Source organism: Acartia tonsa, chromosome 9 (genome assembly GCF_053477335.1).
Source record: "Acartia tonsa isolate MP-2025a chromosome 9, ASM5347733v1, whole genome shotgun sequence".
In the NCBI taxonomy this organism is placed as follows: Eukaryota; Metazoa; Arthropoda; class Copepoda; order Calanoida; family Acartiidae; genus Acartia; species Acartia tonsa.
This window is the reverse complement of record NC_137268.1, coordinates 2,059,659-2,203,837: the sequence shown is the minus strand read 5'-3', so window position 1 is coordinate 2,203,837 and position 144,179 is coordinate 2,059,659. Positions and strand designations below refer to the sequence as shown.

General features: G+C 34.6%; 3 protein-coding genes across 11 annotated transcripts; all 3 read left to right on the top strand.

The window, feature by feature from the left end:
• Nucleotides 1-35,842: 35,842 nt before the first annotated feature.
• Nucleotides 35,843-84,277, top strand: yata (N-terminal kinase-like protein yata). Of its 5 annotated transcripts, none has more exons than XR_013882302.1 (29): nucleotides 35,843-35,939; nucleotides 36,386-36,435; nucleotides 36,833-36,910; nucleotides 38,032-38,107; nucleotides 39,592-39,699; nucleotides 40,003-40,072; nucleotides 41,544-41,626; nucleotides 43,369-43,465; nucleotides 43,898-43,995; nucleotides 44,546-44,610; nucleotides 46,439-46,505; nucleotides 48,052-48,125; nucleotides 48,939-49,041; nucleotides 49,522-49,586; nucleotides 50,086-50,152; nucleotides 51,155-51,226; nucleotides 52,596-52,672; nucleotides 52,974-53,113; nucleotides 53,476-53,525; nucleotides 62,663-62,776; nucleotides 63,689-63,819; nucleotides 64,432-64,592; nucleotides 65,327-65,401; nucleotides 69,100-69,188; nucleotides 76,817-76,905; nucleotides 77,325-77,377; nucleotides 78,586-78,850; nucleotides 78,975-79,832; nucleotides 81,446-84,277. XR_013882302.1 is itself a non-coding variant. In XM_080171528.1 (27 exons), the coding sequence occupies exons 1-27, from the start codon at nucleotides 35,871-35,873 to the stop codon at nucleotides 78,729-78,731; spliced, it is 2,367 nt and encodes a 788-aa protein (XP_080027654.1). In that variant the 5' UTR covers nucleotides 35,843-35,870; the 3' UTR covers nucleotides 78,732-84,277. The 5 variants fall into 5 exon arrangements, 1 of the variants encoding a protein (XP_080027654.1); XR_013882304.1 differs by having other exon boundaries at nucleotides 78,586-79,832; nucleotides 81,446-81,660; nucleotides 82,952-84,277; XR_013882303.1 differs by having other exon boundaries at nucleotides 78,586-79,832; nucleotides 81,446-81,866; nucleotides 82,397-84,277.
• Nucleotides 84,275-108,029, top strand: csul (protein arginine N-methyltransferase 5). Its single transcript, XM_080171529.1, has 19 exons — nucleotides 84,275-84,363; nucleotides 85,108-85,160; nucleotides 86,834-86,893; nucleotides 88,175-88,279; nucleotides 89,315-89,375; nucleotides 90,038-90,274; nucleotides 92,564-92,696; nucleotides 92,997-93,106; nucleotides 93,796-93,883; nucleotides 94,424-94,536; nucleotides 95,216-95,295; nucleotides 95,703-95,787; nucleotides 96,125-96,182; nucleotides 96,721-96,860; nucleotides 97,589-97,681; nucleotides 98,173-98,259; nucleotides 98,930-99,044; nucleotides 106,916-107,016; nucleotides 107,476-108,029. Exons 1-19 carry the CDS (start codon nucleotides 84,286-84,288, stop codon nucleotides 107,563-107,565), a joined length of 1,887 nt encoding a protein of 628 aa, XP_080027655.1. The 5' UTR covers nucleotides 84,275-84,285; the 3' UTR covers nucleotides 107,566-108,029.
• Nucleotides 108,023-120,201, top strand: LOC145328000 (methyl-CpG-binding domain protein 4-like). Of its 5 annotated transcripts, none has more exons than XM_080171534.1 (8): nucleotides 108,023-108,110; nucleotides 108,408-108,465; nucleotides 108,915-109,019; nucleotides 109,218-109,278; nucleotides 109,515-109,611; nucleotides 109,817-109,854; nucleotides 110,845-110,908; nucleotides 120,077-120,201. In XM_080171534.1, the coding sequence occupies exons 1-8, from the start codon at nucleotides 108,061-108,063 to the stop codon at nucleotides 120,078-120,080; spliced, it is 477 nt and encodes a 158-aa protein (XP_080027660.1). In that variant the 5' UTR covers nucleotides 108,023-108,060; the 3' UTR covers nucleotides 120,081-120,201. The 5 variants fall into 5 exon arrangements, with proteins under 5 accessions (XP_080027660.1, XP_080027658.1, XP_080027656.1 ...); XM_080171532.1 differs by lacking the exon at nucleotides 120,077-120,201 and adding an exon at nucleotides 112,579-114,617 and having other exon boundaries at nucleotides 109,515-109,590; XM_080171530.1 differs by lacking the exon at nucleotides 120,077-120,201 and adding an exon at nucleotides 112,579-114,617.
• Nucleotides 120,202-144,179: the final 23,978 nt, after the last annotated feature.

Below are 144,179 nucleotides of genomic sequence, written 5' to 3'. Positions count from 1 at the left end.
AGAAAGAGTGTCATAAAGAAATAATAAAATTATATCATAAAATTTAATCGTTATTCACTTTATTACTTACAAAAGATAAAGAAAGAGTGCCATAAAGAAATAATAAAATTATATCATAAAATTTAATCGTTATTCACTTTATTACTTACAAAAGATAAAGAAAGAGAATACATTTTTTTAGTTATTCTGAAAGAAAAGAACTGTAAGATTATTTGAAGCAGAAGAAAAACATTGCAAGAAGAAACATTATTAGAAATTCGACAACAAAATAAAAAAAATACTAGATATATAATATATACAGAAAAATACTAGATAGAGAGAAAGAAAAAAATGAATAAAGGGGAGGAACAGAGATATTGAAAAAGAAAGAAAAATAGAGAAATAAAAGATCAAGAATATTTGCAAAATAACAAAATTGCCCTACTTTATATAGGGATACATGCAATATGCATAGGACTATGTGTGATAAATAATTATTTTGTATTAATTGAAAATAAACAAAAAAATATGACTACATATATATATAATTTACTTGGTGGGAGGGGGGGGGGGAGTATTGAGGGTTGAAAAAACTTAATTCTCACTGTACCTATCAGTTAATCCCTGCAATCTAATTGAGTAAATGGGGAAATTTTAAAATATATAGTTTTAATGAGGAACGCGTGTTATAGCTATCCCCCCCCTCACACTAGTTATATATTTCTATCTTTTTTAGTAGCAAAGCTACTCTGTAATTCACATTGTCTGTCCGTCCGTAACTATATGGGGGAAACGTAATTTTCTCGGCTCCTATTCAAGATAGACAGCTGAAATTGTTAGTGAAGATTCCTAAGACATAGGCTCATCTAATCTATACATTTTTTCATCTATCTGTTAATTGGGGTGCTAGATCGATTCCTAGAATTTTACATATCAAATCTTGTATAACAAAATCGTTTCAACGTTGTTCATATAATTTAGAGGGAAAAATTTTTACGATTAAATCTTCCCCCATCCCACGAAAGAAAAAAAGATCATCCAAATCCATTAATTTCTTATTTTTGGTAATAAACTCTCCCCCAATTATTCTTTATTTATCTATCTATCTATTGCTCCCTCCATCCAAAGAAAAAGGGGGAGGTAGGTTGTGCTAAAATTCCGTTAAGGTGTGAGTTAAAGGCTTAAAAACAGTAGTATTACGAAAATATTATCGTTAACTTTAGAAACAAAATTTTTTGTCTATAGTTCTATTTAATAAGGAATACACATATTTAGTGAATATTATCGTTCACTACTGTTTTTTAAAAGCGAAGCTTTTCTATAATTAGGGTCGGTCCGTCCGTCCGTACGTCCGTCCGTCCGTCACGGATAGCTTTTTTCGTTAATTTAGACATGTTAGAATTATCCTATCGCTTTCAAATTTTGCATGGTGATTCCTTTAGTAGTTAGGTACGATTTAGAAAGCGTAGCAACTCTATAATCATTACCAAAATGTCCGTACGTCCATTTTAAACATGTTGATGTTTTTACTTTTTTGAATAGCTTTTTTCGTTAATTTTAGCATGTTAGAATTGTCCTATTGATTTCAAATTTTGCATGGTGATTCCTGTAATAATTAGGTACGAGTTAGAAAGCGTGGCAACTCTATAATCATTACCAGAATGTCCATACGTCCATTTTAAACATGTTGATTTTTTTACATTTTTAACAACAACTTTGTATGTGACCTAATTATCCGATTGGTCTGATTTTTGGTATACTGATTCCTGGGACAACAAAGTACAATATTATAAGCGAAGCAACTATATAATCAAGTCCTAAAAATGTAAGTATGTCCATAATCATTATCCTGTATCAAGCAGTTTTTTAACAAATTTACTTACAATTTTGCTTTGACTCTTATACATTCGCATTCTGATTATTCAGTTCTGACATCATACAAGTGTTAATGTCCGTTTGTCCTACCGTGTCAGAGCTTCGCTTTTATGGATGTTGTCATCCTTGTTAAGCCTTAAAACTCACACCTTTCCGGAATTTTAGCACAACCTACCTCCCCCTATATAGTTATTCTACATGTAAAACTCCATAAGAACATATTGCTTAATTGTATCAAATTTATATTAAAGATTTGATGTGAGTTTGTACCTTAGGATCTTACGAACTATTGAATTCTTAGATTTCATAATAATGAAAGTTTTCTTGTAGAAACTGTAAAACTATTATTCCAGTATGGCTTCGAAACTGATTAACATCCGCTGGATTAGAACCGGTTCTCAGTCATACTAAAAAATCATAAAATCATGTACAGCATTATATTACAGACAATTTCCCACATATATTTAAATAAAAATCATAAAATTTATACCAGTTTTGTAAGCTCCGAGCTTATTTTAATATCTGCGGAAAGCTGTCTATAATACAATCCAATAGATAACTATTCCTGTATTTTTATCTTTTCTTAGTACGTGCATAACTAAAATCTATAAATTCCTAAATCCCTGCCGGGTTCACATACCCTTAAATGCTCATCAATTTTCTCTTGTGCTCAAATTTCCCTCAAAATAAGAATACAAACATTCCCCCCTCCCTCTTCATCCCAACCCCCTTCCCCATAAGCTTTTTATTATTCATCTATCTATCTCTCTAACTTTGTAATTTTTCTCTTTTTAAAAGCGAAGCTTTTCTATAATTAGGGTCTGTCCGTTCGTACGTCCGTCTGTAACGGATAGCTTTTTTCGTTAATTTAAGCGTGTTAGAATTGTTCTAAAGATTTCAAACTTTGCATGGTGATTTCTGTAGTAGTTAGACACGATTTAGAAAGCGTAGCAACTCTATAATCATTACCAAAAAGTCCATATGTCCATTTTAAACATGTTGGTTTTTTACTTTTATAACAACAAATTTTTATATGATCTAATCATCTGATTGATCTGAATTTTGGTATATTAATTCCTAGGACAACAAAGTATAAAGTAATAAGCGAAGCAACTCTATAATCAAGTCCTAAAATGTACATAAGTACGTCCATAAACATTTTATCTATTTATTTATAAGTGATTATTAAAATTACATTTTTTTCTTCCTTTTTCCTATTTTGATTTAATATTTGATTTGTCCTGATTTTTTAAATATATTATTTTTAAAGAAAAATATCCTTATCTGTGAGCATTATCTAGTCAATTTAACCTTTTGTTAATACCTAAATCCCATACCGATACAATATATGAATAATATAAAGATTAGGGGGGGAAAACATCGTTTTATATCTATAATATACATTTTTGTATAAAAACATTAGATGAAATATTTTGCCAACACTTTAAAAATGTTTGAGCAGGTTAGTTTCAATCGCCAATGAAAAATTACAAAATTTTGATTAATTTTCTTCACTGCTTGAAATTTTGAGGTTGTCGGGTTGGGTAAAAAACCCCCCACCCCCCGCCTAACCCTCATTTAAAATAAAAAAAAATATAGCCTCTAGTTTCTTATACATTTTATTCAGTGTTTGATCAATTTCTATCATGTAGATTAAAACGAGTGGAGCCATTTTAAACGTATTTTTTCTTTTACGTGTAAATTATTTCGTCTACGCCTATTTATTAAATGAACCTCGGTTTGGTTTTGACCGCTAAGACTCCACCCCTTTGCTCATACTCTTTTCAACACTTCATTAAATTAAGAAAACAATTCAAATTTAATAAAAAAGTTAATCACTTATATTTATTAATTATTATCATTGTGTCTTTTTCTTGAATTGCCAAAAAAGTGAAGCTACGTCATAATTTCAATTGTACGTTAGTCACAAATGTTTAAAGACTTTTGGATAATATCATTTATCGTATTCATTCGAAACCGGTGGATTAGAACCGGTTCTCATCAATACGAAAAAATTATGACTAGCATCAAATTATATCCAGTTTTCTACGAATATAAAAATGTACAATCATAAGATCAAAACCAGTTTTTTTTAGCCGGTGCCTTCGGCATCTTGGGGCTAAAAAAACTGGTTTTAATATTATAATCGTACATTTTATATCCGCGGAAAGCTGTTTATAATACGATGCGAGAAATAACTATTATATACACTGCACGGTATCACAGATTGTCTTCTCGCTAATCTTAAATTCTACCTTTTATATATCAACTAGCAGATTTTATTCTAGTGTCGCGGATTTTTCATCTTTATCCCAAAAAAGGATCAAAATTAAGCTATAATTTCTTTTTAATAAGCTGATATATCAAATGTTGTAAAATCTTAAATGAAAAACTATTGGACATCCGTTATTTGTCTGTTATATTTTTCTTCCTATTTAAATCAGTTGTATTAAAAATATGATCTTTACTAAGTAAGATTGTTTTCATTTTTGTTATTACATTAGAGTAAAACACTAAATAGGGGGAAGGCAGAAGGGGTATCTCCCCATCGCAGTATTCTATTGCCAACTCAATTTGGGTCATTGGGTCAAAACCAACCAATGATGTCGGTTATATGAACACAGCTTCGTAGAAGAGAACATTTTGTTAGCAGACGAAAAAGATCATTGAAAAAGGGAGGGAGGAAGTTATCTGTATATACATCTATACTATAGATCTGCTGTTATTACCAGCATTATTTTATATGTTATTTTTTAGTGTGAAAAATATTTGTATACCTAGGCAATTTCTATTTCAGAAAAATATCAAAAATGAAAATTCTATCAATCCATCCAAAATTGTTTAAAGCAATTGTTTTACTATTATTAGTGATATTTCTTTATACTTCAACTTCTTTATTTTACAAGATGGACAAAATTGATATTATAAATAAAAATAAGACTGATGTTGCTTCATTAAAAGGACAAGAGTTACCTAATGGTAGAAATAAGTTGTTTGATAACAACACACTGATCAAAAATGTAATAGAAAATGCAAATGAAACTGACACTAAAACAGATAATACAACAGCAAATATCCATCAAACTGAATTTGAAAATATAAATGAAAAGACAGAAGTACCAACAAATCAAACTGATAATATCTCGAAGCCTAAAAGTTTAAAAGCTTTGATTGCTAGATATATAAAAGGTAATTTTTTCATCAGAAAAATTTTCCAGTACGGCTTCAAAAATTTCGATTAGTATCCGCTGGATTAGAAAAAGTTCTCATCCATACTGAAAAATTATGTATAGCATCATATTTTAGGCAATATTTCCACAAATTTTAAAAATAAAAATAATACAATGTTTGTATGCCCGTGACTTCGGCCCCTCAGGGCTTAAAAACTGGTATAAATCGTAATTTTTCAATTATTCTTCCTATTTTATTTTTAAAAGCGAAGCTTTTCTATAATTAGGGTCGGTCCGTCCGTACGTCCGTACGTCCGTCCGTACGTCCGTAACGGATAGCTTTTTCCGTTAATTTAGGCATGTTAGAATTGTCCTATCGATTTCAAATTTTGCATGGTGATTCCTTTAGTAGTTAGGTACGATTTAGAAAGCGTAGCAACTCTATAATCATTACCAAAATGTCCGTACGTCCATTTTAAACATGTTGATTTTTTTACTTTTTTAACAACAAATTTTTATGTGATCAAATCATCGGATTGATCTGATTTTTGGTATATTGATTCCTGGAACAACAAAGTATAATATAAAAGGCGAAGCAACTCTATAATCAAGTCCTAAAAATGTAAGTATGTCCATAAAAATTATCCAATATCAAGCAGTTTTACAACAAATTTACTTACAATTTTGCTTTGACTCTTATAAATCTATATTATGATAATTAAGAAACACTATACAAGTGTTAATGTCCGTTTGTCCTACCGTTTCAGTGCTTCGCTTTTATGGATGTTGTCATCCTTGTTATTTTTAACCCTGCGGTGACTTTTTTCGCATCCTTACCTAACGCACACGCACACATTACAAAAATTGTTTTTCCAGATCTCAATTTGGTTGTTTAATTTAAACATTAGAGTGAAACACTAAAGGGAGAAAGGGTTAAATAACTGTATCTCCCCATCGTAACCGCCTTGTGCAGCCATTCAGGTCATCGAAAATCAACCAATGGTGTGGCTTGTATTAACACAGCCAAGTAGCAGATACTAATTTAGAATCAGACGAAGAAGGTATTTTAAAAAGGAAGGGAGGTAGTTGTCTGTATATACATCTATACTATAGATCTGTTATTAAAACTAATTGTAATATATTTTTAGGTGTATCGCGAAGCAAGATTTACATGGGAGCAGATGGACATTTGAAGAAAATTCAAAGATCATTGTTTAGTTATCCATAACTAGCAGCTATGCCCCTAGAGGCCTCTAAGGGTACTTGAGGAGAGGAGAGTCGAATTTGATAACCTAATCTATTATTTTAGATTTAAAAAGAAAAAGTAAAAAAAATTTAGGGGGGTAGGGTAAAATTTTTAATTTTAGTTTAATAAATTTTTTTTTTTAATTGGGAGGTTAATTTTATCTAGGGGCAATTTCTCTTGGGGGGGGGGGGTGGCGGTACCCTCCCTGCAAAATAGTTATAAACCTTCCTGGGACCTATGAGAAAACAAAGAAGAAAACTTACTGTCTGTCTTTCTGAAGTTTAAGATCTTGCCCTAAAAACGACTGACTTATTTAACTTTGCTTTTCAAAGAATATACTTAAGGATCATTTCCTTGTTCTAGGCTATTTTTAAAAGCGAAGCTTTTCTATAATTAGGGTCGGTCCGTCCGTCCGTAACGGATAGCTTTTTTCGTTAATTTAGGCATGTTAGAATTGTCCTATCGATTTCAAATTTTGCAAGGTGATTCCTTTAATAGTTAGGTACGATTTAGAAAGCGTAGAAACTCTATAATCATTACCAAAATGTCCGTACGTCCATTTTAAACATGTTGATTTTTTTACTTTTTTAACAACAAAATTTTATGTGATCTAATCATCCGATTGATCTGATTTTTGGTATATTGATTCCTGGGACAACAAAGTATAATTTAGTAAGCGAAGCAACTCTATAATCAATTCCTAAAAATGTAAGCATGTCCATAAATATTATCCTGAATCAAGCAGTTTTTCAACAAATTTACTTACAATTTTGCTTTGACTCTTATACATTTATATTATGATTATTCAGTTCTGACACTATACAAGTGTTAATGTCTGTGTTTCCTACCATTTCAGTGCTTCGCTTTTATGGATGTTGTCATCCTTGTTCGTCTAATAAATCTCAGGGTATAAATATTGTCTTATGTTAACTTTATGATTTAAATATATATTGTATTTTTATTGTATAAGCCATTTGCCTTAAATAAATCTTATACCTATATATATATACATGTTTAAGGACTATATTAAAATTATGTATAATAAGGATGACAACAACCATAAAAGCGAATTGTAAGTAAATATGTAAACCTTCGTATTACAGGCAATTTTCTAAGAATAACAAAATAAACAAAACTAGCTTTATTATTTTATCCGCCGAAACTGTCTATCATACGATACGATAAATAACTAGTATAATCCCCAAAGCTGCACTAAAACCACCGGACCATGGCGAACTTTGAGCTCTGAAAAGTTGGATATGTTCATGGAAGATTAAGCTTACAAAACCAGGACATAAGACAAGTATCCTGAAAATTAAAGTAATTACAGGGTGTCCCTCGGAAACAGTTTTTTTCCTTTGGATTTTTCATCATTATCCCATAAAATGGTCAGTAGTAGGCTGGCAAATACTTTTTGTTTTACTAAGATAGCTCAAACATTAAGGGAGTAATAAGCGTTTAAAAAAAAACATTTTCCGACGAACACCCTGTATATAGATGTGTGTTTGTTTGTCCGTGTGCTGTTGACGACCTTAAAAAATATCTCGAAGTAATGCCTTTAATTTACTGAGAAGCTTTAGATTGGTGATGGGTAAAGAAAATAATAAAATCACATTCCACTAGAGATCCTATTTTTCCACTTAAAAAAATAAAAAAAAAACGTTATTTCAGATGCTTCGCGTACGGTAATGTCCCTAATCATTCTGGGAATCACTGTACACAAAAATACAACAGTGATCAAAAAGAAATAAGAGTTTCTAGACTTTCTGAATGAATTGTACCCTAGTGTTACAAGAATCATTATGCTAAATTTTAAGTGAATAGGACTTTTCTACGTGATAAATTTAAATCAACGACAAGAGCTAACCGTTACAAAACGGCGGACCATCCCTTGATGTAGAAAATACTCGCTTTCAAACAAGGGTATTTGAATATTGTTGCATTATTATTATTTTTTCATAATATTTATCCATGTGGTTACAGGAAACTTGAGTACATGTCAAATATTGGGACAGAGAATGGCCAGTTTTATTATACAAGGGATTTCCAGCTGCCAATCGTCTTGGCTGCGGCTAGGGTTTTGTAATATGGCGGTACACATCAGTGAAATTAACAGTTAGACTTTGATCTTAAAACTTCATGTAATGTTTTTGGTAAATTTGATAAAGTGAAAAAGCTAGCATTCCAAAACTTTAAATAAATTGTCGATGGTGTACTTCGACATATTTTATGGCTTTCATAAAAAGTGTTCTTTGAAAAGGATTTCTATATGTAAATTGTTTTCTTAATGTGGAATTGCCAGCAATTTGGATTTATTTTACAATAAAATCTAAAGATTGTGACAAGTACCAGTCTGAGGATGTATACAAGTTTTCAACATTAAAGAGCAAATTACCATCAAAATACTGTTTTTAAATTTTGAATTGGTAATAGTTATTTCTCGTATCGTATTACAAACGGCTTTCCGCGGATATAGAATGTACAATTATAATCTATATATAGTTTTAATCTTATGATTGTACATTTCTATATTCGTAGAAAACTGGATATAATACGATGCTAGACATAGTTTTTTCGTATTCATGAGAACCGGTTCCTGTCCACCGGATTCAAATGAACACGAGAAAGGTCTTTTAATATCTTTTTGTTCTGTACATTTTATATAATAATAAAACCTTTCAAAATATCCTGAGCATTCGATAAAAACCAATATGTACGGAATATGTTATGCACTTGACAAAATCGGACCCTGAAAATGCATGTTATCAAATTTTCTATTCTAATATTATTAAACTAATGAAATATTTTATAACATTTTCTCGTATTCATTCGAATCCGGTGGATAGGAACCGGTTCTCATCCATACGAAAAAACTATGTCTATCATCGTATTATATCCAGCTTTCTACGAATATAAAAACTGGTTTTAATCTTATAATTGTACATTCTATATCCGCGGAAAGCTGTTTATAATACGATACGAGAAATAACTATTATTGACTTTAAAAAATTGAGTCATGAAAACAGAAAATCCTTTAAAATTCACATGAATAAACGAGCAATAATTAATTATTGATTAAGCAGTAAAAAGTTAAAACATAAAAACGTGGGAATAGCGTATAAAGAGGGGCTTTATAAGGTATATTTTAAAGACCTAAATCATAAATCCTAACATATTTCTCCCCCCCCCCCCCTCTTATTTCTAAACTACCTAAAGCATAATTTAACATACTAGAATATGAAAGGAAGATGATATTAGTATAGTTCTATTACTGGTAAAATTAAAGAACCTAGTAATAGTGTCAAACTTTTTATCTTTGTGACGTAACAAACATCGAAGAATGAGAGGGGAGGTGGGAAAGGAAACCCTAAAAAAAGAGATAGATTTTTGTTACGTCACAAAGATAAAAAGTTAGACACTATTACTAGGTTCAAATTAAATTTTATTGACTAACTAGCCTTTAGGGATTTTAGTTGGCTAGCAAATAGCCTATAACCACTGATAGAGAGACTTCTCTTAAAAGCAAAACTCATGAAGACATTTCCAAGATCATTTTAAACAAAACTAAACACTTTATATGATAGAATAATGTCTTAGCCCTTAGACGTTGAGGCTTATTTGTTGGATAGAAAAAACAAGCTATAAACATGCCAAGAACCTAGATATGAATATTCTCTGAAATATAGAAATCATTCAATCTAGTCATTAACGGACAAACAATAAATCTTACTACTTTATGTATTAAAATTGAAGTTTTAAGGTAAAAATATTTATGATTTATGTGAACTCAGAAGAAGAAAAAATTACACCCACCAGAATCAAACATCAATTTACGCCCTTGAAGCTGCCTAGGGTTGAGTAAGAAAGGAGGGTTGAATTGAATGTTTAAAAACAATTAAGATTTTCACTTTATGAGGTACGCACGTGTCCCAGTAGGGTTGAATCCCCCCCCCCCCTCCCTCCACAAATCCAAGAAATTTAAAATACTCCCTAAAATTCTCATGGAAGTGTAGCCTTTATTAAATGATATAATTCATCCTATTATATAAAGTAGTAAGCTTTTTTTGTCTGTAGCGAAGGATCTTGCTAACCGCTGAACCGATATGGTTCTCCTTTAGAGTGAAGCTTCTTATAGGTCCCAGGGTGGTTTTAGGCTGTTTAATTTTTACAAAAAAGTCGTTGTAAGTTTTTAAGTTATTTTTCTGCACTTTTATGTCCCTTCTAATATCCCTAGATACTAGGGACGCAGCCGCTAGTTATGTATATACTAGCGACTACGCCCCTAGAGGCCTCTAGGGACACGTAAAATTGTTTCTTTTCAATCTATATTTTTTTTTAATCAGCTATTCACCAAAACTATTTTCTTTTCGCTACTCGCAAAAATGTCCGCAGGGCAGCGTTTTGTTTAGTATTTTTATTTTATTTTTGTCGATTTCCCTGGGGGCGGTGGTGGAACCCTCCCCCTAAATAGTTATAAACCTTCCTTAAATCTATGAGAAGCTACTCTGTTAAGGAGAACCCGACCGATTCAGCGGTTAGCGAGATACTTCGGTACAAACAGACAAACAAACAAACATCCTGTTACTTTATTATAAGGATTTAAAAGTGAAAATTGTCTACATACATACAAGGTTTGTCCGCCCGACCGAAAAGAATAGTTTACTTCGTTAATTTATGCATGTTGTTTGAACCATCCTATAGATTTCAAACGTTGCTAAAGTTTCCTGTTACAGTTTGAAACCAGAGCATTTTTTCATCTTTTTCCAGATAACTCAATCAGTTTAGAGTGTTGCAAGTATTTAATTGAAGCTATTTGTACTTATATCTTTGAATATAAATGGATACATTATTACTTGGATCTTACACCAGATAATCATGTACTCTAATAAAGTGAACCTTGAAGTGGGTTAAACTAACGACCCCCCCCCCTTGATTTTACCCAATCCTCTTTCCTCCCACTGGATAAATGAACTTACCAATAAATGGCACGGGAAATAGCAACCTAAATTGACAACACGTATTTTCTACATCCATTCTGAATATGAATTGAACATATATGATGAGACACGTACAGAATTGATTTGAAACAGTGGAATCTAAACATAGTAATATTAGAGTAATGGTCAGGGACGAAGGTATAGCAACCAACGAAAAGTTATTTCTCGCATCGTATTATAAACAGCTTTCCGCGGATATAGAATGTACAATTATAATAAAAGAACCAGTTTTTTAGCCCCGAGGTACCGAAGGCCTGGTTTAAAAAACTAGTTTTAATCTTATGATTGTACATTTTTATATTCGTAGAAAGCTGTGTATAATACGATGCTAGACATAGTTTTTTTCGTATGGATGAGAACCGGTTCCTATCCACCGGATTCGAATAAATACGAGGAAAATATTATGTCATTTCTCTAACCAAAGTGAATATTTAAGGCAAAAATTAGGATCTTAAAAATCGCACAACCAATCGGTGGAAAATATTCAATAAATCTCAGCATTGTTTAAAGTTAGGATTATGGGTCATTTATAGCTGGAAATCAGTCAATGTAAGCATTATGAACAGGTGAAAAAGACTCTGTCAATGATACTTGTATCATCATTTATCTTCAGTTTTCTATCCCTGTATCTCTGAGCCATATCTAATCTTTGCACACGTTTTATCAGTTTTACATTTCACTTCTTCTTTTGACAAAAATATATTTTATTAAATTCAAAACAATATGGTTGATATTATCTTTATTTAATATAAAATTTAATTTCATTTAATAAAAAAGAATTTTAGTATACTTTTTATGTCCTATAATAACTCAATTATTTCTGAAATGATACATTTTTTCTTCTTCGAAAACTCAACAAATAAATTTGTGTATATAAAAGGTTTCGTGATTTTTATGATAAATATTTGGAAAACACTAATGTTGCATTTAAACAAGGACGATAACACTCAATGGTAGAGAGAGAGAGAGAGAGAGAGAGAGAGAGAGAGAGAGAGAGAGAGAGAGAGAGAAGATATATAGAATAGTTATTTCTCGCATCGTATAATAAACAGCTTTCGGCACCTCGGGGCTAAAAAACTGGTTTTAATCTTATGATTGTACATTTTTATATTCGTTGAAAGCTGGATATAATAAGATGCTAGACATAGTTTTTTCGTATGGATGAAAACCGGTTCCTATCCACCTGATTCGAATGAATACGAGAAAATATAAATTATGTCAATTTAATTTGAAAACAGTTGAACTATGATAAAGGGTGATTTGATTCTTGTATAAACCTCATAATCCAAGAATTTAATACACTTATAAGTATTGTAGTTATTAAAAAAGCCTGATTGACAAAATTAACTCAATCTTTTTCTTTGGCGCTAAAATAACCTCTTTTTTTCATTTAGTTACACAAAAATGTGTGTGCGAATGGGGCGTTTGTCCATATTTAGGTATGGAGACCGCTCTTCTATGAGTACTACTAAATCCTAATTTTAATGCAATACACATAGACATTCTCATCGTCGGTTCGTTTGTTTAGAATGCTTAACCCTCTATTCCCACAAGTATAATACGAATTTGGTTGAGCTGGTGGAAGCTCAACAAAAGACCCACGCGAAGTATTATGTTGCTTTAACCTAAGAATAAATGGTTGGTTTTGATATTCGATCAGAATTATATAAGCGCATTAAGTATTAAGGAAGGAAAATGTTTTTATAAAGTGTATTTATATTACAAGTGCATAAGTTAAGTATGAAAATATTTACAGGATAAGTGTTAAAATTATAAGTAGAGTAGGACAGAAATGTGCCCTAAGTCCCAAGCAGTGAATTGTGCTAAGTGTTAGGATTCTAACATAAGGCCTGAGCTCAATTCATGCTAAGTACTAAGGGGCCTAAATTTAAACTACAATGCATGCCAAACAACTAAGTCATTACCTTTTAAAGCCAGAAAGAGAAGTTGATGGTAGGAGAGTTAATAAATAACTGAATAAATTCAAGAGGTACATGCTATAACATTAGCTCTGGACCAGGATTTTAGTGTTTGTCTGTGCAATTAAATATCTGTGTGTTAATATGTGACGTAAATTAGGCATGGTTGTAGGCATACATACTTGTACTGGTTGTTTATATGATTACATTAACTATAAACATAATATCTTTAATAAACATATACTATTAGCAAATCACATACAGATTACCATGAATAGGCTAGCGTTACCCATATATGGTGACATATAGGTAAAGATAGGCCTATGAATGCATAAATTGATACAAATAATGCCTTGGGCTTAGCTAAAGTAATTGTGTCTTGCCCCTGAGTGCTACTAGATAATTGCGGGGCACGCGTCAATCAAATATTCATAATATGCTCTATAAAGCGTTGACTTTATATCAAGCATAGATAGATAGTTGTGGATGCGAAGCATTTCTGTAAAAGTCTCATATGTACGTTCAAAGAATTTGAAAATTGAGGATCGCATCTCCAATGGGGGTAAGTTGTTAAAAAAGAAAAAAGAGAAAAAGAAAAAGTTTAGTAGTCCCAGTATATAGGCATATATAATAAACTATAAATGTATTCCAAGCTAAGTTAAATACGCTTTCCATTAAGAAAGTAAGCTTTGCGTATTTTCATAGCTGGGTATACAAGATGATAAACCTCCCAAATAGAATACATTCTTTTCTTGAGGGGTTTAGTTTTATCTAACATTGTCACATCAATAAATGTTTTTGCGTTGGTTGTTCTGGATAGTTCAGCTTCTTCTGATGCTGAACTAGGTGGTGAAATGCTCTCTTCTGAAGTGTAGGTTGAGGTTGGGGGTGAGGTAGATATGTAGCCAAGGGCATCCACTTGTGCTACCTCGTTGCCATTCTCGTCCAAGGTGATTGAGTGATTTTCCAGGTCATAGTAGAGTTGGTTGAGGTCATTAGTAGAGAGGGATAGTGTGCTGCTGGAGCTAATGTCACTATCGGTCTCCACTCTACTATCTTCTCTGGTATTCAGGGCTGTATTTAACAAGAAATTCCTGATGGTGATGGACAGGTTCTCTGAGAATCCATCGTACTCTGGTGTGGTGGTAATGTTGTTGTTCTCATCTATAGCGTCAAGGTATTGACAGGAACACAACCGCAATCCGTCCAAGGTAGGGTGGTGGTAGGGCTCCAATACTCCATGATCATCTAGGTTATCTCCAGGCGGGTCCATGGTAGATCCTAAAAAGAGTTAGTGCGCGTGCTCCAAACGGTTCCTTGGGGTATCCTGGCTATGGTAATCTAAACAAAAGAAATTTTAATAATCTTTTATTAATCATTTTATCCCTGGGATATTCTAGAAATTCTTTTCGTTACAGATAGACCTATAATGGATTGATTAGTTATCTCTATTTCTGTTAAATATAACTGTTTCCTGAATTTAAACAATATTTTATATAAAAATTCATAAGTATAATTAGTATTTACATATCGTATTAATTTCTTTGGGTACATTACTCGTATATATGTATAAGTATAGGGTTTTACTAACAATAGTTGGTAACCCTTGTTTGTATATTTTGTATATGTACATATGGTTTATACCATTGTTGGCATTAGCTGTATTTATTTTATTTTTAAAACGAATAAATTTTAATCATTTTAAAGACTAATATCTTACATTACATCGCTGTCAAGTATACCTTTTAGACCTAATATCTATGAGATATATCGTTCGACGTAACAATAAGTTGTCAACCCTTTGTTTATGTTTGGGCGGTCAAAAGTGATAGGGGTTGGATTTGAGCAAGGTTATAAAAAGCTGGCGGCCCAGTAATTATGCTCATTTTATTAATAATTGTCTTTGCGAGCGGAGCCTGCATTCGAGTGTTTAATTTTACCGCTAAATTCCAAGAGAATTTATATAAAAGTGATAAAATATAGTAACCCGTTTGTTTTATATGAATGTTTTTATGTTATAGATTGTTGATATGCCCATTATTGCATTCGTTAGCCTCTATTTAAGACTCAAGAATCTTATTTTCTTCGTCGATAAGGCCTTTATCACTATATTTTTGATCGAAAGTGGGTTAGAAGCAATATGGGTATATCTTCAATCTATGACAATTTTGTTTTATATAATATTTGTAGTTTTGATAGGACATATCTGAATCATTAGGTAAATTGACGTACCTTGTTTTGTTTACGTTTTCCGTCTGCAAAAGTTAAATTCGTTCATCGTAAGCAAAACTTATATTGATACAGATATGTTCCATCATTTTATTCGTTTTAACATTTGAGTACAGCATCCCTTTTTGTAATCAAAATTTATTGAATCTTGACGTAAATCTTTTAAAACAATTGTACTATAGGTTTTAAAATAAGATTTTCTTTTTACTTAATTCAATTATAATGACGCTAATTGATAGGTTATTTACGTTACAAGTAACTCAACCATATTTGTCTTAAAATGGTCGCTTACAAAAATTATATTTAGCTAGCTTTATCGTAGGTACTTTTTTAAAAAGTCATTTAAAATATTCAGATTTAGCTAGTACATAAGTTTTAGTTGCTTGATACGTCATAATGAAAATGTTTTTGATAGCTCAGCGATAGCTATTTTTAAACGTTGAATCATGTAAAATTAATTACATATTCTTTAACTTAATTGAATCTAATAAAACAAAGTTTTAATGTTTGAATAGCTTAACGATAGCTATTTTTAAGTGTTGAATTATGTAAGATTAATTACATATTCTTTAACTAAAAGAATTTTACTTTTAAATGATAAATCAAAGTTTTAATGGTTAGGAAGCTCAACCATAGTTGCTTAAAATACTAAAAAAATATTCGTGTGTACAGTCTTTTTCATAAAATTAACTTTACTATATTGCCTTTCAGAATCACTAGTCCTCTATTTTAAATTTACATCCGCTCATAATGTATATTCCTGACAGCCTGGACGCGCATCAGAATATTAAGGAAAGATTCGAGGAATCGATGAGAGCGGCTGCGGCCACTCTTGCCAATTCCTCGCTTCTCGAAAGCTCCTTAGACGACTCGAGTTCAGTGTACAGCGACGCGTCTGGGATGCCAAGCCTTGCTGACGTTGATGACTATGGGAGTACAAGTACTTTTGATACTGTAGAGTCCGAAAGGGATCAAGGGGAGATGTTTGGCAACGAGCATCTCTCACTGATGCTTAGTAGAACGATACAAATCATCTGGTCTCTCCTCAATTCGGTGATGCAGAACTCCTGCGGTGACATTGGTGACGATGTTGCCGGAGGTGATTCTGGGTCTGCCGAGTCGAGGAGAGACCAGAAGACGAGTCTGGACGCACTCAACATGGATGGCTTAATTAACATGTTGTTGGGTTTAGGCTTGTTTTCTTGTGCTCTCATAGTGGTCTTCTTCGGTGCTGTAGGGCTTGAGACTCTAACACGTTTAGACAACACCTCAGACAGGTCGCTGGCTCGCTGGATAAGAGATGTATGTACGCGCCTCCGTAATATAGGCGTCAGGACCATTGAGCTTCTTCACTGCGGTAACAGGACCAACAGGACTAGATCTGGAGTTACGTCGCCAACTGTGGAGCCGTCGGATACAGGCATGTATGAAGCCGCGTCCTCTGTGATGGATGATATTCTGTCAGATACACAGGTGAGTTTTCTTCTGTTGTATATTTCTTTTCTGTTTTGTATAATTTTTTTTTCTAGCCACCCGTTTTGTCTAATAAAGCATCATGATGTTGCAGGGTTGTTCTGTCTTATTCTCACTTCCTCAACGTTGACTTTCGGCTCTTCCATATATATCGCTCACCGTTTGTCGTCGTTTTATGTCGCCAGAGAAATCCGCTCGGTTACCGCAATTAAATTGAGATACCAGTTAACATTTACTAAAATCTTAATTAGCAACCTAATATTATTTCCCTCTGGGAAGGTTGAGAGTTTGCTCGTGCCGCACGTTTCTCATTGGGGTTTTAAATGTTAGATCAAGACTTTAATGTTTTCTTTTTGTTTTAGGCTCCCTCTGCTAGTCCATCGACTCCAGCCGAAGTGAGATCCAGAGTTGGGCTGTTTGCTGTACACCGCCTGTCTGCCACTGAGGATCGAGTTACTGGAAGTAATGTGCCTGCGGGATTGGACACCCCGTCGGGAAGTCCTGGCTTCCGTCCGTTGATCTTTGATCAAACAGAGCGTCTTCATGTAAGTATCCAAGCTTTAATTTTTCTATATTAATTTTCAGAAAGAGGCTGTACATTTGTACACGTATCTAGAGGTATTTGCAACTAAAATTCCTTTATTGGTAGAATATTAATCTTAAAATGTATGGTTGCATAGGCATTTTTTTTTTGAACCGATTTAAGATTTTAACTCTATTATAAAGTGGGTCGAATCGCTACCTAATCATATAGCTCTACAGGATTTTAGGCCTTCTGATTTCCTGATTTTCCTAGATTCTTTGTTGGTGTTGCGATTAAACTAATAAAATCTATTATATTTTAGGCGACCAACTCAATCAATCTGGAGGAGCATTATACAAACATGCTAAGGTTTAGCCCGCCCAGTACTGGAGGGTCTGCAGAAGGATCCAGCTATAGTTCATCTCTATGCCTTAGTCGCATTGATTCCCCATCTGCAGCAGACCTTTCAGCGGTAAGTTTGCTAAATTCGTTTAATATTATTAGTCGCCAAAATTACGTGACTTAAGGTAAAGGATTTGGTGACTTTAGCTATGCTTGTATACAATAAGTTATTTTAACCATAGTGCTTATCCCTTTCCAATGGTTAGCATTATGACTTTAGCGGATTTAATAAAATTTTCTAAAAGTATCAGGGCTGCTCAATTATCTATATGGGTAAACATTATTATATTTCTCCCTGATTATTTGTTAAGATTTTCTGTTTTAACTAATATTTACTTCCCTATTTTAGGAAGCGGAAAATACACTTCCTCTGGTGGACGTGTTCGAGATCGATATACCATCCAGCCAGTTCGGTTCTATGGGTAGTGAGATTCGGTTCCCATTGCCGGAGAGAATTGTTGGAGGTTTAGAGCGGCTGTGTCTTACAGTTGAGACTCCCACCCCATCTCTTCCGCCAGAGACTGCCTCAGAGACGGCTAGCCTGACTTCAGTTGCGCGTTCGTCGGATAGTAGCAGGGAGGAGTCCGATGCTGAAGGTGTCCCTCGGCGACGGGGTTCTGCCGGCCCTAAGCGTACGCGTTGAAGTGGCGAATGTTAGCTTGGTCATAGACATTGTAATTTTTATTAGACAAAAACTGCTCAGACACGTGTGACAAAATTCTTAATCTATGTAACTAGTCAAAATAGTGATTACTATTTAGTAAAATATTAGACGTTATGACTTTCATACTGTACAAGACCAAATAATTTACACCGTTGTTATTTTGTTATATCATTACATGTTAGCTTGTAAGGAACTTAGTATGTAAGGAAATAATGGTATAAGGTTGTATTTTCTTTTCCCCTAATTTAAAACTTCGTGTAGTCTCAATTACTTTCGTCATAGTTGAACTAAATTTCTTTTCTCAATATTATATTAACAATTTTAATTTCAGCCTTATATCACAATTTATTCATTCTTGTTAGCTTTTAAGGGTTATGTATATAGATATTTAGTCGAACTTGCGCCTCAGTACCTTTTCTCTGATTTTTCATTTATATCCATCCCTGTGCATTAATCGTGAATTTTAATTGTGCTGTGATATATATAGAGGACCTGTAAATAGCATATATATTTCTTGTAATCAATATCTAAGTAGACTGAAAGACTGACGTTTGACAAAGCTATTTAAATACGCTTATTCAAGTACCTTTAAGAGAGATATGTAAAGACTGTTTGTAAATTTTAATATTTGAGCAATTAAAGTAGTATCCTTGATCGGGTAATTTCATTAAGGAAGAAATGTTTAAAATTAGTAGGGTTTAGGGTAAATATCACTTTTCTTCAAAACTATTGAACTTAACATCCCTTTAATTCTTACTACAACAGCCGTAAAACTTAAATTTCAGGGTAAAATTTTCTTAGGTCTGTCATTAAAGCTAAATCTAAGTTTTATTTCCACCAAATAGAATTCTCCTGATTCGAGTAGAGTCGTTGATAGGCTATGTGCCTATATATATATATGTTTTTGCATTTATTGCTCAATTATTTTTAATGATCTCGGAATTTTTCTTATGTGCCAGTATACAGCTTAAGTCCAAAAAAAAAGAAGTATATTAACTAAATTTGTTAAAACTTGTCAGAAATCTTTCTTATTATCACAGTTTTGTTTCCAAAAATTTGTTAAATGAAAGTTTATATTCTGTTTTCGAAATTATCTTAACTTTATAATTTTCACCAAAGAAAAATATTTGTCAAATTTTTATACCTTTTTTCTAAAGATTATCTACTTTTGTTAAAATAAATATAGAGATTTTTAAGTAACATACATACTTGTTAATTACTGGTTTAATATATGTTGTGTAAAAATTCCCATTTACATAGCTACTCTATAAGCGTTACTTGTTCGTTTGTCACGTTAGTAGTGATAATAACTAAATTAAATTGTTACCTTTATGAAGCGTTTAGCCTAGTTTTTTTTTTTTTTTTTTTTTAAATTCGCTTATTTTATAACGATTAAGTAAGTAATAACATTACCTACTATGTTCTTTTGGTATCATAGTTACTATATATGTGGTTTATTTTCTTACCGTTTCTATCATTACCTTTTTAGATAAATCATATAATAATAACGTGGAGATTTTTATAAAAACGTACAAGAGTATAAGTATGATATTGTATAGGTAAGTACGAGAGTATTATATTTTTCCGATTGGCAAAGTCTTTTATATCATTGGGAATGTCCGTAAGTCTTTCCATCTGGATGCATTAGAAGTCAAGTCATAGGAATCATGTTAACTTGTATATTTATCTGACTATTCTGTTTGAGTTTCTAGGTCGATAACTAGCGGTAGTTGCGGCGGGGTGACCTCTCCTGCCGTAAATTACCGTTAGGTTATGATGATGTGCATCTGGTCGTTGAGGGATAAGCGTTCTGCCGCGTATACGCAAACTCCTCTGAAATACTCTTAATATTCTTTTCAAGAGTCTGACTAGGAATGTAGTGATCCTGTCTAATATTATGACCATGATAATTGTTATCGACACGTATATAGCTATTTCTTCTATATGAGCGAAGATAGTTCTAATGGTCAATGGTTCTTTAGGTTTTGGTGGGCACAGTGATTCCGACGCAAATGGTAAAGTTCGTGCCGTGGTCTGTCGGTCATAGCCTAGTGCAAATTGTGTGATCGTATCTCCCAATGTGAGATTATATGATCCTCCTGTTATAATAAAAGGAGTGGATGTAATAGTTATTGATGCATTCTCTAAACTGCGATTAGTATTCTCACTCAAGCTAGTAAAGACAATTCCATCTTGCACATAAGCGTAGGGATAAGTCTGTTTCGCCAACGGACAGTGCTTGGTTATCAATGTTTCATTAACGCTAAGTAGTCCCTTAAGGCACTGGTCAGCTTCAACCGGTAGATAAGCGTCATAGTAAGATTGTCTGTATACTCTTTTGGTTTTATCCAAGTAATAAATGGAATCGATATAGCATTCATCAAAAGGAATTGGTGCGTATCTGTAGATTTTTATTGGCTCAGAACTTAATTCCATGGATAGGATAGTGGTGAATGATGTTGTACCACCACTTAAACGGCTTTGGACTTCCAATCCAAGATTATGAGTATAGTCCAAGTTAAGCTCTTGCCTTACAAAAGTTTTAATAGAGTCTGTGATATCCGTCTTTGCAAGATCTTGAATTAGAGTAAGTCTGAAGTTTAAGTCTGCTTTAAGCTCTTCTAAGTTCGTGATGGCTAAGTTGCTCAAGCTATCAACATAAGAGTATTCTGCTGTTTGCACAAAGTTAGCTGCTTTGGCATGAAGAGTTATACCACTTACAATTTGTGGTACTATTTCCGCAAGCAATAACTGTGTAAAATCAAACTTATCATGATCTAGCTTATAAGAAAGTTTATTTACATTATTAGTCACTTCAATGCGGTTAGAACTTATTAAGGGAGTTACTGTTTCAATAGCTTCCTTGATTGTGCGGATAAGTTTCATTACATCAATAAGTAAGTCCTTAATCTTTTTGGTATATAACTTGCCTATAAGTTTAGTTTGTGCAGAAGTGAATGTGCGTCCATCGTAGCTAATGTCTAATTGAGTCTTCAGGCCATCATAGATTGCTATTTCAGGCGCTGTATTGCCTACAGATATATCAACTTGAATTGATTGAATTGCTACAGCTGTGTAGCCTATATACTCTCCACTTTGATAATGAGTGGGTATCAAGTCTGTCATAGTGTTTGCTGTTGTACTATAGTAGTACATACTTAGTATTATTAATATTATCTTAGGATACATTGTTAAACAGCTAAGTTTATTTAATAATTGCTTATATCCACAATCAAAAGTTACTTTTCTGACTGATACACTTACACTAATAAATAAGGTCTTCACTGCTTGGAGTTCTATGATAAACTAACTTATTTTTCCAAAATCTATTTATTATCCCACTTTCGCTACTGCTAGATCCTGAGTGGGCGTTTCCGGTTTCTAACTATAATTAAAGTTTTGACATATTTTTTGTATGTAGATTGGTTATAGGCTTAATAACTAATCAAGTTCATCTCAGTTCAAGGCATATATATATAGGTTGTCTAATAATATTGTTATGTCTGTGTAATTTACATGGTTCATATTGGGTATTTTAAACTCCGTTCTGTATATATTGGTTATGTAGCACCATGCATATATTTGTACAGTTTGTATTACTCGTTTGACTCTGTTTAGGCTATACAGATTCAAAACTTATACATATACAATTTTCCTTTTATATATTTTTGTGTATAAATATTTTTGAAGGGATCGACTTATTTAGTCGACATGTATTGTATATGGTTGGTCTCCCCCTGTCAATAGAGAAGACGTAAATTTTACCACTGGATATATAACCTTGAGTGGGAAAATTCTACATAAATTATGATATCTCTGTTATCAGATTAGAATAACATACTATTATATTGTTCCCGAGTTTACAGGGTAAACGGAAATGCAAGTAATTGTTATTGGAATGGATTTATATCTCTTGAAATCTGATATTATAATTTATGTTCAATGTTTTATAGATATGAATTCTGTACGTGTCCAGAATTATAGGTTTTGTATTAATTAAATTTGCATTTTGTTATAATGGTAATCATTCCGCTGCTTATTTGTGCATAAAGAGATGACTGTGCACATATTTCTGGTCGCAGATTTTGCTTTGGCCAGAATTATAAGCGGAAATGTATCGTTTAGTTAATTATCTTTTAGTCCATGACTTTATTGTAAGACTTTATAATTACTCTTTTGTATCCTCTATGAAAGTGTCAAAATATTAGTCAATTGGTTTGAAACTCTTTGATTTTGAAAGGGTATTTAACTTGTCTGTATTTATATCAGATCTCCTTTCAACCATGTTTATTTTGAAAACTTGCAATTTATTAATACTGTGAGAGGATATGTGTGATGTTAGGACTGGTCTTATGTGGAAAGTATTGCTTTAATTAATTCCACGAACCTTCTGTAAGTTTACCTTTTATTTTTATGTGATTTTAGTTGTAATTTTATCTTTAATTAGCAATTAAAGCAGGTTTTGGCATCTTTAAAGTAGATATAGGGGAGTTTTATTATTTAAACTTTTAAATATCCATGTTTATCAAAAATTGCGTACAGCATATAATATCGCGTAAGGAAAGAAGAGCAAAAGTGTTCCCTTCTTATAGTATGAGCTATAATTAGTTCATATGGTTTATAACTTAAATATTTTATGGCATTATTATTAGTTGTGTTGTTGTTATAACAGTTCAAATCTACTTTGGTTAGAACTGTAATATACCTGTTATTCATTTGTTGACAAGATGCATTGGTATTTGGGTTATATTATAGTTCTGAAGGAGTTTTCGCTTGAAGTTTTAAAGTTTTAAAGAAGTCTGAGTACAATATGCAAGAAAGAAAAACTTAATTTTGTGTTGACTGAAGTTTTCTTTGAGGGTAGGCAATGGTTTTTGCTTAATTACTAGATCTTTAAATAAAATCATTGATGGGTGAAATTGTGGCATATCACAATATATACTGTTGTTGTGTTTTCATAATAAAAGTATGAAAAGTATAGTTTTGTTCGTACAGACCTTAATCAATTTTGTCTTTATCACTATTATATACAAATTAGACATACCTTTGTCGCAATACGGTTTTGGGCATATAATTCAGGCATTATTATAGGCTGATAGGTTAAGTATCCGGAATATTTTCTTAGACCTAATGTTAACCACAAGGGTACTTAAGGATTATAATTCATAGGGTTTCATAGGGTTTTTAGGCTAACAAAGATCTTAAGTTCGGGTGGTCCAATACTATTTTCCTTAGCTTGCAAATGCAACGATAAGTGTGGTATCTTATCACCGGGAACGATATAGTATTGTATGATCATGTAAGAATTAGATCAGGTGATAATAGTGGTTTGTGAGTTCTGGCAATGCAGTTTATAATAAGACTATTGCATAAAAGCTAGAAGTGGTGCCAGCTTCATTTGACAGGTTATTTTACATGTCAATATGCTAGTTAAACTATCAAAATTGGTCCGGCAGTCAAAACTCTATTAAGTCCGCTAAGTTTCACCCTTGTGCTAGTATTGAGACAAAAGTTTTATCCAACCCGAGAATATGAGTGAGATTGAATATGCGATTGGTTCGTTTACGCACACTGTTGTGAGTATGTTCATAAAAAGTCTTATTTCAGTATGGTCTGTAAGTCCAGATATCTTTGAGAATCTCTATGCTCGCTTTCAATTTATACTGTGATAGGCGTGTAAGCTTAGAACCAAGGAAAAGTCACAACCTTTTAAGCAAGTGAGATCTTTCTTAAACTAGTTTTCTCTCTTTTATGTGCGTATTTCTCAGAGTATTTAAAATATATGTTCAATGATTCAGATTTTGGTCTTAGATAGTTTAATCAATTTAATGATATTCCCTAAGTATACTGGCTCCTGGGGTGGAGGAGTGTACTATCTAGGTCATGTCCTATATATATATTTTTGTTTTATACAATTTTGTCTTGTCTGTCTTAGGTTGAGTTTTAGTGTAAGATTTGCTTCACAAGTAATAATAGTCTTTAGGCAAAGTCCCAGTGGTATTTTGGCACTGTTGAATGTTCAGGACTTTTCTGTCTACATGTGAATGTATGAAGATTTTAGAACTATGCCATAAAACATTAGCTATATTACTATTCAAGTTTTTCTTTTTTTTTGTGTATTGATTTGAAATATTAGTGTGTGAAATTTTCAATCTTGACCATACACCTTAACCTAATTTCTACAAGATCATCTATGGTTTTCAACGAATTTACTGTATTCAGGAGTAGATGAGACTGGAAATTTTATTAGCATTAAGATGATAATCAGATTAAGATCACTCATGATATGTGAGTGCCCTGTTCGATAGCTGTATGATTTAAAGTGTATCTATCTGCTTGATAAGTTAATCAATGTGATTATTGATTTTGTGTTTCAGATTGGTATAAGAGTATTATTGGGTTGGTTACTAGTAATTAGAGTGATCTAATTAATAGCTGGTGTGTTTCGGGCTATGGCAAGTTGATCCAATTCGTCATCAGATTCGTCTAATTCTGGTAGCATAGGTAGTCCATATATGAATGATCCTGAGAAGTCAAAATCAACGACTACCTCTCTGACAATAGATTGGTCGCTGGACTCTATGTAACCAGTGATAACTGTGTTGGTGATAGTTTGATTGGAGTTGTTGATTATTAGAGCTCTGCCACTGAGTTGTCCATCATCATTGATAATGAGTTGTGTTTGTCCAGGTAAGATCTTAATTCCTGCATTTTCGTTTGAAATATGATCGTCGCTGAGGATCACTTGTGTTCCAGGTGCTAGGTTGAAAAAGTGGTTGATATTCATTACTATCACTTGGGTTTCTTTAGCTTTGATCTTTTTAACTACTCCTGTACAGAGCTGGAGCTCAAGTTCAGAACAGAAGATACTGCTCAGCGGTCCTTCAGGGTGAAGAATAGAATACAAACACGGTGCTAACCGGTATTTGTCTGTGACAGGTGTCCATGTTAGCTGTAGGCTTCTAATACCATTCAGTCCAATTATCATAGGTGCGACATCCTCATGGTCTTCAGCTACAATTGAAAAGAGAATTGGGTAATGACGGCTTGAAAATGATGTGGGACGAATCATGAGAGTTACTTCTCTGGGTTCGGGGATCTTGTGATCTGCACATGTGACTGGTAGCTCATGACTTTCTTCCAGCTGATTTTTATCATCGTTCATTACTATGCCAAACAATTTGCTATAGTACCTGGCTGATATGATGTTTTTATCTGTTGCTGAGTCAAGTAAGGCTGTCATGCGTACGTCATAGTCATATTTACAATCTATTTCTTCTGGCATACAACCAGAGCAATGAAGGTACAATTTTCTTTCTTCCTCCTTTGCTGGTGTAATGTTATCTCTTACTTGATCGTTAGGCTCATTGGGAATTATTTCCGCTGTGGCAGCTTTGATTCCACTGAGGTTACAATCTTTAGATGATTCCTCAGCATTGGCTTTAGCCCAGTCTTCATATGTTTGCCTGAAGACACCGCTAGGTTTCACCTTACCACTATGGTATAATTCCATCATGGCTGGCCTTCCAGGACATAAGTGTCGAGAATGGTATAACTCTTTACCATATGTCTTATAACAGTTTGTACAGAAAGCTGATGTCAATACAGTTGGGTATAACCTCCCTGTATCGTCACATAATAATCTACATCCATCAGATATGTTGTGAGAATATTGTCCACATGCTACACAGTAGCGTCCAGGTGATAGCCTATAAGAAGCCTGATAATCCCGCTTGGTATTCCTTTGAAAATGCCTGTCCCTGTTATCCCTGTGATAAGGTTTGGGATTGGGTGATTTTGTAGCCATTTCTCTAACGGTGGATTTTCTTCTATGATAATTTGAGATGGCCTCTATTTTGGCAATTTGTCTGTCTCTGTAGTTAGCTCTTCTCTCTTTAGATTTCGAAGTGTTGGTGTTGTGGGTTCTCTTGTGTTCTACCCTCGTTGTACAGTTTGTGCAGAGATTCCTTCCAACTTCAAGTGAGCCACTCGTGTTAGGTCTACCAAGTTGTATTGTGTTCAGTTTCTGTGAGAGTAGAAGTTCTTCTGCTGGCTCTGCTACTTTTGTCCGCCTGCGGGAAACAGTTTTCCACGAGTCTGATAAGTTAGCTTGAGTTGATAGTGAGGCCAGAGATATCGCATTCAATTCAGGGCTCATATTTCTCTTGCCAATTTGTTCTGATTCTTCTAGATTGGATATTTGTATTTCCTCATAAGCATCGGAGTCTCTAGTGTCTGTATTAGCTGAAGGGGTTTTTATACCAGGTGTTGTCGAGCGTCCCCGACAAGGAGTGGTTTCCTTATCAGCTTCATCATCCTGCTGGCCTTGCTTGCGGGCAGATGACATGATAATAGTTGTAAAGTCTTAGAACTAATTGTAAGTTCTTTTAAATGCCTGTGAAATGTTGTACTATTTTTAAGATAAAAATAGCGAAGGTTCGAGAGGAGTACAAATAATGGGTATAGTTTAAAACAGTCAAGAATCTGTTTAAGTTAACAATTCTTTGCTTTAAAATGTGTTTAGCTATAGATGGGTGTGATATCTGCTTCACCTATAGTTGTTTCTACGTCGTATATACGTGCGTGTGAGCTTTTGATTGATATTCTAAAAATGTGCGCTAATGCACCCTTATCCTTAATTAAGCTCAACTGTAGAAACACTCCTACTTAACTTTTATATAGGTTTATTTATGGAGTCAATTTGAGCTAGTTAGCTATTCAAATTGGTTATCAAGTTAAGTAATGTTTGCAGCGGAGTTAATTTGGGTATGCTTATATACTATCGCAAATTAACTTTTAGTTTGCTCAGGAGTCGACTTTCCTAGCAAATTATGGTTGTCGAGAAAAGAAACAGCAATTTATAATCCTTGTTGAACTCTTACTTCACTCTAAGGATATGTGTTTATAGCCTACGATCTACTTATTCCTGTAAGGCTATTATGAATATAACTTACTAAGGTTCACTCCCAAAGGATCGTCTATATTCTAATAATATTGCAACAATTTTGCCTGAATGTCAAAGATCTCGCCACCTCTTACTTATAGTTGTATTAGGGGTTTCCTTCCAATCCTATAACGTAATTTGCGCAAAATTGGGGCTTCACTTATGACTTCAATTCTTATAACTGTGGTAAGATATACAATTTAGATACACCTATATTTATGTATGTAGAGATTGTTTTCAAAATTATCTAACCGGATGTAATCTAATTATAATTAGCAGTAATACAATATTCAAGTGCAAGTTTACTCTGAGGAAGTGTGAGATCCTACACTAGGTGGCCAACCTATAATGTGGAGGTTGTCAATCAAACTTCAAAGGAGCCTATCAACTTTGAATTAAACGATACTTATACTTTTTGAAAACTAATCTAACTGATTTTAGTGCACTTTTTTCTAACTTATCTAAAGGTAATCTGTTAGGTTATAAAAACTCTGGGCTATATGTAGACACACTTTTATGTTACTTGGTTATAGTCTATGTGCTAGTAAGCCTAAGTAAACATACGTTTCTCGATATGTAAAAAAAATTTTATGATTCCGGATATTTAAAGACAGTAGGGTACTTTTCTGTAGTACTTCTGCTACTTCTTTTAGAGACGTCCTACTCTCCCAAGGTAGGCTGCTGCAACCTCCTGCTGCGTTTGGTTTATAGAACTTTGTCTCTTAAAGTGTGCTATTCAGTACATATAGGGCCTATATTGTTGACTATACTTTTATATCACTAATGGTCACTATCACTAGTAATTAACTTGTCTTCACTTTCACTGCTGAATCCTGGTGGTACATGAAATAGAAATGTTAGCATTAACAAAGTAAATAAAAATTTAGTTTTCATGTCCTACTTATTGTTGAGTGAACTGCTTATTGCATTTATGTATGTGTTTGTAAGGGAACATACAAACAAAAGTTTTCTAAGTTAAGATTGAATTAAAAACTTTCTAAGTCAAAATAAAATAGAATCACTCTAAGTCCAAAGTTGGAAAATTTTGACTAAGTCCAAAAAGTTTCTAATGAAATTATTCTAAGTACAAAGTCAATAAATTTTGGCTAAGGAGAAAATTTATGAAAATATCTTAAGTGCAAAATTAATAAGTTTTGACTAAGTCAAAGAAAAAAATTCTTTTTCAATGAAATTATACTAAGTACAAAATTAGTAAATTTTGACTAAGTCCAAAAACTTTTCAATGAAATTATGCTAAGTACAAAATTAGTAAATTTTGACTAAGTCCAAAAACTTTTCAATGAAATTATGCTAAGTACAAAATTAGTAAATTTTGACTAAGTCCAAAAACTTTTCAATGAAATTATGCTAAGTACAAAATTAGTGAATTTTCCTGAGACAAAAGAAATAGAATCACTCTAAGTCCAGACGTGGAATATTTTGTCCGAGATAAAATTTCCTAACAGTCCATTCACAAAGCTACTTTAAAGATTGTCCGTAAGTCAAAAGAAATAGAATCACTCTAAGTCCACTATTGGAGTATTTTGACTAAGTGCAAATCTCGTTAAGTTAAGGATTTTAAAATCATAAAGTATTAGAGTGTTAGAATTATTCTTCACCAAAAGAAATAGAATCTCTCTAAGTCCATAATTTGGAATATTTTGGCTAAGACAGAAATACTCTAAAACAAAAATTTTTCTTAAGTTGTGGAAAATGAAATTTGTTAATCTAGTTGGAAAAATTGCAATTATTACAAGTCCGAATTTTGGTAAATTTCCAACCAAGTTTCCAATTTCATAAAAATTACTATAAGTCCAGAGATTCAAGATTCTCTCTGTAACAAAAGAAATAGAACGGTGCTAAGTCCAAAAGTGGAATATTTTGCTCAGAGTCTCAGGAAATCTCTGGAATTATTTCTGATTGCATACAGTAATTTGTCTACACTTATATCATTCCAACCAATCGATGTTGAGAATATCTTTGAGACTTTGAAATATTTTGTTTAACTCAAAATTTTGGAGGTAATGGTTATTTTGATACATCCGCATATAAATCAGAATTACATTAGGAATATAAGTCCTAGGCATGTATAAGTAAGTGCAAATCTCAGAAAATCGGTTCTAACGGCACCAAAGTATTAGTACAGTTTAACTTGAGTATAAATGCTACAAGTTTGTAATAATCTTTTGGTCCTTTACTACGACTCAAGAGTACTAACTGCTTTCGGCATATTGTTTCAGAAACATGGCTCCAAAGACAATATGTATCCCAACTAACAGCGTTTCCCGTGTTCTATAAGATTTGCTCCTAAGTTTTCATTTAATAAGACAGTTCAAAATGGTCCTTTACAAATAGTATTTTGATAGCTTATAAATGAAAAGTTACTCCATGCTTGATTCTTAATAAGTTCTGGTTTAAGTATCAAAGATTCAAGTATTTCAACACTTAGAGAACTTTCGAATAAGTAAAAGTCATACTAAGTCCGAAGATTTATATATATACTCCGCCACCTAGCACAACTCCCAAATTTCAAAATTCTGACTAAGTCCAGAAATCAAAATTTTGCACATAGCTCAATCATAGATTATTCCAACCCAAGTGTTTTACCAAAGAGAGGCGGACATGGAGGTGCCGGTGTGCTGGTATTCTCTAGGGCCTCTAGAGTGTCAGCTAGTGCAACTGCTCGTACACGAGGCTCTCAATTGCATTTGTGTCGTGCCTTTCAGTCCCTATCTCTTCAAACGCCTCATAGTCCTAACCTTGCTCTCAAATGGTTACACAGGTTTTGGAAAATCCGATTTTGCCATAACTACAATTATTCGATTTTGGTAAAAATACCTGCCTTAGGCGGTTCGGGTACGGTAAGAAAAAAAAAGAAAAAATTTATGAAGTAAAATTTTTCTAAGATACAACCGGTAAGTTGCACCATTGTGTGTGCGAATGGGGCGTTTGTCCATATTTAGGTATGGAGACCGCTCTTCTATGAGTACTACTAAATCCTAATTTTAATGCAATACACATAGACATTCTCATCGTCGGTTCGTTTGTTTAGAATGCTTAACCCTCTATTCCCACAAGTATAATACGAATTTGGTTGAGCTGGTGGAAGCTCAACAAAAGACCCACGCGAAGTATTATGTTGCTTTAACCTAAGAATAAATGGTTGGTTTTGATATTCGATCAGAATTATATAAGCGCATTAAGTATTAAGGAAGGAAAATGTTTTTATAAAGTGTATTTATATTACAAGTGCATAAGTTAAGTATGAAAATATTTACAGGATAAGTGTTAAAATTATAAGTAGAGTAGGACAGAAATGTGCCCTAAGTCCCAAGCAGTGAATTGTGCTAAGTGTTAGGATTCTAACATAAGGCCTGAGCTCAATTCATGCTAAGTACTAAGGGGCCTAAATTTAAACTACAATGCATGCCAAACAACTAAGTCATTACCTTTTAAAGCCAGAAAGAGAAGTTGATGGTAGGAGAGTTAATAAATAACTGAATAAATTCAAGAGGTACATGCTATAACATTAGCTCTGGACCAGGATTTTAGTGTTTGTCTGTGCAATTAAATATCTGTGTGTTAATATGTGACGTAAATTAGGCATGGTTGTAGGCATACATACTTGTACTGGTTGTTTATATGATTACATTAACTATAAACATAATATCTTTAATAAACATATACTATTAGCAAATCACATACAGATTACCATGAATAGGCTAGCGTTACCCATATATGGTGACATATAGGTAAAGATAGGCCTATGAATGCATAAATTGATACAAATAATGCCTTGGGCTTAGCTAAAGTAATTGTGTCTTGCCCCTGAGTGCTACTAGATAATTGCGGGGCACGCGTCAATCAAATATTCATAATATGCTCTATAAAGCGTTGACTTTATATCAAGCATAGATAGATAGTTGTGGATGCGAAGCATTTCTGTAAAAGTCTCATATGTACGTTCAAAGAATTTGAAAATTGAGGATCGCATCTCCAAAAAAGAGACACAAAATTTTGATAAAAATCTAACAAATATTTTCGGAGTTTTCGATCTAAATTTCTATTGAGCTTCCTTAATCCCAGGGACAAGAAAATGTACACCCCAATTATATAAAACAAAAGTAACAGTTTATTAGATTAAAATTATTGGTTGAACAATTTAAGCACTGCTACTATGCACTAAAGAACATGGATATAATAAAATTATCCAAAAAGTTTAAGCCGACCAATGCAATGGAGAAAACGTTTTTTTAATACTTTGGGTACCAGTGTAACTTACAATTAATTTCCTACTATTACCTTTTTATTAGAAGCTAAATATAAATTATTAACTTTTGAGGTTGTTTGTAAATGTACAAAATACTCAGAGAAATACCAGACCACTGAAATTATGCGTGGGACTCTGAGCCATAATAATTGCGTATGATAATTGATTATTTCAAGTTGACAAGATTATTACAAATATATTGTCTAATAATCAACTCTAGTTATTAGTCACGGGGAGATGTAAAACACAGGGACAGGGAGAAAAATATTGCAATATAACAAGGATGACAACATCCATGAAAGCGAAGCTCTAAAAACGATCAATAACTCTTGTAGAGTGTCAGGACTTATCAGAACAAAATAAACAGAACATCAGTTTGTAAATCTAAACAATATTGTACATAAATTTGTTGCATAAACAGAGGACATATTTTCGTTATTAGTATTCATTCATTGAGACGCCTCGCTTATAATATTGTATCTAGAAATAAGAAAACAATTCCCTTTTTTCTCCCCTTCTTATCCACTTCCCTTTCAGTTAAACCAAAAAAAGCATGTTTTAAATTGGCTTGCAGACTTTCTTGTAACGATTATAGAATTGCTACCCTTCCTAAATCGTACCTAATTGTTATTAGGAATCACCTTGCAAAGGTTGAAGACGATAGGACAATTCTAACCTGTTTTAATTAACTTTCCCAAACATACGGATCTACCACAATTATAAAAAAGCCACGCTTTTAAAAACCTATCCATCGATTTGTTAAAGAAAAATCGTGCCCGTGTCTCTAGCAATCTTAATATTCCTCCTCCTACTATATAAATAAGTAAGCTTTTTGTCTGTAGCAAAGGATCTCGCTAACCACTGAGCCAATATGGTTCTCCTTTACTGTTGAGCTTCATATAGGTTCTGAGATGGTTTTAGTCTAATTTATTACTATAAACAAGTCTTGGTATGGATTTATGCTATTTTTCTGCAAATATGGAGCCTCTAGATCCTATGGGTGCATCCATGCACTAGTAGATGTTATATAGTAAGTAAAATAAATATTAGAGCAGCCTTTTTATGTCATCCTTGTTTTTGCATTTTGTAATGAGCATCCAGTGTAATAATTTAGATTTCTTGCTTTTTTTTATTAAAACATTTCCTTGGTTTATGATCAATGAATATCAACTCGTTGCATACAAACCCAGCCAGAAAGTAGCGTCACTATCGCGCTACTATAGCGCACGATATCGTGTAGCAATCGAGCACGAGTTCTTACGATATCGCTAATTAGTCGTCCAATGCACATCGACGATATGTTACGATAAATGGTCGAAAAGGTACTTAGAGCTGCGCGATACACCTACGAACTCGTAAGCGATATCGTGCCAAAATCATGAATAAAAAGTACATTTAAAAAATATTTAACATCGTGTAGTTTAATGTAAGGAAAAGGGTCCATAATTCAATCAATTTCATAATAATCATAATTTGTACATTTCAAACAGAGAGAGAGAGAGAGAGAGAGAAAGGGTCACAATCTCTATATGAATATTGTGTACTCAAAAATTGTAAGGGGTGATATTGCATCTGTTACCATTACAATTGGAATAGAGAGGAAGTTGTATTATAATGAATAATGGTTATTTTACGTACCATTAAGACATTTTTGTACTTTTAATGTTGATTAAAATAAAAATGCTTTCAACAATTTATTTCTTATTAATAATAGATCATTAACACATTATGATATTATGTCATACCAATTTTGAATTTATTTTGGTTGATAACAAAAAAATTCAAATTGTCTGCATAAAGTAATGGGAATACCTAGCGGCAATTTTATAAACTATATTTATCACACAATGATTTTGATTTTAAGTTGGTTGTGTGTCTGTTTGTAAGTGTGTGTTGACACACATAAAATGCTATTGTTTACGATTTCTTAGGCAAATCGTGGATGCCGCGATTTTTACTACAAAATCGAATTAATCCCTAGCGATTTTTTTCGATTTTTGCTATAAAATCGTAAATAAGATTTTCGCGATAAAATACTACATATCGGATACGAGTTTCCTTACGACGTTTCTAGCTGGGTTAATTCATGATTTTTGTGCTTCTTATGAATGTTGTCATTCTTGCCTTGTATAAAGATGAGTGGAAGATATAATTGTGTAATAATCAACTTTACCAATTAGTTATGGGGAAAAATTAGAATCATGGGAGAATAATTACAAGGATCTAAATAAAAAGGATGATAACATCCATAAAAACGAAGCACTGAAACGGTAGGACAAACGGACATCAGCACTTATATAGTGTCATAACTGAATAATCAGAATATAAATGTATAATAGTCGAAGCAAAATTGTAAGTAAAACTGCTTGCTACAGGATAATGTTTTTGGAAATACTTACATTTTTAGGACTTAATTATAGAGTCGCTTCGTTTTTAATATTGTACTTTCTTGTCCCTGAAATCTATATACCAAAAATTAGATCAAACGGATAATTAGATCACATAAAAATTTGTTGTTACAAAAGTAGAAAAATCAACATGTTTAAAATGGACGTACGGACATTCTGGTAATGATTATAGAGTTGCTACGCTCTCTAAATCGTACCAAACTACTTCAGGAATGATTATGCAATGTTTGAAATCGATAGGACAATTCTAACATGCCTAAATTAACGAAAAAAGCTATCTATCTCGGACGGATGGACGTAAGGACGGACCGACCTTGATTATAGAAAAGTTTCGCTTTTAATAAAAAGGGGAAGCTGTAATTCTTTAATATCAGTGGTTGTCAGTCCGATTAAATTTATTGAGTTAATACTAACTTATTATCTAATTTTCTAAAATTAAGAATATTATAGTTCTATATCTTTAATAAATATAAGCTTTTTAAAATGCACTTTAAATGTTGTCATAATATTGTAAATTATTATCCTAAAAATAATTTTCCAAAAATTACATGAATAGAATAATTATATCATACAAAAAGCTTTCGTCAAAAATTATTATGATTATAGAGTTGCTACGCTTCCTATAAACTGTTATAGGAATCAATATACAAAGTTTAAAATTGATAGGACAATTCTAACTTATTTAAATCAAGAAAAAGAGCTAATCGTTACGGACGGACGTACGAACCGACCTTAATCATAGAAATGCTTTTTTTAAAACGCCTAAAAATCCTTATCATTATAGGAGAGAAAAAATATCAAATTTACAAAGACGACATTCAACAAGTTATTGTAAAACCGCGGCATCCGCGCTTTATTTGAAAATTCGGCCGTGGCAATTTTTTATTATTATTTTGCTTATTTATTCTTAAATTTTTGTATTTTTGCATAGGGATTAATGATTATTAGTATTAAATGAGTTAAAAAGCACTTATTTTACTATTAAATTATCGTATTTAATGATAATTTTGTGTGGTAAACTTGTATTTTTAGAACTAAAAGTTTTTGAAAATAAAAAAGTTAAAATAAACAAGAATGATATCATCCACAAGTAAGAAGGAACGAATTTAGATATATTTGAATAAAATATTTGGATATTTAATAAATTGAAAGAGAATTTACAAAAAAAAAGATATCTCAAAATAGCAGCTATTAGCTAAGTAAAACAAAGTTTCCCTACAACCTTCAGAAAGGGTAAGCTAGCTAAGTAGAAGCTGCGCTACTACACCTATAGAACGATTTTTCTTAGGATTTGCAGCAGGGTATGCGGAGCCGTTTGATTTTTGTTGCGGCTCTGGCCGGCTCCTGCCTAAAATCAAGAAAAACTAAAAAAATTTCAAAGTCTCCTTTTGACTTTTGAAGGTTTTAAAAGTTCAACTTTTGAGAAAAATGGACTTGAAATACTTAAAAGGGTTTCCAAATTAGGTATAAAATTTAAATATTAATTAAGTTTAATCAAGGTAAAAAAAATCTTTTTTTTAGTTATTTTTCAGCTACCTACCCCCGGAGCCGCTCTGAAAATAACGGCTCAGTCTCCTCCAGCAAAATATTGCGGCTCCGCATCCCTGAGGCGAATTCTTAAAAAAACTTTTGCCTTACTAAAATTTTAGTGTGGCAAAATTATCCCCTCTAAATTTTTAACGACCTTACTGATTTTAGTAAGGCAAAAGTTTTTTTAAGAATTCGCCTCTGATTTGCAGCAATTTATAATTTTTCAGAAAGAAATTTAAAAATGTGGGGCTTGTTTAGCAAGGACCCGAGTAAAGATTTCCCTTATGAACTGCAGGACCGTCTTGGACTGGTAAGTTTCGCAATTAACTTGCAACTCAGTCGCGCGCTCTTTGTCGAGAAGGTGATAGGTTCGAATCTCGGCCCGACTCCGCAATATTACCAAAGACGTTTTAAAAATGGTTCCTACTGCTGCTACTTAAATTGTTACAGTAGGGAAAATGCCGTGGCAACTCATTACCTTACACAGTTGGAACTTCTAGACAAAGGTCGTGCAATCAAATTGTTGGTGGTCTATCGGGCAAATGTACGCTTAATTTATATCGCAATTATAAGACGAGAACTTAATTGTTCTATGTTTTTTTTATTTACTTATAAAATCATGGTGTTCTGGGTTAGAAAAAAATGTATTCCATTCCTTTAAAAAAACATTAGGAACATATTTAGACAGATAAGTTTTTTTTTGTAAATGTTGAGCAATTTGTTTAACTAGTTGTTTAATTTATTTTATTCATTAAGGTACACTTGGAAAACAAATCGGTTTGGCAGCTTTATAATGGAAAACATAAGTAAGTTATTTCATTATTACTGTTTAACTTTTGATTAAAGTAGAGCTTTTCTCTAGGTAAGGTCTGTATACCTATTCTTTTTAAGTTGAAAAGTTTTATGCAATAACACAATGGTATGTCTGATTATTTTTGTTTGTTATTATTTGGATCACAGCAAAATTAGACACCAAGTTTACGAGCTTAATTATAACAATAACTAGATACCTTAAAATTTTTCCTTATTGATTTTATAGGTTGTGTCCTTCTGTGTAGTAATTTTCGTCATTAAAATCATTTTATTTCAATGATGAACGTTTAACAGTATTACTATTCTACAAAAAAAAGAATGAAATTGAAATTCTATTGAATTAAAAGTATCCTTACATTAAAGTCATTAAAATATCGAAATATTTTTTAGGACCTCTGGTGACGAAGTTTCAGTATTTTCTTGTGATACCAAGGATGGGGCTAATGATATGCATCTTGACATTGCTAGGTAAAACATTTTCCAGTATGACTTTGAAACCGTTTGATCTCCGCTGGATTAGTATCGGTTCTGAGCTATACTGAAAAATCATTTATAGCTTCATTTTGCAGACAATTTTCCACAAAATATTAAAATGAAAGTCATTAAATTAATACCAGTTTTGTTAGCCGGTGCCTTCGGCCCTATGGGGGTAACAAAACTGGTTTTAATCTCATAATTTTTATTTAGATATAATTCCTAATTGCCTTCCTTTCAATCTGAATCAAGTTTTTTTTTATGAATTTTTCATGTTTCACTGCACCTTCTTAGTTCATCTTCAAATTAGATAAGAACAACTCCAACCAAAAGAATTTAAAGATTTTCATGTTTCAATCACTAACTGTAATCTACATAATAGGCATTTTTGTGTATCATTATAGGTAGACCGACTCAGAATTACCACTTTTTTTGAAATTCAATGGGCGCGCTATTTCAACCCATTCCTTTTATGATATAAAGACCAATGATACCAAAAAAAGTGTTCTGGTAGCTTTTTTTCAGCAATATGTCAAATTCGATTTTCACAAAAAAGGGGAAGGTTCCCCCCTGGGGGTGAAATTTTTTTTCTTTCAAACCATGGCTTTATACACCTTCCTGAATTCGTCTTGAAGAGTACATTAAGGATCAAAAAACGATTTTAAAATATTTTGATCATAGCAAGAGCTATTCTCAAAAAACTAACAATTTTGGCCATTTTAGCAAAATCAGGTGATTTTGACGGTTATTTGAGGATAACTTTTTCTGGGATCAATATTTTTAAAAAACGTTTTTTGATTCTTAATGTACTCTTCAAGACGAATTCAGGAAGGTGTATAAAGCCATGGTTTGAAAGAAAAAAAAATTTCACCCCCAGGGGGGAACCTTCCCCTTTTTTATGAAATTCGAATTTGACATATTGCTGAAAAAATAGTCTGAGAACACTTTTAAAGGTATCAATAGTCTTATATTTATGAATAGAATGGGTTAAAATAGCGCGCCAAAAAATTTTGCATCTTGAGTCGGCCTAATTATAGGGGATGTAAATTTTTTTGGCCATTTTCATATCACTTTAGATCCCTGGTCAATTCTTCACTAACTATTGCTATTTTCAGGAGTGCCTGTAAACGGTTGAAAACCCTGAAACATCCAAGTTTCTTGAATTACATAGCCAGTGTAGAAACTGATAAGGTTAGGCATTTTTCTGGTTCAAGCATTAGAGTAAAAATGTTCTTGTGTGACGACTCTCAATTGGGGTCATTAAAATTCATCAACCAATGGTGTCAAGGATATAAACACAGCCAAGTAGCAGAAAACAATTTTCTAGCAACAAAAAAGGTCATAGAAAAAGGGAGAGAGGTAGTTATCTGTATATTTATATATAAATATATACTATTGATCTGTTGTTTAAGCGGTAGTTTCCTAAAGATATTTTTAAATCTCTTGACCGGTGTATATTCTGCACAAGATTTTTTTTTTTCCCCGGCTACAAAACTTTTTTATTTTTTGTCCCCCCATAGTTTTTTCTCACCAAGTAGGGGGGAAAATGGAAAAATATTTAAAGAACTCTATATTTTTTTTATTTCATCCCTCCTACCACACATTTTTTTAGTTTTTTCTCACCAAGTAGGGGGGAAAATGGAAAAATATTTAAAGAACTCTATATTTTATTTATTTCATCCCTCCTACCACACATTTTTTTAGTTTTTTCTCACCAAGTAGGGAGGAAAATGGAAAAATATTTAAAGAACTCTATATTTTATTTATTTCATCCCTCCTACCTACCACACATTTTTTTAGTTTTTTCTCACCAAGTAGGGGGGAAAATGGAAAAATATTTAAAGAACCCTATATTTTTTTATTTCATCCCTCCTACCACACATTTTTTTAGTTTTTTTTCACCAAGGAGGGAGGGGAAATGGAAAAAATGTTTTCAGTTTTCTTAATTTTTACATTTTTTTCCCCTCCAACCACTTATTTTTTATTCCCCCCCCCCCCCCTGAGCAGGGGATCCCATGTAGAATATACACCCCTGTCTCTTGAATGATCTTCGTTTTTTCTTGTGCACAGGTTATCTTTTTATCGTCAAGGCTACTGTCAGTGATTCTATATCGTCATGTCCATTGTCCAACAACCTAGGATAACAGAGGGGATCAATATCTCCTTTTTTGTCCAAACACCTATGGTATTATGTTTAGTAACAACTAACCATTTGCTTGCATTACCTTTGTCCTGAAAGTCGAAACTTTGCTTAGTAACAAGTAGCGCCTGTTTAAGATCTAAGGCATAATGGCATTCCTCCTACTCCTATGTCACATGTCTGATATAACAGTAGTAAGTACCTTTTTAATGTCTAGTATGATGAATGATGATGTTTTCAATATATTAAAATCGTTAATGGAATAATAATAGTTATTTCTCGCATCGTATTATAAACAGCTTTCCGCGGACATAGAATGTACAATTATGAAATTAAAACCAGTTTTTTTAGTCCCGAGGTGCCAAAGGCATGGGATAAAAAACTGGTTTTAATCTTATAATTGTACATTTTTATATTCGTAGAAAGCTGGATATAATATGATGCTAGACATAGTTTTTTCGTATTGATGAGAACCGGTTCCTATCCACCGGATTCGAATAAATACGAGAAATAATATTCAAATTTTTTTCTTTAGTGTGTTATGGTTGCTACAGAACGAGTTCAAACTTTGGGAGAAGCTCTAGAAAATTTTACCGACAGGGGCCCTAAACGGGAAAACTACATTGCTTGGGGCATTTTTCAGGTATTGAATGCATTATGAGCATTATTTTTGTTGTGTTTTCGAAGTAGGTAATAATTTTCTATCATATAAAAATATTGATTAAAGAAAAAGCCTGTTTTTCCTTAACTAGGTAGCTAAATATTATTTTTGAGTAAATTCTCCATATTTTTCCTTATTTGCTCAGTTTTCTCATTACATTTTTTTGTATTAATGGGCGAAAATTTCTAGAATTTAGATTCTCTTTTGATACAATTTTATGTTTGTAATGTATTTCATCTCTATATGTACATGAGAACACTTTGGTCAACATTACAATTTTTCTAGGTGACCCGAGGAATCTCATTTTTAAACAATGATGCCAAGCTCAAACACAATAACATTCATTCAGCTTCAGGTATTCATTACTTACGAGGATGACAACATCCATTAGTAGTAAAGCAGGAAGGAAGGGGACAATGGGCTGTTTATTATAGGGATGGCAATCCGTCAAATTTTTGGACCGGATTCGGATTCTTCCGAAAAATGTGCGGATTCCGGATTCTAGCAATATTTTAAAAGGCTATTAAAAATTTAAGTGCTACACATGTCCTAAAAATTAATGTTCTTGGTGGTCTCTATAATTCACTTCCGAGAATCGAACCAGATTTTAAAAGATATTATATATAATGATGATAATCTTTGCCTTTAAAAAGGGGGAGTTAGAAGAAAAACCTCAAGTCTACCAATTTAGAATCCGCTATTAAAAAACGGATTCCGGAATCGGATACCAAAATTGGCCAAAAATTGGGCGGATTCCGGATTCGGATACGGATTGCCAACCCTAGTTTATTACACTTTGCCCCAAAGTTTTATAATAACCTTTTCTTATTCTTTGGCTTAACAACTTTGGAGACTTTTATTAAAATTTGATTGGTTGGTTCATTAAGTTGGGTGTCCAGACGTTTCAAATAGTGTACAAAAGTTATAAAAAGCACATATTCAGTACCAAAAGTATAAAAAGTTAAAAGAAAGAAATTCACAGAACCTTTTCTATGAATGGGTAATATTTTTAATTTTTGTAGCATGACTGTGTATGGTAAAGGAAATATTCGCAAAAAGTCAGCCTACTAACTAAAATATTAACCGAAAAAATCATGTTTGCCACCAAACGTTTTAGACGGATATATAGACTGACAGATTATCATTAACTGGCGGCTTCGCCCCTAGCCTCTATGGGCTTTGCCCCAAGAGGTGATAACAAAAAAAATTAAGGCGACATTCGTAAAAAGACCAAGGAAATCTTCAGCAAAAAAAAAATGGGAGGGGGGGATTTTTTTGTTTTTGGGGGGTTGGGGGTGTCTCAATTGCCTAAAACCACCACAGGACCAGTGTGTATATTCCCTGAAGAGTAGAATCCAATCGGTTCAGTGGTTTCCGAGATCTTAAGGGACGGACAGACAGACAGACATCATTCTACTTTGTATTATAGATAGAATGATAGCGTATCTTCTCTACTGATTAAGAGCTCCAACATTAGTTTACATGTAACTGTTTGGGTTCGAGTCTTGGCCAAAATTGGTACATAGTTGTAAAATAGCTTAATTGGTACATAGTTGTAAAATAGCCTAATTGGTACATAGTTGTAAAATAGCCTAATTGGTACATAGTTGTAAAATAGCCTATACAGCTATTTATCAAATAGTTTTACTACAGGTAATGTCTTGGCGCAACAAATTTCAAGTATCATAAAGAACTTTCACAAAAATGTGATTTAATCAAAGGGTTGTCTATTGCTTTTTGTTTTAGCTTGTAGCAACTTAAAAATTACATATGATAATTTTCTCTCGTAAAAAGCAAATTAAATTCTAAAAATTGTTCTTTTTTAGTATTTGTAAACAGCTGTGGAGATTGGAAGATTTCTGGTCTTGAATATGTTTGTCCAGCACAACAAGTTACACCAAATAACAAGGTTTTACATTATTATGAATGGTTTAGAATTATAATAAACAAAAATCCCCCATAAGATCTGGTCTAGAATATTTTTGTCCAGCACAACAAGTTACACCAAATAACAAGGTTATACATTATAGTTAATGGTTTAGAATTATAATAAACAAAAATCTCCCATAAGATCTGGTCTAGAATATTTTTGTTCAGCACAACAAGTTACACCAAATAACAAGGTTATACATTATTATGAATGGTTTAGAATTATAATAAACAAAAATCCCCCATAGGATCTGGTCTAGAATATGTTTGTCTAGCACAACAAGTTACACCAAATAACAAGGTTAGGTATACATTATTATGAATGGTTTAGAATTATGATATACAAAAATCTCCCATAGGATCTGGTCTAGAATATGTTTGTCCAGCACAACAAGTTACACCAAATAACAAGGTTAAACATTATAGTGAATGGTTTAGAATTATAATAAACAAAAATCCCCCATAGGTAGATTTATGGACTAGAATATATTTGTCCAGCACAACAAGTTACACTAAATAACAAGGTTATACATTATAGTGAATGGTTTAAAAGGGGGGGGGGGGTTGCGAAAGTGACACTTTTTGAAACCAAAACTAAAAGTCAACAAAGGAACTCAACTAAAAAAAGAGTTACAGGTCTGAGATTTTGCATGGCAGTTGCTTTATAGGGGTACAATATGGAACTGTGGAGAAACCGTTTCCCGCCGAATTTTTTTTTGCCTTTTTTCGGAGGTTTTTGGCGGTTGCGCCGCCGTTTCTTCACAGTTCCATATTGTACCCCTATAAAGCAACTGCCATGCCAAATGCTAGACCTGTAACTCTTTTTTTAGTTGAGTTCCTTTGACTTTTAGTTTTGGTTTCAAAAAGTGTCACTTTCGCCCCCCCCCCCCCCCCTTATGATAAACCTAAATCCCCCATAGGTTACAAGTTACACCAAATAACAAGGTTAGGTATACTTTATCATGAATGGTTTAAAATTATGATAAACCTAAATCCCCCATAGGTAAATTTCTGGTCTAGAATATGCTTGTCCAACACAACAAGTTACACCAAATAACAAGGTTAGGTATACATTATTATGAATGGTTTAGAATTATGATATACAAAAATCTCCCATAGGATCTGGTCTAGAATATATTTGTCCAGCACAACAAGTTACACCAAATAACAAGGTTATACATTATAGTGAATGGTTTAGAATTATAATAAACAAAAATCCCCCATAGGATCTGGTCTAGAATATATTTGTCCAACACAACAAGTTACACCAAATAACAAGGTTGAACATTATAGTAAATCACATGTGTCCAGAGATAGGACAATGTATGTATAATTTAGAATTAAGAAAAACAAAAATCCTCCATAGTTAGTTTGGATCTAGTGCAGTTGACGGAAAATGTTCCTGTTAACGATTATTTCCAAAAATCTATGAACTTTAAAGGCTGCTAAACGGTGGAACGCATAGATTATGCTCGAAAAGATTTTACCCTACAATGGAAAACCTACAAATAATCTGGAAAAGTCATCACTCAAAAATGCAAAGTCGCAGTGCATCATATGAATGCGCAAAAGATACTTATTTTGCGCGTTTTTTCTTTAGTGAAGTTTGGCAGATTTTTTAGATATTCGTTACCAGGAACATTTCCGTGAACTGCATTAAATTCTTTGGTCAAAAATAAAAAGATTTACTAAAATTGTAATTAATTTTTATTTAATTTGTAGGTCCTACCTACCTTGGATAAATATCAGCCTCCAGAAATGAAAGATTTATCAAAACAACAATTTTCAACTGATTGGTCCAGCGATATTTGGGGACTAGGTAAGTTTGTTTTTTTACTGTATGTAATAACTTTTTTTTCCAAATGCCATGCCTTTAAATTCTAGGTATAGATTTGACAACAAAGCTTTATTTTGCCAGTGCATTATTATAATTATGATATCTGTTGAATTTGATGGTTATATAGAATACGTGGATATATTGACATTGGATTTTTTTTGTGAATTCAGGTTTCTAATATGGGCATCATTTATAAATCAGTTCCTCCATCCAGTAGGAAGGTAGGGGATGGGGTAAATTATGTGGAGGGGGTATCGTTAGTTTAGCCACCTGCAAATGTCACTTAATTTGAGGACTTGAAAATCTGGTTTAAAATCCAAGTAATAATATATACATACAGCTTTTTCTGTTTTATTTCTAAGATGTTTAATATTGTTTATCTGATGTTCTTCATTAATCATTCACTTTTTTTAGGATGTTTGATATGGGAGGTGTTTAATGGAACTTTACGAAGCATGGACCAACTTGGAACATTAGGAGATATTCCCAGCCCTTTAATAAATGTTTATAAGGTAATGTTTAATAAGTTATATTTTCTTCTAAGCGGGGGGGATGGGAAGATTGTACACTTAATTCAGTATCAAATTTTGCCCTGGACGTTTGGGCTTGTTTTATAGTTATCATTATCAACCTAATTCTTTTTGCAAACTCTCTTATATGATTGGATCTATCTATAAAACTTTGAAGATTGAATTTTGGGATTTTCCTTCTAGGGACTAGTGGGGTATAAAAGTAAAGACCCCCCCCCCAAACACAGTAACTCCTCCTCCATTATTATCGAAAATAGATGGGGGAAATTTTTTTATATATGCCTAACCCCTACGGGGCCTAAACCTATACGGTATATACCTAAACCGTGTAACTAACCAAAAAAACCTAATCTTGCTTGTTATCAACAGAAGACATAGACGTCAAAGGGTGGGGGTAACAGTGTTTTTTATTCCCCTAAAATTTTTTAAAATATACATTAGATTACTCCCTTCAAACCTATGAAACTCCTTATTCTACCCCCTTCAAAATAAAAAGCTTGGACGTCACTGATAATAGAAGATGTTATTTAAGGAGTGTGTAGCAGCAAACCCGAAGAAAAGGCCAAATCCAAACGACTTAGTTACAAAATTAAGAAGGTAACCCCACACGCTTCGTTTTTTATTAAATGAATAAGTTGGGGTACAATGTTTGGCACTTTCGATATAAGTAAATGATAATAAAAAACCCATAGAATGCGATAATAACTTCAGAAAAATCGAAGAAAATAGTTTTCATACTTAATTAACGTTTTTAAGTTTTTCTTCAAAAAGTTTAGATAAGATGCCTTTAAAAGTCGTCTATGATTTTGTCAGGGATAAAAATATAACTTTAAAATAAGAATTACAACATATTTTTTCAATTAGTACAAAGTAAAATTTTGAACATTTTATTGATCAGTATATTTTTTAAAATGTGAAGTAGAAACCTGAAATATTTATCATGAAAATTGCGTTATGATTTGATTGTCTGCTAGATTACAAGAAAAAAGATACTGACAGTACTTGTTGGTTCTTTAAAAAAAATTAGGTAGATTACTTTCAGAACCCCTCTTTTTGCAACGTTATTTCAATAGAACAGAGCCGTAGTCTTAGTGTACTCAATATCTAGACAGCCAACCATTGTTTTAGAATTGTTCAATTTTTTTAACTTCTGATAAAAACAGAATTAATGGTATTTTTGTAAATATTATACCTCCAGGAAATGGCTATACTTCCCAATCAGATGTTGTGTGATATTTAAGAGGAATTATTTGATATAATGTCATTAAAATATTCGTTGAAAAAAGTGCTATTCTAGCTTATACTTCACATTTTAATGTGTATGATAATTCAAATAAAAGATAATGAAGATTTATATTATATTTAATTGTTATAATTATAAAGAAAAACCTGGAAACAGTAAAAAACTGACTTTATTTTATTGACGTAGGGAAAATTTTGTCAAATATTTGAATAAAAAAACGATATAAAACAAAATAAATTATTTTTAATATAGTCACAAAAAGGCTTAATGAGTTTAGGAAATATTTCATTCACTAATCATGTCATTTAAACTCTATTACAAAGAATACAGTGTAAAAAGATGTTCTCGTTTTAATTTTAAGTAATTTCAAATGCATTTTAATACCTTTTAATGATTTATTTTTTGAAACATCTTTTTATAAAATGTTATTGATTTTTGAAGTTATATGTTAGAATGTTTTTAAATTTTGTTAACATTTTGTTTTAAATGTAGAAAATTGGTAATTCTAAACATTCAAAAAATGATTTTATTAAATTTTCATCACTTAAATTGCATGTTTGATGAAATTTTCAACTGATAATTCAAGAAAAATCGTTTAAGTTTTATTATATTTTACTTTGAATTGTTAAAAAAATATATTATTGTCAAAAAAGGAGAAGTTATGTTTTCCTCAAAAAAAGACCTAAAACATGAAAATTAACACGTGTAATGAGAATTTTTTTCTTTCAGGTTTAATTTTAAGTAATTATTGATATTTTTTGTAAAAAGGATTTTATATAAAAAGTTTTAAAACTCGAGTTAAGTAGTGGTTCTAAAAAAGGTTGCGAATTTATGCAATTTTCTTGCAAAAAAAATTTTCTAGGATTTTAAAAATAGCAAAGGGTGTTATTAGACGTACTTACAAATACAATTGCTAAGTCATTTTGGCCAAACACTAAAATAAAGTTTTGACATCTGAGGGTCCAACCGTGCCCACTTAGTTGTTTACCAACTCAACTTACGATCTCTGAAATGGCAGGAAAAATTAATATTTCATTACGTTGATTTTTCACAAAAAGGGTCATATGATCCATTTTTTTGTAATGTATAGTGACCAATACTGTACGGACAATATTTTTGGACTAAATGACGAGAGAGAAAAAATTATGAAAGGGTCTGTTCCTGAAATCTTAATTAATTTAGGTCTCCTGGTTATTTCAAGAATGATCTTATTGACGTCCTTATCTTTTTAGAAGAAATTCAAGTGAAGGTAAAGAAAATTTCAAATTGTATTTTTTTTTACCTCAATCTGTGAAAATACTTCATCACCTTTTTTCTTTTGCAAATGGGTGGTTCCAGGAAATGAATTTAAAGGGGTAGTTGCACGAATTTTCTACCAGGTAGTTTAAGAAATATCAAGACTTGAAAATCGTATTTTTGTTAATATATGCAATTTATATAGCTAGCTTATTTTGACAAAAACAGCATGATGACTAATTTAGTGATGTCTAAGAGTTTGTTATATAAAATTATATAGGTTTGATGGTGTACTTGTAACTTATATTTAGAATCATTTTTCTTAAGTGCACTCCATGCAACTAGCCCTTTGAATTTAATTTAATTTAATTTAATCAGGATAATGTTCAGCTCCACTGTGGTAGAATTTTGAACATGTCAGCATTTTCATCTTCTTTCTGGTTCGGGTTGTATTTCTCGCCATATCCAACGGTCATACAGATTTTTAAACAGATTCAGGTTACTAGCAGACTTTATATTGTGGGGAAGAGAGTTCCATTTGTCAATAACTCTAATGGAAAAAAAGTTTTTGCGAAAATCTGAATTAAATCTGGGCTTCTTCAGATTCAAATTGTCAGCTCCAAGTCTTGTTTGGTGGGCAGGTTGTTGAAACTTGTGGAAAAAAATTTCTGCATTGACATTGTCATAGTTTGATAATATTTTCCACACTTGGATCATGTCTCCACGCTCACGTCTGTCTTCTAGTGACTGTAACTTTAGTTCTTTAAGCCTAGCTTCATAAGAGTTACCTTGAAGTCCAGAGACCATTTTAACGGCTTTTTCTTGTACTTTTTCTAGTATTTTTTTGTCTTGTTCAAGCCAGGGTGACCATGCTTGAACACAGTATTCAAGGTGAGGAAGCACATATTGCTTGTAAAGCTTGATCCAGGTAACTCTGTCTCTATATGAAACTGCTCTAGACATCTGTCCTAAAACTGAACTGGCTTTGTTGGCAGCTTTTTGACACTGAACTGATGGTTTCAGAGAGTTTGAAATCCAAACACCAACATCTTTTTCTTCGTTGACATTTTCAGTATACAGCTTATTTTTTCCTGTTTGATAGTTGAGACGGTAATCTTGTTCCTTATGCTGGGAATAAAGTTTCTGAAAATGTAACTTTTCTCATCACAAATTAGACTTTTTTTGGCGTAAAAAACGATTGTCTTCATTGCTAGCCTATCTTTATCTTATTCTACAAAAACAGTTAAAGGTTTAACAACTCAATGTACTCAAACTCGTTAGATCCACTTCATGCAACTATCCCTTTTACAGATAATGATTTTAGTTAAAGCTTGATAAGAACCGAATATCTCATTCATACTGAAAAATCATGTATTGCAAGGTATAACAAAAAATTTTCCACGGATATTAGAATGAAAATGATAAAATTAATACTAGTTTTGTTAGTCCAGAGGGACCGAAGGCCTGGCTAACAAAACTGGCTTTAATCTTATAATTTTTTTTATTTTAATATCCGTGGAATGCTGTCTGTAATACGATGCTATAAATAACTATTACAGGAAGACGCAGATAAGTCCAGATTTTTTTCCTCACTCTCCGGTCAACTTGATACCTGTCCAGATATTGTTGCCAGGCAGGATACAGATACATATATACTTCAGGGATCTAAAGGGATAAGACAATGGCCGATAAATTGATGTACAATCAACCTCAATGATGATACACAAAATTATCCCTTCTGTAGATTATAATTAGTGGTTGAAACATTTGGACATTTGACTTCATGAACTAACCAATTAAAATTCAACAAAAGTTGTTAAGCCAACAAATAGTCAAATGTCCTCTCCCTCCCTGGAAAAATGTAAGCTTATTTAAAACAAGGATGAAACATCCATAAAAGCGAAACTTTGAAACGTTAGGACAAACGAACATTAACACTTGTATAGTGTCAGAACTGAATAATCAGAATATAAATGTATAAGAGTCGAAGCAAAATTGTATGTAAATTTGTTAAAAAACTGCTTGATACAAAATAATGTTTATGGACATACTTACATTTTTAGGACTTGATTATAGAGTTGCTTTGCTTACAATATTTTACTTTGTTGTCCCAGGAATCAGTATACCAAAAATTAGATCAATCGGATAATTATATCACATAAAAAATTGTTGTTGAAAAAGTAAAGAAATCAACATGTTTAAAATGGACCTACGGACATTCTGGTAACGATTATAGAGTTGCTTTGCTTTCTAACGCGTACTTTACTCTTATAAGAATCATCATGCAAAGTTTGAAATTGATAGGACAATTCTAACATGCCTAAATTAATGAAAAGAGCTATACGTTACATATGGACATACGGACGGACGGACCGACCCTAATTATAGAAAAGCTTCGCTTTTAAAAAGATTTAAAATATACCTAAAAATTTATCTGTTTTTAAAGAGGCAAAATTCTTCCACAATTGATCAATGCATTTGAGTTTGGTAATGCCGGTTCCTCCATCCTGGCACCAGTTTTCAAGATTGGCAAGTCTCTGGACTCTAAGGTAAGCTTATTTGAGTTTGGTAATGCCGGTTCCTCCATCCTGGCACCAGTTTTCAAGATTGGCAAGTCTCTAGACTCTAAGGTAAGCATATTTTTTTTTGCTTAAATGTAGTTGTATTAGAAAAGTAATTTTCTTGGAATCTGGGCTTTAACCGTGTTATTATAACTCAAGACTTAAATGATGTCCCTACCCGATTCTACGGTATTAAAAAAAATTGAAAAATTGAATTGAATTGAATTGAATAAATTTAGTTTTTGTTGTAGTACTGCTATTCAAGGACGTATAAGCTTGTGGGGGAGAGGGGCGGGGTTTTCAATCTTTGAGATGTGCCTTAATGGTTTTATGGATGGGGTGGGGGGGGGGGGGGGGAGGTGAGGGTTAGATTGTTGAATCAAAAAATACATATCAGCGGGTTTTGGGGTTCGTAAGTTACCTCGCCTACAATTTTTTTTGTCTTTACTCCTTTACTTCTTTGTTTAGGAATATCAAGAACGAGTAGTTCCATGCCTTGTCAAGCTTTTTTCATCAAATGATAGAAATGCTAGGTATTTTTATATAATAAATATAGATCTATAACCCAGACAACAATCTGGTTCCAGTGGTGGGCACGTTATTCGTCTGCTAGCAAATTGCTTTCTGCTCTTTTGAAGCGAATGGGCTGTGTTAATACTCACGTCACTCTTGGCTGATATATTCAGAGACCTAATTAAAAGTCGACATAGGGTCCACGGGGTGAGGACATACACTGTGCCCCCTCTATTCTTTAACTTTAATTTTTTATATTAGGGTAGCTACTCTAAATCTAGAATTTGTTATTCCGACTAGGTATCATTTTTAAATTGGGTTAGCTACACATATGCAGAAAAAATAATATTACCCTATGAATCACACAGACATTTACATTTTACATTTCCGAGATTTAATTTTTATGTTTACTTGTTTTTACAACTTGTTTATTCCAGTATTTTTCTGTAAAGTTATTGTGTAACATTGCTAGAAAAGTTTTGATAATTCATAAGTATTTATAAAAAAAACTTTATTTAGGTTCAAACTTTTGAGTCAAATAGAGAATTTTGTAGAACATCTGTCTAATAAAGTTGTCAACGATCAGGTTTCTTCTATTAGGGTTGGGCCGGATACTTTTTTTACCGGATACCGGATATCTGGCTGATTTTTAATGCCGGATATCCGGTTTCGGCCGGATATCTGGCAAACGGTCGATATCTGGCAAATTACCGGATAACCGGATATCCGGCATCAATTATCAGCCGGATATCCGGTATCCGGATAGTTTCAATATAAGGTAGCCGGCCGGATATTCAAAATAGCCGGATATCCGGACCAACCCTAGTTTTTATTTAGTATTTTTTTAAAGGCACAGTTTGTGCTATAATCTGAACGTCAGGTAGTATGTCCAGTCCAACCACGTCAAAAAGCATCAATGTAAGTTTTTTTGTTAAAATAGTCTTATTTATATCAAGCCCTGCATATGGACTGGTATATACCTACTGAAAGCGTAGTGACTCAAAAACATTACTAGAAAGTCTTAACGTTCATTTAAACATGTTGATATTTTAGCTATTTTATTTTTATGCTAGAAAATTAGCAAACGGTTTAAATGGAAGCTTATAAAGTTGCTTTATTTTCATTATTTAACCTATCCTTTTTTAGTAGCGAAGCTACAGTATAATTAACTTTGTCTGTCCGTCCGCCAGACTGTAAACACTGGGATTAAAGTGTGTCCGTCGGCCTGTCAGTCAAGCTAGAAAATTAATCAATATTTTTTCAAAAAAAGGGTATCGTGACACAAATCACTACATATTGTCTCTTTCCTTTTCTTTTTTTATGACAAATTAACACCTGCTCAATAATTCACTTTGTCCGTTAGTGGTTTCTTGTGTTTTGCAACTTGTCAGGAATAAGGTATAACCAACAAGCAAAATAAATCTAAAATAATATTTGGGGGGCAAATGGAGATGTCGTCAATTTTACGATGTGTTGCCCCCCAACGACAGCTGAAAAACACGTATAGGTTTGGTGATTTTTCCCCGAATTAAATTCGTTATTGGTATGAGCTGGCAACTTGTGGATTTTGTCATCCTTGTTATTTTAGGTGTTTCCAAAGATTGAGTCCGGATTTCTGGATTCAGAGCCACTCATCAGAGAGAAAACTGTGATATCAATGGTAAGAATTGTTACTTATCGCATCGTATTATAGACAGCTTTCCGCGGATATTAAAATGAAACCAGTTTTAATAGCACCGAGGGGCCGTAGGCCCGTGCTGACAAAACTGGCATAAATTTTAGATTTTTATTTAATATCTGTGGAAAATTGTTTGTTTTACAAAGCTTTACATGATATTTCAGTATAGCTGAAAACCGGTTCTAATCCAGCGGATATTAGTTGGTTTCGAAGCAATACTGCACCTGAATATATATATTTTTTTCTTCTAAAAACAAAAAGTCTTGCAACACGCCGCTGCTTTTGAAATGTCTAATATTTTTTTGTACGTTCATGACAATTAAGCGTTAGTGTTGTTTTGTTTACTAGCGGCTACGCCCCTAGAGGCCTCTAGGGGCACTTGAGGAGGAGAGAGTCGAATTTAGTAATTCAATTTCTTATTTTAGATTTTAAAAGAAAAAGTAAAAAAAAAATACGTTTGATGTTTGTTTTTCGTTAAACTCTCTTTCTAAAATTGAGAAATTTAAAAAAAATTTAATTTCTCTAGGGAGGGTGGTGGTACCCTCCCCCAAAATAGTTATAAACCTTCCAGGGACATATGAGAATCTACCCTGTTAAGGAGAACCCGATCGGTTCAGTGGTTAGCGAGATCCTTCGCTACAAACAGACAGACAGACAAACAAACAGACAGACAGACATCGTTCTACTTTGTATTATAGATTTTCTTCTATTATTTCTTTCACACTAAGTACTTTGTTGAGTAGTGATAATCCCCTTATTTAAAAAAAAATCAGGGTACTTTGTGGGGTTATGGAGCCCCCGCATGGGTTAGGCATAGGAAATAAAACTATTCTCCTTCTACGATTCCTCTACTTCTTTTTTCTTTTTTGAAAATTCCTAACTAATACTAATACTTTTTTAAAAGCGATGCTTGTCTATAATTAGGGTCGGTCAGTCCGTAACGGATAGATTTTTTCGTTAATTTAGGCATGTTAAAATTGTCCTATCGATTTCAAATTTTGCATGATGATTCCTGTAGAAGTTAGGTACGATTTAGAAAGCGTAGCAACTCTATAAATATTACAAGAATGTCCGTACGTCCATTTTAAACATGTTGATTTTTTTTTACTTTTTACAACAAATTTCTATGTGATCTACCTAATCATCCGATTGTTCTGATTTTTGGTATTTTGATTCCTGGGACAACAAAGTATAATGTTATAAGCGAAGCAACTGTATAATCCAGTCCTAAAAATGTAAGTATGTCTATAAACATTATCCTCTATCAAGCAGTTTTTCAACAAATTTACTTACAATTTTGCTTCGACTCTTCGACGCTTTTATGGATGTTGTCATCCTTGTTTTATTCTAGATCCATCTAGCTCCAAAGTTGAACTACAGTAATCTTGACGAAATTGTCATTATGAAGCATTTTACAAGACTCGTTAGGTAAAATTTTAAATTTTTATATTTGCCTACTACGTCCCTAGACGCCTCTAGGGGCACTTGAGGAGGGGGGAGTTGAATTCGATAACCCAACTTTTTTTATAGTAAATGATCAGTTTTTTCATTTCTTACATAATATATTATGTTTTATGTTCGTTTTTATGACCTTTTTACATTTTTATTCAGAAGTTTTAAACTCATGAAATATGTGCACTACATCAATTTTATATAATAGTAACTTGTCAACGAAAATGCTCTACATTGCTTAAACTTAAAGATTAAAATTGACGAAATTCATGTTTAGAGATGAACAAGGAGGGATTCGAACCAACACCATCGTTTGTTTGGGAAAAATAGCACAATACCTGCATCCTAAGACAAGACAACAAACTTTGTTGAGCTGTTTTTCTAGAAGCCTCAAGGATCCATTTCCACCTTCAAGGAAATTATGAAAACTGAATGTCTTTAAAAATTCCTTTTAAATTAAATGGACGTTATTAGCATTTGCCGTTGATGAGTAGATAACAGGACTCGGCAGCTGCGCGTCGGCCGTCTTTAAGCCTCATGGAAATCAACCTTTTACAATATAAAAGATTAGCTGGTATTCTAAACCTGACCCAAATATATCAAATAATGGTCCCATTTACTTGACTAATGAAATATTTCATTCATAAGACGATTAGGCTATATAAGTGTTGTTACTACCTATACATTATTTTCTTGTTCTAACTTGCTGAGCTTCGACTTTATAGATGTTGTCATCCTTTTTTTTTACTCATGTTAAGTTTTCTGTGATGCTACCAGGATAGCTGCCATGAATGCTATAGCCGCTACACAACAATATTACACAGTCCAGGTATTCTTCTAGAAAAGGTAACAGGATGTTTGTCTGTCTATCTGTGTGTACAAAATGATCTTGTTAACCACTGGAACGTTATGGTTCTCCTTTACAATGAAGCTTTTCTAACTTCCCCTTAAAATTTGGATAATTCTTTTTCATTTTAAAACTATTCAATTGTGTAAGGTCAACAATCCCCTCCCCCTCAAGTGCACCTTGATACCTCTAGGGGCATTACCGCTAGTAAATTAATATTGTATTAAATTATTTGTTCTTGGTAATTAAAGTAAGATCCTATTTATTTTAAATTATATTTAATAGAAATACATTATAACAACAGTAAAGTGCAATAACTAATTACAATTATTTATATTAACAAGTTTAAATAATGTTTTCTTGTCTTAGTTGATTTTTTTACAATTAAATGAAATTGTAATAGCTTAACTAAATTATTTCACTTTTGTGCAGTATTTAATTTGGATGATAACTGTTAATTGAACATTTATGTACATGTCATTTTTATTTACAAATAATTTTTAGTAGGGTTAGCAATCATTATCCGGAATCCGAAATCCAGAATCCCTCCAATTTTGGACAATTTTGGAATCCAGAATCGAAATCTGGAATCTGTTATTTTTAAAGCGGATTCGGATTGTTAATTGTTAGGCTAAATTAGTGTCTTGAGTTTTTTCGGTCCAAATGTGTATATTTAAATTTTTAACAAAGTCATTTCAACTGCTGTAGGGTCTAGAAATAAGAGAAAAGCTACTGTGAAAATATGAAAAAACACAACTTCAGATTCTTCCCATTTCCCAGTAAAATTTAATCCCTTAATTTATTTTAAAAAAGGTCTTTTAAATATTGCTAGAATCTGGAATCCGGAACTTGAAAATCCGGAAAGCATAAAAAATAAGAATCTGGAATCCACGGATTAATCCTTTTTATTTTTGGGCGGATTTTTGTAAGAATCCGAATCTGGTCCAAAAATTGGACGGATTTCCAACCCTAGTTTTTAGGTAATCACTTATTTAGTGTTAATTATGAAGATTATTATTTAGAAATAATCTATCATACACATTATCTTTTCTGCATTATCTTGAGCAAGATATCTGAGTAGGAAAGTTTTAATCTTGAGCAAAGCAAAAACTCTTGTTTCATCCTTCTTTGTCAGCCAGTAAATTGGGACAAAGTGCCTTGTAAATCTTGCAAAAACTTCGAAGAACTGTATCATAACCTTTTCAGCCTTTTTTTTCCAATCATGATCTATGGAATGGTTACCATAAATAACATACACAAATATAATTGAACTTGAAAATATTATCATTGTAAAGCTGACCGGTATTGGTGGAGGCTGCGGACTGGAGCTTTCTTCTGGTGCTGGATTGTTGTTGTGCTGATATGGAACAAGTTGTAGATGATCATTGCACATTTCCAAAGCTGTTGGCAGCTTACTGTCTCCTTGTTCCAGGGTCTCATTTTCATTGATATTTGAGGATGATATTTCCTTTATGTAAATCTTATGTGGTCCTGGAATAGATTTGTTTGTGGAATCTTTCTCCGGATTATATTCCACAAAAGCACTTGAAGTAGATTGATGAGGTGCTAGAGATATGTCAACTGCTGTAAGGGCAGACATAGACGACAAGGGATGGTCCAGGTTTGAACATTTAGTTGTATTTGTACTGATCTTAATGCTTTTGTTTTCAATTGATCTTCCAAGTGTTTCCTTGTCCATAGGATCATTTACCACAGGCTGGTCAGACTTATCTAAATAAATATTAACTGTTTTAAAGTAAGTATGTTTTTCAATCTTTTTTTAAAAAAAATACACTTTTCTAAGACATGAAGATATATTTCGATTTTACTAATCATTTTTAATAAATTTGTCTCTTGTAGAAGTGAGTCAAGCAATATTAGCTATGTTATTTAAAAAATAACTGAGCTGGATCTTTAAATTATTTTGTGGTGAGCAACACCTACTGCTATAAAAAAATTTTATCTTTAAAAGATTTAAAGCTTGGTGTGAGCCAGATCACTTCCCAGCTTGGTGGCATTATAATACGAGTGTTGCCGGTGAGTCATAGGCAAGCTGCTTAGTGAGCCAGATCACAAATGCCATTTTATTTAAAGATTAATATGAGGTGAGCCACTTTCAAAATCGGCTCGCTTGTGGCTCAGCACGGGCAGATTGATGAATTAAAGATTCAGCTCTGATTTCTAAAATATGCAAGGTATTGGAAGCAAAATGAATACAGCAACTATTGCTTGTTTGGATCTGAATGTAGATAAAATAATAAGTTGATAATGCCCAATTATGTGCAATTAACTTACCTTCTTCAACATTTGACAGTTTAAGAGGCATGACTCTTCCACTGTGTGGGTCCAGGGGAATTTTCTTTAATTTTCTCATCTTTTTCTTGTATTTTTGAAACTTTGTGTATATCCTGGATGTTACCTCTGCCGCAAGACCAATAAACATTACTAATGGCAAAAGAATACTTGATCTTCTGTGTTTTGTCTCATCCAACTCATATCCATGTAGGGTGTTCAGAAGGGTCAGAAAATTTTTTGGACATAATGTTCCATAAAATGTGATGGACACACAAACCTCAAAGCAGGTTCCACCAACAACACTAACAAACACTAACTTGAAAATATTTTCATGGTTAGAATTGATAAAATTGTAAGGAAATATTGTTAGCCAGCATTTTAGAATCAAGACAGCAGCAAAGGTAATGAGGTTTAATATTTCAGTATATCTGGGAGAAAGTATAGAACAGATTATGGTAGGGTAAGTGTGGAACATGTAGCGTGTTGTTTCTGGAAATCCATGGAAGAGAAGCCCCCATATAAAGTAGCGCACTTGTAACATAAAGTTAACTACCATCAACAATCTCATAGTTGTATTTAGGGATGTCTGCCTTGATGGTGGTCCAGATTTGTAGTAGGAGTAAAGCAAATAACATGATGCTCCTCCTATTATCACACCCACTAATTCTACTAAGAGTGAATACAGTGATGGTTTTATTGGTGTTATGACAATAAAAAGTGTATACGCTAGTAGAAGTTTCTTCCGTAGGATCATGTCACCAACTGTCATTTTTTCAATAGAAATCTACTCTTATATTTCTAACAATGAGAGCATTAGATATAATATGACTTTTTTCCCCCTAAATGGAAATCAATAAATTCTTTTCTTTATTTACAAGAAAAAAATTAAATGGATATGATAAGATTTATATCTTCAGAAATCATCAAACTATAGTGAGCATGGGTTTGAAATCTGCCCCTAGCCTCTAGGGGCTTTGCCCCAAGAGGTATTTTTTTTTAAAAATCAGTACCACTGGTGCAACAACCATCCCATTGAAAAAATTGAGGGGGATGTTTTTTGGGCGGTTGGGGGTGTCCCACCTCCCAGAAAATAGCTTAAAACCACCACTGGACCAGTAGGTATATTCCCTGAAGAGTAAAATCCAATGGGATTAGTGGTTACCAAGATCTTAAGGGACAAACCAAAAAAGCTTACTACTTTATATTATAGGACAAGGATGCATTAAATATCAGCCTATATTTTGTTAATTCCATCCAAATCTGATTTGGTGCAAAGTACCTTGTATTGTCATCCCTGTAAGATTAATATGATATTATTTTTCAAATGAAATTCTACATAGATAACAATTCTTTTACCAATACATTTTTAAAAATATTTGGTTATTTGTATGTCCATAATATGTCCTATAAAATATAAAAATACCTAAGCTACTTTTGAGAAACTTATTTCAGTTTTTCATATCTTAAGGGACCTTGGAAGAAAATCAATTTTTAGATGTTCCCTTTATTAATTGAATGTTTATCTGCTAAAGTAATGGAATGTATGTTTGTTTTTCTATAATAAAATATTTTAAACTTTGCGATTTAGGCTAGTGCAGTAATTGGTTGTATATCTGACAAAGTTAAATATAATATTTTTTTTATAGATTATATTAAAACTTTTTTTTGTCTAAAAAGAATTATGAAGTAGGTATATTTCAATCATTTTATGCATTTATTATCTCCATATGTCCAAGTAGTAGGATGATTGTGAGTTTGTGTATCATGTCCATTTTTATTTGGACTTTTTTTGCTGAAAGTATTAGAAAAAAAGTTTGGTCCTTGTATTTATCTTCTTTTTATTGCAAGTTTTAGAAAATAATTTGTGATGTTAAAGGATTTGAATATCTCTACATGAAATGATAGTAATCTTTTTAGTAGCAAAGCTACTCTTTAATTCAAAATGTCTGTATGTTCGTTGTCAGTCTGTCTATTAGGCTACAGGGCCGGGGAAATGTGATTTTCTCGAATGCTAGTTAAGATAGAATGCTGAAACTTCTAATTAACATTCCCATCATTATGGAGCATAATTATTTATTAAACATCTATGGTAGTCGGACTGCTTTTTGGCTGTTTTAATATTTTTCACATATTTCCTCTTATCTTGAGTGTTTTTGGCTGATTTTAAAATTTTTGTGGATAATAATATCAAACTTTACTTTTCCCATTGTTTTGAACATTTAGGATGTAATTTACTTTGAAGTTCAATCTGTCAGTCATCATACAAAATATAAATATTAAAACTATAAAAAATACATATGTGAGAGAGGTTTTGTTATTTTTTTTCTACAAAAATCTATTATTGTTTTAAACAACTGCTCTTTAAATCTCCTTGTCTGTATTAATATCCATGCATTACTACTTATAAATGTTGTCATCCTTGTTTATTTCTAAAAGGTAATAATTTTCATGAAAACTATTCTTGTTCTTTATTTATACGTAAAAGTACATTTATAGTAAAGTAAGTTATTTTTATCTTAAATTTTAATATTTAATATACCAGACAGTAATATTTAATAATATTATAACATTTATACAAAATAATTCATATAGGTATAATAACTAACTCTTAATCATTGAGTTGTGTATCTATTCTACATATTATTGTTTTTAACTAAATACATGATTTTTTCTGCTCTCTCTTGAGATAAATATCTAAGAAGATAAGTTCTGATTTTGTGAAGGGCAAATTCTCTTGTTTCATCTTTCTTTGTCAGCCAGTAAACTGGAAAAAAGTTTCTGAAGTACCTTTTCACCAGTTCTAACAGTTTCCAGATTATTTTATCTATTTGACCATTAAAAAAATTCTGCTCTTGTGTTGTAAAAGAAATTATGTAGTAGACGGCAGCATACAACAAGTATGTAACAACAAAAATTGTAATTGTGAAGTTTGCAGGAATAGGTGGTGGTCTTGGTATGTTAGTTGTTCTTTGTTCTTGTGAAGGGTTGCTTTGCTCATCACCTTCATTTTGTTCCTTATCAGCTCTCAATACTTTAGATTTTACTTTTCTATCTTTTGTCTCAATTTCAACTGGCAACAGACCTTCACACATTTGTAAAGCTGTAGAGAATGATGCCTTATCACTTGAGTCAAGATTCTTATCAGAAATTTCAACATCAATTCTATTTGTTGCCAATCTTTTGCAGTTAAAATTAGTGCACTTTAACCCCTTCTTATGGTAACATTTTGACCTTATTTCAACTCTTTCACTTAATGTATGTAAATCTGAATTTAAAGAGATATCTACAGTAGCCAGTGTTGGACTTGTTGATTCTGATATATTTACTTTCTTTAAATATTTATTTCTCTTATTTCTGTTCTTTTTGACCAGATTCAGTATGATTGCATCATCTTTCTTTGATGACACGCACAAGATATTCTCATTTCCTAGAAAAAAGAAAATTAAAATTATGGAATAAAAACTGTTCCAAGAGGCTATTGACATATAAAATGATTTTGTGTTGTTAGAGTATGTGGTGACAAAAGACTTTTGTAGCTAAATCTTAAGTGGATTTGGATTGTCATTTTTGGAGATAAAAATTGTTGTGTTTTACCTGGATTAGCATCTAATGGCAACTGAGGTCTGACTGATTTTGTTTCATTCCTTACCATTTTTCGTTTGTTCTTTTTCTTCCTATTTTTGTACATGGTAAATACTCTGGAGCCAATTTCAGCTAATAATCCTGCGTAACCTGTCACATGCATGATGTAAGAGGATCTTCTCACAGAGTTTTCATCCAACTTGTATTCATGAAGTGAATTCATTTCTTGTACAAAATCTCTGGGGCAGAAAGTTCCATAGAAATAAAATGATACAAAGATTTCAAACCCCAAAAATGTAAAAATAAGGAAAAACATTATCTTGAAAATTAGCTCTTGATTTGAATTGATGAAATTGTATGGGTAAATTGTCAGCCAAGCTTTTAGAATCAAAACAGCAATGAAGTTGAAGTATACCAAAAGTTCAACATATCTGAAACAAATAATGTTTTTTTTCTTCAAAAAAGTAATAAATGAATATTAGTAGACACTAGTGATGACAATCCGTCAAATTTTTGGGCTGGATTCGGGATTTATAAAAGAAAAGTGGCGGATTCCTTGCAGATTCCGGATTCTTATTTTTGGCGGATTCCGGATTCTAGCAGTATTTTAAAAGGCTTTTTAAAAAAATTAAAAAAATAAGTACTACATATTTCCTAAAAATTAATGTTTTTGGTGTTCTCTATAATTCACTTCCAAGAATCGAACCAGATTTCAACCCTTACAGATCAGGGGGGGGGGGGACTCAAAGAGCCCCCCCCCCCACTCTAGTTTTTTCAATCTCATTTTTGTTGTAGGTAAGATGGAGAGCTGTAACTTCATGACTTTTTAAGTTTAGTAATTATACGTCGGCAAGAGTTGATTTTATTAGGATATCTGGTCTGTGTCGGTCGTGGTGTCTGGTCAAAGTCGATTGGGTAGCAAAAAAAATTTGAAGAAAATTCAAAAAAAATCTTAATTTCTACATTATGACTTTTGTGTATAAGGTAAAAACCTAAATTTTTTTTGGAGAATACTTAGATATCAATGACCTTCTGAGAAAAGTGGTGTTATGACCGTTTGACCGCTCCCTGACCGACTTTATGACCGATTTTTGTCCGGCTTTTACTACAGACATATATCATGAATATCGTGGCTTCTATTACAGCTAGAGACCTGTAATTTTTTTTGGTAAATCCTTGAGCAATAATAAACAGATAAAAATATTAATTTGCGCCGCCAACCGCCGTTTTACCGCCGTAACCGCCGAAAATGGCGGTTTCCGTTATTTGCCGTTTTTCGGCAATGATCAGAAAAAGTAATTTTTTTGTTATGAAAAATAAAAGTTTGGCCTAAAATTTGGTCATCCTAGCTTCAAAATTGGCCGCTCTACAGCTGTTTTAAAATTTAGCGGCTGGCCGCTAAAAAGCGGCTAAGGAGCGGTCTGACTGCTATGACTAGAAAAAGTAATTTTCTCTAAAAATACACATGAACCACCAGAAAAAAATTTTACGTCTTTATCTGTACCAGGAGCCGAGATAGAGGGGGGTGGGCTCTTTTTTTGTCATTGTTATTTTCCTTTTTTGATTTATATTAACCCTTAACGGTCGGGGGGGGGGGGGGGCGTTGAACGCCCCCCCCTCCGGTTTTTTCTATCTCATTTTATGTGTGTGAAAGATAAAGAGCCCAAACTGCTTGACTTTTTAAGTATGGGTATGACACATAACTGAGAGTTGGAATTTTTTGAATATCTCCATCCTGGCGGGCACAGGATGCCAGCAAACCTGGCAGGGTCATCCAGGTAAAGAGCAAAAATATTTTTTTGACTAAAACAAAGCATTTTACCATACCAAAATACTAAAAAATCCTCTAGTAGTACATCCTTATATAAAATACAGGTGTTCAATTCACTTTCAGGTTCCAGGTATGATCCTGCAGGTCCTGATCCTCCAGGTCTCCAGAAATCTTTAAAATGCTCCTGTGGCCGCAATTTTTGACTTAGAGACTTCAAATTTTAAACTTAAGCTTTTCTTACATGTCTACATAACGTATTAAAATTTCATGAAGATCCGCCGCTGTTTTCCCGCCGACCGCCGATTGCGGCGGCTGGCAGCTGCCAAGTACAGCTGCGGCCGCTGAAATTTATATTTTGATATTTCTAATGTAAAATTTACATAAAAATAAACATTTTCTGGGAAAAAATTTTTCTTCTAGCTTCAAAAATAAGAAAATTACAGCCGTTTGAAATTTTTAAGTAAAAAAAGACCTAAAAACAAAGGTTGTTAAATAAAAGGGTGAAGGAAGCGAAAATTGACTTAGACTTATAAAAGGTCGGAAATTCATTATCAAACAGGGGACTTGCACAAAAAAATTTAGCCCTCTAGCTCTAATAGGAACTGAGATAATTAGGGGGGGCGTTGAACGCCCCCCCCCCCCCCCCCCGACCGATTAAGGTGCGGCAAGGGGCCCGACTGTAAAGGGTTAATTTGTGTATTCTTGACCATAAAAACACATTTGATAACATCAATATACAAATTATTATCCAGTGACAAGAAATTTGGATTCATAGCATAGAACAGTAACTTACCTTGAAGAAAGGGCTGAACAAACAAGGGTTTGGGGAAAAGTTTGATACATGTGTTTAGTCCTTTCTGGAAATACATTCAACATGATTGACCAGAAAAAGAAATACAACAGGAGCAGGCTGTCAGTGACCATTAGCATTCTCATGCTAGAGTTGAGAGAGGTGTGTCTTGATGGAGGTCCTGATTTGTAATATGTGTACAGCAAGTACAAAGCTGCTAGTCCAATTACTAGGCCTACAAATTCTACAAATAATGTGTAGAAAGACGGTCCTATAGGTGCTATCAGTAAAAATAATGAATAGCACATGAGAAGTTTCTTTCTTAGTAGCATCTTTATTACTGGTAATATATATTTGCATATTATTTATCTCAAAATATTTATTAAGAGAAAATATTTTATATTTTTTTTTATTTATTTTCTTATTAGAATTTTTAAATATTGTAAGTAAAAAATATGAATTAGGGTTATTTTATAGAAAAATATCATGTATGTCAAAAAATACTTATTTTATTTCTTTTTAGATTCTATTATTTCCCCAATATAATTTTTATATCATATTATTTTAAGAGCTTGATCTGAGTCTACATCTAACTGATAGGAAACAGCTTTTTGCGTACTGCCAGTATTCTCTCTTGCAACAGCTGACTAATTATAAACCTAACATATAAATTATTGATAGGAAACAGCTAGTCGTGTACTGCCAGTACTCTGCCCTGCAACAGCTGATCCAGAGAAACCTGTCAGAGAACAAGCATTCAAGGTTGTCAGAGGATTTCTCGGCAAAATGGAGAAGGTATTCCTTTCTTTTATATGGATATTGTAAGTCTTTGTCTGTGTTAGAATCGATCTGTCGGCTTAAAACCTTGCTTGGTGATTTCTGTAACAGTTATGTTCAGTAAAGAAAGCGTAGTCCTTTTTTTTTACAGAATTTCTATGTATAAGATTAAAATTATTTCCAAAATATTCTACGTAAGTTGAAAATCATTATATAAATTTTATTATCAAACAAGAGAAATTTATATCATATGGTATTTTGCAACATATATTGGTTAATATATAACAAATGAATTAAGGAAAATCTGGAATAATTTTGTGGTAGCTGTATTATACAAAATGTCAATACGTCCTTTTGTCTGTCTTTGCATTTAAGCTACTTCAAAAAGATAATCTAATCTATTTCATCACATAGTATCTCCGTCTGTCTATTAAGCTGTTCTTTATATTTATGTTATAAAGGGGAGTTTTCCTCAATGTGCCTTGTTGAGTACAGAAACGCACCTTCTTTTTTTGCAGGGGGTTTATTTGACTATTGTTTTAGTCTAGGTTGGGTTATATTAGGAGCAGGGGTTATTTTTACTATGCCTAACCCACTTGCGGGGAGGCCCTAACCCTGTGTGGAATGGCTTGTCCTTAAACAGGCAAACTCATTACCATGCAGAGTTAGGACTTCCAGAGAAGTGTCGTGCAATCATAGAGTTTGTTGACTGTTGGGTGTTACATAACCTTATACCCCGGGTGTTCGGACAAAAAAAAGGAGTGATTGGCGCCCCTTGGTTAATGTTATTCTTGGTTGTTGTACCTGACATTTTTGTAACACGGACGACAGCTACCTCGCCCATGCAATCGGGGCCGTTCCTTCTTGAGAGAAAATGCAGGAAAATGTAATTTTGCTTTTTTTTACATTGACGCAGTAAAACTAATCTAGGTGAGTGAGGATCCAAGTTTGAAGGAGGAGATGGAGAAAGAGGTTGGAAGTACAAATCCTGTGGCTACAGCCGCTGCCAGCTGGGCCACCTGGGCTGTTGGAACTGTCACTTCCAAGTTTTATAAATCCAGGTATAAATTTTATTGTTGAAATATCAGTGTTGTAACTCTTTTTTGAAGTTGAGTCCCTTTGACTTTTATTTGTGGTTCCCAAAAGTTTCACATCTGCTACCCCCCCCCCCCCACTCCTTTGATAATTTTTTGAAGGTTGCCTTAATATTCAAGTAAGAGAAAAATGATAGAGGGGGCATATGTACTTATTCCCACAGGGCTTGTGCCATGTCCCGATTTGTATTGGATTGCAAAAGAAAAGAAAACAATTTGATAGAAAACGAAAAGGGCCTCCACCACTTGTTCCAGGTAGTTGTCAGGATTATACATCTATACTTTTACATTCATTGTCTTAATTTGACTAAAATTTACTAAAATATTAAGTTTGTCGACTGTCTAAGTAGCAAGTTATAATTCTCTATTCATTTGCCCTTTGAATCTTCACACAATAAATCAGACATCTATCTTTAATAGAAGCTGAAAAATAATGTTTTCCCTCTAAAAGGAAATGTTACTAATAGCAAACTATGAATAGGTTCATTCATAAAGAAATCTTTACAAAAATGTGACATTTATTTTTAATAGGTAGATGCCAAGAAAATATTATTAAAAATGTGATTTCTTATACTTCAGTATATCAAGCAGCACAGCTGGGAGTGGAAGTACAACCAACTCTGCAACCACAGCCAACAACTTCTCAAGTAGTGGCGCTGCCAGTTCAACAACAGCTGTGGCGAGCAACAATAATTCAACCACATCAACAAATAGAACCTCAAGTATGATATTACAACCAGGTAAATAATAGTATCGTATTTTTTTTGGCAGTATCCGCGGATAATAAAATGAAAAATTAAAGAATTATTTTTTTTTTAGAATACACTTTTTTTCTTTGGAACTTACCTATCTTCGAGGGGTGGAGGGGGGTTGTAGTAACCCTCCATCTAAACAGCCTTAAACCTTTCCTGAACCAATATGAAACTTCCTTAAATTTTTTTATCATCCTGTTACTATGTTACCTACTAGCGGCTTCACCCCTAGCCTCTAGGGTCTTTTTCCCCAAGAGATAATTAAAAAAAAAGTACTACTGGTGCTGCTCATAGTCTAATGTGTTCCCAAGAAAATAGCTTAAAACCACCACAGGACCAATAGGTATATACCCTGAAGAGTAGAATCCAATCGATTTAGTGGTTACCGATACCTTAAGGGACGGACAGACAGACAGACAGACGGACGGACGGACAGACAGACAGACAGACAGACAGACAGACAGACAGACATAATTCTACTTTGTATCATTTTTTTTGGAGGGAGGGTGGGTAATTTTTTGTGAGGGTGATTTCTCTTGTGATGGTGGTGGTCCCTCTCCCAAAATAGATATTTTCCTTTCCAAGTTATATGAAAAGCTACATTGTAAAGAAGAACCAATATCGGTTCAGCGGTCAGCAATATCCTTCGGTAGGTACAAACCAACAGACAGAACACATCCTGTTACTTGATAAATCTCATAAATTGTTTCCTTTGTTTTTAGAGAAGGTTGTAAAAGAAAGTGCTCGGACAGACTCCTCGGATGGATGGGGGGATATGGATTCTTGGCAGGATAATGGTAAGAAAAATAGCAGGGATTTTAAGGGATAAGACATTAGACGATACATTGATATGCTTTCCCAAATTATTATAAACAAAATTACTCCATGAAGATGTTTTTACCTCCCCTTGGATTTCTTTGTCTGTAGATTAAAATTTTTGTTAAACGTTTCTAGTTTGGAAACCAATTAATCAAAATGCAACAAAAGCACCCAAAGTTTTTCAGCCAACGATTCAGATAAATTGTTTATAAAACTTTGGGTACTAGTGAAATTTACAGTCCAATGTCCCCTTCCTCCCTGCTTATTTCTGTTTAATGTGTTTGTTCTTAAGAAGTGCTGTTAAACCTATTAGAATTTTACCTTACGACGGAGTTTCCAGTATGTGAGGGCTAACAAAACTGGTTTAAATCTTATAAAGGAGGGAGGCGGATGTGCCACTTTTTTAAACCAAAATTAAAACGAGCATGATCTCAGCACATAAAAGAGTTACAGCTCTAAAATTAGGCACAGCAGTTGCTTATGTGAAAAACAAAATGGAACTGTGAAGAAATGGCGGCGGAACCGCCGCTTCCGCCGAAAACCGCCGTTTTCCGCCAAAATTTTTTTTGCCTTTACTTGCCATAACACCTAGACAATTTTCAATCATCTGAGATAAACTTTTTTTTTCATAAAAATTTCCTTTGTATTTTCACTTCACACTTAAATTTCACACTTTTTTTATTGTCATGTTTGAAATATAATATTACAAATGTCACGTGAAAATATAAGGGAAATTTTTATGAAAAAAAAAAGTTTATATCAGTTGATTGAGAACTGTCTAATTTGGCGAGAAAATGCAAAAAAAAATTCGGCGGGAAACGGCGGTTTTTGGCGGGTGATGCGGTTCCGCCGCTGTTTCTTCACAGTTCCATATTGTTCTCCACATAAGCAACTGCTTTGCCAAATTTTAGAGCTGTAACTTTTTTATCGGCTGAGATCATGCGCCTTTTACTTTTGCTTTCAAAAAGTGGCACATTCGCCCCCCCCCCCTTTTTATTTTAATATCCGCAGAAAGCTGTCTATAATACGAAGCTAAAAGTAACTATTCTACGTCTGTTTCTGAAGAAAGAGCGAGACAATTTTTCAATACTGTAAGTACACAAAGAACAGTTTCCATGGGAACGTTTTTCTTTGGAAGATTAATTTTGAAAAAGAGAGAATTATTTTTGTTATCATAAAGGCGATGGATATATGATATTCGTGGATATATTGACAGGGGAAATTTGTCGTCAATTAAATAGATTGCTTTTATCTACCTCATTTATTGGTATATTTGTGTGTCCAGTAGGATGAGGGGGGGGGGGTCGTTATTTTAGCCAGCTGCTAGCACTACTTTGTCAGAATAGATGAAAAATCTGGTGCAACATCCAAGTAATGATATATCGATTGTTAAGACATACTATGTCAGTACACACGTATTGATAAGTTTAAGAGCGTAGGTAGTTTTTATCAGGGAGTAAGGAAGGGGACAATGGATCTAATATTCAATTTTTAGGAGTCTCAGACTTGCAGGGAGTAAGGGAGGGGACAATGGATCGAATGTTCATTTTTTAGGAGTCTCAGACTTGGGTACTGGCTTAAAGGGAATGTGCAAGAATTTAGCAGGTTCGGATAGACTTTGGTTACTAGCGCATCAAATGCCGTTAACTCGCAACGTTAGTTTTAGCAGACGAGTATCAATAAACTTAATTTGTTATGAGATGGCTGGTTTTTTTTCTCCATAGATAAAAAATTTATTGTGATATGTGTGTAATAAACAATCTAAGAACCCTTACAATTTGGGGTTATGGGGCTTTGGGTTTAACGGGTTCCAGGGATGATTTTTCTAGTTATTAATTACATAATGGTTACGTCAGTCTGATGTGCTGGTAATCTAATTTTCAAATTAATGCTTTTTTTCTTGGAACTTTTTTATTTTATTATAGTTTTCTAAATTTTATTAGCACACCCTTTAAAATTTTCTTAACATTTTCTGGATAAATCTGGATTTCATGGTCTTCCAGGGAAAACTCTTAAATTGAATTAATTGCCCATTGTCCCCTCCCTTACTCCATAAGTTTTTATTCATTGATTCTAAGGAGATGAAAAATAACGTAGGTTAGAATATGTGAGGCGAATTTTAATGAATTTACCTTTGTATAAGATTCTATATTTTTATATATTATTTCTGTTTACACGTATTGATTAGTTTAAGAGCATAGGTGTTTTTTGTTTTTTTTAAAGAAAAAAATGGTTCTAAGAAGCCGAAAAAAAAATACGTAGCTCGTAGGGAGTTTTAATGAATGTCATAATAATCCGCCCATCCAGAATCCGAAATCAGCATTTCAAATTGCGGGTTGTTAACTTTTATGGCTTTTCTAGCACTTAAAATGTTTTTATTTGGTGGAATACCATCATATGTTTTGTTGAGTTCAAACTGTTGTTTCAAAAGCTTTGACACAAGAATATTACTTTGATGAAAAATATATATTTAGAAAAAGGGATGGTAACAGTTTCATTAGTGTACTTTTGCAATTCAGAGCATTTAATGATTTTTTGCTGAGTTATATTTTACTTTGTCTTTTGAACTCAACAAAAAAAACATTTCTACATGATATTGCTAGAAAAAAATGCATACATTTTTTTCTTGGTTAGGTAAGCTTAGGTATTTTTTTAGTCGATGTAACTATATAACATAAACTGAGTTTTTTAAAAGCGAAGCTTTTCTATAATTAGGGTCGGTCCGTCCGTACGTCCGTCCGTAACGGATAGCTTTTTTCGTTAATTTAGGCATGTTAGAATTGTCCTATTGATTTCAAATTTTGCATGGTGATTCCTTTAATAGTTAGGTACGATTTAGAAAGCGTAGCAACTCTATAATCATCACCAAAATGTCCGTACGTCCATTTTAAACATGTTGATTTTTTTACTTTTTTAACAACAAATTTTTATGTGATCTGATCATCCGATTGATCTGATTTTTGATGTATTGATTCCTGGGACAACAAAGTATAATGTAATAAGCGAAGCAACTCTATAATCAAGTCCTAAAAATGTAAGTATGTCCATAAACATTATCCTGAATCAAGCTGTTTTTCAACAAAGGGAGGGGGCGAAAGTGACACTTTTTGAAACCAAAACTAAAAGTTAAAGGAACTCAACTATAAAAAGAGTTACAGGTCTGACATTTTGCATGGCAGTTGCTTTTTAGGGGTACAATATGGAACTGAAAAGAAACGGCGTCGCAACCGCCGAAAACCGCCGAGAAAAGGCAAAAAAAAATTCGGCGGGAAACGGCGGTTTTTGGCGGTGGCGCCGCCGTTTCTTCGCAGTTCCATATTTTACCCCTATAAAGCAACTGCCATGCAAAATCTCAGACCTGTAACTCTTTTTTTAGTTGAGTTCCTTTGTTTACTTTTAGTTTTGGTTTCAAAAAGTGTCACTTTCGCCTCCCCCCTTTACTCATAATTTTGCGTTGACTCTTATACATTTATATTCTGATTATTCAGTTCTGACACTGTACAAGTATTAATGTTCGTTAGTCTTACCGTTTCTGTGCTTCGCTTTTATGGATGTTGTCATCCTTGTTTCACTAGAAAATACTCAGGTTCACTGCTGGAAAGTGCTTAAAATCACTTGAACTCGTTCGTGCATAGTCCTCTTTAAAATGGGGATTTAAAGTTTTTTTTTATTTTAGATGATGTTCTCACTGGTGGTGATGGTGCTGCCAAGGACGGAGGCGGTGACGATGGCTGGGATGATGACGGAGACTGGGGCAGTCTTGAGGTAGTTAACATCATTAGTGTCCAACACACCAGAGTTCTAAGCTTTATTGTACTACTCCTCTGTTTGTTTTTCTTCTAAGTCAATCTTAAAGTTATGTGATAGAAACGTGATTTTAGAAAACAGCATTTTTAAGTTAAAATGTAGGTATATATTCTATAATACAAAGTAGCTTGATGTCTGTCCGTCTGACTGTCCGTTCGTCCTTTAAGATCTCGGTAACCACTGAACCGATCGGATTCTACTCTTTAGGGGAACATACCTACTGGTCCTGTGGTGGTTTTAGGCTATATTCTTGAAACCCCCCCCCCCCCCAATTTTTTACAAATTTTTAAGAATTTTGCGAATTCGTCTTTTTTTTACGAATTCGCCATTTATTCGCGAAAATTTGCGATTCATTCGCATAATTTTCAGCTGGGTAGGTAATAGAAGATTTAAGGAGGATGTGCATAAGTCCCATTTGGGCAGGGGGGGGGGGGTTGGTTTACTCGAGAACCCTTAGAGCTAGAGGGAGCTAATTTTGGATTTAAGCTTCTATGGGGCCAAAGTTACTTTTAAAATTATCGTCGACCCCCCACCCACCCCCCCCCACCCCCAATTTTTTTTTTTTTGGGGGGGGGGGCGGGTGGATTATACTAAAGGGTGTTTCTCATAAACGACTTGAGATAAATGGAGCAAACCTTAGGATACAAGTTTTGTAGGCCTAAATATGATTTTAGAATTATCCTTGACCACCCACCCACCCCCAAACCCCTAATTGAGGAGGGGGGGGGGAAATGTGGTGACTCATCACACGACATATAATCAATTTTATTTTGGGTGCTACTCCCTTAGTTTTAGAGATAATTGGATGAAATCTTTTGGGCTGGGTCACTAATTACCCCAACTATTGGTATCTTTAAAAAAAAACGGCGGCGGGACCGCCGTTTTCCGCCACCACCCAAAAAAATTTTTATTGCATTTCTCGCCGATATAGGCAATTTGGAATCATTTGAGACCATGTTATTTTTTTCAAAAATTTTTCGCCTTACAAGCAACCCTGTTCTCTAAAACTAAGGGAGTAGCACCCCCTAAGGGGGGTGGGGGAAATGTGGTGACTCGTCACACGACATACCAGCAATTTTATTTTGGGTGCTACTCCCTTAGTTTTAGAGATAATTGGCAACCCCGCCGCCACCAAAAAATTTTTTTTTATTATATTTCTCGCCGAATTAGGCAATTTGGAATCATTTGAGTTCATGTTATTTTTTTCAAAAATTTTTCCCCTTACAAGCAACCCTGTGGGGGGACTTTCAAATTTTTTCAAATTCTCGTTTATAAAGGTATATCTTAAATACAGTATGCTACACCCTTAGTTTTAGAGATAATTGGATGAAATCTTTTTGATTGTGTCACTTATTACCCCAAGTTTTGGTATCTTTAAAAAAAACGGCGGCGGGACCGCCGCTCCCACCGTCCGCCGCCGTTTTCCGTTTGGAAAAAAATAACATGGTATCAAATTATTCCAAATTGCCCAATTCGGCAAGAATTGCAATAAAAAAAATTTTTTGGCGGCGGCGGACGGCGGGAGCGGCGGTCCTGCCGCCGTTTTTTTTTTAAAGATACCATAACTTGGGGTAATTAGTGACACAATCAAAAAGATTTCATCCAATTATCTCTAAAACTAAGAGAGTAGCATACTGTATTTAAGATATACCTTCATAAACGAGAATTTGAAAAAAATAACCAAGTCCCCCCGCAGGGTTGCTTGTAAGGGGAAATATTTTTGAAAAAAATAACATGGTCTCAAATGATTCCAAATTGCCTAATTCGGTGAGAAATGCAATAAAAAAAAATTTTTGGTGGCGGCGGGAGCGGCGGTCCTGCCGCTGTTTTTTTTTTAAGATACCAATAGTTGGGGTAATTTGTGACCCAGCCCAAAAGATTTCATCCAATTATCTCTAAAACTAAGGGTGTAGCACCCAAAAAAAAATTGCTGGTATGTCGTGTGACGAGTCACCACATTTCCCCCCCCCCCCTTATACTATAGGGTGTTTCTCAGAAACGACTTGAGGTCAATGATAATTTTAAAATCAAATATAGGCCTTCAAAAGTTTTATCCTAAGGTTTGCTCCATTTATCTCAAGTCGTTTCTGAGAAACACCCTGTAGTTGCCTAATTCGGCGAGAAATATAAAAAAAAAAAATTTTTTGGTGGCGGCGGAAAACGGCGGCGGGCGGCAATCCCGCCGCCGTTTTTTTTAAAGATACCAATAGTTGGGATAATAAATGACCCAGCCCAAAAGATTTCATCCAATTATCTCTAAAACTAAGGGAGTAGCACCCAAAATAAAATTGCTGGTATGTCGTGTGACGAGTCACCATTTCCCCCCCCCCCCCTTATACTATAGGGTGTTTCTCAGAAACGTCCTGAGATAAATGGAGCAAACCTTAGGATAAAACTTTTGTAGGCCTATATTTGATTTTAGAATTATCGTTGACCTCAAGTCGTTTCTAAGAAACACCCTATAGTATAAGGGGCGGGGGGGGGAAATGTGGTGACTCGTCACACTACATACAAGCAATTTTATTTTGGGTGCTACTCCCTTAGTTTTAGAGATAATTGGATGAAATGTTTTGGGCTGGGTCACAAGTCCCCCCGCAGGGTTGCTTGTAAGGCGAAAAATTTTGAAAAAAATAACATGGTCTCAAATGATTCCAAATTGCCTAATTCGGCGAGAAATGCAATAAAAAATTTTTTTTGTGTGGCGGCGGAAAACGGCGGCGGGAGCGGCGGTCCCGCCGCCGTGTTTTTTAAAGATACCAATAGTTGGGGTAATAAGTGACCCAGCCCAAAACATTTCATCCAATTATCTCTAAAACTAAGGGAGTAGCACCCAAAATAAAATTGCTGGTAAGTTGTGTGACGAGTCACCATATTTCCCCCCCCCCTTTACCCGCCCCCCCCCCTCAATTATGGGTTTGGGGGTGGGTGGGTGGTCAACGATAATTCTAAAATCTAATATAGGCCTACAAAACTTGTATTCTAAGGTTTGCTCCATTTATGTCAAGTCATTTATGAGAAACACCCTATAGTATAATCCACCCCCCCCCCCCTAAATTAGGGGTTTGGAGGTGGGTGGGTGGTCAACGATAATTCTAAAATCTAATATAGGCCTACAAAACTTGTATTCTAAGGTTTGCTCCATTTATGTCAAGTCGTTTATGAGAAACACTCTATAGTATAATCCACCCGCCCCCCCCCCCAAAAAAAAAAAAAATGTGGGGGGAGGGTGGGTGGTCGACGATAATTTTAAAAGTAACTTTGGCCCCATAGAAGCTTAAATCCAAAATTAGCTCCCTCTAGCTCTAAGGGTTCTCGAGTAAACCCACCCCCCCCTGCCCAAATGGGACTTATGCACATCCTCCTTATACTTCTTGAGGCGAAGCCGTTAGTATATATATATATACTAGAGGCTACGCACCCAGAAGCCTCTAGGGACACTTAATGTGTTAGAGGGGAAAGTCTCCCTTATCCCCATTTTCATATTGGGTTTTTAAAAAACCATTCCTTGGAGAACCATATCTGTTCAGTGGTTCCTTCGCTACATACAAAAAAGCTTATTCCTACTTGATAAAATCCTATTATCCTATTATATAAAGTAGTAAGCTTTTTTGTTTGTAGCGAAGGATCTCGCTAACCACTGAACTGATATGGTTCTCCTTCAGAGGGGTGCTTCGTATAGGCGCTGATATGGTTTTGATCTATTGTATTTTTATTAAAAGTCTTAATATAGTTTTAGGCTATTCTTCTGCCCTTCCATATTCTTTCGAATATAGACCCCCTAGATGCTAGGGGCGCAGCCGCTAGTAGTCAATATAGCAATAGGGGAAAGATAGATTGGTGCTTGCTTACATGTGAAGACCGGAGCACCGAAACCCCCCCCCCCCCCCCCGCTTAGTTTTGACAAAAATCAAAAATAAGGGGGGGGTAGTTTTTTAATGTCTGGAAAACGGCAAGGAGGAAAAAAGCAAGGCAAGGCAAAGAATTAACCCCCCCCCCCCCTTAATTTTGAAGAAAATAAAAAATAAGGGGGGGGGTAGTTTTTTCACTGTACAACACGCCAGAAAGTTGAGTGAGGTAAATCAAGTAAATCCAGTATACCAGAGGGGAAACCTTATAACAGGGATATTCATGTTTTGGAGCATAATTTCCTTATTTATTGACTGATTTTAGTAATTGATGTATCCCTGAACAGGTAGTCTTAAGGAGAATATATCAGAAGTGTTTTCATGGGGACAGTCCCCATGAAAACACTTCTGATATATTCTCCTTAAGACTACCTGTTCAGGGATACTGTGCATTATAATAAGTTGCGCCTGTTTAGGGTCAAGGCATACCCTCTACTCTATCTATTTATGTCCGTGGTCCTTGTTTCTGAATATCATAGTTTCATTAATATAAATGCATATTTAGTAACTTATTTAATAAAATGTTTACATAAGTCATTAATTTGTGATATTTGATTTGATTATTTGATATTTTTCATATTGTCATATTTTAGAATATTTTTATTTTGTTTCATAAGATTTAGAGCTTTTCTCTAATTAGTATTATTACGTCGGTCCCTAACTGTTAATTTATTTCATATTGTTTGAATGGTCCTATCGATTTAAAACTTTGCATGCTTTTAGTGATTACTGTATTTTCGAAATCTAATAACTTGAATTTTGGAACGATGATTCATATAACGATTGGGCATTTTTATTTAAATAATTCTACAACTTAGTTACAAAAAGTTCCTTTCTTTATTTTTTTTTAAGTATTTACTCGTATGTTTGTTTGTTAATAGAACTTCGCTTTTATGGATATTGTCATCCTAGTTGATTTACGTATTTTATATTAATTTAGATATCTTAACTTTTTTCTCGAATATTCTATTTGTGGATTATTTCGTGTTTTTTATTTACTTTAAGTGATAATCCTTATACTAAAGTAACAGGATATTTGTGTGTCTGTGTGTGTGTTTTTGTGTTTGTTTGTACCGAAGGATCTCGCTAACCGCTGAACCGATCGGGTTCTCCTTAACAGGGTAGCTTCTCATAGGTCCCGGGAAGGTTTATAACTATTTTCTTGGTGGGTGGGACACCCCCAACCCCCCCAAAAAATGAACCCCCCCCAAATTTTTTTTTATAATTTTTTCATTTAAAATTTAAAATTGGGGGGGGGCAAAAAAAATTTCCCCCCCCCCCCCGAAATTTTTTTGTTACTTTTTCTTTTAAAATCTAAAAAAGGAATTGGGTTATCAAATTCGACTCTCCCCTCCTCAAGTGCCCCTAGAGGCCTCTAGGGGGCGTATCCGCTAGTAGAAACATAATTCATGAAAGAAATCTTCCATGATAGCAAAATACTGCATGTCAAATCTAAAGTAAAATCAAATCAAAATGTTTATTGGTGTATTTTTAACTTTAACAAAGTGTTTGATGACATATTTGACACTTATGTTTTTAGTAGGGTTGGCAAACCGGAGTCCGCTCAATTTTTGGTCAATTTTGGAATCCGAATCCGGAATCCGTTTTTTAATAGCGGATTCCGATTCTTAATTGGTAGGCTAAAATTAGTTTTTTCTTTCAACTCCCCCTTTTTGAAGGCAAAGATTATCATCATTATATATAAAATCTTTAAAAATCTGGTTCGATTCTCGGAAGTGAATTATAGAGAACACCAAGAACATTTTAGGACATATGTAGCACTTAAATTTTTAAATTTTTTTTAAAGCCTTTTAAAATATTGCTAGAATCCGGAATCCGCAAAAAAAAGAATCCGGAATTTATTTTTTCTGACTGATTCTTGTAAGAATCCGAATCCGGTCCAAAAATTTGACGGATTGCCATCCCTAGTTTTTAGTATGTTGAATGGTTTTAAATTAAAAAAAGAACAATTTTATCACTGATTCATTTTAACACATTTCATGTCATTTATGTTTCAATGTATCCTCTGCTTAGTAATTATCATTTTGTAATTATGATTTTAGTAGTTTAAAATCCAGATTTTTTAACTTTTTCAGTAGATTTTTTAGAACTGAACACAAAAGTTCCTTTCAATCAAGCTTCCTTACATAGACGTCCAAGGGCGGGAGTAAAGGGGTGTTAACCACCACCCCTCAAACCTTCGAAACCCCTCACTTCTCCCCATCAAAATAAAAAGCTTGGACGTCCCTGCTTTCTAACATCTGATTTTATGTAACACTATACATTATAATTTCGCTCTCTATTTTAGATTGCTGATTTTTATTATATTTAAAAATTCATTCAAGCTTTTAAAAATGTGGTTACCTAGTTAATATATATTGAAATTAAAAGGCGAATGCCTAGAATTAGAAACAACATAGAATTAAGGTAAATAAATGTCAGCAGGGGTGTATATTCTGCAAAAGATAAATTTTTTTCCCCCGGCTGCAATTTTTTTATTTTTTTCCAATCCTAGTTTTTTCCAGTTTCCACTGAACCGATTAGGTACCTAGTGTTTTTTCAGGAAATATATCTATTGATTCTGTGGGAGTTTATAAGTATTTTTAAGAGAGTTGGAACATTATGCCTTCAAAAAACTTACCCACTTTTTTTTAAAAAGCAAAGCTTTTCTATAATTAGGGTCGGTCCGTCCGTACGTCCGTCCGTCACAGAGAGTTAGCTCTTTTCGTTAATTTAAACAGGTTTTAATTGTCCTATCGATTCAAAACCTTGCATGATGATTCCTGAAGTAGTTAGGTACAATTTCGAAAGCGTAGCAACTCTATAATCAATACCAGAATGTCCGTACGTCCATTTGAAACATGTCGATTTTTTACTTTTTTGACAACAGATTTTTGTATGTTAAAATTATCCGATTATTCTTATTTTTTGAAAACTGATTCTTATTACAACAAGGTACAATGTCATAAGCATCTCTAGAAACAAGTCCCAAAAATATAAGAATGTCCTTAAACTGTATCATCTATTTATGCAGTTTTGCAACAAATTTACTTACAATATTGTTTGTACTGATGCATTAATATTATGATAATTCAGTTCTGACAATCTACAAGTGTTAATGTTCGTTTGTCCTTCCATTTCAGAGCTTCGCTTTTATGGATGTCGTCATTCTTGTTTATTAATTAAGGCTATGAAGGAGATTCCCCCTTTACCTCTAGGGACAAAGCCACTAGTCTATAATAACGATGTCTGTCTGTCAGTCCTTCCGGATGAGCGAAGCAAGATCCGATGCGTATATTCAACATTGGAATCTGCTTTTTAGAAAACAAACTTGCTTGTGAATTTTATGTGACGGTTTTAGGCTATTTTATTTACCTGTAGTATTAATAGATAAACTGAAAACTGGCATGTTTAACAAACTGTAACTTCATCATGCATTTAGAATCTGTTACAATTTGTCTTATTATTTTTGTAATTTAAATTAGGGTTGGGCCGGATATCAAGCCAAAGTTCGATATCCGACAATTTATCGGATATCCGGCCGGATAACCGGCTATCCGGCCTCAAAAATCAGCCGGATATCATGTGTAACTGGATAGTTTCAATATCCGGTATCCGGCCGGATATTGAAAATGACCGGATATCCGGCCCAACCCTAATTTAAATAATACTTTTGTTAAGACTGGTGTAAACACGCCAGCTGGAGTGCAGCCATCTAAATCATCAGCACCAGCAGCAAATAATTCCAGCAGCTTTAATAGTGGACAGGAATAGATACTTAATGTTAACGTTAAACGTTTGTTTTTGATGGAATGAGATGCAATCTTATATTCGTAAAAAGAATTTTTTCTTAACAAACGCCATGAAATTTTCTCCAAATGCATTCGTAGAAAATATGAAAAAATAAAATATGTTAAAAAATATTTACTGAAACTTTTTGAAAAAATCATCGAATTTGTTTTGTAAAAATCATTAGTATCTCTCTGGCTACTTTGTTACAGGGAGAAAGGAAACACTTGGCTGTTAGTTACACTAGTCCCCCAAAGTTTTCTAATCACGTTTTCTTATTCGTTGGTTCAACAACTTTGGGAACTTTTCAACCAATAATTGTTATCTACAGAAGTGTTAATTTTGTGTATCATCATTCTATCCGTTTTTTACATATGAACATTAAGTATTTATAACAGGATTGGGCCACTTTTGAATCTAATGTTAGTGGCCGCAGCCATGATCCTTTTGCAGGTACGATTATTATCCACTGGAGTAGAACCGCTTATTAGCCATACCGAAAAATTATGTATAGCATAGCACAGAAAATTTTGGCCGAATATTAAATCAAAATCGAAACTGGTTTTCATCATCATTAAGGGGAGGGGATGGGGTGATTGTTGTTGTTGCCAGCTACAAGTTTCACTTTGTTAGAGTACATGATTATCTTGTGTAACATCCAAGTAATAATAAATTCATTATGAGATGCAAACAATCTTAAATAACAAATGTTTATGGATGTTGGTAATATCCTCTTAGAAATTTTTTTCCTTCAATTTTGAAAATTTTAAATTTTAAATTTTATGAGAAACACTTAAATATTGTTAAATCGAATCTTTTCTATAATTAGGGTCGGTCCGTCCGTATATCGGTAATGTTAGATCTTTTTTAGTTAATTTAGACATTTTATTATTCAATTGTCATGTCGATTTCAAACTTTGCATGTTGATTCCTATAACAATTATGTACGATTTTGGAAGCGTAGCAACTCAATAATCGTTATCAGAAAGTCCATGATCCATTAAAAACATGCTGATTTTTGTAATAATGATTCCTAGGAAATTAAGGTACAATTAATTATAAGCGAGGCATCTTTATAATGAAATCCTTAAAATGAATTTATGTTCTGTATCCTGTATTTAAGCAATTTTGCAACAAATTTACTTACAAGTAAATGTTCTGTTTAATTCTAATTAAGTTATTGTTCGTTTGACCTTCCTTCTGATTATAGAGCTTCACTTTTACGGATATTGTCATCCTTGTTGCTTATTTTATAGTGCATATTTATCAATATGAATAAATTCTTCAATAATATCTCAAGTGGAGACTCGCAAATATCAATCTAAGAAATTTTTTTTGTTAAAATTTGAAAAAATTATCTTATTTGGTTGTTAGAACATCAATTCGTGATACTTTAAGACTGTCTCAAAGATCGGAGAAATATTTTGTAAATCTTAAATTTTAATGTTGGTGCTGTGCCGACTTTCAATTGGAAACTAGCGTTAGTAAGGTAAACACAGCCTAGTCGCTAAAAAAAAGAGTAGTAAGCAATTTGCTAGCAAACAAAAAGATCCCCACCACTTGGGCCTGGCAGTTGTCTGGGTTACACATCTATACTTATACATTTATTCATATATCATTTTTCATTTCATCAAAAATTAATCTTGTTAAACTAATTTTAGACCTGACCTCTCTGGCCTCCGAGAAGGAGGATGCCCGCCGGCGGACAGAGGAACGGAAAGCCGAGCGGCAGAAGACTATAGAGGCCAAGAGGGCGGCTAAGAAGGGGCCGATGAAGCTGGGCGCCAAGAAAGCAGCTTTTGATTGATTAGATTAATCTTAATACATTTCCAGAATGGCTTTGTAACCGATTAATATCCGGTGGATTAGAACCGGTTCTGAGCAAAAAAAAAACAAAAAACATGTAAGGCATCAAATTACTGACAGGTTTCCTCAAATATTAAAATAAAGGTCATAAAGTTAATTCCAGTTTACCGGCTGGGGCCATTGGCCCCTCGGGGATAACAAAGCTGGTCTTAATCTTATTTTTATTTTAATATCTGTCTGGAAGGCTGTCTATAATACGATCACGATGCGATAAATAACTATTTTTGTTTACTTTTTTCATTGAATTTGATTTTCTACTTTTTGTGACAGGATTCATATAGCATATGAAGAAAAAGTGTTTTTAACTTTTCTACCAGCTAAACATTATCATTACTTGGTGTAAAATGGCGTGTAATTGTTATTATGGTTAAAATCAGGGCTCGGCAGCCGCGCAAAAGCCTCAGATTTTAACCTGCTTGTGTGCAAAAAAAAATTCTTAAAAGATGGATTGTCGTCTATTTAGGATCCAGTCTAGACATCTAGCTGAGTTTTAAAATTTCATGAAGTTTTCATTGATGATTACATGAGGCTGCCTGCCGAGCCCTGGATAAAATAATCAAAAGGAAATAATGATATTAGTACTAGGGATGGCAATCCGTCATATTTTTGGACCGGATTCGGATTCTTAAAAAATGTCGAATTCCCGCGGATTCCGGATTCTTATTTTTGGCGGATTCCGGATTCTAGCAATATTTTAAAAGGCTTTTAAAAAATTTTTAAAAAAAATTAAGTGCTACATATGCATGTCCTAAAGATTATTACTGTTCTTGGTGTTCTCTATAATTCACTTCCGAGAATCGAACCAGATTTTAAAAGATTTTATATATAATGATGATAATCTTTGCCTTCAAAAATGGGGAGTTGAAAGAAAAAACTCAAGACGCTAATTTTAGCCTACCAATTAAGAATCCGAATCCGCTATTAAAAAACGGATTCCGGATTCGGATTTCAAAATTGACTAAAAATTGGGCGGATTCCGGATTCCAGATCCCGGATTCGGATACGGGTTGCCAACCCTAATTAGTACAATGCGATAGACTAGGCACGGCTGGTTTTTTATTAAATGAATAAGTTAGGGTACAATGTTTGGCACTTTCGATATAAGTAAATGATAATAAAAAACCCATAGAATGCGATAATAACTTCAGAAAAATCGAAGAAAATAGTTTTCATACTTAATTAACGTTTTTAAGTTTTTCTTCAAAAAGTTTAGATAAGATGCCTTTAAAAGTCGTCTATGATTTTGTCAGGGATAAAAATGTAACTTTAAAATAAGAATTACAACATATTTTGTCAATTAGTACAAAGTAAAATTTTGAACATTTTATTGATCAGTATATTTTTTAAAATGTGAAGTAGAAACCTGAATATTTTATCATGAAAATTGTGTTATGATTTGATTGTCTGCTAGATTACAAGAAAAAAGATACTGACAGTACTTGTTGGTTCTTTAAAAAAAATTAGGTAGATTACTTTCAGAACCCCTCTTTTTGCAACGTTATTTTAATAGAACAGAGACGTAATCTTAGTGTACTCAATATCTAGACAGCCAACCATTGTTTTAGAATTGTTCAATTTTTTTAACTTCTGATAAAAACAGAATTAATGGTATTTTTGTAAATATTATACCTCCAAGAAATGGCTATACTTCCCAATCATATGTTGTGTGATATTTAAGAGGAATTATTTTGATATAATGTCATTAAAATATTCGTTGAAAAAAGTGCTATTCTAGCTTATACTTTACATTTTAATGTGTATGATAATTCAAATAAAAGATAATGAAGATTTATATTATATTTAATTGTTATAATTATAAAGAAAAACCTGGAAACAGTAAAAAACTGACTTTATTTTATTGACGTAGGGAAAATTTTGTCAAATATTTGAATAAAAAAGCAATATAAAACAAAATAAATTATTTTTAATATAGTCACAAAAAGGCTTAATGAGTTTAGGAAATATTTCATTCACTAATCATGTCATTTAAACTCTATTACATAGAATACAGTGTAAAAAGATGTTCTCGTTTTAATTTTAAGTAATTTCAAATGCATTTTAATACCTTTTAATGATTTATTTTTTGAAACATCTTTTTATAAAATGTTAATGATTTTTGAAGTTATATGTTAAAATGTTTTTAAATTATGTTAACATTTTGTTTTAAATGTAGAAAATTGGTAATTCTAAACATTCTAAAAATGATTTTATTAAATTTTCATCACTTAAATTGCATGTTTGATGAAATTTTCAACTGATAATTCAAGAAAAATCGTTTAAGTTTTATTATATTTTACTTTGAAATGTTAAAAAAATATATTATTGTCAAAAATGTGGAAGTTATACTTTCCTCAAAAAAAGACCTAAAACATGCAAATTAACACGTGTAATGAGATTTTTTTTCTTTCAGGTTTAATTTTAAGTAATTATTGATATTTTTTGTAAAAAGGATTTTATATAAAAAGTTTTAAAACTCGAGTTATGTAGTGGTTCTAAAAAAGGTTGCGAATTTATGCAATTTTCTTGCAAAAAAAATTTTCTAGGATTTTAAAAATAGCAAAGGATGTTATTAGACGTACTTACAGATACAATTGCTAAGTCATTTTGGCCAAACACTAAAATAAAGTTTTGACATCTGAGGGCCCATACGTGTAGGTGAAAGGTTTTTTTTCTGCTGATTTTACTAATAAAAGTAAAGAAAATATTTTTGTTTAAATGGAATCAATCATAGTTTAAAAATTTATTTTTATTAAAGATTATATTATTTTCCATATTTTGCATATTTTGCAGTGTTTTGTTTGTCATATTTTAAATTTTTTCTTTATATAATATGTTTTGCTCGTGTACTTTTTATTTAAACAGTCTTTTTAGTGCTATTTCTCCACCAGTGGCTTCTTATATGCATTTAAAAGGGGGGGGGGGGAGGGGGGGAACCATTGGGGCTTCATCCATGAGGTGATGGGGGTTATTTTGGCCAGCTATGAGTTTCTTAATTTATTAGAGTACATGATAATCTGGAATAAGATCCGAAAAATAATAGCGGGGGATTTAGATTGTATTAAAATTCGGTAAATGTGTGAGTTTTTGAATTTAAAATAGAAGTAGAACTCTAAAATTTGGCATGGCAGTTGCTTTAATGGGGTATAACGTGGATATGTACTATATTAGAACAACTGCCATTAAAATTTTTAGAGTTTTACTCAGTGTTCTGGAGCCGGAGCCGGGAGCCGGGAGCAGCAACATTTTTGGTGGAGCCGGAGCCGTATTTTTCGTTAAAAACGGCTCCGGCTCCGGACTAGCTAAAAATGATTTTTTAAAGTAATATTATAATTTGGCAACGGTCTATTTCCATATAATAAACTGAAAAACTATTGTTACTTAACAAATAGACACACATCCTTCTACTTTTATATAGCTTTAATCAAATAAAAGCAAAATAATTTATATTATTTATTTTATTTTATCAAATTCAATAATGAAAAAAAATTTATATATTAAATTTAAGGTAGGAGCCGGAGCCGGAGGCGCATCAAAATTATACGGCTCCGGCACCCTGGTTTTACTTCTATTTTAAAGTCTTAAAACTCACTCTTTACGAAATTTTAGCACAACCTACGTCCCCACCTATTCTTCAACTTTATTATGTTGTACAAAAAGAAAAACTGGATAATATTTTTTGCTTGCTTGATTTATGCAACTAATAATCTTATCATCCTTGTTTTAATTAGGGTTGGGCCGGATACCGGATATCCGGCTGATTTCTAATGCCGGATATCCGGTATCCGGCCTGATATCTGACCAATGCCGAATAACCGGATATCCGGCCGTATAACTGGATAACCGGCATAAGAAATCAGCCAGATATCTGGTATCCGGATAGTTTCGTTATCCGGTATCTGGCCGGATATCCGGAATCCGGATAGTTTCGTTATCCGGTATCTGGCCGGATATCCGGCACAACTCTAGTTTTAATCAATCCTAATCCAATCTAAAATATTTTATATCTCTATATTTGAATTTATATTTTTGTTTCTTATTGTTACCTATGGAAAATATTACTTTACAATTTTTAAATATTGGTATTTTATGACAATAAGTTTTTTTCTTAGATATTAGAAGTGCATTTAGGTGGAAAATATTTTTATTTATAAACATTAATAGTTGGATACATGAATAATAAAGAGAAATTTCCCTCAAGTGGCCGCTTGAGCACTGATAACCCCTCCACCTACTTTTTAAAAAAATTAAGAAAAGTGGGGGGGGGGGGGTAAAGGTTTTTTATGCCTAATCCTTGCGGGTAGCCATAACCTTGCAAGGCTATAGAGTATTCAATATATCCTGACCTAACCTTATATTCAATTTATTTTTAAATAAGGGGGAAGCGTTATCATTGTTGAAGAGGGAACTTTATGTGCTGGCACCTGTTATTTAAATTTAGTAGTGCAGCCATTTTACATTAATGATACGCCTGTAAGTTTACTTATTTTCTAGTAAAATATTTTTAAGCTATTAATTGAGTTAATTTTCAATAAAACTGACATATTCAATGATTTATTGTTCATAACTGCTTTACCTAATTAATTACTTCTTTTATTTGAAAAATCAAAAATGATTATTGCTGCTCTATTTAGGAATTGACCTTATTACTTTATTAGTGATAGTGATATTTATACAAGTTTTATAAAAATCTAATTACTGAGATATACTAAAAATTGTACATTGATTTTTATTTTTATGTAATTGAATGACTATATTTGTTTATTATTTATATTGATATATTGAGTTACTTTATATGTTTTTATGTTTATGGTGGAAAGGTTTATTTTGTTGCTTGATTTATTATAATGAGGTTTATTTAATTTTCAAATCAGGGATAAAATTTAGAGGCTTAAAGAAAATCAAGAGTAGAGTAGGGGGGGGGGGGGGGATTATTTTGTTAACATGAATTCCCCTCCTATCTTTTTTTAAACAGAAAAAGCTAAATCCTGTATGGCTTTGAAACAGATTAAATCCGATGGTTTAGAACAGGTTTCAAGCTATACTGAAAAGTCATGTATCGTATTGTAATATAAACAATTTTCTACGAATAATGAAATAAAAATCATATGATAATGCTAATACCAGTTTTGATAGCCTCGGGGCTAACAAAACTAGAAATAAAGTTTGAATTTTTCATTTTACCATCCACGGAAAGCTGTTTATAATACGGTTTCTTTCTTTTATAAGCCTTATTTGATTCCCATTGTATTATAATGCAATAACTTTATATTCTATTTGAAAGATTTTCTAATTTTCCTACTGTTCTTAGCTAACTTGTGTTGAATTATTGTTAGAGTTGAGCCGGATAGTTTCAATATCCAGTATCCGGCCAGATAATCGGATATCCGGAATCAGAAATCAGCCGAATATCCGGTATCCGGTTAATTTTAATATCCGGTATCCGACCGAATATCCGGCCCAAGCCTAATTATTATAATAATATTTCAGGTGTTAAAATGTCTCACAGCAACCGGAAGCGTGCCTCGTGCGGGCTGGATATTGCTAATCCTACAGATCTGGAAGTCTGTATTACGGTAGGTTGCTTTTGTGTTGACTAGCTGTAGTACTTTCGTCTTAAGCTTAAGATCCCGTCAACCGCTGAACTGACTGTGCTCTCAGGGATCTAAAGGGATAAGACAATGGCCGTCAAATTGATGTACAACCCCAATAATGATACACATAATTACACCTTCTGTAAATGAAAATTAGTGGTTGAAACGTGTGAACACTCTTCTTAATGAAATAACCAATAAAAATTAACTGAAGTCTCCTAAGTTGTTAAGCCAACTCATAAGAAAACGTTATTATAAAACTTTGGGGGACTAGGATAATAAACAGCCAATTGTCCCCCCTCTCTTACTCTCTCTCTCTCTCTCTCTCTCTCTCTCTCTCTCTCTCTCTCTCTCTCTCTCTCTCTCTCTCTCTCTCTCTCTCTCTCTCTCTCTCTCTCTCTCTCTCTCTCTCTCTCTCTCTATCTCTCTCTATCTCTCTCTCTATCTCTCTCTATCTCTCTCTTCTTCTCTCTATCTCTCTCTCTTCTTCTCTCTATCTCTCTCTCTCTCTCTCTCTCTCTCTCTCTCTCTCTCTCTCTCTCTCTCTTCTTCTCTATCTCTTCTTCTCTATCTCTCTCTCTGTTGGGCTCTACTTTTCATCGCTTCTAGTCATGCGGTGGTTTTAATCTTTTTTTCTTGGGTTTGGGAACACCCCCACCCCCTCAATCAACTAACCCTAATATAAGCTAAATTTTTCATAAAATTCTGATTTAAATTGTATTTTAGACTGGGACCCATTCCAATTATGAGTTTATCTGTGTTCCAATCGTTCATACCAGGTATTATTTATTTAGTAGAGTAGCTACGCTTTAATTGAATTTACGTCTTTCCAGGGTTGGCATATCGGGCACTTTTTTCGATAACGGGCCGCCCGATTGCCCAAAACGGTTTTGGGCACCCTTTTGGGCTAATGTCGTAATAAGCATAGAAAAAGGTTATAAAATAACAAAAAAACCATACCGAGACTTATTATTAGAAATAAAATAGCCTAAAACCATCTCAGAACCTATAAAAGCTCCACTGGAAAGGAGAACCATATCGGTTCAGCGGTTAACGAAATCCTTCTCTAGATACAAAAAAAAGCTTATTAATTTATTTAATAGTAAATTAATATCACCCAAAAAATAGGCTCGCCCCCCAAAATAGGGGGGTGCCCAAATCTGCCCAAAAGGACCGATAAAGGGCGGCCTAAAACCGCCCGCCCGATATGCCAACCCTGTGCCTTTGCATTGCAGACTTACCAAGATCAATGGAAGGTCATTTTTTTATCCCACAGGGTTGCTTGTAAGGGGAAAATTTTTAAAAAGAAATAACATCGTCTCAAATGATTCCAAATTGCCTAATTCGGCGAGAAATGCAAAAAAAAAAAATTTCGGCGGCGGAAAATGGCGGGAGCCGCCGTTTTTTAAAGATACTAAAACTTGGAGTAATTAGTGACACAACCAAAAAGATTTTACCCAATTTAATTATCTCTAAAACTAAGAGTTGCACTTGCTGGTATGTCGTGTTACGAGTCACCAAATCCCCCCCCCCCCCTACTGTTCAAAATTATCTAGAAAAAGATTTTCTTCACCTAGTCATATTTCATATTAAAATGTCCTGACTCAGCGTTGTGGAGCGGGAGCCGTGGAGCCACCTTATTTTGCTGGAGCCGGAGCTGGAGCCGTATTTTTTGTTTAAAAACGGCTCCGGCTTCGGGTTAGCTAAAAACAGAGCTTTTTTATTAATTTAAATTTGGTTACTTTGTTGTGTCACTTGCAAACGCCCCTTTAAGTTTTTTAAGTCCATTTATATTAAAAATTGAACTTTTAAAACCTTTAAAGTCAAAAATAGACTTGGCAAAAAAATATGTTGAGTTTTTCTTGATTTTAGATCGGAGCAGGAGCCGCATCAAAATCATACGGCTCCGCATCGCTGCAGTAGACTGCGTATTTGTTTATATTAGTTTTCTTAAAAAAAAGAATATATATTTATTTGGTGTAGAATTATTGATTTTTTTATGAATAGTTCATGTTCTTCTTACGTTTTTGATATTAGTTTTAATAAATTTTTTGTCTTAAAATAGAAATAGATGTAGAGAACTGAAAAAATGATAATATCTTTTAAAGCGATCATCATATGGCATCTCTCGTTCTCCTCTTAAAAATATTTTTTTTCAATTTTACAAGTTTTTATACCCCCCAGGCAGAACAACTATTTTAGGTTAGGTTAGGTTTTACGCTAGGGAGCCGAGCGCTGCGGCCAGAGTTCATAGTTCTATCGGGGGAGGGGGGGGGGGGGGGGTTGAGTGTACTTTTCTAAATTGAAAAAAAATATTTTAAGAGGATATTACCTATCATATTTATTATATTTTTTGCTACAATTAAAGAATATACACCACTCCATTGAAAAATTTAAATATCCACGGAAAGCTGTTTATAATACGATGCGATAAATAACTATTTTGTTTTAGATATGTTTATGAAACACATCCTGAGAAATTTGCTTCCAAAAGAAATGCTCCCTTGACCAGGTTTTATTCATTTTTTTTTGTATCAAAGGGGTTGTTGCACGAAATGCATTTGAACTTAATTTAAGAAACCGCATATTTTTTCCTAGTTAATGGGTTAAACTACATTTATATGGCGTATATTTGAAAGAATTTCAAATTTCTACCACGTAGTTTTTAAAATATCAAGACTTGAAAATTGTTTTTTTTTGTGATATATGCAATTTAAAAAGACGAATTTTAAGTCTTGATATTTTAAAACTACGTGGTAGAAAATTGAAATTCTTTCAAATATATTCTATATAAATGTACATAGTTTAACCAATTAACCAGGAAAAAGTATGCAGTTCACTAAATTAAGTTCAAATGCATTTCGTGCAACTAACCCTTTACTCTTCAAGTGTTTGAGTCTGTCTGTTTGACCCTCTGTCTGTAATGCTTATCTCTAGGCTTTCTCAGTGCTAATATATTTTTTTAATTTTTCTCTTTTTTTATATACTGATATTAATACATGTTTATATTATGTGATATTATGTTCTGTAGTTTGGACAAAAAAAACTTCGGGTATAGTCCCTTTCGTGGCAACGCCCCTTAAGAGGCATTTCTTTCGTATTTTCACAGTAGCTTTTCTCCTATTTCTTGACCCTGCGGGGCTAATTGCCTAACCCTACAGGCAATCACCTAACTCAATATAACCTAACCTAAAATAACCTATTAAAAGCCATTTTGAAAATACGACGAATCGCCGCTTAAGGGGCGTTGCCATGAAAGGGTCTATACCCAAAACTTCTTTATTTTTTCTCTTTTATTTTTAACTGTCTGTTTATTGTGTCTTCTTTCTCTCACCCTTATTAATTGTTCTCCGTATATTTTGGTTATAATTTGAAACAGCTTCGCTTCTATGTGCGTAATCGTCCTTGTAAATTACTGAAATAAGTCGTTCTGAAATAAACACAGTTTATAACTTTTTAACTTATACCTGTGTTATTATTTAGAGAATAAATCTATAAATATAACAGACATCTACCTGGATCCCCCTGTTGAGGACTTTTATTGTCTTGCAGCAAATTGATTTCTGCTTTTTTGAAGCGATTTAGCTGTATTTATATTCCAATTGCTATTGGTTGATTTTCAAAGACCCATTTGAAAGTCAGCACAGGGTCCTCGGGGTAGTGACATACAGTTATTTAACCCTTCCCTCTATTGTTTTACTCTAATTTTCATAGCTGATGTGATATTATCTGGTAATGACTGGGGCAGCTATATAGTTGGCCTCTAGTAACTTATACCTGTATTATTATTCAGAGCTGATGTGATACTGTCTGGTAATGACTGGGGCAGCTATATAGTTGGCCGACTGGATCCTAGGATCAATGTGGACAGTCCTGTCGCCAGCCTACGCAAGGCAGGGTTATAAGGATTTGTAATTTAATAAAAAAAATCTGAATAAGAGGTGTCTTTATACTTCATCTAAAGTAGATCTGTTTTGCCCCTTACTTTTTACACCATTAAAAAATATATTTCTTTAGCGGTTTCCCTTCAAAGTCTACCTATTAAAGTTTTTCTCAATTTTTTTAATGGTTTTTTTCTAAAAATGTATGTTGAGCCTTGGCTCGACATGTCATCTCAAGGCTCACGAGTCACTATGTTCAAATTTTTTGAAATGGTTAGGTTCTTAACTTTAGAAAAGCTTATTTCGGGATAGTTAAAGGCTATTTTACTGTCAACCCCTTACTTAAATGCTTGGGGCAGTTTTAAAAAATGATTATTTTATTCTTCTTCAATGTTTTCTGAATATAATTGCTTATAAGGTTTAAGTCCACTAATGGATATAGAATATACGTGGATATTATTACAGGGGAAAATTGCTGACATGGAACTCGTTTATTGGTCAGTTCGTTGATTCAGTAGGAGATGGGGTAAAGAAGGTGGAAGGAGGGGATCATTATTTTACCCAGCTGCAAGTTTCGCTTTAATACCTAGAGAATATAGTTTATCCATTACTAGCGGCTACGCCCCTATAGGCCTCTAGGGGCACTTGAGGAGGGGGGAGTAGAATTTAATAAACCAATTTCTTATTTTAGATTTTAAAAGAAAAAGTAAAAAAAATTGGGGGGGGGAGTTGAAAAAAAAATTGTGGGGGGGTGGGGGAGTGGTAAAAAAATTGTGGGTAGGTTGTGGAAAAAAATGTTAAAAATTTTTTTTGGTGGGGGGTTAATTTTTTTCTAGGTGCGATTTCTCTTTGGAGGGTGGTGGTACTCTCCCCCAAAATAGTCATGAACCTTCATGGGACCTATAAGAAGCTACCCTGTTAAGGAGAACCCGATCGGTTCAGCAGTTAGCGAGATCAATCGGAACACACACACAGACAGACAAACACACATCCTTTTTACTTCATTATAAGGATGAGATTTACTAATTCTTATAAACCTGAGAGTAGGCAAGTGAAGAAAAGTTGGCCAGAGAGCTCAAGTACTCCGCTCATTTGGGCATCCCAGCTATCATGGTAATTATTCATTTTAATAAAAAGCGAAGCTTTTCTATAATTAGTGTCGGTCCGTCTATCCGTAACTGTTAGCTCTTTACTTTAGACATGTTAGATTGTCCTATGGATTTCAAACTTTGCATGATGATTCTACGATATATGAAACAAAGTAGCTCTATAATCAATAACAGAAAGTCGGTTCATTTAAATCTATTGTTTTTTTTATAACTTTTTACATCAACTTTTTGTATAATATACCTAATTATCTTATTCATCTGGAATAATGATTCTTAGAACAACAAAGTACAATATTAAAACCGAGGGCGAGGCGTCTCTATGTTAAAATCCTAAAAATGAAAGTATGTACTTTCTTTACTTACTTTTTTTAACATGTTTGCTACAGTTTCCTATTTTACTACAAAAAGCATTTTTAGTATATTTAATGCTTGAAAAAATATAGCCGACTTACTCAGCTTAAACTATATTACAGTAATGCCTAAAAACCTATTAATACCCGCTGAATTAGAACCGGTTCTCAGGAATACTGAAAAATCATGTATAACATCGTATTACATGCAATTTTTCACGAGCATTGAAATAAAATCATAGACTTAATTTTAATCTTATAATTTTTCATTTTAATATTCGTGGAAGGCTATCTATAATACGATACTAATACTAAGGTAAAACTTACTGGAACCAAGCATGTGAATCTTGCCCGCATGCTGTACAACTGTGTCAGCAAAGACTCTGGCCCCCAGGTCTGGGTCCAGGTTCCCATTGCCGTGCCCGACGAGAACAAGTACGAGGACACGACCAATCTCCCGCCAAAAACAACTGCCGAAGTGACCTCGTGGCATTGGTGGAACCGGTTCCGTCTGCTGGCCAATCAGAACTCGAGGATTAATATTTGTCTTGAGGTAAGATTTTAACCCCAGGGAGGAAGGGTACATTGGACTGTTTTTTTACCCTAGTCCCCAAAGTTTTTTTGATAACGTTTTCTTATTCGTTGGCTTAACATCTTTGGGGACTTATTAAATTTTGATTAGCTTGTTAATTAATTTAAGTGTTCAAATGTTTCAACCATTAATTAAAATCTACATTCTACACAAGGGGAGACGTCCTAACTGTGCATGGTAATGAGTTGCGCCTGTTTTTGACCAAGGCATTCCCCCTACTCTGACTATTCATGTCGCGCACTTGACATAGTAGCAGTAGGAACCATTCTTAACGTCTTTAGTTATGCCTCAGTGTAAAGCTGAGATGCGAACCTATCACCTTACCGATGACGAGCGAGTGCGCTACGTGTTGAGCCACTGTGAGTTAAAATAGAGTAATTGTTATTATTGTTAGATAAAGGAGAATTTGCCCGAGGAGTAAGATATCCAGAGATGGTTGGGTGAGCCTATCAAGACCTTGCTATTCAACACCTCTGTGTTCCTCACCGCAATACTACATCCAATGTTATTATTGTTAGATAGGAGATAATTTGCCCGAGGAATCAGATATCCAGAGATGGTTGGGTGAGCCTATTAAGACCTTGCTCTTCAACATATCATTGTTCCTTTGGGATGTTTTATACTTAATTATGCTCCATATTAGTAGGAATATTGACAAGAAATTTCAGCCGTATACCATATATAGCAGCCAAGAAATTCATGTTTCCCTCAAAAAGTTACTGATGGAGTAATTTTATTGTTAGATAGGAGAGAACCTGCCCGAGGAATAAGATATCCAGAGATGGTTGGGTGAGCCTATTAAGACCTTGCTATTCAACACCTCTGTGTTCCCCACTAATACTACATCCATTGTTATTATTGTTAGATAGGGGAGAATTTGCCCGAGGAATCAGATATCCAGAGATGGTTGGGTGAGCCTATCAAGACCTTGCTCTTCAACACCTCCTTGTTCCTCACTAATACTACATCCATTATTATTATTGTTAGATAGATAGATATCCAGAGATGGTTGGGTAAGCCTATCAAGACCTTGCTATTCAACACCTCTGTGTTCCCCACTAATACTACATCCATTGTTATTATTGTTAGATAGGGGAGAATTTGCCCGAGGAGTCAGATATCCAGAGATGGTTGGGTGAGCCTATCAAGACCTTGCTCTTCAACACCTCTGTGTTCCTCACCAATAAGTCCGACCGCCATGGATGTTTAATACTTAATTATGCTCCATATTAGTAGGAATGTTGACAAGAAATTTCAGCCGTATACCATATATAGCAGCCAAGAAATTCATGTTTAATTGTTAGATAGGGGAGAATTTGCCAGAGGAGTCAGATATCCAGAGATGGTTGGGTGAGCCTATCAAGACCTTGCTCTTCAACACCTCCGTGTTTCTTACCAATAAGTCCGACCGCCATGGATGTTTAATACTTAATTATGCTCCATGTTAGTAGGAATGTTGACAAAAAATTTCAGACCTATACCATATATAGCAGCCAAGAAATTCATGTTTCCCTCAAAAGGTACTGACGGAGTAATTTAATTCTTAGATAGGGGAGAATTTGCCAGAGGAGTCAGATATCCAGAGATGGTTGGGTGAGCCTATCAAGACCTTGCTCTTCAACACCTCCGTGTTCCTCACCAATAAGTCCGACCGCCATGGATGTTTAATACTTAATTATGCTCCATATTAGTAGGAATGTTGACAAGAAATTTCAGCCGTATACCATATATAGCAGCCAAGAAATTCATGTTTAATTGTTAGATAGGGGAGAATTTGCCAGAGGAGTCAGATATCCAGAGATGGTTGGGTGAGCCTATCAAGACCTTGCTCTTCAACACCTCCGTGTTTCTTACCAATAAGTCCGACCGCCATGGATGTTTAATACTTAATTATGCTCCATATTGGTGGGAATGTTGACAAGAAATTTCAGCCATATACCATATATAGCAGCCAAGAAATTCATGTTTTCCTCAAAAAGTTACTGATGGAGTAATTTTATTGTTAGATAGAAGAGAACCTGCCCGAGGAGTCAGATATCCAGAGATGGTTGGGTGAGCCTATCAAGACCTTGCTATTCAACACCTCTGTGTTCCTCACTAATACTACATCCATTGTTATTATTGTTAGATAGGAGAAAACCTGCCCGAGGAGTCAGATATCCAGAGATGGTTGGGTGAGCCGATCAAGACCTTGCTCTTCAACACCTCTGTGTTCCTCACCAATACTACATCCATTGTTATTATTGTTAGATAGGAGAGAACCTGCCTGAGGAATCAGATATCCAGAGATGGTTGGGTGAGCCTATCAAGACCTTGCTCTTCAACACCTCCGTGTTCCTCACCAATAAGAAGGGCTACCCTGTTCTACCCAAAACTCACCAGGAAGGATATTTTAATAACTATATATAGTAGGGGCTGGACATTGGGGTGTTTATTTCACTAGACCTTAAGGTTTTAATAATGTTTATTTATTCGTTGACTTTACAACTTTGGGGACTTTTTTGATTGGTTAGTTCATTAAGTTAAATATCCAAACATTTCAGCCAATAATTGTATCTACAGAAGGGGTAATTTTGTGCATTATCATTAGTGATGTATGTACATCAATTTATCTGTCATTGTCTTATCCCTTTAGATCCCCCCATAACAACCAATGATAAAATATCCTTTATAAAAACTCAGGCATTGTTGAAAAGATTTATCAAGCTGGACCTGCAGATAATTGTTAAGGGACCCGCCAGACATGGAGACATCTCATTCTACCAGCAATACCTTAATTTTCTCTACCAACAGGTTTACTTGCATTTTTATTAGGGTAGAGCTGAATATCGGATATCGAAACTATCCGGATACCGGATATCCGGCTTATTTCTAACGCTGGATATCCGGTAATTTGCCGGATATCGAACTTTTGACAGATATCCGGCTGAATAATTTGTATGCCTTTTTGAAAAAGGCGTCTAGTGTTCACTTCTTCCACCAATTGAAAAAAAAATTCAATTCTTTCTCGTTATTTTTATGGCCTTTTTAAAACTCAGTTACACCTTGTAACATCTTCTTATTATATAAAGTAGTAGTGTTTTTTTTGTCTGAAGCTAAAGATCTCGTAAATTGCTGATTTAAATGGACTGTTGCACTTTTTAGGGAAGTATTTTAAATATCTCGGGGTAATTTTAGTCTATTTTTCTGACACCCATGAACTCTCCTAGAGGCTATTGGTAAAGCATCAACTCAATTGAAAGTTTTTTGTTTGTTTGAAGCTAAAGAGCTCGGGAATTGTTAATATAAATTGTTTGTATTTTTTAGGGACGCTTTTAAAATGGTTATTTTATTTCCCTCGTTATATCCTAGTAACTATTTTAATTTTAAAACAATTAAAAATATTATTACTATGGAAAAGGGGAGGGGGGTTAGAACCATTTTTTTGGTATAAATGAACTTCCGTATAACTTAACATTTAACTAAAAGTTTATTTTGTTTAGTCCGAGAACAATGATCCCCTGTGTAATTTTGCCCGCGGATTCGAAGATTTTCTGCAGATACCTCTACAACCGCTCATGGATAACCTAGGTAGGTTAGGTTGCATTAACAGTGATTTTTAAATAAAGAAATAAGTATGAATTCATCCATAAGTAGCGAAGCACAAATGAATCATAGAATAGACAAACTGACAGAGTAAGTTAAAGCTCAGATGTTCAGTACTCATAACAAAAAAAGAGAGTAAATATGCAAAATTTACGAAACCTTAAAAAAACTTTTTTTTAAAGCATTACCGACGAACAGACGGACAAAACAATGTATAGATTAGATATGGATCATTGCATATGTCACAGGAATCTTCACTTAAAATTTCATCTGTTTATCTTTACTAGCAGCCGAGAATATCACATTTCCCCAATAGCCTTACAAACTGACTGACGGACAGAAAAACAAAGTGAATTATAGAATAGCTTCGCTACTAACAAAGTGAATTATAGAGTAGCTTTCTATTTAAAGAAACTTTTAACCTTTAAATGAAACATTGTTTAATATAGGGGACGGAAGTCTAGTCTACTCTTAGAATAAGACAATTAAAAAAGACTTAAATGTCCTTTAAAACTTTTATTTTAGAGAGTAGCACCTATGAAGTGTTTGAAAGGGATCCCGTGAAGTATTCTCAGTACCAGGTTGCCATCCAGGCGGCCATCACGGATCTAGTGCCAGAAGAGGAAAAAGAAACCAAGGTAAAGAAATAAATTTAACTGAATAAGTATTAGCATGCATTTATTCAAGGAAGCCTGCAGGAAATATACCGCACTCTAACTGTTGAAAGACTGTCACAAGTAGACGTAATACCCCAAATTTGAATCCTCCAGTTTCAAGAACAAAAAAATGACATCTTAGAAAATTGAAAATCATTGAAATTTTTCAAGCCCTCGATAAGAAATTTCAATGTTAAATTACACATTTGCACAAGTTAAAAGCAAAATCATAGGATTATTTTGGGCACAAGGTGAGAATGCCAGTATCTGATTACATTTTACAATAAAACACCAATTTCATAGTCAAGATGTCTCCAACAAAAACGGTTTAACTTTACTGAATTCACTGCTGTAATTATTGTCATTTGTCTAGGTGTTGACTGTGATGGTGGTTGGTGCGGATAGAGGCCCCCTGGTCAAAGCAGCCATAACTGCCAGCAAAAATATATACATTTGTATTATTGTCTAGGTGTTAACTGTGATGGTGGTTGGTGCGGGAAGAGGCCCCCTGGTCAAAGCAGCCATAACTGCCAGCAAAAATATATACATTTGTATTATTGTCTAGGTGTTGACTGTGATGGTGGTTGGTGCGGGAAGAGGCCCCCTGGTCAAAGCAGCCATAACTGCCAGCAAAAATATATACATTTGTATTATTGTCTAGGTGTTGACTGTGATGGTGGTTGGTGCGGGAAGAGGCCCCCTGGTCAAAGCAGCCATAACTGCCAGCAAAAATGCGCAAAGGAAAGGATTATGCCTGTCATAGACGTCCAAGGGTGGGGGAATAAAGGTGTGTTTACTTCCCACAAGCTATAGAACCCTTATTTTAACCCTGCAAAAAAAATTTTTAAAACATTTTATTACCCACCTTTAAACTTTGAAACCCTTCATTTTACCCATCTCAAAATAAATAGTCTCTGATGCCAGTTAAATTAGCTTGCTAATATGAACCTCATTTATTGGTCAGTTTGTTCATCCAGTAGGAGAGGAGTGGATGAGGTAAAGAGGTGGATAGGGAGTATCGTTTTTTAGCCATCTGCGAGGATTTCTTTATCAGAGTACATGAATATCTGGTGCAACATCCAAGTAAAAATATACCTTTTAATTTCTGTAACCCCAAAAATTTTAAACAAGCATAATTTTGTCCATAGAAAAATCAAAGTTTTTGCTGTGGAGAAGAACCCGAACGCCGTAGTAACTCTACAGCATCGCAAGATTGAAGAATGGGGTGATATGGTAAGATTTCTTTTTTTTTAAGGAGAGGGGGGGGTGTTTATATGGAAAAATTCAGATTTTTTCATATAACAGCCAAAAAATTAACTATTATAATTGTCTGTCCTGTCTACTTCAAACTTTGCATAATAATTTCTAATACAGTTTTACTGTATTCAGTTTTTATGCAATTTTGCAACAAATTTCTGTATAATTTTGTTTGGACTTACAAATTGATGTTCTGCTTATCAAGTTCTGAAACTCTACAAGAGTTATTGTTCGTTAGTCCTTCCCTCTGATTTTAGAGCTTACCCTTTATGGATGTTGTCATCCTTGTTTAATATTTTGTGTTCATTTCCAGGTTGAAGTGATATCCAGTGACATGAGGGAGTGGTCGCCCCCAGAGGAGGATCACGCAGGCAAAATTGTGTACACTCAACTTTAATTTTCATTCAAGACTAGAGTAAAACACTAGAGGGAGAAAGGGTTACATAACTGTATCTCCCCATCACAACCGCCTTGTACAACCTTTCTATTGGGTCATTGAAAATCAACCAATGGTGTCGCTTATATTAACACAGCTAAGTAGCAGAAAATAATTTAGAAGCAGACGAAAGAGGTCTTTGGAAAAGGAAGGGAGGTAGTTGTCTGTATCTACATCTATACTATAAATCTGTTTATTCAAATATGGCTTTGAAACCGACTAATATCCGCTGGATTATATCCGGTTTCTTGGGTCTTAAGGGAAAAGACTATAGTCAATAAATTGATGTACATCTCTATTGATGATACACAAAATTTCACTTCTGTAGATTAAAATTAGTGGTTGAAACGTTTGAACACTTCATTTAAGAACCAACCAATCAAAGTTCCCAAAGTCTTTAGTCCAATGTATAAGAAAACGTTATTATAAAACTTATGGAATCAGTGTACACAATCCTACACAACTGTATATAGATATCTTGGTATCTGAGCTATTGGGAAGTTTCGGCGACAATGAGCTGAGTCCTGAATGTTTGGACGGGGCGCAAAAGTTTCTGAAGCCCACAGGGGTGTCTATCCCCACCTCCTATACCTCCTACATTGGACCTATTCAGGTGAGATTGTTGGATAAAGCAAACAAAGATGACAACATCCATAAGAAAGTAGCGAATTGCCAAAAAATCATGGTTGGGAATATAGACAAGGAGATTTAAAGAGCATTTGATGATTTAAATTAAGAATAGAAATATATTGGGGGAAAAAATCACGAAACCTTTCATGTATTTTTGTATTTTGTATAATGACTGATAGACAGAAGGACAAAGTAAATTACTCAATGCTCATTTGTATTGGGAATCTCCATACAAAAAATTAGAAATCATATTTCCTACATAGCGTTACAGACTGACTGACGGACGACGAACAGGCAAAGTGAATTATAGAGTTGCTTTGCTACTATAAATTGAAATTAAATAAATGTGAGGGTTTTTATACGATACAAAAAGGTTTTTTTTGTGCTAGACTTTGAAAAACTTAAAAATCATGAACTTATAGTAATATTTACAGGATATAGGATATACCTGGATATATTAACAAGGGAAATGTTTGTCGTTAATTTAGCTCCAATAGGAGTGGAGGGGATGGCGTATATTTAAGAGGGGGGGGGGGGGGGCGAAATGACACATGAACTTAAACAGTGAGCAAAATGGTCTAAATACTGAGCTATATTCTTTAAACTTTGTACATAAGTCTAGTCCTATAAGTTCTACATCAAAATGAAAAAGAAATTTAAATTCATTAAGCCTTTTCCCACCACCCTCTCTTACATCCATTTTATTTTCAGAGTTCCAAACTGTACAACGAATACAGAAACAGCAAGGATGAAACTCGGCACCCAAAGGCAGCTTTTGAGACTCCCTATGTAGTTCATCTCCTGGTAAGGATAAACCCAAAATTAGATATCAATAGTTTTGTTTTAAGCTAAAGATCACTAAAAATGCTGGTTAGAATTGATAGTACTTTTTTGAGTGGTTTTAGGCTTTTTAAACAACCTACTGCGTTCACCCCAAAAAAGGTTAGGGGCAAAGCAACTAGTTCATTTATATTTGACTTTTTAATCAGAAAGCTTGCTAGTATTGTACTAATAATTGGAATCTAACGGGATAAGACAATGGCCGATAGATTGATGTACAGTGTACACCTCCTATGATGATACACAAATTTAACCCTTCTGTAGATTTCAAAGTTAAAACGTTTGGACACGACACTTAATGAACAAACCATTCAAAATTCAATAAAAGTCCCCGAAGTTGTTACGCCAACGAATAAGAAAACGTTATTATGAAACTTTTGGGACTAGTGTAATAACAGCCAAATGTACCCCCCCCCCCCCCGCCCTCCCTGACTAATGTTTACATATAATTTCAGAACCGCCTGGAACTTGCCCCACCCCAGCCATTGTTCACCTTCACACATCCCAATCCTGACGCTTGTATTGACAACACCAGATATCAGGTAAAGGGATCTCAAATCGAAGACGACATTATTCGTCCTATATTTGAACTACTACTTCACGCCAGGCTACAATTGAATCAAAACAAAAGTAAGTGCCGAGCTCTGGGACCTATGTATGGTGGTGAAATTAGACATAAAACTATCATCATAGTTTTATGTCTAATTTCACCATACATATTACATATGTCCAAAAAATTAATGTTCTTGTTGTTCTCTATAATTCACTTCCGAGAATCTTTAAAAGATATTTTATATAATGATGATAATCTTTGCCTTCAAAAAGGCGGAGTTGAAAGAAAAAACTCAAGACGCTAATTTTAGCCTACCAATTAAGAATCCGAAAAAAACGGATTCCGGGTTCGGATTCCAAAATTGGCTAAAAATTAGGCGGATTCCGGATTGTAATTCGGATTGCCAACCCTAGACTATCAGGCCCTACTAAACTCCCCCATAACTAAAAGTATTGATGTTAAAGTTTTTCTAGTATGGCTTCAAAGCGGATTAATATCCAGTGGGTTAGAACCGGTTCTCAGCTATACTGAAAATCATGTAAAGTTCTGCTAACAAAACTGACTTTAATCTTATACTTCATTTTAATGTCTATGGAAAGCTGTCTGTATTAAAATTCAATTACAATTCACTTAAAGATTTTTAATGCCTATATTTTTAGGAACTCTCCTTTACCATCAACAATGACAGCATTCTGCATGGATTTGGAGGATATTTTGAGTGCTACCTGTACAAGGATGTACTTATCAGTATTCTTCCATCTACTCATAGCCCAGGTTAGATAGATAGATAGGCAGACAGACAGAAAGACAATAGACAGTGTCATGTACACTAATGTATGTACACTTTCAGGCCACCAGTCCACTGGAGAAGAACAACGGGTTGCCTGCGGCTCACTGCGGCAGACATTCTAATTTCGCGGTTGCAAACAGCAATTTAAAGATTTTCATTTTTCAGACCGCTTAATTATAATGTCTGCCGGCTCTTTGGAAAACTAAGCTGTCCAGAATTAACATCCAGGCCTAAACATCAATGTGCGGGAAGGATGCTATATCCCCCTTGAGGCTTAAGACTTACAGACAGGATAGTTATAGAGCAGCTTTAAGGACGCAATGCTTACGGACATGGAGCAAGATGCAACAGCACTAGATGCCCAGTCCACCACGCTTGAAACGGAAATATCCAGCGTGGAATCTTACGTTGAACGCTTGAGGGATCGTTTCGGAGTACCTATCTCAGGGCACTCCTTCAATCAGCGCTCTTCCAACATCCCTATCCCTCACTTCTCCGGGGCCAAGACAGATAAACTTGACCTCTTTACATTCCAAAAGAAGTTCCAGATTTATATCGACTCAATGCCGTCTATAGCAGAAGTCGAAGCATTGGAAATCCTGAAAGAAAACTGTCTCCAGGGCAATGCGCAGATGTTGTGCTCAGCCGAAAAATCTATTAAGGCTTGTATGAAGCAGCTGTCGTTCCACTACGGCAGCAAAACCAGCATCATAGCCAAACGTAAGGCTAAAATCATGGAACTGGGACCATGCCCTAAATACAACTGGGAACAGCAGATCACATGGATGGTAAAACTCCGTTCATTACTTGCTGATACCCAAGAATTTGCAAAAGAGAATGATGCAGAGCAAGCATTGTACCACGGCAAAACGGACATCGCCAACTCTGTACTGAACCTTCTTAAAGGGGACTACTTTAAGGAGATGTCTAAAAAATTCCTGCTTAGCGCAGACGAAAATGGGGAGGAAGATGGCCAGTACTGCTATGAGCAACTTCTCCTCTTCTTGGATTGCGAACTACGTCAGCTCCAATACCAACTTAACCAGCATGAAGGAGCATCCCTCCATACTGGTACCGCATCCTCTGGTGGTAACAATACCAACTTGAGCAGCGGCAACTCTGGCAATAGACAGTCCAACCAGACTGGTAACAACCCTGGTCAGAAAAACTCGAACCGGAGTAAACCAGCCTCTCAAACTTACACGGCCTCCACTTTCTCGGCCTCAGAGGACCCAAAACAACGCCCTAAAGGCAGGGCCTCTGATAAGTCCGCTAAGACACCCATTCCACTTTTAACATACACAGGCGCTGCTTCTAAGCCTGTACCAACTGATTGCGCGCTTTGTCAGAACAAACACACATATTTGTTTCAATGCCAGGTGTACATCAATACACCACATAAGGAGAAACGTCAACTCCATGGCAAGACAAAAGCCTGTCACAGGTGCCTCAGAATGGACGCCAGCGTCAATTTCGACAATATTGACGAATGGTGGAACAACCACAAAAATGACTGTCGCACCACCTTTTACTGTCAAGCTGACAATTGCCAGTACGCGTCTGCTCATCGCGTGCAAAAGCATATCCTCGCCTGCTCTATTCATGTCGAGCAGAATAAAAAGAGGTTAGACGATTTCCGCAAGTCATTGCCCAAGGATGTTCCTATAACATCTGGCAACCTTCTGTTCATGGATAATATTACCATGAATCTCCAAACCTCTGACACCACACCTGACGTTTCCGACCCCAACACCTTCCCTGATGTTGCTGCCCCAGGCATCTTCATGTGCCAAAACGTCCCTGATCTTTCCGGCAATCCGCTGTTTGTCTTTTACGACAGCGGTTGTGGTACAGCCGCAGTTTCAGCTTCTGCAGCGGCTAGACTAAATGCCACAGAACACCGCCCTGGACCCACCCTCATGAATGTAGCAGGTGGTAAAGTCGTCCATCTTCCCTATGGCAGTGACAAGTTCACACTGCCATTAGTCGACAGTGCCATGTCCGCAACTATAATTGCTGCAAAAATGGACACACTGACGGCCCCATTTCCTCGTTGGGAACTCACAGAGCCTTATGGTGACCTCGCAAATCACTACAAAGGCCACGAGCTTCTCCCTACTGTACCACATGTCATTGGCGGAGGCCAAGTCGACATAATCTTGGGGATCAAGTACAATTACTTGTTCCCAATGCGTATCTGCTCACTGCCCTGTGGCTTATCCTTATACAGAAGCCCACTCAAGGGCATTGATGGCCACACAGGTGTACTCGGTGGCCCCCACAAGGCTTGGGCCAAAGCAGCCGAGACTGTAAACTTTGTTGGTGCTGCTCTCTTTTTCACCAACGAGTTGTCTGCTTACCGCTATACCACTGAAACACTTCTGAACAGTGGTAGGAATTGGTGCGCGGATTCCTTAACCGACACCTTTCCATACCTCCGTCCAATCACTGTTGAGGAAAAAACAGAGGAGGACACTTTGCTGGATGTTCATACATACAGCTCTGATATTCAACACGTCAAACGACATGAATGGAAGTATCTTGAGAGTGAAGACATAGGCACTCAAGCACCTTACCGTTGCATAGCATGCCGTGGATGCAATGATTGCAAAAACGGAGACATTCTGGAAGCAACCTCTCTCAGAGAAGAGGCCGAACAACTCCTAATAAAAAAGTCCGTCAAATTCCTACCTGACGAATGCCGGATCGTAGCATCTCTTCCCTTCATTGCTGATCCGGTCAAAGAGTTACAACCAAACAAAAATAGGGCCCTCATAGTTCTGGAATCGCAGCTGCGAAAACTGCAGAAAGATCCAGAGGCCAAACTGCAAGTCATGGCATCACATGACAAGTTGGCACTAAACGGCTATTCATGTGACATTGATGACCTGTCCCCTGAGGAACGAGCCTTAGTAGACAATCTGCCAGGAGAATACTACCTCCCTTGGCGCTTCGTCACTAAAGAAAATTCTCTCTCCACTCCAGTTAGAGTTGTCTTTGATGCGTCTGCAACTACCTCCTCAGGTAAAAGTCTGAACGATGTCCTAGCAAAGGGCACAAACAGGCTCGAAAAAATCTTAGCTCTGGACATCAACTTCAGAGCAGGACCACATGCTTTCGCATGCGACATACGGATGGCGTACAACCAGATCAAGTTGGATCCATCTGATTTCCGCTGGCACAAGTACTTGTGGGTTGATAGCCTTACCCCTGGTGGCACTGTCAGAACGCGCATCATGCGTACCATCATTTATGGGGTCAAACCTTCTGGCAATCAAACTGCAGAAGGTCTTGAACAGGTAGCTCAGTATGTCATGGACAACCACCCTGAACATACCGCAGGTGCCCAGGTTCTCAGAACCAAAACTTATGTTGATGATACTTCTGATTCAACAGACTCCGCAACTGAACTAGACAAACTCATTGCGGGAGTCAAATTTACTCTTGACTTGGCAGGCATGAGCGTCAAAAGCTTTGTCAAATCTTCAGCTGTACCTGAAGACACCGTGTCCAATGACGGCACACATGTTAGCTACCTCGGCTATCGCTGGGCCCCACTAGCTGACACTCTCAGCTTAGAGGTCAAACCCCTGTCGTTTGGCAAAACAAAACGAGGGAAAAGACCCCCGCCAGTAGAAGGCAGTCTGGAAGAGGCTCTTCTACTCAGTTTCACGAAAAGAACCATCCTGTCGCAAGTTGCCTCAAACTTCGACCTTCTCGGATTCTGCACCCCCGTGACTGCTAAATTCAAAGCAGACTATCACGATCTCCTCTCTTACGCTACTGGTTGGGACGATGGGCTCCCAACCAAACTGCTTCCAACATGGGTGACCAACATTGAAACGATGCAACAACTCGCGTCAGTTTCCTGTCCACGGTCGGTAATCCCGGCAAACTCCCAACCCAAAGTTGATCTGCTAGTATCCGTTGATGCTAGCCAAAACATGGCAATCGTGTGTGTGCATGTTAGGTCAATATCTCTCTCGGGGGAGGTCACTGTCCGATTGGCCGCTGCCAAGTCAAAGATCGTGACTGGCAGCACTATCCCTCGAGCAGAGCTAAGGGCAGCCGTTGTAGGCACCATTCTTGCAACAACCGTTGCCAAGAATCTCAAAGACAAGGTCGACAAAGTCACCTATTTCACAGACTCTACTGTTGTGTTGTCATGGCTTCACCAAGACGCACGTCCTCTTTCTCTGGGCGTACGTAGCTGCGTCATCGAAATTCGACGGTTCTCATCCCCGGATCAATGGCGTCATGTTGAGTCAGAAAACAACATCGCGGATCTCGGCACCCGGTTCCTTGCCACTATTAAGGACATCGACGCCAAATCTGAATGGCAAAATGGCAAACCCTGGATGTATCTTGATTACCAGGACATGCCAGCCCAATCCTTCCAAGATCTTAAACTAACAATGGAAGCGAAACAGGCCGCTGCCCAAGAGGTCAAAATCCTCCATGGTGATACGAAATCACCCCAAGAAAGAACGGCAGAGATAACCAAGTTCTCGAGTTATCTCTACGACCCGTGTAAACGGTCATGGCCAAAATCTCTCCGGGTCATGGCCATCGTTCGAAAATTCTGCTTTTTCGACTTTAAATCATACCGTCACAACAAGGCATCACTTCCACAACCCACTCCTCGGGTTGTCCAACTCTTGGACGAGGAAGTTCAGAAGGCGGAGAAATACTACTTTAGGCTTGCCACTAAAGAAGTGCTTAAATTCTCCAACTCTAAGGCCCACGGCAACAATGTTGTCACTGACGACGGCATTATCAAATACAATGGTCGTATTGTCGAGGGCACCAGCATTGAAGACGTTGACAATATCATGCCTGATTTGTCTCCCCTCCACTTTGTTAGACCGATAGTTGATCGGTATAGCTTGATAGCATACTCCGTTATGCTATACGCCCACCAAGAGCTTGCACTACACAGGAATGTAAATGCAACACTCTTAGAATCTAGGCACATCGCCTATATCCTCCATGGCAGAGATCTCTCCAAAGAGATTAGAGCGGCTTGCCCACATTGTCGTAGGTTCAAGGCCAAGCTTCTAGAAGCTGAAATGGGACCAATCCACCAAAACAGATTGACCATTGCTCCCCCGTTCTACTACTGCCAACTTGACCTGATGGGTCCGTTCTTGGCTCACTGTGAACACAACCACAGGTCCACAGTCAAGGTTTGGGGTCTAGTCTGTAGAGACCCAGCCTCATCCGCAACAGCGTGTTATGTTATGACTAAGTATAACACAGACGCCTTTCTCCAAGCATTCCAACGATTCGTTCATCGTTTTTGCTACCCTAAAAAGGTCTTCATCGACCCAGGAGCACAGCTCATAAAAGGCGTAGCAAAATCGGAGTTTTCCATGGCTGACATCACTAAAACGCTCAATGGAAAAAGTTGCAGCATAGAGTACGAGGTCGGTCCCACTGCTGCTCACAACTATCAAGGTTGTGTGGAACGCTCAATCAAAGAAATCAAAACCTTGTTCCATGCAACATTTAACGGTCTCAAACTGGATGTCATGTCATTTGAGACTGCCTTTTCATATATAGCAAATGAGATCAACAACATGCCGATCTGCATGGTATCCAGAACGGAGGATGTAGGTCACGCAGACCTTATCACGCCGAACCGTCTGATACACGGCAGAAATAACAGGCGTGCCCCCACTGGACCAATGAGGGTAGAACAACCCTCCCGCCTTTTGGAACAGATGGAACGCCTCTACCAATCATGGTGGCAGATCTGGCTATATGAACGCCTTCCAGATTACATCCCAAGACCAAAGAAATTTGGCAAAACAGGTCCACAACCAAAGGAGATGGATATCGTCGTTTTCCTCCGGTCCCCAGATGAGTTGATTGGCGATCAACTCTGGCGCCTTGGTCAGGTCCTACACCTCATCACTTCTGATGATGGTATTGTCCGTCAGGTAGTTATCCGTTGGCGGAAACACTGGAAGGAAGAATTTCATGAGACCAGAAGGAGTGTCCGGCACATCGCCATCCTGTTCTCCGAGGACGAGCTCGCACTAGTTGACCAAATCAGGTCCGCAGCCTCCAAGTGTGACGAGTCATACGCTTCAGAGCAAAAAACCTAATAAAACCGTTCCTGAAACGGGTTAACACAATGCGTCGCAAATGAGTTACACCCGTTAAACTTTGGCTGAATTTGCCATAGGCTGAATTTGCCGAAGATAATAATTAACCTCACGGACACGCATTACGATGTTTTGCGTTTCCAATTTCAAATCTGCAACTAATAAAGGCTGTAATTGCCGAAAAAAAAAATATAACTTAACCGACAAGCATTACGATGTTATGCATGTCCAAAATTCAACTCTGCTATTAATAAAGGCTGTAAGTGCCGAAGATAAAAAACCCTACCTCATTACACTACATAATCCTGCACATTGATTTTAATAATGTCATTATTAAATATTCAATTACTACAAAAGAAAAATCCTGCTTAAAGGTTCACACTCCCTTTAATAACTTTAATAATCTCATTATTAAATGTTATCTTACAACAAGTAGATGCTGCCTAATGTCTTTAATAATCTTATTATTAAATGATTGATTACCCCAAGAAGTTTACCCCACTTATGAGGATTGATTCCAGCCGAAGAAAACCTGGATTAGTATTAATCATATATTGTAAATTTAAAATTGTTTACAAAATAGTTATTTATTTATTTATTTCAACCCATTGTAAACGATACGCCCCAAAAAAAAAAAAACACATTAAAGGCTATTGCTGCTGGGCGTATCGTTCTTCCTATCTTCTGTAAACTGCAGTGATCAACCCGCACCCCTATGTTCTTCTTTTTCTTGCCGGGAGTGTCATGTACACTAATGTATGTACACTTTCAGGCCACCAGTCCACTGGAGAAGAACAACGGGTTGCCTGCGGCTCACTGCGGCAGACATTCTAATTTCGCGGTTGCAAACAGCAATTTAAAGATTTTCATTTTTCAGACCGCTTAATTATAATGTCTGCCGGCTCTTTGGAAAACTAAGCTGTCCAGAATTAACATCCAGGCCTAAACATCAATGTGCGGGAAGGATGCTATATCCCCCTTGAGGCTTAAGACTTACAGACAGGATAGTTATAGAGCAGCTTTAGCAAAATGTTCTACCTGTGACTGCAATGCAGGGAAGGATCAAATTACCACAAATTACAGACCATCCATAAATGCACCAAGGCCCACCTGGAGATCCCAACAGTTCCCCCGTCTGGCCCCGCGCATCCCCTGGATACCTCTGGATTCTGTGGTAATTTGATCCTTCCCTGCATTGCAGTCACAGGTAGAACATTTTGCTAAAGCTGCTCTATAACTATCCTGTCTGTAAGTCTTAAGCCTCAAGGGGGATATAGCATCCTTCCCGCACAGACAGAAAGACAGACAGACAAACAGATAGATAGATAGATAATGCTATTTTGAGTGCTACCTGTACAAGGATGTACTTATCAGTATTCTTCCATCTACTCATAGCCCAGGTTAGATAGATAGATAGATAAGGATATTTTGAGTACTACCTGTACAAGGATGTACTTATCAGTATTCTTCCATCTACTCATAGCCCAGGTTAGATAGATAGATAGACAGACAGAAAGACAATAGACAGAAAGACAGACAGACAAACAGATAGATAGATAGATAGATAGATAATGCTATTTTGAGTGCTACCTGTACAAGGATGTACTTATCAGTATTCTTCCATCTACTCATAGTCCAGGTTAGATAGATAGATAGACAGACAGACAGACAGACAGACAGACAGACAGACAGATAGACAGAACGTTTATTACAGCTGATAAAAGTTGAATTTTTTTTATGTTTAGGAATGTTCTCCTGGTTTCCCATAATGTTTCCCATCCTGGAGCCCCTGCAGTTGTCCAAGGGGGACACTCTCAACCTCCATTTCTGGAGATGTGTTTCTAAGGAAATTATTCATTTTATGATCTTAAACACTTCTTAAATCAAGTATCTAAAGAAAGTATAGAATAAATGTGTTTTTCATGTGTTTGACGAAAATCGTTGATAAACCGGGATCTGAAGGTATAAGACAGTGGCCGTTTAATTGTTGTTCAGTCCAATGACAAAACACAAGATTTACCCTCCTGTATATTACAATTAGTGGTTGAAACGTTTGGACACTCGATTTAATGATCCAACCAATCAATATTTGACAGAAGTCCCCAAAGTTGTGAAGAATTGCTTTCCTTTGAAAATAAATGATTTGCAAATGAAAGTTTATGTAGTCAAGTATTAAATGCTTTGTTAAGTCTAAAAACAAAACAAAATAATTCATGACTGCTTCTCTTTGCAAATAAAAGCTTATTTTGTCCAGTATCAAATGCTTTCAAAAGTCATAATAATTATAATGAATAATTGTTGTTAGACCCATGTCTGGTATGAGTGGAGTATCTCTGACCCAACAACAACACCAGTGCACAACCCTAATGGCAGATCTTATCAGATTGGTCTTTGAAAACAGTGATTGATTGATTGATCTGAAATGTCGTCTTGTGTATTTAAGAAATATCTCGCTAGCTGTCTTTATCATGAAGATATACAATAAAAATTTCTTTTTAAAATCTCTGCAGAAATAGATTATACATCTTTGGAAAAACTATTTTAAATACAGTCCAATAAAATCAATTTAGTCTTGAATTTGGACACAACTTTTTTCAACAATTAATTTATATTACCTACTCATTTTACTGTTTCTCATGTAGATTAATTTTTGTTTTTCAATTTTAATACCTACCATTTTCTAACCTGGTGAATTATAAATAGATCATGATATTGATTATTCAAGAAAAATACAGAAAGGTTTTGTGATTTTTAACATTTTTTTTAGAAATATTTAATTACAAGAAGTAGCTAGTTTTACATGAAATATGTAAAATATGAATATTTTTTTAGCTCTACTGTTATTTTTTTTCAGAAAAATATGTAAACAAAAAGATTCCCTTGGCTAAGCATGGTAAAACAATGTCAGATTGAAAATAAGAAAAGTCCTTATTTTAGAAGGTAAAACTATTCTAAATATATTTATGATTTCGCAACCGATTAAAATCCGTTGGATTAGAACCGTTTTCCAGCCATACTGAAAAATCATGCATAACACGACAATTTTCCACAAATATGGAAATTAAAATCATAAAACCAATACCAGTTCTGTTAGCTCGGGCATTCGGCCTCTTGGGAACAGACTGGTTTTAAGCTTATAATTTTTTATTTTATTTTCCGGTGAAAGCTGTCTGTAATACAATGGAATAGATAGATTTTCGTTCATTAATTTCAAGATCTTATTGTTAAATGTTTTAGAAAAGAAATACCAGACTTCAAATCAGCAAAAGCTCTTCAGTTATTTAAACAAAGAAAGGTAAAACAAATCATCAAAAAAAATTTTATTCATAAAAAAAAATCTTCCAACAAATAATTTTTCAAATCCTCGAAATTTTATTTAGAATTTTTGTGACTTCTATTAAAGATAGACAGCTGAAATTTTTAGAGAAGATTCTTATTAAATATGTGCATCAACTCTATACATTATTTTATCCATCTGTCTGACGGTCATGCTTAAAAAAGACAAAAACCTTAATGTTGAAGACATATGATTTTCTCAACTGCTATTTTAGATAGACAGCTGCAATTTTTTAACAAGATTCCTATTACTTATGGGATTTATATATTTTATGTCCGTCTGTCTGTCTGTCAGTTATGCTAGAAAAGAGAAAGACCTTATTATATCAATTTAAAGTCACAAGTTTAATGAAAAGTATTCTTATTTTAACATATTAGATTTTTGTCCTTCTTAAAATTTTTATTTAGTGGACCCCTCCAAGAAGTCCTTTCAACTTAGTTCAAGAGGAGCTTTACAAAGATCCCTGGAAGCTTTTGATAGCAACAATATTTCTTAATAAAACAAATGGAAAGGTAGATAATTTTTTTATCATAGTATATCGAAATGACTCATAACAAATATTCCAGTATGACTTCGAAACCAATTAATATCCGTTGGATTCGAACTGGTTCTCAGCCAAACTGAAAATCATGCATAGCATCGTATTACAGACATGTTTTCCACGAATTTTAAAATAAACACAAAATTAAACTAATATTTTTTCCATATAGGTGGCACTGCCTTTATTACAAGTTTTCTTTGAAAATTACCCGACCCCAGAAAAAGTTTTAGGTAAGAATCCTTCCAACAACTGTTAGTTAAGTAATAGGCGCGTGTACATAAATTTCCCAACAGATTTTGGCAATTTTATTGTTAGGGGGGTTGATTCACCCCCTAGTTGCCCATCCCCTACATAATCAAACTACCCATAAGTCTCAAAAACGTGCTTTAATTAAAAAAATTGACATTGTGTTTAAATTCTAAATGTGAGAATTTTTAATGTATTTTAATTTTTGCATTAATTTTAGAATCAAGTGTTTGTGTGATATCTGAGTTGTTAAAACCTATTGGCCTCAACAGAACAAGAGCTGAAAAGATCCTAAGGTTTTCAGACGAGTTTTTAAGGTAAATTGTTTGACACCTGCCATATTTTGGCTTAGTTAAGTTCAAAATATTTTTCTATGATTATTTTGTGATATATTTTTTCATATTATAAGAATTCTATTTTCAAATTTATATTTAATATATATATCGTTTTAGGTAGGATTTTGGAAATCTTAATTTTGATTTTATAACCCTAATATTATAGTTTAAATAGTTTTTTTTCTAGTAAAGACTGGCTGTATCCTAGAGAACTACATGGAATAGGTAAACTTTAATTTTAAAGGGGTAGTTGCACAGCACAAAATGCATTTGAACTTGAATTTAGTGAACCATATATTTTTTCCTGTTTAATGGTTCAATTTTAATTTCATTCCACGTAGTTTTAACAAAATATCAAAATCGTGACTTTTACCTACACAAATTGGACATTTTTGGGCGTAACTCAAAAACTGCCTGGTAAAAGTTTATTATTATTCCAAATATCTTCATGGCTAACCTATATTTAGCTCAGGTTCAACAAAAATAGTTAAAGGTTCACTTCTACAAGTACCCCCCACTCGTTAAATGCACTTTGTGCAACTATCCCTTTGTACTGAAGCTACTTCATGATTCTAAGTAATGCATTATAAGTCAGGGGTGTATATTCTGTAAATTTGACCCGGCTGAGGAGGGGGGGGGGGGGTAAAAAAAATATGTGATTGGGGAAGAAAAAATGTAAAAATTAAAAGGACTGAAAGCATTTTTTTTCTACTTTTCTCCTCTCTTTGGTGAAAAAAAAACTAAAAAATATGTGGAAGGGGGCATCATCATATGAAAAAAATAAAGAGTTCTGAAAATATTTTTCCATTTTATCCCCTTTCCTTGCTGGAAAAAAACTAGGAGGGGGAAAAAATAAAAAATTGCAGCAGGGGAAAAAAATTAATCTTGTGCAGAATGTACACCCCTGTTATAAGTAGTGCTTGATTAGGAACTGTTAGGAGAACATCAGATATAACAGAATTATAATTTCCAGTATGACCTCGAAACCGCTTAATATTAGAACCGGTTTCCAGCAATACTGAAAAATCATGTATCGCATCTTATATTAGACAACTTTCTACTGATAACAAAATAAAATTACAATGGGGTCTAACGACACAATTAATCTTATAATTTTTATTCTTATTATCCGCGGAAAGCTAATGCGGAGCCATTAATAACTATTCCTTGACTACTTAACAAGAGAGCCTTCATCCCAAACAGAATTATTTTTAGGAAAATACGGGGATGACTCTTACAGGATCTTCTGTCTAGGTGAATGGAAATCTGTTAATCCCAGGTATAAAGAGAAATAGGAATTTTCAGGGTGCGGCAGTCGCGTGTAAGCCTCATTAAAATCGTCATATTATAACTTTAAAATTCAGCTGGATTTTTTCCCCGGCTTTTTTTTGAAATTCACTAGTGAACTTTTTTCAGGCTAGAAACGAGATATTTTGAAAATTTCAAAAATTCCTGATTCTACTCCTAAAGACCTATTCAGGGAGTACCATGATTCGAAGCCATAGTTCTGATGCAATGATTTTTTACCCCCATAAGGGGGGCGTCAAAATTTCAAAGTGAAATTACTGGGCATAATACTTGTCCAAAATGGTTAAAATTTTATCACAAGTATTTTTTCACCAAAAAGCATAATAATTGCAACTGCACTACTTGAATTTCAAAAAAAGCCGGGGAAAAAAATCCTCTAATGTCTAAACCTGCTCTTAAACAGACAATCCATCTTTTGGAATTTTATTTTTTTCTTACTAGCCAGTTAATGCGCGTCTGTCGAGCCCTGGGATTTTGTATCATTCTTATTCAAAGTATCTAGTACCTCTAAAAACAACCTAAAAACTTATCAATCATTATCAACCTTACCTGGACCCATAAATAGCTGCACTGCAAAGGAGAACCATATTCGGTCCTGCCTTTTTTTTAAAAAATATAATGCTTCAAAGTTTTAGTGCTATGTTAAGTTTTCGTAGTTTGAAATAAACAGCAAATAATTCTCCACGGTTGGAGGGGACATTGGGCTGTTTAATACAATAGTTGCCAAAATTTTAGAATAAGGTTTTTTCATTTGTTGGCTTAACAATTCTTGGGGACTTTAATTGAATTTTGATTGATTGATTCGTCAAGTTTTTTTTCCAGACGTTTCAACCACTAAAATTGTAATCTACAGAATGGAGTAATTTTATGTATCATCATTGGGGATGTACATAAATATTTTGGCAATTGTCTTTATAATCCCTTTAGATCCCTGTCTTTCTCCGTGCAGTTACAAACGTCACTGCAGTATTTTTTGACGTCACAGTTTTACCCTCCCACTCTCTTTCCATTTAATCTTACAGTGTTTTAGTTTTTCAAGAGCAAAGCTTTTTTATATTATTTAGTGTTGGTCCGTTTGTTGTAGTTTGACTGTAATAGATTGCTTCGATCGTTAGTTTGAACTGTTTTTAACCTATTATATACCTATCAAAATCAGAGCTAAAAATACTGCAGAGCTAAAAATACGAATATGCCCCAAAATAACTTTTTGGGGGGGATTTTAAAGTTTAATTTTTACTATGGATTGAGAAAGTTTTTACAGATCAGAAGGTTTTTTTTTATTTTTGGGTAAAATTCTTAGCTTTTGGAGTGTTTTGCTTCATAAATATTGTATTCTAGTAAAGAGTAAAATTAGGTCTCTTGATTTAATCTATCAAAATTCATTAAGAAATTAATTCTTATACTCGTTGGGGATAGAGTTAAATAGCTCTATTTCCCCATTGCACTGTCCTTGTGCCGACTCTCAATTGGGTCATTGAAAATAAACTAATGGTGTGGTGTGTATTAACACAGCCAAGTAGCTGAAAACAATTGGGTAGCAGACGAATAAGGTCATTGAAAAAGGAAGGGAGGTAGTTATCTGTATAATCATCTGTACTCTAGATATTTTTGTCCATGATATACATTTATATTTTGTTTTAGTGACAAGAAGTTGAATTTGTACCACACCTGGCTCACTCAACAGAATTAGAACCTGTCCAACAGTATTAGAACCTGTCCAACAGTATTAGAACCTGGCCCAACAGTATTAGAAGCTGACCGACAGAGCTAAATTTGCTGGAAACACCTCACTAAGAGGATACAAAATAGAGGATTATTATTAATTTCCCTGGTCCTTCCCGGAGTTCTTGATCAACAACATGCTTATTTGACTTATGTGATTTTGTTGTACTCAATTTTTCAAGGACACCTTTGCAGGGCCACCCTTATAAGGTTTTTAGTAAACCTTCGTCTTAGGGGAAAAAAAAAGAGTACTTTAACTTGTATTAGGATGGCAGCGGAAAAGGTAAAAGATCCCTGCCTAGTGTGCAATGAAACTGTTGCCAGAAAGACGGGAAGAGTCCAATGTAATTTTTGCGAACTCTGGGCACATCCAAAATGTGTTAAAGTTAGTGTGCAACACCTAAAGGCATTAGCTGAACAGCCTGGCATGACATGGACCTGTGAACGTTGTCGCACTTTATCAATGAAACTTCAAAAACAGATACAAGCACTAAACCGCAATCAACAACTACTGGACGAGAGGATATCTAAAAATACAAATGCTATTGCTGATAACAAAAACAGTATTACAAGCTTAAAGAAAAAAGTTGAGAATATTGACAAGGACGTAATTGTTAATAACAGCGTAGCAAAGTTCAGTAAGGAGTTAAAGGAGAGGAAAAAGAAAGAATATAATGTAATCCTACACCAGTTTGAAGAACCACCAAATACCCTTGACACTGGTTTTGAAAAAAAGGAATGGGACATTGTACAAGCAATTCAACTTTTTAAATCAATTCAATGTCCATGTACCAGTAATGATATCAAGTTTGTCTTCAGACTAAAAAGCAACAATAGTGAAGATATGAGCACTAGACCACTTTTAGTTGGTTTTCGAAGCACAGATAGAAGAAACAAAGTTCTCTCAAATGCTTACAAACTAGCTGAAATGGAATCCAACGTCAGTATCATACCTGATCTCACACCTTTACAAAGAGATGAAGAAAAAAAACTTAGAGAAAAGGCCATGGAATTGAATGAAAACATGGAAATGGAGGAAAGTTTAAACTGGGAATGGAGGCTGGTGGGCATGAAAGGCGAAATGTCAGACAATCTACATAGGCATGATGATAAAGATGTAACAAGTGTTGTTTCTAATGCTAAAGTTGAAGCTGATGGTGCATCAGGAACCCAATCCTCTTTTTACTACAATGGCACATATTCACCTGAGAATGACATAACCTTTGTAATAACACCAAATACAAGTGCGAAAGAGCTTATTGAATGGCTTGATAGTAATAAACCATCTGAAATTGGCTCAAAATTTGACAACACCATTTGGATTAATCTTTATTGGGTGAATAGTATTGAAAAGGATGAAGCTAAAGAAGCTGCAGTTAAACAACTGTGGAAAGAAGCTACAGAAATATCATATGATAGTGTAATTGATATAGCCAAAAGGACAGGATACTTGCAGGGAAAATGGGTGATAAGTTCACATATAGCTGCTGTGGATAAAGATTGGAAAACAGTAGCTATGGGAATACTGAACAAGGAGTTTGGAGATGACGTTTTTAAGGCAACTGTGGATTGTAAAAAATCTAGAATCCGCATTTACACCAAGGATATCACTTGTCCTGATGAAATATTTTCTTGTGAAAGCAAGTTACGGGAAGTTACGGGATATAGAGGTCGGATGAATTACAGTCCAGAAATATTTCCACTGATAAAAATTAGATGGAAAAAATGTTATTTTGATATGTATCGAACTGGATACAAGAAAAATGGAACAAAAATCATCAACACATGTCAAGAGGTAAACAAATTAGAACCTGGCCTTCAGAGCTAAATGTGCTGGAATCACCCTACCAACTAATAACTAATATATCACTTAGGATCATAATGTTATTCTTTTTTGTTCATATTGTGTTTCTTAGTTATGTTATTTGTAATTTAAGAATAAATAATCTTAATTGTTATTACCTATACAACTTTTTTTTATGTTACTGTTTACTAATGTCAAATGGAGGGTTGGAGTTGAAAGGCCTCCAAGGCCTCCAGAGCTGACAGGGGCTGACTTAAAAGCCTATTAGGCCAGCCCCTTGGTGGAAACCCGGACAGGGTGAATGGTCAAGCAGGTGTGTTTGATGCAGGTTTGCCCGGGGACTTCTTCTCCATCTCCCCGGATAGGACCACTCCGGAAAAGCTTGCATCCTCGGTCCCTCCTCTTCAACGCCCCCCTCCAGAGCCCCCTCCATAAGCCTCCCCTCCCCCACCTACTGATGACAACCTGGACACGAATATGGACTATGAGCAGCCAATACAACAACAACTAATGTCAAATAAGAATATCTTAACCCTTAACAGTCGGTCCCTTTAGGTCCTTGGGTCCTTTTTTACTTAAAAATTTCAAACGGCTGTAATTTTCTCAGTTTTGAAGCTAGAAGAACAATTTTTTTTGCAAAAAATGTTTTTCTTTATGTAAATTTTATATTAGAAATATCATGTATGTTATGTATACATGTAAGAAAAGCTAAAGTTTAAAATTTGAAGTCTCAAAGTTAAAAATTGCGGTCACAGGTGCCTTTTAAAGATTTCTAGGGACCTGGAGGATCAGGACCTGCAGGATCATACCTGGAACCTGAAATTGACTGGAACACCTGTATTTCATAAGAGTATTTAGTATTTTGGTAAGATTAAATGTTTTGTTTAAGTAAAAAAAAATTTTTGCTCTTTACCTGGATGACCCTTCCAGGTTTGCTGGCATCCTGTGCCCGCCAGGATAGAGATATTCAAAAATTCCAACGCCCAATTATGTGTGATTCCCATACTTAAAAAGTCACAAAGATTGGGCTCTTTGTTTTTCACACACAGAAAATGAGATATGATAATGAGAGTTCCACCCAAACCCCCCCCACCCCCCCACCGTTAAGGGTTAATAGTTTTATATTATTGTTCCATGACGTTATATTATAAGGAAGTGATTATTTAAATGTTTTTAAAAGCAAAGCTTTTCTTTTAATTAGTGACAGTTCATCCGTAACGGTTAGCCCATTCCTTTTATTTAAACATGTTAAAAGTGTCCTATTGTCTATGCATGATGATTCCTATAATAGTTAGGTACGATTTAGGAAGCGTAGCAACTATATAACCATTATAAGTCCTTACGTCCATTTAAAACAAGCTGATTAATACTTTTTTGACAATAATTTTTTGTATGATAAAATTATCATATTCATCTGATTTTTAAAATATTGATTCATAGGAAAACAAGGTACAATGTAAAAAGCGAGACATCTCTATAATCAAATCCGACAATGATTGTATGTCCTATTATCGTATCTTATGCAATTTTGCAGCAAGTTTATGAATAATTTTGCTTCGACTTATAAATAAATGTTGTGCTTATAAAGTTCTGATACTGTACAAGAGTTAGGTATAGTTCGTTTATCCTTTAGATTTTGATTTTAGAGCTTCGCTTTATTGAATATTATTATCTTTGTTGATCGCTCCCTGTGGCCTCTATGCTGGTGGTGTCCTCCCACAAAATAGTATATTTTCTGAACCTATCAGAAGATTCATTGCAAAGGAGTACCAAATACGCAGTTAAACTAACCCATCTATTTCTCTATCTATTTGTCTGCAACAAAATTGCAAAAGCGAAAAAAAATGAAAAGTTAAGCTCTAAAAATATTGGTTTTAAGCTATTTTACTGACATTATTTCATTCCCTCCCCTAGAGGCTAGGGGCAAATTAACTAGCTTTATATAAACTAGCTTTATTTCTCTCCTTTGCTATACAAAGTTACAATATCTTGCTATTGCTGCGCTGTTTTTGCACGAAATTAGAAGATTTTCTATCCTATTATGTAAAGTAGTAAAGTTTTATTTGTCCGTAGCTTAAGATTTTTAAAAACTACTGAACCGATTTAGTTTTCCTTTTTTTAGGGAAGTTTATATTGGTATTGTGATGGTTTTAGGCCATTTTTCACACCCTTCTTTCTCTGATAATGCAGTCTCTAGATGCTATAGAGGCGCAAATGCTAGTATTTCTTTAGATTATATTCTTAAATCAAATATAAGATTAATATACAAAGTAACGCAGTAGTCTAAAACTGTGACATTTCAGGCACATTCTGAAAACTTGAAATAATCACGCAATGCTTGGCCCGGGTATTGCGCAGCAAAAACCCCGCCACAAAATTCCCAATAAAAAATCTCGCAACCTTTCCTAGCAAAATACAAAACATCACGCAACCTTTACTTAGATATATTTGGTAACAAAGGAGAAAGAACGTTGAATATGGATTTTAGAGATTTGTTTTCCTTGTTTGAAGTTACAATTTTGAGTTATACGTTTTCTCGCAATGTTTTTTTTCTCCGCAAATAATACAACATGACTTTTTTTCTTTTAACCAGTCAATGTATATAGACTTAAATTACTTGTTTAAACTTTGTAAAAAATGAAATTCGTTTTTTGTTTTAAGTTTTAAAAATGGATGACATCATTCATATCAAAACACAAAAATACCAGTTTAGTATATGTAGTTTTTGAGTTTTAAAACATTATTGACGTCAAACCTAGGAGCAAAGTAAATTACTGGTTGAAATGTTTTAAACCATTAAAATAGGGATGGGAAAGGGACATAGGTCTGTAAATTACACTGGTACCTCAAGTTTTAAAAAATTGTTATCTAATTCGTTGGCTTAAAAAATTGGGTACTTAAATTTATCAGCCATTGTCTTATCCCTTAAGTTTCTCCTGTATAAAAAAAGGACTTTCCATAAAAAATGTTGCTAAATTTATCATAAAAAAAATATTTTGGCGTTAGTCCCTTTCGTGACAACGCCTCTTAAGTGGCGTTTGGTCGAATTTTCTCAGTAGCTTTTGATAGGTTATTTTAGGTTAGGTGATTGCCCCGCAGGGTAAGGCATTTGTCCCCGCAGGGACTCGAAAATGGAATAGGAGTAAATCTGCTATGAAAATTAGGGTTGGGCCGGATACTTTTTTGGCCGGATACCGGATATCTGGCCAACGTTCAATATCCGGCAATTTACCGGATATCCGGCGTCAAAAATCAGCCGGATATCATGTAACCGGATAGTTTTAATATCCGGTATCCGGCCGGATATTGAAAATGGCCGGATATCCGGCCCAACCCTAATGAAAATACGAAGAAACGCCCCTTAAGAGGAGTTGTGACGAAAGGGATTATACCCAATATTGTTTTTATGCAGTAATATTCAAGTTTAGTGGAGATTGCTTTAGTTTTAAAATGTTGTACCTGGCGAGCAAAGTTAATCTTTTTTTTAAAAACAAGGATGACAACATCCATAAAAGCGAAGCACTGAAACGGTAAGACAAATGGACATTAACAGGTCAGAACTGAATAACCATAATATAAATATATAAGAGTCGAATCAAAATTGTAAGTAAATTTGTTGAAAAACTGCTTGATACAGGATAAAGTTTATGGACATATTTTAGGACTTGATTATGGAGTTGCTTCGCTTATAATATTGTACTTTGTTGTCCCAGAAATCAATACCCGAAAAATCAGATTGATCGGATAATTAGATCACATAAAAATCAACATGTTTATAATGAACGTAGGCACATTCTGGTAATGATTATAGGGTTGCTACGTTTTCTAAATCGTACCCAACTACTACAGGAATCACCATGCAAAGTTTGAAATCGATAGAGGACAATTCTAACATTCCGAAATGAACGAAAAAAGCTATCCGTCACGGACGGACCGACCCTAATTATAGAAAAGCTTCGCTTTAATAAAATTATAATAATGTGGGGAGGGGCATAACGTCCAAGGGTTTGTTTACATCCCTCAAAATTTAAATACATTGGATTGCCCTCCTCAAACCGTTGAAAGTCCTCATATTACCCTCCTCAAAATAAAAAGATTGGATGTCCCTGTGGGGGGGGGGGGCAGATTTTTAATTCATCCATCATGAGGATATATGTAGTAATAAGTTTTTTTTTAATTTAAGAAAATCAACACTATAATTGTAACCAGAAATTTTTTAACTGAAACTTTTTTTTAGCAATTTTGGCACTACATTTTGAGTAGCGATCGCTATAACTCGAAATGTTCGTCTGCAACGGTTTAAGAGAATCGTCATTTTGTCGGCACCTATGAAAGATAGACGGATGAAACTCTTGCCTTCGATCAATAAGGAGCATAATTAAGTATTAAAAATTTTTTGGCGGTCAGACTGGTTTTAAGCCGCAATTGCGTTTTACATCTGATTTTCTGGGTGAAACTTTCTGTCTTTAGTATTTTAATATCATTTTAGAAATGTCCATCTGTAAGACAGAGCTAAAACTCGTCAAGGCTTTTTTTTGGTCTGTCCGGCTAAAACGTTTTCAAAACTATAAATGCTAGGACAATTTTTGGTATTTCAGAGTTGAATACATATAGGGCCAGGTAGTTTTAAACTAACGGCTGGCGGCTCAGCCGTTTAGCCATTTTTTGGCAATTTTCAATGCAAATCCACCACAAAACCTATCTCCACATAATACTCATTGCTGCTCCAAAACGTTTTCAAATGATTCTAGGCGGTAGTTGCTGGTACTAGAAATCAAAAAAAAGGTTTTTGTATCATTTCACACGATTTAAAGCAAAAATATGTTTCAAAAAGTTTATTTCTACATAATTTGTGACAGATTTGCCCTAAAAATAAAAAACGGCTGAGCCGTTAGTTAGCCTTTACTTTCTCAACTTTTTGTTCGATTTAGGGAAAATAGACCTACCAAGGATTACTCATGCAAAATTTCAGATAGAAATTTAAATTAAGTGCTATTTATACATTGATTACGAGATGGTTGCATTAAACCCCCCCCCCCCCCTTATCTCTGATGATTCCTCTGATTTGTAAACATCTACTCTTTATGTTTTTTGTTGATATCTTCGCTTTTTAAAAGCAAAGCTTTTCTATAATTAGGATCAGTCTGTACGTAACGGATAGCTTTTTTCATTAATTTAGGCATGTTAAAATTGTCTTATCAATTTCAAACTTTGCATGATGATTCCTGTAGTAGTTGGGTACGATTTAGAAAGCATATCAACTCTATAATGTTGATTTTTTAACAGCATTTTTTTATTACAATAAGGTACAATGTTATAGGCGAAGCATCTCTATAATCAAATCCTAAAAATGTCCGTATGTCCTTCTGTATTTAAGAAGTTTTGCAACAAATTTACGTATAATTTTGTCAAAACTCTTATATTCATATTTTATATATTCAGTTCTGACAGTCGTTCTGAGTTAATGTTCGTCTGTCATAACGTTTCAGAGCTTCGCTTTCATGGATGTTGTCATCCTTGTTTAGATATAATCAACCTTGTTTGATGAAATGTAAAATTAAACTTTTAATTCAAATTTTTTTGCACCTTTTCTGAAGCTTGTTTCTTTTTCAGGTGAAAACTTGTTCATACCTGGAACATTCAAGTTTCACCAGTAGAACTAGAGAGAGAAATATCAACCCAATAATCTCATCATATGGGCGAGTCTGGGGGTTTTAAAGGATGGTTTCATCTTAATTGAGAAGAAATGAGGTAAATTTATATAAAATAGACAAATAGCACTTTGATTGTCATTACATTTATTGGCAAGTCTCAAGTATTGTTTGGGCTTTTTTTATGAGAAATGAAACTAGGACTAGATAAATTATAACTGCTATCTAATACTTTAACTCTGGATTTTGAGAACCTATAGATGTAAGTTCATTTACAGTAACCCAAACTGATATCAACCTATGCGCATGTAACAAAACGTTATAAAAACCACTAACTCTTTGATTTTACGACCTTGTATTTGGTAGGTCTTCTGAGAATATAAATAAGGTGTACCAACCTATTTTTGGCTTAGGAATACCCTCTACTCTTCTTTTTATTTTTATAATGGGAGGGGGAGGGGGTAATTTTTAAGTGCGATTTCTTTTGGGAGAGTGGTGGTACCCTCCCAAAATTAAATGGTTATCAACTTTCAAAGGACCTATGAGAATCAACAATGTTTGAAGAATAATTTCGATTTGCATTCTGTTACAAGGGGGGGGGGGGTTCTTAATGCAACTATCTCGTAATCAGTGAGCAAATGGCACTTAGAATTCGAATTTTGATCTAAAATTTTGCATGAGTTATCCTTGGTATGTCTATTTTCCCTAAATCGAACAAAAAGTTGGAAAAGTAACGGCTGGCGGCTCAGCCGTTTTGCCATTTTTGGGCTATCTTCAGAGCAAATTAGTCTCGAAACCTATCTCCACATAAAACTCTTTGCCACTCCAAAACGTTATCAAACGGTTCTAGCCGGTAGCTGTTGGTACTAGAAATTTTAAAAATGGTTATTGCTGTCATTTAACATGAATTAAACCAAAAATATGTTTTAAAAAGTTGATTCCTACGTAATTGATGATGGATTTACCCTAAAAATAGGAAAAAAAACGGCTAAACGGCTGAGCCGCCAGCCGTTACTTTTCCAACTTTTTGTTTGATTTAGGGAAAAAAGACCTACCAAGGATTACTTAATACTCATGCAAAATTTCAGATCGAAATTCAAATTCTAAGTGCCATTTGCTAACTGATTACGAGATGGTTGCATTAAAAAGCCCTTCCCCCCCCCTTATATAGGGAAAACAGACAAACAGATACTTAATTTTTGGAATATTGATTACTAGGATGACTAGGTATAAAGTTATATGTGAAGCATCTCTATAGTAATCAAGTTTTTAAATGTAAGTATGTCCATATTAGGCACCCTACATACAAGCAATTTTGGAATAGATGATATTCGTACAGAATTTTCTTTAAAACTTTTAAATGAAGTTAAGTATCAAATGCACTGTGACTCTGAAGATGTTTGCTTGCCTTACTATCTGATTTGGTAAACTTCGCTTTATGGTTGTTGTCATCCTTGTTTATAAAAGAAATGGCGGGGAGGGGGGGCGGGAAGGGGTTATAATTCTCACAATTTTTTGGGATATTTAAGTTAGATATGTTCTGCTAATTATTCTTTTTTGGTGTTTGATTCAAATTTTGTGCGTTTTTATACTATTTTTGATTAATAGAGAAATCCTTATAATAAAGTAACAGGATGTCTATCTGTTTGTCTGTACCCTCCCAAAACCGCTGAACCGATTGGGTTCTTCTTTACAGGGTAGCTTCTCATAGGTCCTAGGAAGGTTTATAACTATTTTGGAGGAGGGTACCACCACCCTTCTAAGAGAAATCGCACCTAGAAAAAAATATCCCCCCCAAAAAAGAAAATTTTCTTCTTAAATCTAAAATTAAAGAAATGGTTAACAACTCCCCCCCGCCTCAAATGCCCCTAGAGGCCTCTTGGGGGCGTAGCCGCTAGTAAGAAAACAAAGAAACGCCTCATCTTTAAATTTATAATCATATCTTAAGAGTGGGTGGCTTAAAAATTGTTAAAAATGTTTTCCATTTCTAAAAAATTCATTAAAGATACCTTAAAAAGTACTTCTCTGCTCTGCTGCCAGTTTTAGTTGGTTTTGGGGAGAGAGAGGCCAGGGAGGGAGGGGACATTAAGCTTAATATTACACTAGTTCCAAAGTTGTTTATTATTATTCGTTGGCTTAACAACTTTGGAGACTTTAATTAGTTTTGATTAGTTAATTAAGTTGAGTGTCAAAACGTTTCAACTACTAATTGTAATCTACAGAAGGGGAAATTTTGTGTATCATAATTAGGGATGTACATCAATTTATTAGCAATTGTCTTATACCTTGAGATCCCTGGGAGTAAGTTTTGAGGATGCTATATACTCTTTAGGTCCGCAAGAGAAAGAGGATTTTGGGAGAGGAAATTTCCATCCAGCAGATAATATTCTCTCCAGTTCTAGAGAGGAAATATCTCATATAATTCAATTAAGTCATTTATACCCCCCCCCCGCCCACACACACATTTTTTTAAAGCAAAACTTTTCTTCTCTTTACCATTATCGGATGCTACACTTAACATTATTTGTAAATGTACTAGAAGAATGAATATTGATTTGGGAAAATTGGTCGTCAATTTAGCTTGCAAATATGGACTACATTTATTGGTCTGTTTGTTCATCCTGTAGGAGGGGAGGGGATTGGGTAAAGGGGATTCTATTATTTTAGCCAGCTACGCGCATCAATTTATCAGAGTACCTGAAAATCTGGTGCAACAAGCAAGTAATAATATATTGATTACTAAAAGTAATAAGTAATCAACTTTATGGACATATTGTCTGTCTGTTTGTAGAGTTGCTATGTTTTCTAGATTATACCTAATTGTCACTGGATTCTTTTTAAGATTTTAAATTGAGAGGATCAACATTTAATAGCTATCCATTATGAACGAACGGGACAGCTTCATTTCGAAAAACTTAACGGATGGGGGGGGGGCAATGGAAGAGACGCTTTTGCCTGAAAAGACCCCCTCAAAATGTTTATGGTTTAAATCAGAAGCTTGCAAAAAGGGAGGGGGGATGTATCCACCTATTGACTATAACACCCCACTTGTTGCACCCCCTGTCAAAATTCTGTGAACGAAAGCGTCACATAGGTTCCAGAACGGTTTTAGGCTATTCAATTTTTAATTTAGGCCTTCAGATGGTTTTTGGCTATTTTTTCAATCTTATAATACAGAGACCCTGATGTTATAGGGGCGCAGCCCTAGTAAATGTATATGGAAACTGTTCAATAACATCAATGTATTATACGTTTGTAAGTTATTAAGATAACGTTTTACTTCAGAAAAACTTAAAATCCAAACGTTTTGCTTGCGTGTTGTAATAATCGATTTACAATTCCTTGGATGTTGCACCAGATTTTCATGTAGGACGTAGGTACTCTCATAAAGTGATGCTCACAGCTGGCTAAAATACCTCCATTCGCTCACTTTACCCCAGCCACTCCCCCTCCTACTGGCCAATAAATGAGGTCCATATTAGCAACACAAATTGACAATAAATTTCCCCTGTCAATATATCCACGTATATTATATCCATTATTATAATGCAAATTGTTATTTGGAATAGCTTAATAAACGGAAAATTGGGAAAATTGTAGAGAAGCAACGTAAGGTACTTTTTCACAACATTCATTGTGACAATTAATATATGTTACATTCAGGATAAACGATGCCAAGTCATACAGTGAACTATATCAAATGAGAACTATATCAAGCAGCTGTTGAGGGAGCTGTTCATGTTATTGAAGAAGTTGACGGGGACGGAGATCTTCTTCATAGTTAAATAACAGATGCCAAGTTTATGTTTATTTCATGTTAAAAGATATCAAAATATATTTATCTGTTAATCTTATTTGATACATTGTTTATCATTTGTTACTTTTCTATTACAGAATAAGTAAATGTTTCTGGGCTTTTGTTATAGCTCAATATAACCGATAACAAGTGTTGTTTAGTTTCAGAATAGAGATGCATATGTTTATTCTCATCTAAATATAGGACACCTGCCATTTATCACTGCGCTACCACTTAAGGTGACTTTTTCAATGGTAGCAAGGTCATAAATTCGACTACGGCATTGTCTTTACATTTTGAAAGAAAAACATCTCTCTCTTATTCTCAGAAGTGATATAAATAAGCCTTTACACAGAATATGTCTACAGTAGAGCAGCAATAACTATATCAAAGAGGGTGTGCCCTATAGCAGTAGAGAGGAGCTATGGTTCCATAAGGGAATTTGGTCCCTGCAGAGAAAAGTGTCTAGAGTAGACCAATAATACCTATATCAAACAGTATTCATTTATTGTCTGGAGTAGATCAACAATAACTATATCAAACAGTTCATATTTAATAAATGTTCAAAAGTGGACTAACAATACCTATACCAAACAGTTTTTATTTATTAAGTGTCTAAAGTAGACTAATAATACCTATATCAAACAGCTTTAAGTAGAGCAACAATAACTATAACAAAGTGGAAGGGGACAGTGATTCTGAAAGGGACAGTGGTCCAGAGTCCCAAACAACAAAAGGGTTAGGTAATAACGATATCAAGCAGCCAAGAGGGGGTGCAATTAATAACAAAATAGAATTGCCACAAACAAAAGAGATTGAAAATAAAAGCCCGGAAACAACAATGACAGAAAGTAAAGGGGAGAAGGAAAAATCATGGGCGTATGGAAGGGGAGCGGCTCCACCGTATATAGAAGATTATGCTCAATTTTCAACCTGGGCAGCGGTCGTTGGGGCGTGGTCTAAAACATCCCCTATCCCACTCAAAGAACAAGGATTCATTCTAGCGCAAGAATTACCCAAAGAAAGTAGCCATTATGGCGCTACTTTAAGGGAAGATGTGTTTAAGGAATGTCCGCCGGAAGAATTGATCAACAATGAAAAAGGTATTGACAAAATTATTACCTTTCTTAAGGGGCGTTTTTGGGTTGACACAGAACAAGATGTGTACGACACGCACAACAATCTAAAAACCATACACAGAAAACGCGGGCAGGCGCTTAACGACTATATAATAGAGTTTGATAAATTGATGAAAAAAGCAGAAAGGCTAAAAATCCGTCCCTCAGGTGAAGAAATGGATATGTGTTTAGCGATGGATCTCATTGGTACAGCTGACTTAAACGGATACGAAAAAATGCTTATAAAATCGGTCTGTAACGTAACAAACGGCGACGGCAAAAGATACGAAACTGTCAAAGCAAAAATGCGCGAAATTCTCGGTCAAAACGGCGATAAAAATATATCAAGCAGCGATAATAATGTCTTATTAGCACAAAATAATTCAAAAACCGAAGACGACATTATTCAGAACAATTCTACAGACGAAGCGTATATTGCGAAAGGCTGGAAACCGCCGCCAAATCATAATAGACGATACCAAAACTCAAATAATAGATACCAAGCAGGTAGAAATGGAGGAAACAATTATAACAACACACAACAACAAAAATATTACAGAACAAAGAAAAAGAACCCTCCAGGACCTGATGGAAAACCACTAAGATGCTTATGTTGCAAAGCAAACACACATCTCATAGAAAATTGTCCAGACAAACTGGAGAACAAAAAGGACAAAAAGTACAAAGAAGTGTACATGACCAATAAAGAAACGGATCAAGATGAGAAATTTCTGATAGAAATTTCAAATTCTGAATCAGAAAAAGAAGACAACGGTGAAGCATTCTGTTCAGTATACTGTTCTGAGAGCAAAGAAGAACTAAGTAGTTTCACAGCAGAAGCTTTAAATAAAGCTGCATTGGATACTTGCTGTACATCTAGTATCTGTGGAGAAAAATGGTTGAACATCTATCTAAAAGCTCTACCAACAGAAATGAAGAACAAAATCATCGGTCCGAAGGAAAGCAACAAACATTTTCTTTTTGGAAATCAGGGAAGATTAAAATCCATTGCAAAGTACACAATTCCAGCAAAAATAGGAGGAGAAGACAACTACCTCAAGATTGATGTGATTCCATCTGATATTCCCCTGCTGTTATCAAAGGGAGAGATGAAAAGACTAGGAATGTCTCTAGATATCAAGAACGATAAAGGTTTCATCAACGGTAAACCATTGATTCTGACAACTACCAATGCAGGACACTACGTTGTAGATCTGTTACAGAGTAAGGAGGAGATAGAGGAAGTATGTGTTACAGAGTTGGATGAAGATAATAAAAAGGTGCAAATGAAAGCCTTAGAGAAGGTGCATCGACAATTTGGACACAGATCTAAACTGCAATTCGTAACTATTCTAAAGGAAGCAGGAAAGTGGCAGGAAAAGTTTTCCAAGATGATTGACAGAATAATGAACAGGTGTGAGGGGTGTATACTGCGTAAAAGATCCCCTGACAAGCCGGCAGTGGCACCACCTATGTCAAATGATTTTGGACAAGTCCTAGGTATGGATCTCAAAGTATGGGATAAGAATAAAAACATATACATCCTATATATGATTGACACTTATAGCAGATACCAAGTTGCCACAGTAATCCGAAGCAAAGAAGCTTCAGAGATAGTTAAAGCCTTTACAACAAAATGGCTTCCTATATTTGGAAGAGTTGATAAGATACTGACAGACAATGGAGGCGAGTTTAATAACGAGGACATGCGTGAAGTAGCCAGTCTACTTAATGTCCAACTCCTAACCACGGGTGCCAACGCCCCGTGGCAAAATGGAGGCATAGAGAAGAATCATTATACAACTGATTCCTGTCTCCATGCAACAAAGAGAGATTTCCCACATATGCCTCTAGAGGTAGCCCTAGCTTGGGCAGTCTGTGCAGTCAACTCAATGTCAAGTGTGAGAGGGTTCTCCCCCTATCAAATAGTATTTGGGAGAAACATCAAACTTCCTAACATAATAGAGGATCCTCCGCCAACCTGGGAAGAGCCCCAGAAGAGCAAAGAAATGATGGATACTCTTAATGCTCTACATGCTACCAGAGTTGCCTATACCAAATCAGAAAGGTGTGAACGTATAAGGAGAGCTTTGAGGGCAAAGATCAGAATCAATGACACTATTTATGAGAAAGGAGACATTGTGTATTTCAAGAAGGAAGATGAAAACACTTGGAGAGGGCCCGCCAAGGTAGTATTTCAAGATAGTAAGGTGATCTTTATCAGAATAGGCTCAATTTACTATAGAGTAAGTGCCAACAGGATCATCAAGGCAGGCGAGGAACTGGCAAAAGATATCATTGATAAGGAAAAAGAAGAAAGCAAAGATACCAAGGAGAATAATGTTAATGAAAAAGAGACAGAAACAGTTGCTACTCGCACTGTTAGAACCACAAGACAATCCAATCAAAATGATGATAACTATGAACCAGATTGGAACAGATTAACGATTGACGAGAAAGAAACTCCACCTGTAAATGCAAATGAAATAGAAATAGGAAATGGAGAGGAATTGGAAGCACCAATAACTCCAGAACAAGAAGAGGATGAAGCAGCCGAAACTTCTCAAGCTGGTCAAGGTACAGGAACAGAAGCTGAACAGTCTAGAACAGACAAAGAATCTGGACAGAGCAACAAAAAGGGAAGAAAAAGGAAAAAAATTAACCAAAAACCAGCTCCAGAGATCAATGAGGATGGTACAATCAAAAATGCTGCGACTATCCTAAAGAGAAATGACAGAATAGAAATACTAGAGAATGGAAAATGGGAGAAGGGTATTATCCTAGGTCATGGAGGAAAGGTAGGTGGAAAGCACAGTGGATGGTATAACATCCAGCTGGATAATGGTCAAACGTTCCATGATGAAGTATCCAGAAGAAACATAAGATATGAGAATACTGAGGATACAGAGAACAATGAAGAATCCGAGTAGGTCATGATGAGTATCAGATTAGACACAGGTAAAACGATAAAAGTTGAAGACATTAACGACAGGAGAGTTAGACTAGAAGATGGAGATGAAGAAATAGCACTACTTGTTACAGCAGATGTGTTTGCTGTTTTGGTTCCAAAAGAACAAAGAGATTCGTCAGAATGCATGACAGCTAAAATGGAGGAGCTAAGTAAGCTACAAGCATTTGATACATACAAGGTGGTTGAGGATGAAGGACAGGACAGGATCACGACAACCTGGGTATTGACCGAGAAGGGGACAGAGAAGAGAGCCAGATTGACAGCCAGGGGGTTTCAAGAGGATGGAGAATTTCCCACTGATAGTCCCACTGTCCAAAAGCATTCTATGAAATTAATCCTGGCAATAGCATCAACTGAAGGATGGAATATAAGTACCACCGACATAACTTCAGCATTCCTTCAGGGCAGCCTTATGGATAGAGAAGTGTATGTAAAACTGCCAAAGGAAGCCAATATGCCAAATAAACTATGGCTGTTGAATAAATGTTTATATGGCTTAAAGGATGCAAGTAGGAAATGGTACCTAAAAGTAGTAGAAAAGCTAAAGAAACTAGGTTTTAAGACGAGTGTCTATGATTCAGGAGTGTTTTATCTGATCAAAGATGGCAAGCTTATTGGCATTGTAGCTCTGCATGTAGATGATTTCCTACATGCAGGAAATGATTTTTTTAACAAAGTCATTATGCCACAGGTTCTTTCATGTTTCAAGGTTGGAAAATCTGAAACAAAGGAATTTATGTATACAGGTTTCTTTATGAAACAGACGGAGCAGGGTGTCAGGATTGATCAAGACAAATATGTCAAGAATGTGAAAATTCCTGTTGTAGACCCACAACTATTGAAAGATAAGAAGAGGGAGATGACACTGGAAGAGCTGACACTACTGAGACAGTTGACAGGAGTAGTCAACTGGACAGCAAGAGCTACAAGGCCCGACTTAGCGTTTGAAATGATAGATCTGTCGACAAAATTCAAAGGTGGGATTGTAGATGATTTGATAAAAGCAAAGAATGTAGCTGCCAGATTGAAAAAGCTTGAAATGTCGATCATGATCTCAAATCTGGACAAATTGGAGGACTGTGAGATCATTGTTTACACTGATGCAGCGTTCAGAAACTTGAATGATAACACAGACAGTTGTGGTGGTTACGTCATTTTCTTGGTGAATATGAAAAATGGAAAGGTAGCCCCCCTAGAGTGGAAGAGTGGTAAGCCAAAAAGGAAGGTACTCAGCACGTTAGGGGCGGAGACACAAGCATTGTACAACGGACTAGATGCAGCAATTGCATTGAAACTGATGCTGTCAGAACTATACAATGGAGATCTGAATCTTGGAGTGAAAGCAATCACCGACAACCTATCTGCCAGAACAGCAGTGTACTCAGAATCGGAAGTAGCAGAAAGACAACTGAGAGGAGACATTGCTGTTATCAAAGAAATGATTGAGACTGAAAGAGTGAAGGAGATCAGATGGGTGAAAGGAGAGCACATGTTAGCAGATCAGTTAACAAAAAGAGGGGTGAACAAGATCCCATTGATGGAAGTGCTGGAGAGTGGAAAAATGAGAGTTGAGACTCTCAGACTGATCAGAGATTAGAAAAATATCAAACAAGTTTGACTTAGAGTCAACACCAATACCAAAAATTTTTGTAAATATCCATGTACAACTTTACAGTATTAATAAAACTGCAGAAAAACACCAAAAACAAACCAAAAACCACAAAAATCCTACAAAAACATACCAAAAATGACAAAAATCCTACAAAAACATACCAAAAATAACAAAAATCCTACAAAAACACACCAAAAATAAATGTACAAAAACAATACAAAAATGCAAGAAAATCACAAAAATATCCAAAATGTCACTAAATTAGCAAAGAAATTACGAAATTACGATCCCGAACTAAAGAATACAACAAAAGAAATTCATAAGACAAAGTACAACCTGGGAACTTTACCATACCAGTCATTTTTCATGGTAAGATACGGAGTGCGAGGTTGGCAACATATTCCTACACATATCTCAACATAGATAGCGGCATTCTAAAACATGCGCGCACTTAGAAAGAATAGCGGGAGCTAACGTAAAAAGTGAACATAATACTTAAATGAATTTTGCTTATTATTTAGTGAATTTTAAAAGTCATTTAATTTTGTCAACTTTAAATTGTTAATATTTCAGTATTCTAACAATTCATTTCATTGAAATCCATCGAAAGAGTGAAAAATCAACATTTTAATATTCGGTCTTTTATTAGACACACATATCAAACGGCAAATATTAATTTTCTTGACAGTAAAGTGAAAACGACAAATTTCGTAACAATCAATTATTTTTTTCTCCTGCAGATAAAAATTTTTTTTTATCATAGCAAATATACCACAGAGTTTTAAGCAAGTCTTTTAAAAAATATTTTTTCAAAAATTGTTTTTTTTTCATCATAGAAAATATACCAAAGAGTTTTAAGCAAGTTTTTTTTTTAACAAAACTTGAATGCTTTAAAATTAAACAAATTAATTCTGCTTTTCAGAACAGCTTTAAAGCTGAAACATGCCAAACAGAGCGCGACTTAATAGAGGAGACCTTGATATAGTCTTCTCTTCTTTCAAAATATTCGAGGAGCTCTGGGATGAAGAGCGCATTGGAAAACGTTGGGTGTCCCTGGCCGACAGGTCCTTGAAAGAGATGACAGAGTGCATAATAGACGCCGTCAGGGACCAGACCACTAGGAAGTGTATAATGGTCAGTTGTTATCAGAAATTTGTCGGAGGAACCAGCCTAGATGTAATCAAGAGTTATCTCAATGAAATTAAAGAGGAGGTCGAGGCCCAAAGGGCTAATAAATTGGCCTTTAGCACCGCCTGGTTTGTTCCTAGCCACGCCACGGTGTGGAAATCTGTTGCTGAGTTTAATCAGTATGTGCACAAATTAAATGATGACATGTCTAGAACACGCGTAAACCTACACCGCGCAATTATGTGCCAGCTTTCTGACACTGATAGATCATTGAGGATTCGAGCCTCCATGTGGCTGGAAATGCAGCTGGGGCTCTATATAGGGAGAACCCTTAGCTACGAGGCGTGTAAGAACATTGCCAAGACCCTAATGATTGTTTTTGACAAGGCATTTTGTGACCAGAACTTGGTAAACAATCCTAGAAGCAGGGAGCCGCGGGTAATAATCCCTCTATGTCTGTCTGTCACACCAGGATTTGCAGATAATGCCTTCATGCGTCAAATTTTGATTGATAAAATGATCATTAAGACAAAGAAGAAAACTGCTCCAGAAGCAAGATTGATGTGCTCTGACCAAAGGGCACCAGGATGGCGCGACTGGCAAATATACAGGCACCATGGTGAGATGAGAAGGTTCAATGAGAGGGAGGGGGCGCTAGCCGCTCACAAACAATGGCTTAAGAGGTCAGATCCTTCCCCTGTATGGGTTGAGAATCCAGATGATTGGACTGATGACAAGGATGTGGTCATTAAGAACCCGGCTGTGTACAATCAGGAGACTAGAGAGTCTGTCGAAGATGCTGTTGAAGAAGCCGAGGTCGCATTAGAGGTTGAAGAGGCAGTTGAGGTTGTTGAACAACAGCAAGAACAACAACAGGAAGAGAATTGTAATGAAGATCAACTTTTGGCTGCTATCAACAAGATTGAAATGCTAGAGCGTCAAGTAGAGATCTGTCAAGAAAGAGTTAAGGCCTACGAGCAGACGGTTAACAACAAGGAAGCACAGGTGTGCAAGGAGAAGGCGGCAACAAAGTGGTGGCGTAATAAGGCTGAGGCTAAGACGCACGAGAAGAACAAGGCTGACGAGCAGATTCGCAGTTTAGAGGCTAAGATCAACACGTTGGCTAATGATCATGCTAGACTCACCACTGACTATGAATTCCTGACTACCCTGTATGAGAGTGAGAGAAGCACTGGGAAGTCAAGGGTCAGAGTAGTTAGGTGCTATCCTGATGATGAGAAAGACAAGGATGACCTCAGCGATGATGCTGAGACTGTGGCTGAGGTTGAGGAGTGTTAAACAACAAAAGAAAGTTTTCAAAATAATTTGTAATGAATGTGACAATTAATATATGTTACATTCAGGATAAACGATGCCAAGTCATACAGTGAACTATATCAAATGAGAACTATATCAAGCAGCTGTTGAGGGAGCTGTTCATGTTATTGAAGAAGTTGACGGGGACGGAGATCTTCTTCATAGTTAAATAACAGATGCCAAGTTTATGTTTATTTCATGTTAAAAGATATCAAAATATATTTATCTGTTAATCTTATTTGATACATTGTTTATCATTTGTTACTTTTCTATTACAGAATAAGTAAATGTTTCTGGGCTTTTGTTATAGCTCAATATAACCGATAACAAGTGTTGTTTAGTTTCAGAATAGAGATGCATATGTTTATTCTCATCTAAATATAGGACACCTGCCATTTATCACTGCGCTACCACTTAAGGTGACTTTTTCATTCATTCTTACAGAGAAATACCAGGGAGGGAGGGGACATTGGGCTGTTTATTACACTAGTACCCAAAGTTTTATATTAACAATTTCTTATCTATTGGCTTGATAAATTTGGGGAATTTGATATAATTTTGATTAGTTGGTTCATTAAGTTGAGTATCCAAATTTGTTATATTTGTTATTTAGAGAGGGGGTAATCCTGTGTATCATCAATTTATCGGCCATTGTCTTATCCCTTACGATCCCTGGAGAAATATAGCAGAGAATAATATTAAAAACAAGGATGACAATATTCGGATCAACTGCAGTTAACGGTAAAATATTCGTGGTAACGAATATTTCCAATAAATTTTAAAGGCTGCTAGCTGCCAAACGACTGAACGTACAGATCATGCCCGCACACCGTTTTAAGCGGCATAAGAAGGCCTACAAATAATCTGGAATAGATAAGATCCAATGATGCACAGGGAAATCTTCACTGAAGAAAAAACGCGTAAAATATTTCTTTTTCGCGCATTTCTCTGCACTACGAGATAATTGTGCATTATTGATTTATGGCTATTCCAGATTATTTGTAGGCGTTCTTATTCCGCTTAAATTTCATAGATTTTTGGAAATATTCGTTACCAGGAATATTTTACCGTGAACTGCAGTTGATCCCAATATTCAAAAAATTCAATTCCAATTCCAAAGTTAATTTCTATGTTAGTAGAAAATCTTCTGTGCAACTACATATGTAAGCCTGAAGCGTTGTTAGGGAAATGTTAATTTCTTGGCTGCAATTTGAGATAGACGGTCTACGGCTATTTTCTTGTGAAGATTCTCATCATCAATGAGAATCTTGATACTAGAGTATCAATTTATAAATCACCGGCTGCTCTTATTATTATTATGAAGTTCTTATTTTGTAGATATTCAAAAATTAAGAAAAACTTTAATCATATATTTATGAATCTCTCATCTCTTTAAATTTGATCTAGTCTATTTCTGAGAAATTATACTAAATACTTTCATGTGGCTTTGCCTTAGCATCAAGGTACTTTAATGGGTAACTTTTTAAAAGGGGCTGTTCTAAGGGCGAGTTTACATAACTTTTCACAAAATAGCCTAAAACCACCCAAAGGACCTATACACAAAAACGTTTTGGACCAATTGATCCAGTGGTTTCCTAGATCTTAAAGGACAAACATCATACTACTTTAGTTTTAAGGATGATATAATTAGTAATTAAACATTTTAACTTAAAAATCTCGAAACCTCTCAACATGTGACCTTATTTGACCTTTCAACATTTAACTGAAACTGGAATTCAAATTGAACAACAAAAATATTTTATTTTAAGAGAAAAATTAATTTTAACATTGTATTTAATTATAATTAGGCAGATATCTTTGTAAAACTGAATTAAACCTAAAAAAATGGTGTCATATTACTTACCTATATATGTGATTTTTTGTGTACGTTTTTTACTTTTTTTTAATAAGTAACGGCTCTACTCTATTAGTACTTAAGGGACGGGAGATTGGGTAAGTTGGCCCTTCATTCACTTGTATTTTTGCCTCAGAGGATGGAGGTACCTATCCACTGGACATATATGAAGCTTCTATGTAAAGGAGAACCTCAACGGCTCAGCGGTTTTTAAGATCCTGTACTATGCACACAGACATCCTGTTATCTAAGAATAATGGATTTATGCTTAGCACGGCTTTTATTTAGTTAGGACATGTCTGTTCAACTGTCACGCGCGCAGGTTCTCCGTGTACACTCATTTGGATTCTGTTTGGATTGTCTAATAATTTACAGTTTATTCGGATTCTGTCATATTTTACCAACATATTAGCGGATTAAACCTAAACGGATTCGGACGCAGATTCGAATTGCCATCTTTGGCTGTTATAGTTTAAAGTTTAAACATTACATTTTCTGAAAATGCCAAAAAACTGTTACATATTTTAATGCCATACTACAGTTTACTCTTGTCAGGGGAAAATTTGTCGTTAAGTTAGGTTGCTAACATAGACGTCACTGATTGGTCAGTTCGTTCATCCAGTAGTAAGGGAAGGAATGAATACAAGAGGGTGGATTGAGAGCATCGTTATTTTAGCCAGCAATGAGTATTACTTTATTAGAGTACATGAAAATCTGGTGTAAGATCGTTTCATGAAGCTCAACAGGCGAATACAAATAATAAACATCATGAGCTCTAAAGTAAAACAAGGATGACAACATCCATAAAAGCAAAGCTCTGAATTGATAGGACAAACGAACACTAACACTTGTATAGAGTGTCAGAACTGAATAATCAGAATATAAATGTATAAAAGTGTCAAACCCAAATTGCGAGTAAATTTGTTGAAACGCTTCTTGATAAAAGATATTGTTGAAGGACATACTTACATTTTTAGTACTTGATTATAGAGGTGCTTCGCTTTTAAAATTGTACTTTGTTGTTATAGGAATCAGTATACCAAAAATCAGAACAATCGGATAATTTTATCACATAAAAATTAGCTGTTAAAAATCAACATTTTATAAATGGACGTATGGACATTCTGGTAACAATTATAGTGTTGCTAGGCTTTGTACCTAACTACTACAGAAATCATCATGCAAAGTTTAAAATCGATAGGATAATTTTAACCTCTTTAAATTAACGAAAAGAGCTAACTGTCTGTAACGAACAGACCGACCCTAATTATGGAAAAGCTTCGCTATTAATAATTATATTTTCTGCCAACTAAATGCTTTCTCTCTCTCCGGTTGCTCTTCTATATATTCTCTCTCTCAAAGCTTACACTATTACACAGAATTTGGGTTTTCTTATCCATTCAATATAACAGAAAAACAAGGATAGTAACATTTATAATGGCAAAGCTCAGCAAAAAAAAACAGCCACTAGCATGAATAGAATGAATTATAAAGATACTTTGTGCTTAATTGTCTAATGAATCGCCCTTCGAAAATGAAATATGGAAAAGTTTGTTATTATTATTGCAGATGAATTTATTCTTAAACTTGCATTTCACGTCTACAAGTAGAAGACATGGTATACTTAAATGATAAGAAATAGCCGTTATATCACGTCAAACGTATGGACATAATGAAATTGTAGAGAAAGCTGCACTTGTAATAATAACTCGTAGTTATGCAGAAACATCGGGTTTTGTTGGTATTGCAAATGCCAAGAATTTGCGCGGTTTTTTCCCCTCTTCAACATTATTTTTGCATAAACTATTAAATAATGTCATCATTAACCCACTCTTTTGCTTCAACCTGTTCTTGTTTAGATCAGCGAGAAAAGTTATTTATCGTATTATAGACAGCTTTCCGCGGATATTAAAAGAAAAATCATATGATTAAAACCCGTTATGTTCGCCCTGAGGGGCTGAAGTCCTACCCTCACAAAACTGGTAATAATTTTATGATTTTTAATTTATAACTTATGGAAAATTTCTGTAATACGATGCTATACACGATTTTTCAGTATGGCTGATAACCGGTTCTAATCCGATGGAAATTATTCAGTTTCGAAGCCATACTGGAAACTCTGTTCTGGTTGAAAGAAACCTTTTCAATCTAAAAACAAAAATATCTATGTTAATAAGAAATGAAATTTTCGAATGATGATTCATAAAGTGCATAAAAGAGAGAGATAACACAAATTCTTCGTAAAGAAAGAATAGCTATTTCTCGCATAGTATTATAAACAGCTTTCCGCGGATATAAAGAGTACAATTATAGGATTAAAAACCGCTTTTTTTGCCCCGAGATGCTGAAGACAAGGTTAAAAAAACTGGTTTTATTCTTATGATTGTACATTTTTATATTCATAGAAAACTGGATATAATCCACCGGATATTAAACGGTTTGGAATGAATACAGGAATAGTTATTTCTCGCATAGTATTAAAAACAGCTTTCCACGGATCTAAAAATATACAATTTTAAAATTAAAACCAGTTTTTTTTTGCCTCGAGATGCCAAAGGCACGGGATATAAAACTGGTTTTAATCTTATGATTGTACATTTTTATATTCATAGAAAACTGGATATAATTCACCGGATATTAATCGGTTTGGAATGAATACGCCAATAGTTATTTCTCGCAAAGTATTAAAAACAGCTTTCCACGGATCTAAAAATATACAATTTTAAAATTAAAACCAGTTTTTTTTGCCTCGAGATGCCAAAGGCACGGGATATAAAACTGGTTTTAATCTTATGATTGTACATTTTTATATTCATAGAAAACTGGATATAATTCACCGGATATTAATCGGTTTGGAATGAATACGGCAATAGTTATTTCTCGCGTCGTATTATAAACAGCTTTCCGCAGATATAGAATGTACATGTAATACGATGCTAGAAATAGTTTTTTCGTATGGATGAGAACCGGTTCCTATCCACCGGATTCGAATGAATGCGGAAAATAAATTTATGAAAGTTGTATACTTGTATCCCTGGAAAGCTTTCTCAAAAGTCAATTTAATGGTTATAGTATCTTGGGTTTGGGCAGCAAAAGAAAATTTTATATCGACCAAAAAATCATTTACTTAAGGGGATAAGTTTGAAATAGTCTTTTTTCAAAAATAAGTTAGGCTGCTAAAAATCCTTATATAAAAGTGAAAGGATGTCTGTCTGTTTTTGCCAGAAGATCTCGATAACAGCTGAACTGATATAGTTCCTTTATTGTTTCCATTATGATGTAGCTTCTCCTAAGTCCTGGAAAAGTTTATAGCTATTTTGGGTGAGTGTTATACCACCCCCCCTCCCCCCCCCCAAGAGGAATCGCCCTTAGATAACTCGGAAGCTTCTCTCTAATGTATGTCTTATAGGAATGTCAGAGAAACTTTTATATAAATTTAAACTTCATTGTCCTCTCCCTCTTTAGAAAAAATAGAATAAAAATGAAATTCCTCACGCAAAAAAATTATTAAAGGAAGGGCTTTTTCTTGGTAAATATTTTGTTGATTCTGTTGGACATGATTGTCCTTGTTATACCTGCAACAAAAAAACTTTCTTTAACAGCTTTTGTTGAACCTGTATGAAAACTAGACTGTAAGGGGGCCAGGTACCTAACTCTGGAATTACATAACTAAATGTGTATGTACTAGCAGGATATATACATACCAGGGATCTAAAGGGATAAGACAATGGCCGAATAGTTGATTTACATCCCCAAGGATGACACACAAATTACCCCTTCCTCTAGTTTAGAATTAGTGGTTGAAACGTTTGAACACTCAAATTAATAATCAAACCAATCAAAATTAAGTGAAAGTCCCCAAAGTTGTTAAGCCAACAAGTAAAAAAAATGTTATCGTAAAACTTTGGGGACTAATGTAATAGACAGCCCATTCCCCCCTCTTTCTTTCTACTATCATACTATGTAGTAGTAGGGGAAAATAGCTGCTGCCATACTATGTAGAATGAAAAACTGTAGTTTGGTTGGAGCAATACAATTTCTTTCTTATTACTTTAAGAGGTGCAGCTACTCTAGAATTTAGATTTATGGAATAATATTTTTAAAGTGCTGACTGCATTAAAGGGCCGATTGGAGGGAGGGTTAAATAAAAGGGGTTAAAAAAACTCCCAACTAATGAGATATTCTTTCTTGTTTTTGTTCTTTTTTTCCCCCAAAATAATTTTGAAATATTTTTAGTTTTTCTAGTACTTTTTATCAGGGTTTCATGGAAAGGTGATTGTAATCTTAATAATATCATGAGCATTTTCATTAATTTCTGCCTATTTTTGCTTAAACTGATCAATATTTTTAATCTTTTTCTTTAAGGTTTTCCTTAAGCCCATTTCAATTTGTACTTAGTTGCCTATTTTTAAATGACATCATTTTTAAATTTGATTTTTTGTTATTTTTTTTATCATTTCTGCCTATTTATTTTAATATTAGAAGTACAGCCTTTCCAAAGAACAATATCTTATTGGTCCGAAAGCCTGTATCTAAATAATGTTATATTCTCAGATTTGTGCAGAATTTGTCCGTCTATTTGAGCATTATATTGCCAGGGAGGGTGAAGGACAATGGCACATAAATTAATATACAAGACTTTCATTCCCCCAATGTGCACATCCTATCAAAGGCTTAATGTAACACATAAATATTGGGTGAAATATTAAATGAATGCCAGATGCCCTATCCTTGCATACCTGAATATTGGTGTGCGCATATATCCTCTCTCTCTCTCTTTTCTACTCTTTCTACAATTAAACTTGCGGCATTTCTCCCTTCAAAATCTATCACAGAATAAAGTTTAGATTACATTTTTCTTTTTCTTTTGCATTTTTTCATGATATTATTATTTTGAATTATTTTAAAGTAAGGATAGTTTAAATATTATTGTTTTATGCTATAGTACTGTAAAAATAAGTATAAATATATGTATATACTAGATAGTTAAAGCTATTTGGAAGTATGTTTGTGTGTAGGCTAGGTTACTGTGTGTTTGTCTGTGTTAGTTGAGGTGGTGCCTTTTAATGTTTCTAATGATTAGATCACACTTGTGTTATAGACTTTGTTTAAGGGATATAGTAGTGTTATTATTAATCTAGAGGCACCACCTTAGAGCTTGCCGCGTTTATAACGACAGGGTCGGCCATTTTTCCCCTTGGTTCGCCTCCCGACGCCTACAGCACACAGATATAGAATACAGTTGAGCCCAGTACACTCCACACTTACACAACCTCATACCCAACAAAATCCTGTATTATACTATACTTTTTATTATATAAAGACATAGAAAAGAAACTTAACTCTAATACTATTATTAAAACCCTTATTTGATAAGATTTTACTAGGTTAGGTTAGATTTTTCAAAAAGTTTTCTAAAGAAGAATGTCTTTGTAAGTTATCCCCTAGCTAGGATAAGTATTTTTTGAACTTTCTAGTTTTCTTCAAAAAGCTTGAAATTCATATTTTTTCAAACATAAAAAACACTTTTGGGATATGATTGTCTGTTTTATGCATTGAAATATATATTTTAGGTCTTTTTCAGTCGTTTTTTGATGATTTTGAACATAGTTGAGCTGAGTAATATTAAATTATGAATGTCTATGTGTAAAGGTGTGTAACTGGGCTCAACTCTAGTTGTGAGGTGGGGTCGGGAGGCCATGTTCAACCGGACTCCCAAACTGTACCAACTCTATATACACAACTTCTACAAGCTAAAAATATTAAATAAAATGTATTATCAAGCATTATGACCGAATAGATCGGTCATAGGGGTCGACCAGTATGACCGGACGACCTTTTTTTTGGCTTTTTAGGGCTGAAAATTTCGGTTTTAAGACTTTTGGATAGGTTTTGTAGAACTTATTTGAGAGTATGTTATAAAGCTTTAGCATCGAGATATAAGGAATCTCTCTCAGACTTACTCACACACAAAAACCAGGGGTATAACTTCACATTTAAAAAATACTTTATTAGTTTTGTTTGATTAATAAAAACGCGCCAATTTTCTCTCAATGGTTTCATGAATAAAGAATTTTTTTTATAATTTTGTACTTGAAAAATATTATTTTAAAATTGTTATTGACCCCTGTCTATTCTACTCTCCCTTAACTCAGCCCCAAACACATTTCTATATACAACACACAGTCATAATTCCTAAATTTTTGCTTTAGATTCACCGTTTTGACGTCGGAGCCCTCTCTTAGTCTTAGTCTTATTCTATAGTTTAGAGAAGGGGGGGGGGGGGTTACTAGAGTTAGCTAAGCATAGTAGTTAAATGTTGGATATGAAATAGGAGTATTTTCAAAATTTATCCGTTTGGTGGAGCTAGGGTATTCTATTTTATTTAAGGGTGTTTGCGCAGTACGATGACATGCTAGGCTAGGCTCATGTAGGCTCTTCCGTATTTAATATCCTATTTTCTTAAAAAAAATAAGTCTCTGATATATATTAATTTATTAAAGTATATCTTTATCTTCTATTAAAAATGTTCCTAGTCCCTCTTTGTATGATTCAATATTATGATTGGCGTAACAAGGGGCGAGAAATGTAAAACTTGAGTAAAATTGTTGATGTATTAGGTAGACTGGATAAGATTTTGTGTTCTACTTTATAAATAACTTGTGGCTTTGCCCCAAGCCTCTTGTGTCTCCTAAGAGGTGATTGGACTTTATTAGAAATGTTATTTAAGCTTTTATTTCTTTAATTATTACAAACAAAAAAAGAATAAAACTACTTTTTTTTTTGGGGGGGGGGGGGGGTTCTCAGAAGGGCCTCGCCCTAAGTGTGGTAGGGGTTCCTCACCCAAAGGCCCGAATTTTTTTTACCCTGAAGAGTAAAGTCCAATCAGTTCAGTTGTTACAGATCTCTTATGGTTCAACAGCTAGACAGACTGACATCAGTCTACTATTTTACTATAGGTATTTTAAAAATTCTTGTCCAATTATGAAATACAAACAGACAATATGCAAGTTAAAACCCAACTTACAGATCAGTGTATGATCCCCTGTGCAGATAAACACAAAAAATCTCTTATTTTTTTCTTATTCAATAAATGACTTAAAATCTAAAGGTGGGCTAAGGTCTTCGGCCATTAGGATTTCTGATGACATTTAGGTTTACAGGTTTCATTAAAGCTGAAATAGTTCAGGAGTCATCTACTGCTTTTCCTGTTTAAAGATTTGCAAGTTCTCTGTACTTGTGTTCTCAAACTTCTATCCGTTTTTGATAACTTACTAGACCTATTAGGTCATGCATGCAGAAACTTACTAAATAAGAATATCAAATTTTGAATTTAGTTTACATTGGGTTATGGACAAACTTTTGAGTGGATCAGACCTAATATTTGAAATATAATTGTTAAATTTTAGTAATAAGAAACCATTTTTAATACCTATGTTTATTTTTATCCTACAACAAATATGCTAGTTTAAGCTATTCTTATTTTCATTTGCGCACCGTACTCAGTAGAATATTTTCATCCCACCGGTGGCCAGAGAATTCTAATTCTGAAAAGTGGAGGTTATAGAAATTCTTTTTACAAACCAACAAATTTATATTTTTTACATTTTTTTGTTATTTCACTTTGCTATCTATAAATAATGCAATTGTTAGTTGATTTATTTAAGAATTTAACTCAAATAATGCCTTTAATTTACTATTTAAAGTTCTAAAGACCCATTACTTGTACTTTTTTGCAATTTTTCCAACTTAAATATCATACTTTTGTATACCTTTTAAAAATTAATTGTTGTTAAAAGATTCTTGTATTTTTTTCACATCTAATCTAAGACAATATATAGAGAAGTAAAGAAGGTTTTAGTTAAAAACTCTGCTTTATAAAATTAATAAGAATTTTGATTCGATTTTAGTTATTTTTTTCACTCATTTGTATGAATACTTTTATGAGGGGAAAATATCCTCCTCTTTCTAACTATGAAACACAAGGAGGGCTAAGAAAAAAAGGTTGGGAGAGGGGGGAGGGGGGCAGGGATAAAACAAAGTGGATTGGGGGAAAAGATAGGTAAAAAAAAAAGAGGAAGGGGGTGTAGGATTGGGTGAATTTTAAAGGATGGGACAATGCAAGGGTTCAAAACAGAGAGGTGGGGTTGGAGGGAGGGGAAATTATGAGGCTGGAGGCAAGTGTAAGGGTAAAATGAAAAAGGGATGGTGGTGTGTATGATGATTCGAAGCTGCAGCGGGCTGCACCCGGCTCCAGAATAACTAAATATTTAAACTTTTTTATTTTTTAATAAAATTTACTATAAAAAGTCTATTTTATTAATAAAAACTATTATTTTCATAGAATATAATAAGAATTTAGAATATATTTAGAGAGAGCTTGATTAGGTGAATATTATTATGTAACTTGTTCTCATCACAACATTTACCACTTTTTCTGCAGTTGCTGCACTCTCTTTCTCTCTCTCTAATATAAGTTTACTAGTTTTAAGAAATAAAGATAGATGTAGCTACTCTATAACTCTATTTCGATTTAAAATATGAATTGTCCCCTAAGCACAGAAATATATTCAAAACTTTCTGCCTAATGTATTTGTTAAAATGTTCCTTTAATTCTCATTTTTTGAGAATTTGATTTGTTAAAAAGTATTAAGTATAAAAAGCAATTAGATTTATAGTTTCATTATTTAAAGTGTTTTTTAAGTAGTGGCGTGCACAGGACTTAGATAGAGGGATGTACATAAAAATTTTTGATACCCTTCCCCCTCCCCCACCTTACTATTTTTGACACTCTACTTAACCCAAAATCGAAGGGGGGGGGGGGGGGGGGTGTAATTTTATTTTCAGGGGATATGGATAAGTGTCCCCCCAACATAATATAGCAAAGTTTCTTTTGCTGGGAAAATATTTTTTATATCCTTCTTAGATTTAAGGCGAGGGTGTTTTTTTCTACCTCGACAACCCCCTCAGCTACATATGGGGGCCGTAGACCATTATCAATAGGAGTGGGCACTTAGAGGGTGTTTACCCCCCCCCCCCCTATTAATAATTATAGGAGGTGTTGGACATCTCTCAGTTCTGCACGCCTCTGTTTTAAATTTTTTTTTGTTTAGACCTAAAAACTTTTATTGAAACAAAGACAATATTTCTAAATAGTTTACAAGGGACGTCCAAGCTTTTTTGAGGGCTGTAAACACCTCTTTACCCCCATCTATGGACGTCTAAGTAGTTTACAATACAGAACAGGACAGAAAGAGATTTAAATACAGAAATAAACTTTAATATTGCATTTAATAAGATGTTTATAGACAAAGAAGTTGAAAGGACAAAACAAGGACTTGTTTGGCACAGTTACTAAACATATCATATAGGAAATTTTTGTAATGTAGGTTTCATTTAAGTATAAAATATACATACTGCCGCTTTGTCAAGCTTTTGACACGAATTGGAACAGTAGTAAGGAAAATATTTTGCCATATATACTTGTGACATATACAGAGTGAAGACTTATAGACAAATGTCATAACGTTACTATATAAGACCCATAGTCGTCCAAGCTTTTGATTTTGTAAAATGAAGGGTTTCATAGGTTTGAGGGGGGTAACAAAATGTATTCTTTTAAATTTTAAGGGGGGGTAAAATGAGCGGTTTTAAAGTTAGACGGGGGTAAACATCCCTTTAACCCCACCCTTTGAAGTCAATGCCAAGACCTCTCTTGATTTCTAGGATTGCTGTACAACATTACCCTACCTCTACCTGGGAGGGTACTACTGCCATCAAACAATGGAACTCATTTGGCCAGCTATCACCAGCGGCTTGTGTTACATCTATTGAAGGGAGGACATGAAGCTTCTCTAATACAAAGAACTAAATCGCTCCAGTGGTTAGCATAACCTTGACAGATAAACTAAAAAATCCTTACTACTTTATTAAAGAAGAATCAGAAAAATTAAATGTGAGAAGTATATGTGTTAATATTAACATTTAAAGTAAACAATTTTAATTTAGCTGCAAAATATTCTATAATAAAAAAGTTAGACTTTTTTGTAATTTGATTGTAGGATTAAATATAGTTTAATATTTAATGGATAAATTTCTTATTAAATCCACTAGCAAAGGGTTTATTTAGTATTGACGCAGCTTAGCTGAGCCTCGGCATAGGAGTGTTATCATCGTATTTAATCACTGACATAGATAATTATAATAAATTTTATGCATAGGTAACTTTTGTATTCTTAGAGAGACTTATTAGTTTTGTATAAATCCAA

Coding starts and splice junctions, on each gene's coding strand:
- LOC145328000 (XM_080171530.1), top strand. CDS start 108,061: ATGGTAAAACAATGTCAGATTGAAAATAAGAAAAGTCCTTATTTTAGA. Junction 109,279..109,514: donor GACCCCAGAAAAAGTTTTAG/GTAAGAATCCTT, acceptor CATTAATTTTAG/AATCAAGTGTTTGTGTGATA. Junction 109,855..110,844: donor TAGAGAACTACATGGAATAG/GTAAACTTTAAT, acceptor AATTATTTTTAG/GAAAATACGGGGATGACTCT.
- yata (XM_080171528.1), top strand. CDS start 35,871: ATGTGGGGCTTGTTTAGCAAGGACCCGAGTAAAGATTTCCCTTATGAA. Junction 62,777..63,688: donor TTCTCGGCAAAATGGAGAAG/GTATTCCTTTCT, acceptor AAACTAATCTAG/GTGAGTGAGGATCCAAGTTT. Junction 77,378..78,585: donor CAGCCATGATCCTTTTGCAG/GTACGATTATTA, acceptor AACTAATTTTAG/ACCTGACCTCTCTGGCCTCC.
- csul (XM_080171529.1), top strand. CDS start 84,286: ATGTCTCACAGCAACCGGAAGCGTGCCTCGTGCGGGCTGGATATTGCT. Junction 93,884..94,423: donor ACCGCTCATGGATAACCTAG/GTAGGTTAGGTT, acceptor CTTTTATTTTAG/AGAGTAGCACCTATGAAGTG. Junction 96,183..96,720: donor CCCAGAGGAGGATCACGCAG/GCAAAATTGTGT, acceptor AACTGTATATAG/ATATCTTGGTATCTGAGCTA.